At 40.0% G+C, this 113,803-nt stretch overlaps 4 protein-coding genes across 7 annotated transcripts in view; all 4 read right to left on the reverse strand.

Moving 5' to 3' along the window:
- Positions 1 to 3,798, reverse strand: part of LOC131248186 (uncharacterized) — a 13,626-nt gene extending 9,828 nt beyond the window's left edge. Inside the window, exon 1 of the mRNA XM_058248300.1 lies at positions 3,606 to 3,798. Coding sequence (XP_058104283.1) covers positions 3,606 to 3,769 — 164 coding nt within the window. The 5' untranslated portion in view covers positions 3,770 to 3,798. The remainder of the gene's footprint in view (positions 1 to 3,605) is intronic.
- A 4,287-nt stretch (positions 3,799 to 8,085) lies between these two features.
- LOC131248187 (zinc finger CCCH domain-containing protein 56-like) lies at positions 8,086 to 11,329 on the reverse strand. The gene is made up of 2 exons (XM_058248301.1): positions 9,824 to 11,329; positions 8,086 to 9,028 (listed from the first exon to the last, which is right to left on the reverse strand). The coding sequence occupies exons 1-2, from the start codon at positions 10,611 to 10,613 to the stop codon at positions 8,733 to 8,735; spliced, it is 1,086 nt and encodes a 361-aa protein (XP_058104284.1). The 5' UTR covers positions 10,614 to 11,329; the 3' UTR covers positions 8,086 to 8,732.
- A 9,235-nt stretch (positions 11,330 to 20,564) lies between these two features.
- Positions 20,565 to 38,211, reverse strand: LOC131248188 (RGG repeats nuclear RNA binding protein A). Of its 2 annotated transcripts, XR_009172163.1 has the most exons (8): positions 37,780 to 38,211; positions 37,325 to 37,640; positions 37,095 to 37,163; positions 36,316 to 36,448; positions 23,054 to 23,212; positions 22,902 to 22,958; positions 21,232 to 21,528; positions 20,791 to 20,937 (listed from the first exon to the last, which is right to left on the reverse strand). XR_009172163.1 is itself a non-coding variant. In XM_058248302.1 (7 exons), the coding sequence occupies exons 1-7, from the start codon at positions 37,976 to 37,978 to the stop codon at positions 20,743 to 20,745; spliced, it is 1,128 nt and encodes a 375-aa protein (XP_058104285.1). In that variant the 5' UTR covers positions 37,979 to 38,210; the 3' UTR covers positions 20,565 to 20,742. The 2 variants fall into 2 exon arrangements, 1 of the variants encoding a protein (XP_058104285.1); XM_058248302.1 differs by lacking the exon at positions 21,232 to 21,528 and having other exon boundaries at positions 20,565 to 20,937; positions 37,780 to 38,210.
- Positions 38,212 to 43,243: 5,032 nt separating this feature from the next.
- On the reverse strand, positions 43,244 to 104,924 carry LOC131248189 (glycine--tRNA ligase, chloroplastic/mitochondrial 2). Of its 3 annotated transcripts, XM_058248303.1 has the most exons (36): positions 104,551 to 104,916; positions 103,501 to 103,551; positions 103,272 to 103,339; positions 101,953 to 102,034; positions 101,737 to 101,800; positions 100,764 to 100,819; positions 100,376 to 100,453; positions 100,088 to 100,162; positions 99,923 to 99,993; positions 98,871 to 98,987; positions 98,668 to 98,769; positions 83,800 to 83,926; positions 82,213 to 82,296; positions 81,900 to 81,986; positions 80,066 to 80,167; positions 73,119 to 73,182; positions 68,073 to 68,128; positions 65,889 to 65,960; positions 63,899 to 63,981; positions 60,208 to 60,256; positions 58,899 to 58,961; positions 53,601 to 53,690; positions 53,437 to 53,523; positions 51,581 to 51,655; positions 51,397 to 51,455; positions 51,007 to 51,100; positions 50,694 to 50,912; positions 50,372 to 50,466; positions 47,536 to 47,626; positions 47,359 to 47,463; positions 47,233 to 47,271; positions 46,951 to 47,040; positions 46,339 to 46,440; positions 45,004 to 45,085; positions 44,723 to 44,808; positions 43,244 to 43,575 (listed from the first exon to the last, which is right to left on the reverse strand). In XM_058248303.1, exons 1-36 carry the CDS (start codon positions 104,803 to 104,805, stop codon positions 43,477 to 43,479), a joined length of 3,219 nt encoding a protein of 1,072 aa, XP_058104286.1. In that variant the 5' UTR covers positions 104,806 to 104,916; the 3' UTR covers positions 43,244 to 43,476. The 3 variants fall into 3 exon arrangements, 2 of the variants coding, with proteins under 2 accessions (XP_058104286.1, XP_058104287.1); XM_058248304.1 differs by lacking the exons at positions 43,244 to 43,575; positions 44,723 to 44,808; positions 45,004 to 45,085 and adding an exon at positions 45,115 to 45,828 and having other exon boundaries at positions 104,551 to 104,921; XR_009172164.1 differs by lacking the exons at positions 43,244 to 43,575; positions 44,723 to 44,808; positions 45,004 to 45,085; positions 46,339 to 46,440 and having other exon boundaries at positions 47,359 to 47,470; positions 104,551 to 104,924.
- Between the last annotated feature and the right edge of the window lie 8,879 nt (positions 104,925 to 113,803).

The following is a 113,803-nucleotide window of genomic DNA, read 5'->3' on the forward strand; positions in this document are numbered from 1 at the left end:
CTGGCAAAAGTCCTCACCTCTCGGCTCAAGCAGGTGATCAGTAGGGTAATTTCAGGCCACCAAAGTGCCTTCATAGCCGGGAGACAGATAATCGACAGCGCGTTAATAGCAAATGAGTGTCTTGATTCTAGCCACGGGTCCGGGGTGAAGAGTTTGGTGTGTAAGTTAGATATCAAGAAAGCTTAAGATCATGTCAATTGGAATTTCCTTAACTACATGATGAAGAGGATGGGTTTTGGGGACAAATGGCGCAGGTGGATAAGAGAATGCATAGGTTCAGCGTATTTCTCAGTGCCTCCTAAATGGATCTCCCAAGGGGTTCTTTAAGAGCTCTAGAGGCTTAAGGCAAGGCGACCCCCTGTCCCCTTTTCTTTTTCTCATGGTGGTCGAGGCCTTATCAAAGCTCCTTCTAAAAGGTCTTTCAGCAGGCATCCTAGGAGGCATTCAGTTCACAGATGATACGCTAATTTTTTCTGAAGCTAGCCCTGTTTAGCTGCAAAATCTGCGGACCATTATTTGCTGCTTCGAAGCTGTGTCAGGTTTGAGAGTTAATCTCGCCAAATCGAAGTTACTCGGGGAAAACTTAGAGCCCGAGGAGCTCGAGTCCTTCGCTAGCATCCTCCATTGCTTACCTGTTGCCCTCCCGACTACTTTTGTGGGGTTGCCTTTATGCATAGGCAGCCCTCCAAAGTCCCTCTGGGAGAAGATTATATCCAGAATTCAAATACTTGGCAAGATGGAAATGTCGATACTCATCGCTGGGAGGTCGCCTCACTCTCATCAAGGCGGCCCTGTCGAATTTGCCAATCTACTATATGTCCCTGTTCAGATGCCCATGCAAGATTATATCATCTATCAATAGACTAAGACGTGACTTCCTCTGGCACGGCAAGGAGGAGAGGAAGCTCCATCTCTTGCGATGGGAAGAGGTGTTCTAGCAACATAAAGCAAGAGGGGCTGGTGTGAAGGACTTAAAGGTGATGAACCGGGCTCTTCTTGGCAAGTGGATTTGGAGACTAGGGACAGAAAATGGGTCCCTGTGGATTTGGAGACTAGGGACAGAAAATGGGGCCCTGTGGAATTTGGTCATTAAAGGTAAATATGGAATGTCTGCGGGTGGCTGGTGGACCAAGGAGTCCTCACTTTACAAGGCGTCGGCAATTTGGAAAGGAATCTTAAAGCAGCATCAAGTCGTGTCGAGAGGTGTGGCCTTTGAGTTGGGTAAAGGAACTAGAATTTGATTTTGGACAGACCTCTGGATCGGCTCCTCCCCTCTAAAAGAAAGATTTCCTAATATTTATCTCTTAGCCCCCTCAAAGGACTGCTTTGTAGCTAATTGTTATGACCTCCAAGGCAATAACATCGTGTGGAATCTGCCAACCAGGCGTAACTTGCAAGATTGGGAGGTCGCTGAATACACGGAATTGCTAAGTTGCGTAGCCGCAGTCTCTCCAGATCAGTCCGCTGAAGATTCCTTAACCTGGAGCTTGGCAAAAGATAGCTCGTTCTCGGTTAATTCATTGTACAACTCTCTTCTCATTAGTCCAGTGCCCCCTGAAGCTTAGAAGGTTCATCGGATCTGGAAGTCCCTGGCCCTGCCAAAAATTCAGGTGTTCGGTTGGCTCGCATGCAAGCAAAAAATCCTAACTGTTGACAATTTACGCAAGAGAGGTATGGTCCTTGTTAACATTTGTCTCTGCTGGATGCGGAATGAAGAAACTGTGGATCATCTCCTATTCCACTGCCCTTTCTCTTCTCAACTCTGGGCTGATTTCTGCCTCCGGTTTAACGTCAGTTGGGTTGCTTCTAGCTCAGCAGCCCATTTCTTTCAAGCCTGGCATGGGGTCAGCTTCGGCAATCTCAGAACCATCCTGTGGAGGATGGGCATCCTCGCAGTCTGGTGGGCAGTTTGGGAGGAAAGAAACCAGATATGTTTCTCGGACGTATCTAGTTCTGCTCACGTAGTTATTTCTAGAGCTAAGCGTTTGCTGGCGGAATGGGTGTCCCAAACAGATATGCTAAAGGGTCAGGATTTCTCTTTTATTGGCATGTAATGGTGTTGGTTTCTAAGGAGTTTCTGCCCTCTCAGCAGATTTTCCTCCATTGTCTTATCTCCTTTTTATTATATATAATGTTACCTTTCAAAAAAAAAAAAAAAAAAACTTACTACTTTCTAGCAATCATTTTAGCATTTCTATTTTGTTCAAGATTTTCATTATTTCTAGTCTCTTGCCAGGCTTTGAAACATGAATGTTTTTCATTAATAGGTTTTTGTATATCATCATTCCACCACCAAGTTTCCTTATATGGTTGACCTTTCCCTCCAGATGGTCCTAAAACATATTTTGTACTTCCTTAATGCACTCGGCCATCTCATCACATAGAATGTTTACTCCTTCCTCAACATTCCACTTTCCTTCTTCCATCAATTTATTTCTAAATAATATTATTCTCCTTCTAAATTCTACCACCTAGTTTTTGAACATCAATTAATTTCATTTCGTTTCTTCCATCTCTTAATATGAACATCCATAACCATTAACCTATTTTGTGTGGTCAAACTCTCTTAGGTATACCTTGTTGTCCTTACACATTCATCATTTTGTCTTCCTATCCAGAAAGAAATCTATTTGGGTTGTATATGATCCACTTTTGAAATTACTAAATGTTCATCTCTCTTTCTAAAGTATGTGTTTACTAGAGCTAGATTGTATATCATAGCGAAATCAATGACAGCATATCATAGCTTCACCCGCCTCATTTTTCTCCCAAAACCATATCTTCCACGTACCCTCTCATATCCTCTACTTTCTTTTCCTACATGACCATGTAAGTCTCCTCCTACAAATATCCTCTCCATTCAAAATTTCTTGCATTAGTCCATCTATATCCCCCCATAACTGTCTGTTGATTTTATCATCTAATCCTGCCTGTGACGCATATGCACTAATAACATTCTCATCTCCTAAGACAAGTTTTTTTAACAAAATTAAATCATTTACTCACTTAACATCTACAACTTCATCCTTTAAATCTTTATCTACTACTATTCCTACCTCATTTCTATTATTGTCCTTTCCTATATTCCAAAGCTTATATCCATCAATTTTCTAGTTTTCACCCATTTCCACTTGTCTCCCTCAATGCAAGCTATATTAATTCTTCTTTGTTTCATCCTATCTATTAACTTCATACTCTATACTTCTGGAATATGGAATCTACAAACACCTATACTATGGAACCACCCGTTAGATCTCGGTCATGTTTGATGATCCAAGCCGTCAATCTGACAAGATGCACAGCTGATGGAGGCTGCGTTCAAAATCTTCAAGATTCAAAAATCGGAAAATTGCCTTATGAAACATGGTTTAAATTCAAATATGAGAGTTTGGGGTGGAGCATTCCATCTACTGTGAGGCCCATCATAGAAACATTTTGGACCATTGAAACAATCCTTGATCCAACGGCTCCACGTAGCTCTCTACTGGAATATTTCATCACATAGTTTAAGATGCGTAAATAGAAAAACAAGCCATAAGTTGGATTCATGTACCAGTGTTACAAAAAAGAAAAGTGGATTATTTGAATTGAGAGAGAGAGAGAACCTCTTTTGGTCGTCGTGTCTTCTGGAAACAAAGAAAGAAGGGTGGAACCTGCAAGAAGAAGGGGTATTAGATTTCAGATCGTACGTTTGCTTGCAACGCTTGCATGTCTTTTCAACCCTTATCTTCTCCACATCTTCTCTTTCTCCTCTCCCCCCATTTTCCATTTTCTTTTTCCTCTTCTCCTCCTCTTGCCTTGTTTTTCTATCCGAGAAAATTGTTGCTACTCCGTTAGACTATGGTCATCCGTGAGCATGCGCACGTGTACCATACACGTGGAATATATAACTGAATCTAATAAGTTCAAATTGTGGGTCCCACTTTTGATGGGTCATAGCCCAAAAACATTTTACACCTTGAGAATTGTATTGTGTGATTGTTGGTTAACACATAATGGACGGTTAAGATGAAACTATCGATGGTTGTAATTCAGTAAAAATGTCATCCTTTGATATTTCCGTCGTGGCTCATCACATCACTTGTATACACTCACCACAGTACAGATGGTGATCGGCAACAGACGAATTTATGGTTGACATTATGGATCCGGCGAAACGTGTGGACAGCGTGGATATAAGATCCATACATCAAGGCAACGCATCAACTCGGGTGTTTTTTTTTTTTTTCCTTTGTAACCTTATCAACAGGTTGGATGGAAAATAATGAGTATTCAGTCACCACAATTTCCTGTGGTGGGGTCCACTAAGATTTGGATCTGCTTCATTTTTGGGATCATTGCGTAAAATGAGCTGTCAAAACAGATGGACAGCGCATGTAAGGGACATACATCAAGGTGGGCTCCACAGCCAGGGATCCATTGTACCGAGAGGATCAACCGAAGCCGCGCCCGGGAGGGATGAAGTGAGCCCTAAAGTCCCAGGCAGGTACCGGAAAAATCTCTATGAGCCCACCATGATGTACGTGTATTATCCACGCTGTCCATCCATTTTTACAGCTCATCTTAAGGCATGATCCCAAAAAATGAGACTTATCCATATCTCAGGTGGACCACATCACGGAAAAAAGTGATGATTGAACGCCCACCATTAAAAACTGATCGGGGTTAGCGTTCAATCCATACTGTTTCCTGCGGTGTGGTACAACGGCCTCGTTCTTTGACTCATGCCCTAAAATAAGCACGTGGTCCCACGGAGATTTACCAGCACCGACCAGTAACATACATCGGTACTGGAGGGATCGCCACAGAATCCGAGTCCGATCTTCATGGTAGGGATGGAAACGGATTGGCTACTCCTCCATACACCAGCCAATGGCTGGTGGTCGGTGCTCCGTGGGCCCCTCCATTATGTATGTGTTTCATCTATGCCGTCCATCTATTTTAACAGATCATTTTACGATTTGAGACCAAAAATGAGGTATATCCCAATCTTAAGTGGACCACATTACAGGAAACATTGTTGAATGAGCATCGACTGTTAAAAAACATTTGGGGCCATAGAAGTTTTGGATCAAGCTGATTTTTGTTTTTTCCCTTCATCTGGGCCTGTATGACCTAATCAACCTATTGGATGTCAAATAAACAGTACAGTGGGCCTTAGGAGGATTTTAATGATGGATATCCCAATCACTATTTTTTCATGTGGTGTGGTCCACTGAGATTTATATACCTCTCATTTTTTGGGATCAAGCCATAAAATGATCTGTAAAAATGGATGAATTGAAAGGATGAAACACATACATCATGGTGGGCCCACAGAGCACCGACCATCAGCCACGGGGCTGGTGTAAGGGGAGTAGCCAATCCGTGTCCGGCAGGGATAGCCTATACAAGTGGCATGTTAGCAGGAAAGATGGTACGGGCGTCGTTCCTGTTTATAGCTGCTCCTTTATGCATTTACTACCGACAATACCCATTCTTTCCTAATTGAAAGAAGAGGGAACATAGATCTTCCACCAAGGCTGTATGGAGTTTCTTTCGATTCAATGATACCGCCTGCAACTGCATGGTTAAGGAAATAAATACAGAAACAGTCCGCATTCACTGAAAAAAGAAAGGCCAAAATTGGAGAGACGAGGGCTTAGTCCCAGTCTGGGCCATGGTGGGGGTAGTCTGGATGCCTATACATATATATGGGGCTAAATGTAAATGATTTACTATTTTTTCACATGTGGATCCGTTGGGGCACCAAATATCATGATAGTCAAACTAATCAATCATGAAATTTGGCACAACCAAACGTACCCTAAATATATAAGAAGTCAACCTGCATAATGACAACAGCCCTCGTAGAATTTGTCTGGGCAGCCAAACATTGCACCAGATTATATATATATATATATATATATACACACACACACACACTCCACCAACCAAAATAAAAAAATAAAAAATAATAATAATAAATAAATAAATAAACCTCTTCTAAACGTTAAATGCCTTTCAATTTCAAATTACCATTATATTAGGCGGAATGGCAGTAAATTCAGCTTTCCTCTGCCAAACAGGTTCTATAAAAGAAATGAAAAGAAAATGCCTGTTTGGTCGGTGGGATTAAATTGTATGGATTTGTATTAGATGAGATTAACACCTTTATTGCACAATGATTGTATGTCTAGAAATACCATGGTATTTTGGCCATCTAATCCCATGTTTGGGATTAAATTCTTGCATTGGAAAAACACTGGATTAAGCAAGATCCTGTTTGGTGGACCATGGAATTGTAATCAATGAACCAAATTTACAACATGTAGATCACTTGTACACACATATAACCAGAATGTCATGTGTAAGGGGCCTACATGAATGGACGGCATGGATAAAACACATGTATCAATATGGGGCCACACGTAGTGAATCTCAAAATCCACAGAAATCCCACATGGGACTAAATGCAATTCCATCAGACCTAATACTATCTAATATCATGCACCAAACTCCCAACAAAAGAACTTCGTTTTTAGGAAGACCACCAACCTACAGGTTTATTGCACGCCAGTAAATAAACACATGTCAGTTCAAAATTTTTTTTCGAAAAGATAACAAACGTCGGTTTGATTAAAATGGTTTATTGCATAATACCCGTTCCGCAGCAGCAGCTTCTAGGTTTTCTCACCGAATATTAAATGGAATGTTATTTTATACTTGGTTGTGTAGGATGCTTCATACTCAAATGAGACTTCTAAATTGTGGAACCTGAAATTCAAATTGGTTGACCGATCTAACCTCTGAGTATGCATACCTTGTTGGCTGAAATAGCACCGCTGGATTTATTTATTATTCTTATTATTATTATTTTTTGGATCGGGGCACCACTGGGTATTTTTCATTTCCATCCTGCAATAATGTCCATCTATCTGATAGTTACAGAAGTCTGGCCTTTGGCTTATGATCTATCTAAACTATCCATAATGTGCCCAGATTACTTTGAATTAATTGTATGCCGTGTGTACAGTATCACAGCGCCTGGGCATCATCCACCACACTCTGCCCGAGTATCAAAGGTTCTTCTCATATTAAATATGAAATTAGACCTTAAGCAAGTTAAACAGTCTTTGCTTACAACAGCAAGATGCTTGCTTGATTCCCATAGAACAATTCATCATGTCCGCAAGAAAAAGAAAAAGAAAAAACTAAAGCTCTGTTTGGTAGACACCTAAAAATGAGGTCATTTCATTTTAGTTAAGACTACTTATGTATTAGAAATCTAGATCTATAATGAATAATGAGTTCATACTAACAGTAACTATGTAATAGAAAACAAGACCTCTGATACATTATGGCTGTGAACCAAAATGAGATGAACTCATTTTTTGGTGTCTACCAAACAGGGGCCTACGTTGATTGGTTTCTATTAACATGGTTTACCTTTGTTTAATGGCCCAAACTTCATTTCTTTATTTCCTTCAAAATATGCAGAAACTTTTACTGAGGTTTTGACCAAAACCCAAGGCCCTGAAATGACTACGTCTCATTTTAGTTAATGATAATTATGTATCAGAGACTTTGGTAGGGATTAAAAAATAATCTTGATCATCCATAAATCATATAAACTATGATATCTAATGCACACTTACTGTTAGCTAAAACGAGACGGACTCATTTTTAAGTAACTACCAAACAGGACCTAAGTACATCTTCCAACGTTTTTTATGATGTCTTATAGTTGTGTGCATGAGCATGCACTTCCTCATTTCATTGGCAGTACCATATGGACATCCTAAAACACATCAAAGAAATTTTGGTTCCATCCATTTGTGATTTTTTATTTTTAATGATTCTATCCAAAAGTGTGCAACATCAACAATTCAGTGCAGATAACATGAGAACTCAAGGGTTTTTTCTTTTGAGGCTTTCGAGAGGGGGGGAATATAGAGTCCCGCTCATCAGTGAACAAGCATGAAATTGGTATAAGACAACTATTTCCTTATAGTAAGGCTGTGAATTATGAATATGATGATCACATAAAGACTGTTTCTTTCTTCTATGTGCACCAAAATATAGGCATGGAAAATACCATGTAGATGTATGAAGAAGAAATGACAGTAAAACTTACCACAAACAACGTAAAGGTACATGTTTGTTCCTACATCCCGATTCATGTTACAACATTCAAATAATTTCGAAAGCAAAAGGAGCATGCATGCGGATGCAGCAAGATGTGGAATGTTAAATATGAGACATGTCATTATTCCAATGGTTTCTTCAGCATGCAATAAATGAAACCAACCAACATACCGTTCACTAACTGCAGTCAGTATAAATCCTTCAGATTCGCTCGCCATCATTGATTGGAGAAGGAACCAAACAACTGGTCATGCATTTCTCTTGCCGATACCTAGCTCCACTTAGTCAAGAAATTAACCAGTTCTTAACAATCTAAAACACCAAGACAGTTCTTGCAAACACGCAGCTCCACTCAAAAGAGATTTGCCCAGTTTCCTGTCACTACAAATCCAAATGCAGTAAAGAAATGCTTCTTGAGTGAGAACCGTCAGATTCCTCGACACTTTGTCTAAAAGCATCCATAAATAACAACTAAGCACACCAGCACTAGTTCCCATGTTCATCAAAATCAGGATAGAAGCATAATCTACCAGATGTGAACTTGTTCGGATTTTAAGCAGCCAGCCAACAGTTTTATGGTTTTCATCCGATGTTCTCACTCCAAATTACCGAGCTGGCTCCCATTCATTGTCATCAATCCAGTCACCATAAATTCTACTGATCTTGTCTGGTCCCTTCCATTTCTGAAGGGGCCTCTGTGCCTGCCTCTGACTTACACCAGCAGGCCTCTGAGCAGGGACTCCCATATGATAAACATCCGAGTGAGGAACCGATGCACTGGATGCAGCAACGGTATCCGCTGAAGTCCGTGAAGATGTCCCGATTTGCTTCAAATCTGGAGGAGCTGAAGTAAGATCTCTACCATCCATGTCCACCAGCCCCCCACCATATTTGTGAAGCTCTGTTGCCAGAAAGCTACATGTCAGTAAAGAAACAGAGAGAGTAATGCGTCTTTTAGAATCAAAGCTTTCTATCGTTTAAGAACTAAGTTCACCCACTTCTCAAGGTTAGAGATTTGATTTAAGGAAAATTTCCAGCTGCAACTGATTTCACAGAACCAGTATGTCTGCTAAAGTCGCATATGCGTGTGGCAGATAAACGAGCCACATGCGATTTTATTGGTTCAAATAGGGGGAGGTAGGGATAAAAGGTTCTTTTCCGAAAATTGTGCCATACTCAGACAGTGGCCTCCACAGCCCATTTCAATCAATCAGATTGCATGTAGGCACTGTATCGGTCAGGCATATGTGGGCTTAAGCAAGTATGAGCTTCCGGAAATATACCAGCTAAATTGGACAAAGATCAGTATAGCATGGAGAAAGGAAATTAAAGGTTTTGTGATGATTGGCCAATCAAGACATATGTTCATGTGATCATCATGACGATCGTTTAGAAGGGAAATAATAATAATAAGCTGCAATTGTAATGTATACCATATGCTTGAAAGACATCAAGCAGCAATTGTAATGTATACCATATGCTTGAAAGACATCAAGCAGCAATTGTAATGTATGCAATATGCTTGAAAGACATCAAGCAGCAATTGTAATGCATACCATATGCTTGAAAGACATCAAGCAGCAATTGTAATGTATACCATATGTGAAAGAAATCAATAGAGCAACAAGTTCATAACAAGAAGGTCATTGCAGTAACAGGAACATAAACCTAAAGTAAAATAGGAGAATAAACGTACCTCCCATCCCATGAGCAAAATGACATTTGCTCCCAAATGGGCAATAGCCAGTCATCTCCCACTTGTTACAGATCCTAGTCTTCCAATTTGAAGGCTTCTGATTCGGCCCGTTCATTCCACTCCCATACCCACTCCCAACCGTGGGACCCAAACTAATCGCCACACTCTCCCGAGCCTTTGATTGCTCATCATGAAGAAAAGTACACATATCCCCATACGGGCACCCCTCGTCGGTGTAGAATTTCTTACAGTGCCGCCCTTTATAAGACCTCTGAGTCTCCCCACCCAACCCAGATGAACTCAGAGATGGTATCTGATGCTCTTCCCTCGGCTCCGACATACCACGGTCCTCATCCTGAGCTGCCACAATTTCCTGCCAATTCGGAGGAGGTTTCCGCAGCTCTTCTATCCCGTGAGCAAAATTGCAGTTTGTTATGTAAGGGCAAGTCCCTGCACGGAATTTGCAGCAAAGTTTCGTCTTGAAGAACATCCGCCCGATTGCTTTAGATCTGTTCCCAGAAGCGAGATCGCGATCTCCTTGGGAATTCCTCGATTTCTTGTTGGGCGGTTCACTTCCGGACCGTGTCTGAGACTGCCGGCCATCGTAATTCGAGTTTGAAAGAGTGTCAACGGCCCCATCTCCATTCCAAGCCCCATAGTCATCCTCTGTTGCCCAAATTGCCTGATCGCCCAATCCCGGTATCCAATTGTCAGAACCACTCCCAGGCATTTCCAGCATCATCTGACCAACATTACTGGCAGAAAATCCGGCTTCTCCTCCATAATCCATGGATGGAAAAAACAGACACCAACCAACCAAATTTTCAAATTAAAAAAAGAAAAAAAAAATGGGGAAAAAGAAAAAGTATACAAAACCAGTCGTTCTGATAATCAGATTTTACAAATGAACCGTATAAATTCAAAGTACACAACAAAACCCTAAAATAAAATCAGGAATCTGCCCAAAAGCAGCCAAAGGTCAAACCCTAGAATTGCAACAGTGCAAGCAAAATCACAAACACCTAGTCTACAAACAACCACCTATCATCGAAATAACAGCTCAACCGAAACTTCCTTTAAATTCAAATCATTTGATCAAATCCACGGAAATTAGAACCCAAAAAATCCACCGATTCCGCGAATTTTACAAGATTTACAGACAAGCAAGCTTTCCATTACAACCAAATGAGAATAAAAAAAAGTTCAATCGGGAAAGAAAATTCAACCAAAAGAGAGAAACCGTCGAGTCATACCGAAGAAAATGAAATTCAGCGCTTACACTTGGAGGGATCGGAAGAAATGTCGGAAGATCTGAGCTGGAATCGTTGATTTTATGAAGGGAAGGAGAAAGACAGAGAAATGGAGGAAAACCATAGCATAGGTTTCAGCTCTCTGATGAAGAAATTGGAAGCTTTGGAGATGGAAACCATCCCAAAAACACGAGAGAAGATGGTTTTGTAGAGAGAGAGAGAGAGAGAGAGAGAGAGAGCGAGGGGAAATGATAGATAGGTAGATAGGCCATGTAAGCAGCATTTGGACAGATATTTATTTGGAGTAGCGATTGAAATGGGCTTGGACCCCTAAACTTCGGCCCAGAGATCTGGGCCCGGCTTGATTCTAGGCGAAATAACTGGGCCGGTATTCCAGCCCAGCCATTGGGTTGGTCCAAATATCAAGGTGGGCCACCATTAGGGCGGCCTGAAGACACTTGTTAATGTCTCTCATTCAATTTACATGTGTAATTTTAAGATTAATTTGATTTGGGTCATGTCTCAATCATGTAAACAGTTTAAATGTAGGATTTATTGTGGACTGAGGATATTCTAAAAATAAAAAAGATTAAAATTACACCTATTTTATCTCAATCATGTAAACAGTTTAAATGTAGGATTTATTGTGGACTGAGGATATTCTAAAAATAAAAAAGATTAAAATTACACCTGTTTTAAAACCTTCGATTATCCAAGACTTGTTTGTTTTCCTGAATTTCATGAAAAAGTAATGTAAATATGTTACTAATATTATTTCTCAATGTTTGTTTAAACAATATTATAGTACATAAACTTAGAAAGATATATGCATCTTTAATTATTATAATTTTACATTATAAAATATCAATTCCCATCGTGTTTAGGAGTGGTAAATGCATTTGTAATTATTATAATTGTACCGTGCACTATTTCATAGTTAAAAGAAACAATTAAAGCATGTCATCATTATAGTTAAATGTAAATGATACAGAAAAAAATTGTAATTAATGTTTATTTCCTTTCATTTACTAATGTAATTGTAAAGATAAACATGCTTTAACTTGGTCAAGGCCTTTTTAGCTCAACTAGGGTCGAGACTTGATGGATCCAATCCTTGATTTTAGGGGTGGAAGGAAATGAGTTAAACTAAGTTAGCCATTCCTAGCTCTACACTTACGACCTAAGGCTTGAGCTCGGCTCAACTTAGCAAAAAGCTAGCACAACAACCAAGCTCGAGCTCAAACAAATTGTTTGGCCCAATTAATTGAAAATTGATAAAATCTTTATTTTCTACTTAAATATTATGGAGTTATTCATTGATCTAGTGGGCAACACATGTACAAAGAAATAGACATTTAATAATGGTCTATAATTAAGATGAATGGATTGCTTAATTAATGATTAAGATGGCATATCCATATTATAGTAAGCATATAAAATATACATGTAAAGTTGGGTCAAGCTAAGATGGAGTCGTTGAACCAAGTCAGGCTAAAATAACTTAGCCCCAAGCCCAGCCGAAAAAATTAATAGACCATGCATGCAAGGACCAAGTCCGGTCCAATAGCCATGTTAATAAGTCAAAGTCAAGTTGGATCGAGCAGGCTATCCTACCCATTGCCACTCTTGATAGAAGAGGACGCAAGCATAACTTTCTAACCGATTTTTGTTCGACCATGTGGTGATTTATAGGGCTGTTAATGGGCACAAAGACCCAAGGGGATGTGGATTGTTTAGTGGGGAGCTTGCTAGGCTCCGTGGAACCTATTCATACAATCAACACTTTCGAGGATAGTTTCTTAAATTCACACCATGTTTTTATGTAAACCCTAATTCATTTGAGGTAATATATATCTGGTTGTGTGAGAGTGAGAAGGAGAGAGTCGTTGTTACATCTTGAAATTCGAGTACAAAGTGTGCACTTTTAGACCTGAGTTTCAAGTAGTAACTCATACCTTGTGTACTTAACTCATTCCATTATACGATTATTTAGAGGTAAAAGTAATATTTATTTTACATTCCAATTAGATCCATTCATAATCATTCACACAAAATAATTAACATCCATTCATTCTTGACATCCACAAACTTTTAATAAATTAGGCACCATTCATCAGTCAATACAACTTACCAAAGAGTATTTGCTACAAACCTAAAATAATTTAATTAAATAAAATCACTTAAATATTTAAAATCCTACAACTAATATTATCATTCATTATATATGAAGCATATTATCTTAACAAGTAAAATTCTAATTAAACAATCAGAAACGGTCTAAATGCGGTCAGTTCCTCTTCTGAGAAATACAGCCACATCTCGTATACGGTCGTATACCAGTTCAACCACAACTTATTCCTGTGTCAACTCATCGGCTAATTACTCATCTGTATGGTTTTTCTATAAATAAAAATGTAAACTAGTCAGGCTTAGTGAGAAAACCCAGCATGATTCATACTTATTGAAATTAAGATATAAAAGAAATAAAGTATGCATAATGATATGAATGCAAATGATATATGAATACATCAAATGAGATGATTATCCATCTGCTTAGGTTGAAGATTGTCAACCCGCATCCACCTGTTGGGTAATCTTCCATCCTTCAGTAGGCTGGGCAGAGCCTGCATCTGGAACGCTCTACCAGGATTACATTTCTTCCAAGAAGGGCCCACATGATCGGCAATGCAATGTATTTGTATGATAAATAATGTATGAATGCATCATTTTCACAACTTCCATGGTTACTTTAATTAGAACATTCATATGTGAATTTAACATACAATTATCATAATCCATTCAATTTGGCACAAATTAGCATGTGATTTACTGTAGTATACATTCACAATGGTTAAATCAATAGCATCGTAACAAAACACTTCAATTAGTACATCAATCAATCAAACAATCATAAATCATTTATTTTAATTCCAATAAACATGAGACACTTACCTTGATCTATTAGTAAAGAATTCACAAGATGATCAGATTGATTTGAATTCAAAAATCTTATCAATTATATCCACAACATTGTTATTTACCCGATTATATTACATAATGGGTCCCACATTTGATTATTATCTTATGTGGCCAAACTTTAAATAACCAAATAATTGAAGTAATATATTCATTAAATTCAATAATCAAAATTCAAAATTTTGAAAATTCTATTCAGACAACTATCGATTGATATCGTCGAATCAAAAAAATACATTTTAAAGTACACAAATCGTTGAACGGAATTTAACCAATTTAGATAAATTTACACCCATCATTACACACTCCTTGGTCAAACATCAGAAAATACCCATGGATTTAGTAATCCGAACCATTCATATGTTTATTTACATCTAGATTCTGAAATTGAAATGATTAATCGGGGTAGCCCATCGGATGATTGAATTATCCGGATTCTTGATGTCTTGGCATATTTTGCCTCTACACATTAGATGAATGGTATAAATCTAACCACACATATAATAATAGCCCATCTCAACCTTCTACGCCAAGTGATACCAACACTTGTCCATAAAGCTTAGCTTTCCTTATTAAATAATTCTATATCTAACTAGTGTGGCTCATCCGATAGTTAGATTGATATGAAAGTTAAGGCCTTTGTATATTTTAACTTTAGGGATCACATGATCCATGCAGATCTAATCTGAGTCGATCAGATGCACACAAGTCGATCTCTGCGACAAGAAGCTTTGTATGGAATTTTAAACTTTCATCATCTTTATATCATACCTACCTACGGATCAATGCACTAAACGTGTGGTCGATACACACCGTTCATTGCATAGATTGAGTCAAATTACATTAAATACGCAAAAAATAAGAGATAATATGGAGATAAGATAGGAGATAAGGTATGAGATAAGATAGGAGATAAGATATGGGATAAATATAAAATACGGATTCTCTCTCTCAAATTCAATTTTTTCACGAGCGTTATAGTCATCATTATATTGACAGTTGTTTCTTTATTTTTTTACCTTTGAGCATAGTGGATCAATGTGAATTCGTGAACATGCCAAAATCAAACCACAAAAATCTCTGTGTTATGGTTTGCATCTTTTTCCTACTTTTTTTTTTTTGCTTTGTAAATCGTCAGGAATAGATCTCCTCTCAAGAAAACTCACCAAACCATGTAATTATGTGTTGTGGTTTGCATTTTTTTTCTAATTTCTTTTTATTTTGATATTATTTTATGTGTTGTCGAGAATGAATATCTTCTCCCAAAAGAACTCACCATGCTATGGTGTGGTATGGATTCTCAATGGAGCCCACCATAATGTATGTGGTTTATCCATGTTTTCCATCCATTTTCCTAACTCATTATAGCACATGAGCTCAAAATTGAAGCATATCCAAAGCTGAAGTGGACCACAAGGAAGACACAATGGAATTGAATGTCTACTGTTGAAAACTTCTTTGGGGGCCATATAGACATCAATGTGAGCCCTATGAAGGTTTCAACCATTGATGACATTATCACCACTATTTTCTGTGGTGTCCCCACTGTTTTCTATGGTATTGTCCACTGGATCTTTGGGTATGCTTCAATTTTTGGCCCATGCCCTAAAATAAGCTGGAAAAAATGATGAACAACATGCATAGATAAAACACATACACCACAGTGAGTCCCATTTTTTAGACCAATTAAGAAAGAGAGCGGGGTTCCAATCTCACCTTTTGGACCTTTAACTAAGCATGGTCGGGTTAGATTTAGTCTAGTTGGATTCCCGTCCAGTTGGTTTTAATTATAAAAGTGTGTGTGTGTGTGTGTGTGTGTGTGGGAAAAGGTACTATGCGCTCGACCTCACAATAAGCTCCCGTGAGGTCGAGCTGTGTGGCCCCACCGTGATGCGTGTCGACCATCAACACCGTGCATTTGATGGGTCCCCTCTAAATTATGGGATATCCCAAAAATCTGCCGTATACGGAACTCAGGTGGGCCATACCATCTAAAATCATGTGAAGACACCGTTAAAACATATAAAAGCACTTGGTGGGGCCCACCTGAGTTTTATTGCTGCTGAAACTTGGTCTAAACCCTCATCCAAGTGGGACACACATAATGGAAGGGCTGGATTTGCAAAACGCATCTCATTGGGCCCAAAAAACTGATTATGAATGATTTAATGGTGCACGGCCCCTCCCCACTTCTGTATGTGGTGTGGCACACACAAGTCACGAATTGAATTGATTTTTGAGACCTAGGCCCACAATGGAATGGTGCATCTGACTGATGGGTTAGATGTTCGAAATGCATCACGGTGGGGCCCACACAGCTCGACCTCATGGGACGGACTCGTGAGCTCGAGTGTTTATTAACTTCCCCCCCCCCCCCCCCCCACACACACACACACACACATATATATATGTATGTATGTATGTATGGGAAAAGGTACTATACGCTCAACCTTCCGGAAGCATTCTGTAAGGTCGAGCGTTGTCAGCCTGCTTGCCGTCGGATGGAGCGATTTTGAAACCAACAGCCATCCTTTTACCGCAATAGAACCGGTCATACCGGTTTCATTGAGGGCGAGCATGTACACAGCCTTTCAAATAGAAAGTTTTACTCAGCTGAAGCCATACCTGTGCAGCCCTCTCTCTCTCTCTCTCTCTCTCTCTCTCTCTCTCCCTGGATTCCCAAAGCAGCTACATCCCATGCAGCATCTCTCTCCCTCAATCCCTACCACCAGCCACGTCCACCTCCACCTATCTCTCTCCCTTTCTCCCTCAATCCCTACTACCAGCCACGCTCCCTCCACCTCTCTCTCCCTCATTCCCTATCACTACGCTGTGCAGACGCCAGATTGAGCGTTACAGGTAAGGCCTCTGTTTTATATATATTTTTTCTTTGTTTTTTTTTTTTTGCCTCTGTTTTTTAGTATTTTCTTTGTTTTTTTTTTCCCTAACCAGCACCATTCATATGTGGGATGCACCACATCTTCTTCATTCATTGGAAGATGTTTCTAACCATATTTAATTTTATGTTCTACATCAAGTCCACTCATCAGAAGGGCCAAACTTGTGTGAGGGAAATGGTCAGTTGAAAAATCACCAATTGTCCCAGATTGTCCCATCAGAAGGGCCTGGCTGCTCGCACTGGGCAATGTTCACATTGAGTCCCACTTGGTAATGGGCCGGATCTCCTACACGTTTGCAACACAAGCTGTTGCTGCAGTTGCTTCTTCAGTCTAAATTCTCATGAGTGGAATCATATGATCCTACACCGACGCCCAGCACAATTTATTGGGCTTTTGAATCTCAACAATTTGCACTCATGGTTCTCTAATCCAGACCATTGGTGTTTTTCGTCCTACTGTTTATTGACATGCCACTAAAATGTCGCAGATTGGAAGGTCGAAGTCGCTGAACTTGGGCCTTTACTCAATTGAATGGAGTCAGTTGCTGTATCTCTCTTTTCAACCATCTATTTGCTGGCAACAAATGGAAACTCCTCTTTGGACAAGAGCTATCAAAACATAAAACTAGACCAGAACCCTTTCACAAATTTCCACATGAATTCGACAGATCGTTTAGGTAGGTTAGATGAGGTCAATATTCCTTGGAATGTTGTTCACATGGGATGAACAAGATCTATTCTCTTTGAAATCACTCGGAGTAGGTTTTGGTTTTCTCAACAGGGCCTAGGTATTGATTCCACCAATGTTGTTTGTTGGACAGCATTGCCACAGAGATTCTAATGTATGATCATCGTCTTGCAAGCATGCATTTCATTCATATGCAGTCATCCAAAAGAATGATTAGTTTTTAAGTGAAGATTATGATTTTCAGTGTTGGATTGGTAACATTGTACAAGTAGCATTTGAGCAACATAATCATTTCCTATCAAAGCATGATTTTCATTGTTTGTTCAGATAATTTTAGTGCATGAACCCAAAAATGAAAAAGACCCAAATACAGGTGGACCATGTGATAGAAAACAGTGGTAATCGAATGCCATACCAATAAAAAATTCCTAAGGCTCACTATAATGTTTCTGTAAGGTTTATTGGCAACCCAACCTTTTTATAAGGTCACATAAACATGGATGAGGGAAAAACAAATATCAGCTTGATCCACCCATTAATGGTCAATCACCACTGTTTCCCATGGTATGGTCCACCTTAGAATTGAATCTGCTTCATTTTTCATCTCATGCCCTGGAATGATCCGGCAAAATGGATATAGACTACATACATCAAAGTGGGCCCCAGGGTAAGGGCTGCACCGTCTTGGGTGAGGCCGGCCGGGGCTGCACCTAATCCACTCCCCAGGTTGCTATGCCACGTGTATGCAGTGAGAGGGTTGCACAGGTCCCAAATGGTTGTGGGAGCAAGGAAAACATCTCCATTCCCCCTGGCCAAACATGTAACAGACACGCGGACAAGTTGGCCACCCTACCAGAAATCAAAGAAAATTTGTTAATGGTATGAACTTCACTCGTCCGGGATTGAGCACGACCATCCTCACGGTGGGGCCCACACTGAACCACTCAGATATCCCGCAGACTCTCCACTTTTACGCGTGGTGTGTACAGTCACGTGTGGGGAAATCAAACTTCATTTGTACGTATTTAGAGAGTCCATACCTTCCACCTACAGTATTGCCGAGTTATAGCCTCGTAGGCATAGACTCAGCCACTGCACGTGTTGGCACTCAATTAACCATATTCAAGCTTCCAAATATAGTAGGACCATCAGTAGATGCTGGAGAGCTTTACCTACCCATTGGTTGTTATATACAAATCAACAACTGGTCAGAGGCTAGAATTACAGCCCACCCTTCGGTTTGGCCTTGGGATCCTGGAACTTCTATAGTGGGACAAAAGATTTGGACTCTTCAGATTGAGGTATATCATCCAAATTAGTACAGCAGCGAAGAGGCTTGCCTTGCGTTACTGTTCAGTACACCCACCCAGTCGGTGAGTATATATATGGGTAATGGGAAGGAAACCACCATCCTCAAATACACTTTAGTTTTTAAGCATGTACAAGTGGGGACAACGAATCAGTGCCAGTAGCATCCAAGGAGGTCGGAAAACCCTTTCATCTTCCCCACCCAGGTTTTGACACAGTCCAAATGGCCCTGGATAGTAGAAACTATATTTTAGCGCATTCTCTCGTGTCAACGAGATTCAAGCCTCTAATCCAATACCGTGCAAATTCAACCGACGAAAATTTTGGCACGTCATTTACATCTGTCGGGCAACACATCCTGAGAGGACACGACATGAATTGAACATACAAGTGGTTTGGCACCCTGGCAAAGTACACATCTGGGATTTTCTTTTTTAGCAAAAAACAAGGTTAAAACCCCTGCGCATTTGAGACCTCGTGGACCTTAGCCCAGCTAAGGGCCTGTTTTTGATTCCAGGCCAGTGTGTGCCCTGCAAATTCGAAGGGAATGGATTCCCTCCCAGCCGTTGCTTTTTAAACTTTTGTTTTTTTTATTTTCTTTATAATAGTAATAAATTATTATTTATGAATAGCAGTGTCCCATTCTTTCCCAATCCCAAACATGGTTCCTTGACAAAGGATTACATTCAACAGTAATCAATGACTGAATCCTTCCCAGGGAATTTTGGAACCTGCTAAATTCCACATTGCCAAACGACCCCATCATACTTTTGGCCATATTCTTGTCCAACTAGCCAGCCTTCTCATGGAGATTTAGCCCATCAGGTGAATGCCTCAGCTCGGCTTTTGGTCTCGAACACACTGACAGTTGGCCCATCCTAATGATAGGCTGGGACGTCGCAAATGTTTGGAAAAGAAGCTGCAAATCACCTCTTCAGTCTCAGATTCATACCATCAACTGCAAACTGCTTTTTTCCAAACTGGAAAGATTGGATACTAGAAATCTATCTCAAATATCAAAATGCAATAACCTGGCAACCCTTTGTTTGAAAATTTAAAGCCTATAGAAGGATAATTGCTATAAAACTGGAAGATAAATGTTCACATAAAAGCTCTATATTACGATATAACACTTCTATTCCCCACGTGTCACTTGTGCATAATATCCAATCCATGAAAAAGATCAACCGCATTGTAAAGATTACCTTCGCCTAAAAACAGCCCAATCCATTCATCTGATGTACTGTGTCGAAAGCTCATGGTTTTACTCCATGTATTTACTGTGTGTGGCTAACCAAATAAATGGATTGTACAAATTTTTGATCCCTGCGAACTTCAATTTATGGTCCATGTTTTTGACGGCTAGGATGTTACACTAGAGTGACACATTAACAGAAAATAGAATTGTATGTGGACATATATCATATTGGAAATCATTAGAAGGATTTCAGCAACTGCCCATGGTGCAAACTTGCAACATACTTCTTAAGATCTTTTATCAGGGAGGGTAAAAAAACCTATTAATTTCATAAGATTGTACCAGGAGATGTGAAGTGCCCCACATGCATGAATATGCATGCTGTGAATGAGTCATGTGACAGAAGCATTGTCAGCAGACAATTGAGGAAACACCTAAATATACATTTAAAACATTTAAAATATTCAAAGATCTTTTTGATACAGGAAGCCTCATTATTCCTGTGGATCCTGCCACTCACTAACTACTCTTCCAAACAAAGAACCAGAACAAGAAGAAAAATACGAGAGAGGGAGAGGGTGAGAGAGTGAGGAGATGATCTCACTTAGCACCCAAGGTTGGGAACTGACCGGGATCTTCAATGGAAGGAGCTGCCGCATTATTCATCACATCGACTCCAGAAAATCCAGAAAATCCGCCTCTAGAACCACGGCCTCCGCGACCACGGCCACGGCCACCAGGGCTGTAGTACCTCTCCCCTTCTGCGGGCTTCAAGAACTCGTTTATGCTAAGTGGCTGCAATGCACACAGGAAAGTAAAGGGGACTGTCAAACAACCAACATAGAAAATGGTTTACCAAAACTAATGAGGAACAATAGATATCTAAGACTGAAAGAAAACTCAGTGCAACTGTAGTCCGTTATTCCCCAAACTTGATAACAAGAGTTGGTGAGCGAAACCATCCCCTCCGAGTCACGAAATGCAACAAGAACAACACCAACTAATACGTCAAAATCTGAGTTTCCAGACCAATGTACTGCATATCAAAATACTGTTTGATATTGTGAAGGAGAAGAAGAAGGGTCATACCTCAAAATCCGAGTTTCCAGACCAATAAATTACATATCAAACAACTGTTTGATATTTGTGTTTATTGGTCACTTGAAACAAAGAAAACAAACAGCTACTTGTGAAGAGGTGCCACCATCGTCATAGCATTGTTCCCACTATTTGGGGTTGGCATTACAAAGCCTGTTTCACCAATCAATCCAATCTAAGGCTCTATAATCACTTTCATCAGTAGTGAACAAGACTTCATCCATTATTATCATGTCAAGCAACATCCTTTTATGTCTTCCTCTCATCCTTTTTTCAGGCCCTTCAACCCTAACAAAGAGCACTGTATTTTTTTATCATAATGGATCAAGAACACAGTTCCTACCCAAGTCAGTCTGCCTCAAAGGCTCCACAGAGACTCAACTAGGTATTTAGTTAATATTTAGAATAAAATAAGAATACAAAATTTAGGAAATAATACAAAAAACATATGGAAAATAGTAAACTCTTTTTTCAGAAACAGGTACCTTTCACAGCAATAGCAACAGCCAAACAAGTGAGCCTCTTGCCATTCAACAAGGAAGCCATCACAAAGATACAAAGCCAAACAAAATAGCCCTATAACCCACACCATGAAAGATTACATTCAATCTTCCATATCCCCAACCCACTCTCCAAAAAGCCTGCTAGATATCATGAATAGGACGCCCACAAAGAAGGGGTTCACCTTTTTCCAAAATAACCCCATATCTTTTGAAATTTAAAAGTTTCTATTTTAAAAAACTTAACAATATTCACTTGGGTCTTGGCAACTCTAGTAACATCAATTATGTATTCCTTAACCATGTTCTCAAGCCCCACAAAACCACTCTTTTAATTGAAAGGTTGACAAAGCACCAGAAATTGGTTAAAAAACATCAACTTGATGGGCATGGTTACCACTGTTAGACTTCCTTGAGAATTCCAAGCATGTCCAAAAGGACGGTAATTCAGTCTCAGGCCATAAAGATATGATAAGGAAAGGAATACAGTAAAAAGATATATATATATATATATATATATATATATATATATAGGGAAAAGGTACTATGCGCTCGACCTCACAATTAGCTCCCGTGAGGTCGAGCTGTGTGGGCCCCACCGTGATGCGTGTCGACCATCAACACCGTGCATTTGATGGGTACCCTCTAAATTATGGGATATCCCAAAAATCAGCCGTATACAGAACTCAGGTGGGCCATACCATCTAAAATCATGTGAAACACCGTTTAAACATATAAAAGCACTTGGTGGGGCCCACCTGAGTTTTGAATGCTGCTGAAACTTGGTCTGAACCCTCATGCAAGTGGGACACACATAATGGATGGGCTGGATTTGCAAACCACATCTCGGTGGGCCCAAAAAACTGATTATGAATGTTTTAATGGTGCACGGCCCCTCCCCACTTCTGTATGTGGTGTGGCCCACACAAGTCACGGATTGACTTGATTTTTGAGACCTAGGCCCACGATGGAATGGTGCATCTGACTGATGGGTTAGATGTTCGAAATGCATCACGGTGGGGCCCACACAGCTCGACCTCATGGGATGGACTCGTGAGGTCGAGTGCATAGTACCTTTTCCATATATATATATATATATATATATATATATATATCTCACAACAAATAAATCACAGAAAGGAAGGCAATAGCTATCCTGACCTTTTTAACTTTGTCTTCCTTGTCAGCAATCTCTTTCCGCTTATCCTTTTCAGAGCCCTGATAATGTAACCAAAAAAGATAGTTATGATGTTTGCCTCCAGCTTCAAAAAATTACATTATGGGAAAAGGATAGGGAGTTTCCAAAGATTCACCAATTTAATGAAGATATCATCATTGCTCTTCTTAGAAGAAAGCTGTTGCATGGATTCAAATTCCTTGTCCAAATCCACTTTCCTCTCCTCTGTTTTCAGGGCTTGCAGGGCCTTCCTCTTCTCTTCTAGTACCTTCTCGTACTCATCCAGAGTCATCTCCTATTTTGAAAAGAAACATGTCAGCAAGTAGAGTCTCTACTTTGAAAGCTTCACAGCAGTTAGTCTGAATCACATGGAAACAGGGCAAGCTTTCCCAAAATGTTAACAATTAGGGAAACTTTCTAGTTTCAGGAAAAGCCATCCAAGGAACCATGGGACAGATATTCTAAAGATGGAAAGCTTTCTAGTTACAGGAAAAACCATCCAGGGAATCATGGGACAGTTCTAAAGACGAAAACTGCAGTGGGGTAAGAGTAAATTCGACTCTCTTCAATAGGATGGATGTGACAAGATGAAAATTCCTTATCCATGTCAAGACTCCAAATAATTTTTGCCCTCCAAGAATTTTGACACATCATGAATTAAATTTTCGAGAGATCTACGATGATACTTGCTGAAGAAACAGGAATTACCATGTAAAAGCAATAATAGCCTTCATCTCTTCATAGCCTCATGCCCTTAGTTTACAGAAGCTTTTTAAAAACTAGATTCAGTGTAAAAATGTGAACATGAGAAATGACAATGTGAAAAATACACTAATATATGGCAGCATTGTCTTCCATGCATCCCAAATTTACACATTTTCCTATGGCACTTTGTTGACTCTTCTTGCAGTTCAGTTTGGTCAAGTTTTGTTTTGAACACAAAGTCATTGCCCATCAACTTCAACAGCATTGTTGAAAAGGGACAAAAAAGGAGCGAGCAGTGTTATAAGAAACTTTAATTGGAATAAATCAAATTCAGAATCATCCCCCAAATCTTAAAATAATGTACTTTTCCTGTTGATGCTAAAAGTCAAGAGATGAGAGTCAATCACGGACAATTTAACAGTAAGACATCACCCACCCAAATCCCTGTAAGACAACCAACTAAAAGACCAAAATCTCTCCGAATCATCAATTCGACACTTAAATATGTACAATGTTTTTTGAAGGGTAGGACGAAAAACCTGTCGAATATTTACAGCCAAATCAAATTTAGGGCTCCAGACAAGAATTTAAAAAATAAATAAATAAATAAAATAAAATAAAATAAACCGAAAAAAAAAAAGAGATCACCATTTGTATGAATGTTTCAAGAATATAGGATTTCAATACATAATTAAGTGCATGCCAAATTTTGTGTGGACTGACACGAGAAAATGATAAATAAATATTAACAAAGAGATCTCAGGTCAAAGAGCATAAGCATCCAACCCAAAGAACAAGCCACTATAACACTAGGAGTTTAAAAAAACCATACAGCTAAAGGAACTTGCAAATGATCATCTGGAAGGTTGTTATAAGGTGCTCACAACCAATCATCTGCAGAATAGACAGATGATAATAGTAAACAATGCCTGTACGTAAGGTAGGTATGCTGAATGTGTCAATCAATTAATTGGCCAGTCGCTCTGCCACCAAGATATGAGCCAAGTGTGGGGTTTAGCAGGGCAAGAAAGCTATTCTAGGGAATCTGTGTTTCTTAGCTACCTCTTCGGCAGTCTGGAGAGAGGAATAACATGACCTGCGAAAACAAAAGGGAGTCTATTTCTGAGGTGATATAAAAAGTGAGAAGTTACGTTAGCTTTTGGGCATGAGCCTCAAAAGATTTGTGAAATATAAGAGGGGTGATTTTCACTTCCAACAACAAAAGTGAGTCTATTTCTGCAGCGATAGGAAAGTGAGAAGTTATGCTAGCTTCTGTGTGAGAAAGAAAAGATTCGTGAACCATAGGAGGGATGATTTCTATAGAACCTAGGAGGGCATCTACATGTAATAAGGGTGTGAAGCTTTGTGGTATCCCGAGGGTTGAATTATTTTGCCTTTGGCATTTCAATTACCCTTTACTGATTAAAAAAAGGACTTGCAATTGAGAGTTTTTTTCTTGGCACACCTTTGTGAGGTCGGGGCTGCTTATTCAAATGGAGCAGCCACTATCAAAACGCCCTGGCCAGATCCAACCAGCCCACTCATCAAATAGGCCACAAGTGTAGAAAAAAATGGACGTGGAAAAATGACAAATGGTTCATATCCAAGTGTACATGTAGCCCAACTGATGAATGGACTAATGCAGTCATTGCGCAGGGCAGATTGATGGCGGCCGAGTTTGGGACATGTGTCATCTTGGCATATCTTCCACCAGTACTATGTCCGTATTGATCACATGGTTGTTCTGATAATTCTGAGTTTTAGAAATAGGGAAGTGTTGAGATATGACGCACTACTAAGAACTTTCAATTGTGCACCAGTACCATGAGGTCTGAGACTCTCAAGTGTTGAAAGAAGATAACACAATCATTGATCATAGATAAGGATCATTTCATGAGTCAATGAATGAACTGTCGAAATTATTATTATTTTAAAAGACTAGCAAGGATTGAACCCTGGATCACTTATACGTACTACACTGTCAAAATTAATGGTTAGATTAATTGCTAAATCCACCATCAGCTCTACTGTTGGATCCACCAACCAACCTACTGATCCACTGATCAGTTTTATTGAGGCATTGAAGTTCAGACTAGTGTTTTAACTAGCAAATAGCATGTGGCGTAGCATTCACCCATCCAAAGTGTAAGGCGTAAGCTACATAGACACATTGATTGCAATGTGAAAACAAGGACAAATTGGACAAAGTACACAGAATCAAGTATGGACACATTGATTGTACTGTTAAAGCAAGGACAATTTACGTAAGGTTCAGTGAGGATAATGAAGTTCCAACAGAGGAAAAAAGTGTGAACAAAGCACAAAACAAGGCAGTATGAAGCACAGTGGAGTCTGGTAAATGTCATGCCATCCAACAGAGTGGTCACCGTTATAACTCCCATAAACTGACCAGAAGAACATATAGGGTGATTCATGACAATCAACAAGTGGGAACTCGCCAGCAAGTTTATTCAAGCTCAAGGAAAAATGATGCAAACAGCCCCACCATCAGATCTCATATCAAGAGACAGGATCCATGGTCCTTATGATGACAAAACAAGGGCTCAGATATATGATCTGTATGATCAGATTGGTGGGCCCCACAAGTGGCCCAATCAAATTGTCCACCACACACATGTTCACTGTTCATCCATATACATGCATGGGCTGGTTTGATTAGATTCCAAAAGTTCCTAATCAAGTTCCTGTTTTGATTAATAGGAGTATATACTTGTGAACACCCCCTACACGTGGATTGATGCCCTCACTTTGTTGGCTTTCTCCGTCCATCAGTTCTGATTTGATTTTAATTAAATGTGGGGTTGACTCAGAGGAAAAAGTGAGTTTGGCACCAACAACTGTCATGCTCCAAACTCGGGAACCGGGCTTACAAAATTCCCGGCCGCCGAATCTAGTACTGACAACCTCTGTAGTACCCCATTCTCGGCTCCCAGCTCCCATGCGCTAAGTTCCAATTCTGGGATCCTACAAGGAGAATTTTCAAGGAGAATTTTTTTATTTATTTTTTTTTTTTTTGTAAAGGAGCATAACCACAAGTGTACCCAAGTCACAAAACATCATCACCACATATCCACTGATATAATGTTTGACTACAGTGTTAAAAGGAAAATACATGATATAACAAAACTCCAAAAGATGGAGCACATGCTCCTGCCTCAATATCATTGTGGTCTAGCACAACCTGCACGTAACAAACGTGCATAAGCTTACTAAGAAGCTTAGAGAGTGCGTGCGCAATGCATATGCCAAGCATACAGATGTCAAAGTAAGCAGAAAGGATGGAAGGCTAAATCGGCAAGTCTATAAATGATGTTAGCCATACCAAGGCTATGCAATGCAAGGCCTACATGGCCGAATGTCATATGCTAGAGATGCAACGCAAGCATGCCAATCCTCAACTAGTCCACGTATCAGTACGGTTCGTCACTAGAAACATCACCGGGGTCTACTACACTCCAACACTAACCGTCGCCCCATCGCGCACATGACCAAGTGAGTAGAAAAGACCTCACTATCCGCCTTGCAAGTGATACGCCAATGCCCACCCAGCTCGTCGATAGCAGACCCATTTACGAGCTAGTCAAACTCAACCTAGCTTACAACCCTCTACCCTCGGGCAGATAAGGTCACAACCCTTTTTCAACTGACCACGACACAGTGAAAGACGCGGCCTACTGGCATTCGGCACTCAGGCTCTCATGTTATCCACTCGGTCTCGACGTTGAAGTATTCTACTGGGACCACAAGGTTTTAGGGACTTTCACCCAAAGACATCTATATAGCCCTAATGCTAGAACAGATATTTCCAATATCCAATCTGGTCATCCACGATATGCCTGTGGAGGCCATAACCTTGATGTCGCTAGGGCATAAAGTGATTGTGACATACAAGATGCGAAATGCATGAGTCATACCATCCAAGTCATGCATCAAACCTGCGCGTACCACGCGATCATATGAGGCAACCCTATCTCATATGGGGTCCCCTAAGTATCTCAGCCCAAAGGCATATGCTATGATCAATCACCACCCACAACATGCATACAAATGCTGCGTATGGACACATGTTTGGGCATGATGTCATTATACTAAGCATGTTCTAAGTGTGTCCTACCAGGCCAAGTACACCAGCATATTATCAGACCTATCAGATAATAATCGACCTTAATCAGCACTTCATATACAAAGAGTGGGAACTGAATAACATGCCCACTAAAAATATAGAAGTCTATGTGGTGTGGCCCACATTAGACTAACATCAGCTCCTTATGTAGCCTACAAGGCATGAATTGAATATATATATATATAACAAGGCGGGGTCCACTGGGAGTGACCTAGATGGACGCCCACATGTACAACACGTGTCACTAGACTACCAATTCATTTGGGCACATGGCTCACTACTGATGTCTCCAAATAATCAGATTAACAATGACATCACTATAATTACTTAAATAGAATGATTTGCACCGTCTGATCATTGCTAACGTAAATCGACGATTACAAATCATTGGTTAGTCACTAGGATGTGATCCTATGCTCATGGCCCATCTGAGTCTTGGGATTTCATCAGTTCAGGCAAAGTATATGCTTAAGATAAATGGATTTAATAAAACCATAGTTTCAACATTCACACACCAACTAATTTAAAGATTTGAATCCAAGATGCCAAACATAACCAAAGACATAAGGGATCTTGATTCCAAGGATTCCAAGTCCAAGGGATCCCAAAACTAGGGATTCCCAAGTCCAAGGGACCCTAAAACCAAGAAATCTCAACTCCAAGAGGTTTCTACCCCCACATTACCCTATGGTGTGGCCCACCTTTGATATGGATCAACCTTAGTTTTGGGCCCATGGCCTAACATGATCTGACAAGACGGATGAACGTAGTGGATAGGATACATACATCATATAGGGTCCCACGTGTGGGGGCAGCCCAAGGAGACTTCTGCCCTCACATCACTTGGCAAAACTGCCCAGTGACACTTTTTTGTTTCTTTGTTCTCTTTTTTTATACACTATCAATGCGGGCCCCGTGTGGATCTTCTACTCTATTCACCGCGTAGTCCATCTAGAGCGGCTCTAATGGACTCTGTTTTTGGTTGATTTGGACGAACAAGGACTCCACAGTAGGCCTTGGAGGATTTCAACAGCAATGGTCCGTTTCCCTCATTGTGGCCCACCTGAGATCCAAAGTTGTCTCATCTTTTGGCTCATGACCTAAAATGATCATGAGAAATTGGTGGACGGTGTGGATTCAATATAAACATCAGAACAGGGTTCCACTTGTGAGACACAGAATTGGCCAAGAATGTGTTACCGCCCACATGCATGACATTCATATATTTTTTTAATAATATTATTATATTCATTGAATGTTTTCCATACACTATTAAGGTGGGCCCCAATTGGATGATCTAATCCCTTCACCATCTTGACCACCTTGAATGAGGTCAAATAGACTTTGACTAGGACTGGTTTGGATGATCAGGGACTCCATAGCGGGCCCTAGAAGGTTTCAACAAATGGACATTGTTCTCCTTGTGTAGCCCACCATGATTTTTAATTTTTATTTAAACCAGTTGATTGTGTAAGTACACTGGGATGGTGAAAATACACCAAAAATGGATGTGATCCAAAGCTTCTTGGCCCCACCATGAGTTAGACATTCAAATGGATGGAGTGGATTTCCTAGGTGGGCCCTACCTCACCCTTAAAACACAAGAGAGGGAGAGGGGTAGTAGCATCATTGTCGCTGGACATAACAATGTCCAGAGAACACGTCTCTGGCACCATTTACCTTCCAAAACTACCATGTGGGCTTCTCTCGTGGGCCCCATCATGATTTATATTTATATCATCGACACCATCCATCCGATTTCCCTTCACATTTTCAAAGTTGAGCTAAAAAATGAAACTAATCTCAATCCCATGTGGGCCATGCCACAAATACTAAGGGGTTGGGTCACCCACTGTCATTTCTTACTTTGCATGGGAGGTTTGGAGTGAGTTTTCACACGTGGGACCCATATTGATGTATTTATTAGATCCACACCATCCATCCATCTGCCGGCTCATTTTAGCCGTGGAACCCAAAAATCTAGCCGATCCAACCATCAAGTGGACCACACCACAACCGATAGAGAAAGTGGAAGCACCCCTTATGTCAACCATGCGGACGTGGGGTGGGGGTGTCCCAACCATGGATCCCACCTTGATGTATTTGTTTAATCCACGCCGTCAACCACCTTCTCCATGTCATTTTAGGCTATGAGACGAAAAATGAGACAGATCCGAGTTCCTATTGGACCGTCCCACTTTTAGAACTTTCTAAGGCTGATTGTTGTGTGTAGTTGGTGGACCTACCCATCATTAGACTCCTTTGGTCCATAGAAAGCTAGCCGATATAATGGACGGAATGGATTATCCATTACTGGACCCCACATAGTAGAAAACAAAATAATAATAATAATAACGGAAGAAAGAAAAAGAAACAAAAAAGGATGTCACTGAGTGTTATTGCCCAGTGACGGTGAGGGCGGAAGCCTTGTTGGGCTGCCCCTACACGTGGACCCACCATGATGAATGTGTTTAATCCACACCGTCCACCATCTACTTCAGATAATTTCAGGCCATGGGCCAAATTTTGTGGTAGATCTGAGTCTCGAGTGGGTCGTATACACACCCCCAACCAGTATTTTGCTAGTCCCGAGCAAAACATGCAAAAGATTTTCAAATCCAAAATAAAAAATTCCTTGTAGAAGAGTAAATTCATATGATTCTAAAAATAATCCGAATAATAGCATTCCAAGGTACACAGTTCTAAAAATTGAAATGAACCTAGATTCTAGTGTATTTAGCAAACAACCAATTTATTTTTCATCAAATAAATTCATGCCATATGAGAAGGAAGCATTTAGAAATTGGTGGAATTTTTGGTAAAATTAAAAAAAAAAAAATCAAAAGGCCCTATTTTAAAAATAAAAGTTCAAAATAAATTAAAATATTCAAAATTTTTGGGATTTTTTGGTAGCAATCTGTCCATAATTTAATTGTCAAATTTCAAGTTAATATTCTCGTGTCAATTTTTTAAGGCTTGAATTAGGAGGGACTTGGATTGTGCACGTGTTAAAGTCTTTTGGGCCCACCTTGAATAAATGTGTTTATCTACACCATCCATCTTTGCCAACATAATTTTAGGGCATGAGCCCAAAAATGAGGCACTCCAAAGCTCGGGTGAATTGCACCGTAAGAAACAATAATAATAACATTCACCATTTAAAAACTTTTTGGGGGCTAGAAAAGTTTTAGATCAAGTTGAAGTGTGTTTTCCCTTCATTCACGTATGTGTGACCAATTAATATGTTAGATTGAAAATAAACATTACGTGGGGATTTTAGGAAATTTTTAATGGTGAGCATTATAACCACTATTTCCTATGGTGTGGCCACCGAGATTTGGATATTACTAATTTTTGGAATCCTGACTTAAAATGACGTGGCAAAATGGATGTACGATATGGATAAAACATATATATATTATGGTGGGGCCCACTCAGTCCGATATGATTGGATGGAAAATAAACGTTACCGTGCGCCCTACAAATTATTTAACCGTGAAAATCATTATCCCTGCTGCTATTTTTGGTGTGGTTCAGATGATCTCTAGATATAATTCATTTTTTGGGTGGTGCTCTAAAATGATCTCTGAAAATAGATGAACGGTGTAGATGTAATAAATACATCACTGTGGAGCCCATATAACTTTGATCTCCTTTGAACCGTTCGTACAACTCGAAGCTCGAGGAGTGTCAGCGCTCGTCTTTGCGTGACACGTACCTACAGCAGTATTAAAAAAAAAATGGGGAGATAGGGAAACGAACAGAAAAAAAGAGGGAAAGAAGAGAAGAAAAAAAGAGGGAAAGGGGGAAAGAAGAGAGAGAGAGAGAGAGAGAGGAAGAAGAAGAAGAAGAACAGGAAGAAGCAGCCGCAGCCACAACTGCAGTTGCTCGAGAAGAAGAAGAAGAAGAAGAAGAAGAAAGAGAAGAAGAAGAAGAAAAGAAAGGGAAAAAGGTAAGGTTTTTTTGTTTTTTGTTTTTTGTTTTTTTTAGGGCCCGTAACAGCCGTTACGGGTCTGTAACGGCCGTTATGGCCCGTAACGGCCGTTACGGTCACTGAGTGTTATTGCCCAGTGACGGTGAGGGCGGAAGCCTTGTTGGGCTGCCCCAACACGTGGACCCACCATGATGAATGTGTTTAATCCACACCGTCCACCATCTACTTCAGATAATTTCAGGCCATGGGCCAAATTTTGTGGTAGATCTGAGTCTCGAGTGGGTCGTACTAAGAAGAATAATGTCCATCTGTTGAAACCTTTTAGAGCCTGCTATGGAGTCCTTGATCATCCAAACAAGTCCTAGTCAGAGTCTATTTCACCTCATTCAAGGTGGTCAAGACGACGAATGGATTAGATCATCCACTTGAGGCCCACCTTAATAGTGTCTGCAAAACATACAACGAATATAATAATAATATTTAAAAAATATATGAATACAATGCACATGGGCGGTAACACATTCTTAACCAATTTTGGATCTCACAAGTGGGACCCTGTTTTGATGTTTATATTGAATCCACACAGTCCACCGACTTCTCAAGATCATTTTAGGTCATGGGCTGAAAGATGAGACAAATTCAGGTCTCAAGTGGGCCGCAATGAGGGAAACGAACTATTGCTGTTGAAATCTTCCAAGGCCCACTGTGGAGTCCATGTTCGTCCAAATCAACCCAAATCAGAGCCCATTAGACCCAATCAAGATGGACTACGCAGTGAACAGAGTAGAAGATCCACGTGGGGCCCGAATTGATAGTGTATAAAAAAAAGAGAAACAAAGAAAAAAAAAAGTGTTACTAGGCGGTTTTGCCCAGTAACGTGAGGTCTCTTTCACTCACTAGGTCATACGTGCGATGGGATGACAGTTAGTTTTGGAGTGTACTAGACCCTGGTGATGTTTCCAGTGACGAACCGTACTGATACGTGGACTGGTTGAGAACTGGCATGCTCGTGTTACATCTCTAGCATATGACATTCGGTCATGTAGCCCTTGCATTGCATAGCCTTGGTATAGCCAACATCATTTATGGACTTGTTGGTTTAGCCTTCCATCGTTTCCGCTTACTCTGACATTTGTATGTCTGGCACATGCATTGCGCACACACGCACGCTCTCTAAGCTTCGTAGTAAGCTTATGCACGTTTGTTACGTGCAGGTTGTGCTAAACCACAACAATATTAAGGCAGGAGCATGTGCCCGATCTTTTGGAGTTTTGTTATATCATGTATTTTCCTTTCGGCACTATACTCAAACATTATATTAGTGGATATGTGGTGATAATGTTTTGTGATTTGGGTACACTTGTGGTTATACTCCTTTACAAAAAAAATTCACCCTGAAAATCCTCCTTGTAGGATCACAGAATTGAAACCTAGTGCATGAGAGCTGGAAGTTGAAAATGGGGTACTATGGAGGCTGTCGGCACCAGATTCGGCAGCCGAAAATTTTGTGAACACGATTCCCAAGTTTGGGGCATGACAGAGTCATCGCTAGCTAGAATACGGCTTTAGGATCTATGTTTGTCTAGAAAAGGAAGCGGTTAGGCACCGTTTTCCACCCATGCAATGCACGGTCTCTGCTTTATGAGAGTATACTGTTTTTAAGGGGACTTCCAATACTACCAAGTTAAGCTATACTACGCTAGGCCCCAGGGCTTAGGTTAGTGAAATAAAGAAAAATATAAAAGCAGCATAAGAGTAGACGGTTAAGCCATATTGTGCTAGGTTTCAGGACATGGGTAGGCAAAAGTTTTTAAAAAATATTTTTTTTAAATAGTAAAAGATGTGTGCATGGAATTTGTTGACTTTCCCAGTATGTGCGGAGTAGAATACGGCTTCATTCGAGATGTGAGAAGAAAATGAAAAAATTAAACACAATTTTCGATCAAAAGCAATGGCTGAATGTCCCGAATTTCAACCCTACCCGTTGACTTTAGTATTTTCCTCTGACTTTGAACATCAATTGACAGAGCAACCTAGCAGGGAGAATGCTTCAGAGATGGCAAAGGGTCAAATGAGTTTGGGTGCGTATAGTTTTAGAATAAAGGAGGGGCGCCTGAAACTTTCTTCCAAAGGACTGGTTGAGCAAACCTTCCGCAATACTTCAACTCGTCCCGCACATTTGCCTTTGCTCGCCTCTCTTCTTCTCCTTTTCACTCGCACGGAGCTTCTTAAATAGACGAGAACCATGCCAGCGACTGATTAGAGCAAATCAGCGCACTTCGTACACGAGGGCAGACCCTGTGATTGGACCAACCTACCTACACCCAGAAACGGTTGTTCAAGGACTGATTTTGAGCAAAACCGGTTGTTCCTATGCCGATTCTGCGTAAAACTGATCCTTGGTTGACCAGTTCACCTATAACCGAACCTTTATGATCCGTTTATAGTTATTATACATGTTTTAAATAGGTTCTTGGGTCCAAGGGTGCTCCGAGGACCGTACTCTTCCTTTGAATTGACAATTATATGTTTCAGCGACGATCGATCTAACCCAATGGCTATCTTCAGTGCTTGCACTATGTTGTATGAGTGCTTTGATTGGCACTCAATTGAAGTTGACGAGTAGGATTTAATCTCACCTAAGGTGGGATCCACACTTAGAAATTAGCTGAAAATAGTCCATGCAGGATCCTATCACCTAGAAACGGTGCTGGCAGGAGCGAACCCTACTCGTCGACTTCAATTGAGCTCCAGTTAAAGCACCCACGCGGTATAAGGCAAGCCCTGAAGATAGACATCGAATCGGATCAGCCATTGCTAGAACACAAAGGTATCGAAGTAACGAGGGAGTATGATCTCAATAACACTCAAGGAACGCCAAAACCTATTTCAAAAAGGTGAAAAACCTATATAAGAGGTAAACCAGTATACGCACTCAAGAATTGGCTTAGGAACGACTGGTTCTACTCAAAATTGGTTCATGTGCATCCATTTCTGAGACTTAGGTTAGGCCAGTCCAATTGGAGACCCTGCCCACCTGTAAGCTTTGCTCTGATTCATCGTGATCCGTTGGCAGAGCATCAACAAGTATTTAAAGAGCACCTTGTGAACGCCCAACAGAGAAGAACCATCAAGCCAGGCCAAGAGCTCAATCATCACCAAGAGAAAGGCTCAGCCTAGCTCCGGTATCCATTCTGATGGCAACACATCCTCACTACTCTACAAGTTATACGTGTCTAGCCCTCTGCCACATTTGGGAAACCCTCCCTCTTGCCATGTTCCTCTGTCAGTCGAAGTCAAAAGCTGATGAAGACACAAAAGTCAACAAGTAGAGTTGAAATTTTGGGCATTCGATCATCCCTTTTTTTATCGAAAAGGGTGTCTGAATTCCCATTTTCCTTCTAATATCTCAAATCAAGCCGTGTTCCGCTCTACACATACCCCGAACGTCAACAACATTTGCACGCATGCACATTTTATATTGCCTTTTCTTTTTTAATATTCCGCCTACCTAGGGTCTTGGCACCTAGTGTGGTATGGCTTAACTCTCAATTCATATACTGGTTTTTTTTTCTTTTTGCGTTTCTTTATCCCCCTAAAAACTATACAGTCACGGAAAGTAGAGATTGTGCGTCGCACAAGCGAAAAAACGATGCCTAACCTCTTCCTTTTTCATAACAGAGACCCTTACTGAGAATCTATAGTGCAGACCAATATAAGAGTCACTCGGGTCGAGGAATCTTATGATTTCTCATCTTCTAGGTGATTCTACGGACTCTAACAAACCATAGATTCTAAAGTCATATCCTGGCTAGTGGCAACTACAAGAAAAACACGGTTTTACCTCTCAGTCAACTCCACAGTTAAATCAAATCAAAACTAGAATAGACAGACGAAGAAAGTCGTGAAAGTGAAAGCATTTCCACATCTTCATGTGCAAGAGGGGGCATTCACAATACTATAAGGGGCTACTGGTCTAAAAAGTTTAAAATTTTAGTTGAAGTTTGTTAAGAAGCTATAGCAGTTGGAGTAGGTTAGTATTAAACAAACACTCGACAATACATTTATGGGCCTCTTCTTTCTTCTTTTTTAAATTATGACTGGTATCAGTATGAGTTTAGGGGTATGAGTCTTTTGCGGCATGCCTCTTCTAGTTTCGCGGTGAGATGCCACTAGTTATTTCCTTCATTCTTTTCTTCTGGCTGTTTCCTTCTTCCTATTGAGTATTGACTATTTTTTAAAGCATGGTGTGTGATCTTGTTGGAGTTGGAGATTAGCTGCTGAACTTCAAAACTTCATCAACAAATTCAGAAATCAGGTGTGCCTACTTATCATATCGTTCAGAGTGAAACCTCAGTTTTTCAGGTTAAATGCTGGTCTTCACTATTTTATGTTGGAAAAAGTTACATGAGGAACAGGATTGCTATGACCACCTAAAAATACAGTAAAATGGAAATCGACTGGAAAAAAAATTAATGCCAAAACAAGAAGGAATTCACTGAATATAAATTTGCAAACAAATTCATGAACATCACAGAACTTCAGAACAACTTGTTCAGTAGTCAGTATCAAACGAAATGCAACAAGTCTAATGATGCAGCTGAAGGCCATTCACCTTTTCTTCAGGTTCTTTCTCTTCTGGCTCAGTGGCAGCATTCTCCTTGTGGACACCTACAGCATCTTCCTCTCCTGGCTGCTGCTCTTGGCTCAAGTTCTTCTCATTTACATTGATAACTTCCTCAGTTTCCCTAGGCCAGAAAAAGACGCTCAAGAGAAATTTGCCATTCTACATATTACAACTTGAAACAATCAAAAAAAATTGATATTGTTTGTGGTGTGATTGGATATCTGAGGAATGCTAATTCCTAAACCCAATATTCAAGTGCCCATGACAGACACATAGGACCTGTGCAGGATCTAGAACATTCATCAGATGGTCCACTCAGTGCAGATGCCCTCATAAAATCGGTGTGGCACAATCATCAGGTGACCAAGACATGAACAATGAATGTTGTTTACTATTTTTCTAACCATCCATTTCTTTTTTGCATGGGTGGCCTACCAAATAAATAGATCGGACAGGCTCTAGGACTAAAGAAAATTCACATTGGTAACCACCACTTGAACGTTCTGGTTTGCCATTGAATTTTCATAGCAGGAATGTTGGTTGTCTTTCAAAATTATGACAACTAATTTTGTTTCAAGTCCACGTTACAAACTGAAACTGAACAAAATCACAACTTGGGACCATCTATTAATTCTAACGAGGTCAGGCTAACCAAACCTTAGACATTTCACTTCGTTGCAACTTAATTATCAGACTCCATGAGAATTTCACATCCAAACGACCCAACAAAATGAATTGTGGTCATGATTCATGGAAGGTGCACTCACTGGGCAAATACTTCATCAGTCTGAGTTCCCCAATTGCCACGACCACCCCCTTCGCGTTTAAACTCATTGCTGCAAATAAATATAAAAAAGAAAAAAGAAAAGACAAAATCAATACATCATACATGAGTAAAATAATACAAATGGTTTTCTCCTTGGAAACCTGTATTTAAATAAAACCACCGAATGTGCCCAGCAAGCAAGAGAAGACAATTAAATGATTAAATATATACCCGCGTCCAGTCCCACTGCGGCGTTCAAATTGCCTCCTAGGCGGACGGTCACCGTCCCCTGCCTCTCCATTACTGAAACCACCACGACGGCCGCCACCACGGTGAGGACTGCGGGGCCCGCCACCATAGGACCCACGCCCTCTTTCCGAGGACCTTCCGACATCACCATCCTCGACCGCACCATTATTAAATGTGTTCTCGGTATTTCCAAAGTCCCGATTAAATCCACCACCCCCGCCACGTCCGCGTCCGAATCCACGTCCGCCAACGCGTCCTGCACCACGCCCAGCGCCTGTGTCGTTCTTCGTCTCCCTCACTAATCCCAAAAAATGAAAAATCAAATAATAGAAAAATTACGTTAAAACACAAAATAGAGATAAAAATAAATATAAACAGAATAATCAAAAAGACGAAAGGTCAAAAAAGAAACAGAGACAGAGAGAGAGAGCCCTAACCGGCTTGAGCTGGAGGAAGAGGTTTGGAGGGCATTTTAGCCGCCGGCGGCTGCTTCTGAGAAGCAGCTTGCGTTGGAGCTAGGGCTTTCTTCGGTGCTGCTTTCTGCTGCTGCTGCTGCTGCTGCTGAGCAGCTATCAGCTGCGACGGATCGTCGTTATCGTCATCTCCCAACAGATCGAAAGGGTTCGCAGTCGCCATTTCCTCGACCGATTGAAAGAAAACCCTAACGCGCAGAGATACAGCAGCAACCGAGAAAACCCTAGTTTTTTCCCACAGATTGGTCCATCGATGCAAGATCTACGTCCAGAACGAGCCCTCTGTTTCCCCCGTTATACCTTTTCCTGAGATGAGAAGATGAAAGAGGTCTGGAAACCCTAGCCGCAACTTAGAAAGAATGAGTGAGAAATGAGGGAAGAGATTGCGCACTAGCAAAAACCTAATCTCTCCGGCTATTTATCGCTATCAGGGGCTCCCTGATAATTATTATTTTAAGGACCGAATTAATGATCCACGGGACTACTTGAAAGTGTACTCTTCTGGATGTGTACCATTCTTCCATAGAGAATTATATGACCTTCCTTCAATACGAGGCAAGTGGGCCACATGTTGATCCAGACCATCTATCTGTTTGGCGCTGCCTTGGATAGACCATGCAAAAAAATCAGATTGTGCAATCCTAACCATACAATCTGTGGCATTAAAATAGAGTGGCTGAGATCTTCAAATCTGGACGATTTACTGGGGCATGGTCCATTAGGGTTGGGTACCATCAGACCAACGGTCTGGTGCATGGGGCCCATTTTGCACGAAATGAAACTGAGTTTTGTGGGCATCTCTTCACTGAGAGTTGCTATGGTGGATGGCCCTCGCGTGGCATGTGAAACTTGGAGTCGTTGGATTTAACAGTGCATTGATGGACCACCAACGGTGGGGCCCATCAGTCTAATTGTTGTGATCGCATGAACCGGGTTAGTTTCACATGGTGGGCCCCACATACAATTGCGGAAACTCCGCTTCCCTCTACCAGAAATGCCCCGTATTTGTCACAAAATGGCATTTTATTTGCACGAAATTACAAGATTCCTGCTTCCCTTGCTTTTTCTTGACTCGAAGACAAGTAATCAGGTGCTTGTTTGGGAGCACCGAATTTAAATGTGAGGGGTCATTTGGTATCATCATTTTATACATTTTTGCATGCATTTGGATTTCCAGTGTGATGATGTGTAGATTTAAGAGTGAATGAAATACACAATTTTAATATATGTTTTAAAATCTGACCATAATACATCTAGAGTTAAATATCTTTTTTTACTCCTTTTTAAAATGCAAGAGAATTGTATGTACAACAAAGGTGTTATTGAGCCACTAATTTATTATACTTGTGCCATGTTGATAATACCCTAAAATAATTTAATTATTAATTTCATCACTAAACTAATATTAATAGAATAATCCAAACTACCCTAACATTGGCCATATAAATTGATAGTTAAAAAAAGTCGGTGATACATTCATTTGTGATCTTTATGTTATGCTTGTTGTCCACTTATGGTTCAAAATTGCATTATTTTTTTTCAAAATATATATTTCACCGGAATTGTTACGACCATCTTATCAAATATTATATATGTACTACATTTTAGTTTTAAAAAAAAATAAAAATTAATGCAGGGTGTCCCTTCCCCTTTTAAGGCGAGACAATTTCGTGTAAATGCACACAATCATGCAAAACCAGATATATCAGGTAATACCAAGGAGAAACATTTTAGAATATTAAATTTGATTTACTAATCAAATATAAGTTAAATAGCACACTATAGAATTTCTATGCATTCTAATTTTTAGATTCCAATGCATTCTTACACAAGCTACCAAATACAATTGAGCAACTGAAACCAATATGATTTGTTATTAGATCCCAAAGTTTTGGAATACAAGCTCCCAAACCATAACCCTGAATTTTCAAATTCTATTTAACATGAAAATTCAAATTCCTGGATTTAGAAATCAAATGTTAGAAATTAATGTTTGGGAGCTACATTCTTACAATTGGATTTCTAGAATTATCATGTGGTATGCTCGCATGTTTGACTGCTCTTAAATATTGTAAACATAATGCATTAGTACAAAATATTGTAAACATAACACACTAGTATAACATAAGATGATCATTACATTGAGTCTATTGTAAAACAATATTAACTAAAAATAAGGTGATTTCAAGCTTTTAATAGTTTAAAAAGCAAGCTCATTAACTTCATAATTGAAATAAAGTATTATACCTATGGGTAATTGTTAAGCTTTTTCTTGATGTGGCTTACATGTCGTGCATAGATAACAATTTTTTTGGAGCATCCCATTATTATAATATAAATGTAATTGAACAATGTGAATGAATATGATTATCTTAAGAGAGGAGCAGATGGTAGTTACAACGGTTCAAGATTACCCAAAATTCTGAATTTTACAAGTCAAGGGTCTTCGTTAGAATTGATAAAAAGAGGAAAACTCCTACATTTTGAATCACCCATAATTGATTATTTATTTATTTACTTATTAATATTATTATTATTTTTCGTTTTGTTTTGTTTTATGGGTAGCAAATGATCCCACTTTTACAGATCCTATATATCAATTCCCAACTACACTGATAAGAAAATTAGCTTCGCTATATCCTCATGAATGGCAATTTTATGCCGGCAATGTAGCTATTGGTTAGGAGACTAGTTGCAATGATCTAAACTGTTTATATGATGGTCCTCACCATGGATGGAGGATTGACGTGTTTAAAAAATATAATAATAATAAATCAAAATAGTTAAACATCTTTATCTCATTTTCCTTTGTATGTGGACCGTCTCAACTAACCATTATTTCCCATACACTTACGAGAATACCTACATAATTGAGATTGAACCTCTGCTAGTGGTGGCCGATGAAGTGCTCGTCGTACGCGTCACATTGTGGCATGTTCTTTTTGGTTGACATTAGTGTAATCGGATAAACATCCGTTGAAAATAAGAATTTTTATATCTAATTGTGAATGAGCTAGTCCATGGTTTGGTGACTCTGCCTCGTTCTGCCCATGGTTGGGTCCTATTCCCCTGAGTCAAGTTGTATTGGACAAGTTGCTTAGTAAGTGAAGTGGCCCACTTTCCTTTTATATATATATATATATATATATATATATAGAGAGAGAGAGAGAGAGAGAGAGAGAGAGAGAGAGAGAGAGAGAGAGAGAGAGAGAGAGAGTACCTTTATTAAAAAATAAAAATAAAATAAAAAAGACAGCTTGGCTGATTTTAAGATAGAATGTAGTTAAGCTCTGACCTAAAGATTGATGTGATTCCAAAACACGGCCAGTTTGATCATCTGAGTCCATATCTATCCAGCACAGCGCAGCCCAACTCGTCTGCTAATGATAATTGAAAGAAATTGAATGGTGATCTGAGTAGGTTCAGAACGATAATTATACAAGTAACCTGATAAATGACCTGGAAGGTCTTGTGTAGGCCACAAAAGCATGCAATCTAACGGTGACACAGCGGGATCCAGACCACTGACAATGCAGGGCACCCATTAATCAACAGTGGTGATTGGTGGGGCCCAGATACAGCCTACATCATGACACAAGGAATTGTGCCGTGGCTGGTCATGGATGCGTTCATGGATCAAATACTAGGCATAGCTGAAATAAAAATTGGGCTGATTTGAACCAAAATGTTGGGGCCAAAGGCAAATTCAAACCCAAACATGGCCAATTGGTTGTCACGACTCTCAGCTCAGCCTAGACAGAGGGATAGAGGAGTATATGATTCAGCCCAGTTGTGGCCACAACAGAAATCTACTCTCAATCTAAAGGAAGCCAAGGGAATTTTGGAGTCCTAAATCCTAATGATTCGAGTCCAGCTCTGATAGTAAAAACTCGAGGCACGCATGCATTGCATACACCCGCCCCCTTTTGCAATAGTGTAAGTTTGGACTTCATCCACTAGATTTTGGCACTGTTGGCGTCCAATAGCAGAGCAGCCCCACTAGCTTTTGGTCGCACCCTCCCAGAAAATTTCAAAACATGCTGTCCTTCTTTCTTATCAAAGTCCATTTTCTCCCACAGGAAAACATGAAATTTCCAGTGACCACAGAACACATGGAACACACGTCGAACCTGTCACAATCCAAAAATCAAGCTGGTCCACTTATCTTGTGGAACGTATATGTACACAATATAGACCAATGGTCATGTTTCAACCATCCATTTTTCTCTACTTATGTGGTCCACGCCAAGGGGATACTGATCCGAACTGTTTGGCCAATTCATCATAAGCCCCACCTGATGAATGACACTGATCTCCACAACCCTCAACCTTCATGGAGAATAATAACGTGGATGTCCTCAGCATTTCCCTTTCTTTACAACAAGACAACACAACTAAGTGCGATGCCAGTAGTAAATAGAGAAGATTGCAGGGAGAATCTTGTCTTTCTTTTAGCAAAGCTAGTTTTTGCCATGTATTTTTTAATCAATAGGCAAGGGAGGTGGCCGTCTTTATCTCTTTCTTTTTTTGTCGTGGTAGTCGCTGCCCTTATCCCTTCTCTTGGAGATGGAGTCATGAATAGGGTATGGTAGCAGGCTTTATCCATGTTATTCACCAAGGCATCTCCCGTTTTTTATTCACCCAAACCGAAGCGGATTGCGTATTGGGTAACTAAGTATGCTATAGACGGACGCGGATTACCCGCCCATCCCTAGCCACGAACGGGCAGTCCTGCAGGCGGGCCACTGTGATGTATCTGTTTATCCACACCGTCCATCCCTTCTCTCAGATCATGCTAAGGTATGTGCTAAAATATTTGAGACAGATGCATTCTCAAGTGGACCACACCTATTAAATGCACAATATTAAATGCAATAGTCATATGTGGTGTGGTCCACTTGAGCGTTGAATCTGCCTCATTTTTGTATTCATAACTTAAAATGATATGAGAAAAGGAATGGACAGCATGGTTAAACAGATGCATCACAGTGGGCACACCTACAGGACTGCCAGTTCGTGGCTAGAGCCAAGCGGGGGTACGACACAATCAGCGTCCACTATAGACTGAGTAAACTTTGGGGACCCCAGTGGTGTATGTGTCTTATCCATGACATCCATCCGTCTTTCCAGCTCATTTAATTGCATGAGCCCAAAATTAAAGCACATCCAAAGCTCAAATGGACCACACCACACCACAGGAAACAATTTGAATTGAACACCTACCATTGAAAACTTATTGGGGGCCACATGTTTTGGATCAAGCTGATATTTGTGTTTTCCCTTCATCCATATCTGTGTGAGGTCATGAATTGACAAGTAAACGTCACTGTGGGCCCTAGAAAGGTTTTAACGGTGGACATCAAGCTGATATTTGTGTTTTCCCTTTATCCATGCAGATTGTTGCTGTTTTATTTTTATCATGCCAGTGTGGCCCACCAACAGCATCATCAGATTCTTTTCATTCAACATCTATTTTTTGAACTATAGCTTGTCTCTTCTTCGAAGACATCTGAATTTTCTAATGGCAACCATTCAAGGTAGCAGATAAATTACAAAATCTGCTAGCCTACAACATTAAGACAAAAAGGCAAAACAGCATCATTTTGTACAAGAGATAATGCATCCTTAAATTATAATAAACAAAAATGCGGTAAAAAAGTTCTAAAAACCAGGCAAAACTGAGAGATCTGCGATCCCTTTGGGAAGGTCTGCGATTTTCTTGAGGAGCACAAGCCTGTTTTTCCTGACCCTTTCGTCCTCCTGTCACACGGGGGCATTTACAGATTATTCATTTGTTAATAACAGAAACCCCAATTGGAAGTATTAGAGAAGTGTAGAGTGAGGATCACACAGAAATGGGTGTTGATAACACACCTGAGCCATTGAAAGAAGAAAATTCCAATCCTGTGGCAGAGTGATGATGACATGCAGGCCCTTGGAAACTTTTTTCTTGCACACGCACTCACACCCCACACACACCCACCCACTCACACCACAGTGGTTTTTCACCACAATGGGTACTCGAACCCATGACCCCGAGTTGAAACTCTTGTGAGTCTACCACTAAGGCATGAGTAAGGACCCAGGCACTTGGAAACTTAGTCAAATTAAATTGTCCACATTCAGTCTATCAGATTGGTGATCATTTATTGAACATTTAAAAATGAAAAATATCCAATGGTCCTCTTTCAACAAACAAGTGTCCATGAATCAGATGTTAGGATCATTCACACAACCCTATCTTGGAACTGTGACTCAGGTACAGTTGGTTTCACAATTTAGTCAGTTTAATTTGGGTTAATGCATGCTCCAAGTACAATTTCTGAGTGCCTGTGTATCAAGCATTGTACACTACCTGAGTATCATATAACTCCATTTGAAAGACACCTTTAAATTTCATCACAATATCCGTAGGAATTCATTATAGCGACAAAACGTTCTACTCTTTTTAAGTTCCAGGATCTAACTTGAGAACTACACTACAACACACTGGTAGTTTGTTCGAAAAATTTTAAATCTACGTCAAATGTGAAGAGACGCCATCAATAAGTCCGAGACTCCAAACAATATTCACAGACATACACATTCTGCTCAAATATCAAAGCAATCATATGTATGCCATTGTACAGATACACACAAATTACAGATGCACACCAATAAAATTACAGTACTTTTCTAAATCAGGTGCCCATGCATTAACCCCAAAACATGTCATTTATGCTCAGCTTCAACCTGATGATTTCTGGTCAAAATATAAATATTTTTCACATGACAGCCAGTTTTTTTTTTTTTTCAACTTCCTAATCCATACTACTGGCCTAATTTGGAGGTCGCATCTGTTCGTAATCATGTAAGAAATTTAGTATTAGAGAGAAATTCACAACAATGAAATAGTGAAGGAGCATACCACCATGACAAAGACATGGTTAAAGAAATCCTCAAGCGGTTGTAGTAGTTGTGAAGACACCTCGACAAAATCATCAACTTCAACACCTAAAAGTTGAAAAAAAAAAAGAAAAGCTCATGACATTAGTATGCAGTGATGTCTGAACACAGTTGAATGTTGAAGAAAAGGAAAAGCAAATGATATAGACCGTGCACCAGCTTATAACCATGATATGCCAAAATGGTAAATGTGATTACGGTTTTAAATAGCAATAAAATTTTATAGCAAGAGGTAAAGGGTACCTGGGTGAATTTTTGTCTTTACCGCCAAGTAAGCACTCCACAGAGCTCTCTCTTCATTTGTTTCAAATGTACGCTCGCTTACCTTTTTAGATCATTTTTATGTAAGATACAAAAGTATACTATTAGTTGGAATGTAAAAGATACTTATAATGAATAGATCCACATGAACGATAATCAAAAATCACAAACAATATCTCATTTTTCAAAGTGTCAAACATACCTCTTTAGCTCAAAGAAAAGAGTTTCTCATTTACATGACCAAAAGAGTTTCTCAAGAATACTATTTCTATGGTTGGATCTACTTGCTGTTACTACTAAGGTAATGTTCAAAACTTAAGGTTGCAAAAAGTGGTTAAAATGAAAATTATTGTTTGCATAGGATGCTCCAATCTCCATTACTGCAGGACCACTAATAACTTTAAGAAAATATCAGTTGGCGTCAAGTTTGGGACGGCTTTCTTAGGAGTTTCAATATCGCTTGGACAATGCCAAGTTCAGTTGGCAGGCTATTCATGGCTTGGCATGGAGTGGGTCTCCCAATGCAAGCTAGGGCTCTTTAAAGAATATGTTTAAGAAAGAGACTCTGATCTTAAGAGTCTCTCTGGAAACAGGTGTATCTAGGGTGTGACTACGAGAAGGCTCGTTTGTTGGCTGGCATATGGACTATTTGGGGAGAAATGAATGAGACATGCTTTAGAAATGAGAGCAATAGGGCGGAGTGGGTCACTAGTATGGTAATGTTGAAAGAGTGCTCCTTTCCTTTTTTGGCTAGTAGCTTTTTTGCACCATCTTTCTCAGCGCTCTCTTTAATAAAATTCTTTGTTACTGTTCAGGAAACAAAAAAAAAAAAACACTTCTAAGAAAGGATCAGTCAAGAAGAAGAATGTCCAAGTAACCAGGAGGGGTTTCTAAACTGCCTGAAGAGAAGGATTACGTCCAGAAACATGCAGAGGATAATGAATGAATGAGTTACATTATCACTTGATAGAGGAGAATGATACATAACAGCAGTAGCATAACCAAACATAGAAACATTGAATGAAGATCAAAAGGGAAGAGAAGATATTGAATTTTAAATTCTCAATTTCATTTCTCACAGATCCCACTGACCCAATGATTCTAAGTTTAGTTGTATGGGATTTTCTGTACGACCTGAGGTACTGTATCATTTTCCTGGAAAAACTTTGGATATTTCTAGAACATGTGAACACAAGATATATCTTATTCTCTTTTTGTTTCCAGGTTCTAACCAACAACAAGCCATTCATAAAAACAATAAAGTTGCATCTTTTGGTCATGAAGAAAATAGCAAGGCTCAACCAAAAATTGAAATACCTCCATATCAACATCCAAATCCTTCCCGCGGATAATTCTTGTTGGTCGCGAATATGCTTCAACAACTTTTGGGAAAAGCTCACCTCTGGACAAGGCATCCATCTACAATTGATTAATGTTGATATGTCATTAAAAAAATTAACACCTCCCATAGCCATCAGAACATTAATAATATTCATAAAAAGTGTCCAGTGTCCTTCAGGACATATGAGGCACCATCTAGTGGAACAACTATCAGCTCTCATATTCCTAACAGTAACAACCAAAAGAAAAATGAGACCATATTGTAGGGAGAAAGGCAAGCACAGCAAGAACATGAATTGCACAAGATTAATTTCTCATCCTAAGTTTAAATACTAGGAGGGTGAATTGTTTGAAAAAGTTCAATGCTTTCATTTCCACGACCTATTATATTAGTAGGAATACATAAAGGTGGGGATCACTAAGATGGAGGTAGTAGCACTCAGAGGAAATAACCATCCTACTCCTTTCTAAGAATCTTTGACAGAGATGCTTACAATTCCATATTGCAAAGACACCTTAACAAACTGTAGTCTTTCTACAGTAGTTCAGGTAGAAGATCGAAAGAGAGTTAAGACATCAATCACTTACTTTAACAGCTGACTGTGCAGCCAGGCATGGCCAATTTGCACGCTCTGAAAGAACAGAACGGACTATTTCAGAACTTATCCTCTTATCCACCTGCCAAAAAATCATCACAAATATGTATGAAGTTCATCAGGATATTTATAATCGGTCCTGCTGCTTAAAAATCTAAAATGGCCAAGATTTGATTGTAATCAACAAAATTGATATTCAGAAAAGTTGTCCTTCTTCCAAACATCAAAAGAAATGTAGTGAGAATGGCAAGCCTCACTCCAGAAAAGCACATACCAGAAGTTGCTCTAGTCTCCGCGTGACAAATTGATGTGCCTAAAGTACAGTCATGATTGTAGCCAGTAAGTCAGACGTACTAACACTTAGAAGTGACCAGCTGAGAAAACCAAATGAATTACTCACATCATTTATAATACCGGTATCGACCCCCATTGGCTGAACATCTGCTGCAAGTCTCAAAGCATTTCTTAGATCCAAGTTCTTGTTATTTTCCACCAACACTTGGACCTGAAACCTAACAAAAGCAGCATTAAACATATTTATATTGATAGAATGAGAAGGAACAAACATATCACTTACAAGCCCATAAGAGATTCTTCGCAGGCCAAAAGGATCATTTGTGGAACTTGGCTGACAGCTGACTCCAAATAAGCCAACCAGACTGTCTAGTCTGCACATTGCATAGCACAATTTGGAATCATCTAAATTGGCCAAACATAGCCTTAGTTCCAACTAAACAGATAAAGGTGAAGAATAAAACAACAAAGGAAAGAAAAGGAAGCAGGTTAAAAAGAGCAATGAGAATAAAATTCTTGGGGTTTTGCCCTGGAAAACCAATGTTTGGTTGCTCTTTTGGACCTCATTTCCCTTGATCTAGCTTATGCATTGATTATTAGTATGGAATTGCTATTATCTATGGAGATGTTTATTATTATTATTATTATTATTATTATTATGGGTTTTTAAGGTATAGCCTCTAAGTCCTAAGGCAACATAGAGATTGGACGCATCGACCAAGTACCAAGGGAGAGATATGGTCCATAGATCTCAATGCCTTGGCTATGACTATAAAAGTACCAGGACTTGCCTTTTGTTCTTCAATAATAATCTTGTGTGAGGCGACTAACTTGGTGTCAGGACAAACAATCTTCACCATTGGACCTGAATTGATGTTGGTGAACCTTTGCCCTACCCCACATGTGTGTGTATGAGCCATGGATGATCCGCTTGGTTGGATCTTTGGTCACTCACATTGGCAGGATCACTTGTAAGTTTCTGGATTGGTGAAGGCTCAATATGTCCCGGCTAGAATGATACTTGCGGATTTGCACGAGCTCCGTCCATTTTTTTAGACTTGAGGATGTGTAGGCCGAGATGACTTGATAATAGGTGCTTTGGTTCACTTTACGATGTCACTACATGGCCACTAAAAGTGGGAGATACTAGGTATCTACATCAAAGTTCATCAAGGACCACATGATCCAACATAGGATCCACTTAATTCACTTGGGAACACATGTTAGTGGGCCAAATCTTGAGGTTTGAACCATCCATCAGGTGTTTTAAAGGTTGGGCAATAACCCTGTGTTTTTTTATTGTTTAATCAAGGAATTTTAAAACTGTTAAACTTTGAGTTTTAACCGTTGCTTTGTTTCAAATCAAGTCTAACGGAAATTCAATGGCTAAGATATGATGGTCCACACCTTAAGGTGGCATGGGATTCACTTAAGGATGGACACGATGGATAGTGGAAGGAAATGGACGGTTGGGGTACATGGATTAGGAAGGTATACTAGCTTCCTTCATGGTAGGGTATACAGAAGCCTTGTGGGGGTGGGGACTACATATTATGGTGCTCCCCTGAAACCTAAAGCCTACCTATATAAAGATCCTATTGCAAGAGGGATGAGAGAGCAAGAGAGAAGCCCTTGGACATTCCAACTAGAGAGAGAGAGAGAGAGAGAGAGAGAGAGAGAGGAGCGAACATCCACACATCCTATCATCCACCTGTGTGCATGCCTCGGGCATGTGGCCTGCTTCTTTGATGGCTTTGGTCAGCCTCAACCTCTCCCAGAGAATTGTACGAGGATTCTCACCATCCTGAACTTGCAATAGATAGAGGAGAGACTCTACGTTTAGAGATCGTCAGCGGCAGAAATAGGTGAACCGAACCGCACCCAAGCATGATAATGTGGTTGTTTTCGCTTGTTGAAAAATGGTTTAATTCATGGATGGAGATCCCAAGACTAAAATTTGACCTAAAATCACAAAAGGGTTTTTCTAAAGGTTCAATTCCGTTGCGTTTATCACCTTTAGAAACTTTTTTTTATTTTATTTAAAAGACCGGGGGAAAGGTGTTCCAGTCTAGTACATAATATTGGATATTCCACCCACAGCTTCAGCTCGTAAACTCTTCTCACATCAAATGATTGGGATTCACGGTTTTCTACGGCATGACACGGGAACCAAATGTGGGGAACAGAACAAACTCATGTCACTGATAAGAAAAGAGGAGAAAGTGTGCGCACAGCCTTTCAGTGCACACATTCCTACCATTCAATAATAGCGGGTGGGAATCTTAATAAGCATTTCAAAATGGGATCTGAAAATCCACATTTTGAACTGCTTGTTAGAGTTTTCCCAACATTCTTTTAATGGTGGGAGAAAATGTGTGTGCCGACTCATGGTGCTCACCGTGCACATTGAAGTCATGCCAAATATAGAAAATGGGAAAAAAAAAAATCATGCTCAACTCCATGGGCCACCATTGTTGAGTTGCATGAACCACATTAATTCTTGGAGAACAGTTCAAGCTTCGGTTAAAAGTTAATCTAGCTCATGTGGTAAGCACTCATGTCTAACAGTCCAGAATGCAGATAAAGGAAATATAGGGTTCCAAGCCTAAGCAAATGTACAGTTTGTGGAGGCTCACAGTTCATGTAGAGATGTGAAAAATATGGTTTGGTGATCCAGCCAGTTGATATGATGGGCCCACTGTGGATGATGAATGCTGCAAAAGTCTCCCAGATCAGAAGATCCTAAAGCTTTGATCTTATGCCTGCCTTTCCCATTGAATGTAAACTGTAGCTTCTTGTTTTTCTTCCCCCTTGATAGTCTATTTGTAGTTCATGAATAGATGATAAAACGTTAGGATCTTCTGATGTATGAGAAATGGCACATGCCCCATCCAAGCTGTGGCCTGCATGATCAGTGATCTGAACCACCAATCTGTGGTACGGATTTGGAAGCCTCAGCAAACTGCATATTTTATGAAGCTCAGGCTCCTATTATTCCTCAGAAGACAATCTCATGAATAGCTAATGTCACTGTCTGCAATCTAAGTAAACAGAGAATTGTTAGAAAAGTGATGGTCCTGGAAGGCACCGCAACTGAAAGTGAGTAGCTGATAATTCACCTGTCAGCAATTGCTAACACAATCCCTGCGTCAGTTTTTGGAAGTATATCCCCAGAAAACCTTGGCAGTGTAATTTCAAATAAGGCCTCTGCAATCTGTTACATAAAAAACCGTTACTGAATCCAAATGAATGGTACCTGTCAAACGCTTGGACATGGCTGGTAAAGAAGATGGCATTATTTCCTTCAAAGGCATAGACTGAGCCCCAGTTACATTAAACTAGAAGTTACAAAAGTTGAATAAGCAAAAGATGTTTTTAGTACATTGACAAACATTCTTTTGCTACTTATGCAGAAATGTATGAAATTGTCTGTTAAATTACCTCAACTGAGTGACCATCCCTCAGAGCATAATGGCGTGCCATTATTCCAGAAAGGGAGGTGAACTCAGTAACAATAGCAGTAGCAAGATCTGACATAGCCAATGCTGCAGCATCTTGAACAACAGGGAACACATTTTCATCCATGCCCATAGCCAAGCTTAATTTACCAACAGTCTTTTGGACACGTACCATCTTGTCCAGCATCGTTCCAAGCTTCTCCTGTTTGATTTTGATATAACGTCATTGTGTGGTGTGAGATGGTTAATAGAGGCAAAACATATTTATCATAAGCTATGTGAAAAACCTGACTTACATGAAAAAGAATCCCATTCAGTTGACCTCGAAATTCAGCAAATTTTTTATTTGTGTCCACCTTATAGAAAAACCTAGCATCCTCATAGCGAGCTCTGCACAAAAAGTAGACATTTTTGGTTTCATAAGAGATGTTGCAGCAGTTCAGATAACAGAAGGTGCATATATAGAGGAGTTATTTCTTTCTTCTAAAATGATAAAACCTAGAGTGCAAGTGAAATGGCTTTTTCATTCTGAATCATTACTTCAATTTCAAGATAGCCATGGGTGGCCTTCTCGCTACATATCAGATACACCTTTCAAATTTACAACAGAAACAGAAACTTGGGAACAACAGTACTAGACTTCCTATCTATATGAAAGACGAAAGTTATCTGGCCACATGTCTAACCTGAGTACAGCTTCATTCCCTTTTCGTACCACCATCTCATCAATTATTCCATTAGCCACCTTTAAAAAAGAGAGATTGCGAACTTCAATACTTCCAGAATGCATCTCATGTATAGTGTTAAGAGTAGCCAACTACAAGAAATCTAGTCAGCTGGAAATGCCTAGGCATTGAAAGGGATTCTCACAGCAATGAAGAATGGTAGGAGCTTCCCATTAGATTTATTGGCCACAGGAAAATACTTCTGGTGCTTGCGCATAACCTGTATAAACAGTGAAGAATGGTCACCAGATTGATAGAATCCTATGCGCCAGAAAAGTACATCCAAAGGGTAGCTTGAACTGGTAGCAGAATCACAAGATTGAAAATGAAAACCAAAAAACAAAAGATCTAAAACATGAACACAATCACTCTTCTGTAATGGACAAACTGGTCCAATAGAAAATAGATGCATTATCACTTTCTTTATTGATGTACCAAATATTTCATAAATGTGAAACCTGGTAAAGTATGAAATAAATGAAACCAAATATCTTGGTCACCACACAATTTTGTGTTCATGCACAAAAAACTGTGCAAACCTGGAACATGTGCGATTCCAGAGTTTTGAAGTATGGATCAGACCTCATTTCCAATAACCTTCCTCCCGTTTCCACTACACGTCCCTCTTTTGCTTTTTTCTGCTGGCAGTTCTTTCTCTGTTTCTTGTTTCTTGTCGGACTCCTCACACAATTCATTGCCTTCTTCAGTTCTTAACACACACACACACACACAAACGTGCGTGTGTTTTCCATATCCAAACTCTTCCTCTTAACAAAGAAGGTCAGCTGGTTTCTTTTGCACTTCTCAACAGTGACACGTCCTCTTGGAAAGGGAGTTGAAAAGTTCCAGTTTTTCTTAATTAGCAAATTTTGAGCCCTCTCCTAATCATGAATGGATCCAGCATCCATGGGCCAGATCCCGGAAATTTTCAGATCTAAATATTCAGTATTATGCTGATGATCTTGAAAAAGACCCGAAAATTTTAGATATTACATTGTAACAAACTAATTTACTGGTTAATTATAAGATACTACATTACCATTAACAATTAAGAGTGATATTTCATGCCAATAAAAACATATAGATATAATATCCAATGAATAATCCTTACACCAAAAATCATCTTTTTAAATATAATAACCTAATGAAATGATTAATTTTCACACAAATCAATCATAAGTGAAAAAAATGCTGGATCCTCCAACCATAGCCCTGGATGGCATTTATAGGGTAATGGCCAGACCACTGACAATCAAAAAACCGTTGGTTTACTACCAGCTCTTTTTAATTTAATCATAGCAGGTAATAACCTCATCCAGCAAGATGATACACTCTACTTGGAAGCTTTCCATTTCAATGGCCTCGCACATGGGTAAGAAATAGATGAGTGCCTCGTGCAAAGATATGCAAACAAGTTAAAGCAGCTCCTTGAGTAAAGAAATAGTTTCTGCAGAATCAATAAACTGGCTGCAGCACCATTTCATGTACAGGATGGTCTTTGGATTTACATGATGGCATCTTGTTCATTATTCTGAATATCCTATAATGTTCACAAATTGCAATAAATGGGCATCTTTAGAATTTATCATGAAATCGGGTATATCTGTCATGATTTGACAGCCTAATAACCAATTCAGTCCAGAGGTAAGGAATAACGCAACCAAAAATATCACCATACATGAAAGTGTGGAAAGCCACCCAAGTTAATGAAAAATACCAAATGACCAAATCATTCATTTTGGAATAAAATAATTCTCCTCTTATAGTTATGTCATCCTGTCAAATGCATAGATGATACGAATCCACTCTCATCATAACTACAACAACCATCTGAGTAGCTTGCATGGTTTTCCAGGTCCACAGACTAGAAGCTTACTGTTCTGTTTATTAAGGGGCAACTAAATGAGTATAAAATTTCAATAAAAGGCACCCCTGCAAACAACTTCAGATGGGTGCTCTGCGGAAAATATGGAAGTATTGTCAAGCAAAATATTAGATTACCATGATTAGTAAATCTTCTGGAAGCTCTAAGAAGGTTTCGTCAAACCTCCCAAGTATTGGAACTGGTGCTTCAACAAGATTCACAACCTGCATATGGATTTAAGTGTCTTACAATCCTGTTTGCATGTAACAAAATTCAACATGAAAAGGAAGCTAACCATTACCTCCTCAAGTAAATTATTCTGAACAATAAGATTCCCACCAACACTTCCAGATAAAGAATTGGAGTGCTGTAAAATTCTTTTCTTACGGTCCTGCAATTATAAAGCTTTCTCAAAACATACAAAAGAATTTTGCCACTTGGAATGATCTAGCAATATACCGCTTGCTCGGAAATGGGCAATGATTACAATTTGCATTACTTGTCTAGTGAAGTGATGTCAGTTACATTTGACCACAATGATGGCATGCTTTGATTGTTTGTTTTAGCCATGAAATATTGTACGGATTGAGATTTTATAATGTAAAATTGTAATGATTACAAATGCACTTACCTCTTCCCTATTACATATGCATTTGACCCTCAATTTTTGTGCCCTAATACTTGTTTAAACAAACATTGGGAAAAAATAATGATAGCCCACTTACATTACATTCCATGGAATTCGTAAAAACAAATAGGCCCCTAAACCATTTTTTGTAGGAAATCAATAATTCACGGATGGGGGGATTTGGACCTAAAAATAATTCACGGATGTAGTTTTGACTTTCAAAGAGCCTGTTTGGATGGGCACCAAATTCATGGATTTGGAAATTTTAATTGCCAACTTCATGACTTATATAATTAATGTGTTTGGGCTACCCTTAATTTCTAATCCACTAATTGCCCAATTAGCAAAGGGGGCACAAACAATGAACTTGTCGATCAAAAAATAAAAAAGTCAAAAAGTTCCCCGATTCATGAGGTTGGAAAACGAAGGGCTTCCCAAGGTTAAACTTGAGAACGGTTTCCCCCCTCCCCAAAATGTCCACCTTTGTAGCCATTGGTCTAATGGTTATGATATTTGGTCGAAGTGATGTTTAAGAGGGATGTGTAATCAAAGGTAGACTCCACACAATAAAAGGTTTAAATCAGCGACCATATTTAGTATAATCAATTTGGAGCATCAAGTTTCCAAGCCATTGCTTAGATAGTTAGCATCATTAGGTCTAAATAATTTTAAAAAAAATGATGGGCAATCAAAGGCAGTGTTCGAAATTTTGGTATCGCATTACGTATCGCATTCTTGGGATACGGATACATATCGGTTATCGCATGGGATATATCGGTTGTATCGTATAATGTATCGTTGTTGTTGGAAACATGGGGAAACATAGAGAAATTGGTCAAATTTTTCAATGAAACTTCAGTGATTGTTAAAAAAGACATCAATACAAACTTACAAATCAAAACATTACAAAAAAAAACAAGTACACATAATAGGTTTTCTTTGTATGGGGTCCTAAATCTATGTGTTGTTTAACTGAATTGATGCAAGTATATTCAATGTCTATTCGTATAATTCATAAATGTAAGAAGACGTGTATAAACACAAGCAATACATTCAAAAGCAAAATAAGAATCACAAGATTAGGTTACATACATGTTTGATTTTATGTTTGGAGTCTGGACACAAAGATTGGAAATGATTTGCGAGAAATTAGGAAATTTTGATTTTTTTTTTCAATTTTCCGCAACTCGGCCCATCTCCTCCAAATCTCGAAATCGAAGCTCCCAATCCATGATTTTTCATGGATTTGTAACAATTTGACACTAATTTAACATGATTTCAGAAAATAAACGGATCGAAATTCAAAAATGCTCACCAGATCGAACATGTGGGATATATCGCACTACCTGTGTGTTTCGTATCGCACAGGTGGGATACAAGATATATCATGGGGTATATCGGCCGATATCATCGATATTTAAAACAATGATCAAAGGTGAGCCCCACATGATGAATAATAATCAAACATTTTTCTACTATAATAAAAAAAATGCATTGTCCATTTTCTAGCCGGTGATAAGTGGTTAGGATCATCCAATCGAAGTAAATTTTTATAGGGGATCGGTAATGGAAGGTGGGCCCCACATGATGGAGGGTCTAGATCGTAGATAGGATATCTTCTAGTTAAATATGGACTATCCATTTTCTGTTATTGATTGGATGGTTAGGATCATTAAATCACATCGAATTTTCGAAGGGGTGGGAATCAATGGTGGGCCTTATGCCATAGATCGTCCAAATCAACAATTGGACCTCTATTATAACCAATATGGATAATCCTTCTCCATTTACATTAACTCGATGGTTGGGATCATCTAATCAAACTGACTTTTACAAGGGATGATCAATCAAAGGTGGACCAACATGATGGATAGTTTACATCAATGATCAAAACTTCTCTATTGTATTGAAGTGGATCATCAATCCCTAGTTATAGACCGAATAATTAGAATCATCCAATCAAAGTGACTTTTAATGTGGATGAGCAATGAATGGTGTGCCCCACATGATGGATGGTCCATATCATGTATAAGAGGGATGGGTATAATCTAAAGGTGGGACCACATGATGGAGAATGGTTAGATAGTTTTTTTTTATATAATAAAGATGGGTCATCCATTTCCTAGCTATTGAATGGATGGTTAAAATTATGTAATCAAAGTATCAAAGTGAGTTTTTAGAAGGGAACAACAATGAAAGGTGGGCCCACTTTTTTGAAAGGTCCATATCCCCGATGGTACCTCTTCTGACGCGGACATCAGTGGTGCACCCTTTAGAGTGTACCAAAGGAGGAGGCGTCGCTGACAGAGTACCGGAGTAGAGTTGATGTGGATGGACGCAAGGTCCATCAGACCCATTTTTTGACACGCTACGAGTGCAGGAGCGGCATGACCGCCCATGGGGCGGATTTCACACCCGATCATGCGGGTGTTTTAATTTTAAGCGTTTTTTGTTTTTTTCCTTGTTTTCAGGTGCTTTAGTGCACTTTTTTATTATTTCATCTTTTTGTTATTTTTCTTGTTTTCAGGGGTTTTAGTGCACTTTTTTACTTTTTTTCAAAACTTATATATACATTGTGAGAAACCTTATTTTAATTATTATTAAATAAATAGAAATTCGTATCTTTTCTTCCTTTTTTATCAAGATATTAGGGTTCCAAGATTGGCACTTGGGTGTTGAGGATTCCACTCCAGTTTCAGGCTTCCTTCTTCCCAGATCTTTGAGGTGCGCGAAAGGTAAGAAATCCACCTTCTGTTCTTTTGATGACAAAGGACCCATAGTTTCTTTATCTCAAACCCTCCCTTCTTCATCCCTTTCGTTCTTCTAGACATTCCCTCTTGATTTAAATAAAAAAGAGGAATAGCTAGTAAGTAGAATCAAATACAAACTTGACCATGTACTAACTTATGCTAGATTTAGGATGTCCTCATATCCCTAGGTCCTCCATTTTTTACTGTTTATGCAATTTTATGCTAAGGGACATGATCCTAATGGAATGATCTCATCTCTGTGTTGAGATTTGCCTAATCCCTTTAATTAAAAACAATTGTCTGATTAATTAATTTATTTGAATCTCGTCATCCTGATTATACATGCATCTAGGGTTGGGTCATCACATGTCCCAACATCATTTTCTAATATAATAAATATAGACTATACATTTTCTATCCATTGATTGGATAGTTAGGATAATAGGATCAACATATTAGAGTGGTTTCTTAGAGGGGAAATCAAAGGTTGGCCTCACTCATAAGTAGGGGTGTCAATGGAACAGGCTCGGGCCTGCAAAATCAGAATTTTGAATAGGGCCAGCCCGGCCTAAAACAATTCAAAATCCGAGCCAAGACCCCAGGCTCGACCCATTGATAGCCCTACTCGTAAGCCATGTAAATCAATGATTGGACCTTTTTCCAATATAATCAACATCGACAATCCATTTTCATTGTTGGGGTTGTTGATTAGGATCATCCGATCAAAGTCACTTTTCATCACCGCCATCATCATCTAAGCCTTATCCCAACTAATTAGGGTGGGCTACATGAACCATTTTCCGCTATTTCACTCTATCAAGGGCCATAACTTCAGTTAGAACATAGGTCATCGAATCTTTTCTTACTACCACCACTCACATCCTTCTAGGCCTTTCACTTGCCCTTTAAAGCCTTCAACTTGTACCAACTCACTCCTAACAAGCACAGTTCTTGGTGTCCGTTGCACATGACCAAATCATCTAATTCCACTTTCCCTCATCTTGTTACCTATTGATGCTACTCCTAAATTCCCCTCAAATGCATTCATTTCTTATTTTATCCTTCATTGTCTTGCCACTCATCCATCTCAACATCCTCACTGCAGCTACACATATCCTATGGACATGTTACTCCTTAACTACCAACATTTTGTCACTCAACATTTGATGACAATTAATTAGATTAATTGTCTAACATAACGTGATTTCAAAGGGACTTAAACCTCCCCCCTAAATGTAAATTTGATTAAGCTGACCAAACAATAAATCTAGAAAATCATGATTTGACATGCTAAATCCCAAACAACAAAAAATTCTACTTAATGAATTTCCAATCTCACGAATATACGAATTGATGAACTCCAAATTCATGAATTGAATTATTTCATGGATCCAAATAGGACCTAAGGTTCTAAAAACATCAAAATGGGGGGGCAATAAGGGTTTGATTAAACAATATGGATATCCATATCAAATAATGACAAAATAGAAAGAAAAATAGCGAATTGGGCAAGTAGTAAAGCTAGACAAGCTATAACACGGAACCACCTGCAGGCAAAGGATTCTGCTAATGTTATCGAGCAGGTCTCCTCAGTTAGGTTCCCTAGGAACTTCACCAATAGGAAGGAAGAAAATAAGGGAGATTTGAATGTAGATCTCAAACACCTTGAGCATGTTGAAAGGGAAGGAAATTCGCCAAACTCCTCAGCCGAACTTGGAGTTCATACACCATTAATACAATTTCGGGATCATGTTCCTGTTATGGTAATATGCCGCTTTGTCGTCTTTCTACTCTTTTTGAATAAAAATTCCATTAGTAGTAAAAAAGAAGTCTGGCAATGATTGCTAGATGGGCTTTACTGATGTACCGATGGTGCTCCGCGTAAGATATCCTAGGAGATTGGAGTGGGTTATAGTCGTTTGCCGGACTTTTGTATTTTGGGAGAGGTTTTTCCTCGTTGCTTGTTTTGCTTTTAGTACCCCAAGCTCATCGAGCAATGGGATGGTCACTTGTTGCTGAACGCCTTTGTATTTTCCCTCTTTGTTTTAGTAATATTTTAGTCATCTTTTAAAAAGAAAGTTCGTTGGTGATAATTAAAAGAGAGAGAGAGAGAGAGAGAGAGAGAGAGAGAGAGAGAAGAATCACGATGAGCTTCTACCAACTACCATTCAGGGTAATTAAGCACCGCATGCCAATAAATGAAAGAATAATTTTGGTGTACCTCAATTTCAATCAAAATTCCTGCTTTCTTCATATTATCTAAATAAGACTCTGCGCTTTGTACCTGTAAAAATTTTAGCAAACACTCACACAAACTAAACAAAGGATGATTGAAGACGGAAAGGAAAAAATAGTAGCTCGAAATATTTCAAGCTGTTCGCATAGTAGTAGAATATACAATTGAATCACGGTAAGTTATGTGTTATATTGTTAACAAAAGTTCACTTCATTACAGTAAAAGGCCTTATAAATGAAGAATAAACATTGGGAAATAATAAAATGGTAAAGCATGAAAGGATTTGGTAGAAAGGTTTGAAGAAATACATGAGACCATCATTTCAAAAGTAAAAGGAGAATATCTAAATTATTTATGAAATGCTCAATCTCCACAAAAGGGTAACACACATGTTGTGTATGAAATCTGGATGGTTCATCTCGTATGCCCCATTGTGGATAAACCGTAAACCAAAAATCACACCAGTTAAACTAACCTAGACATTGAATTGAGTATTTTGCACCATGGTATCTGCAGGTGAACCTGTATCTGCAGGCAAATCATCCCAGCCAAAAAATGATATGCTGCTGGCGTTGCGTATCAATATCGACCCACATCAATCGAAATTTTTCTAAGCCCAAAAATACAAAAATATCAAAAAGGGGCAAGAAACCATAGTTTTTTGTGTTTTGGACATGTATTTAATGGTGTATCGGACCATTCTTGAGCATGTTTTCTGTTTGGTAGCCCTGTTATAAGATGCATTGCTGAGCTTTTGAGATTTAAAATTTTAGTGTATCACATAAATTGGTATGAAAAACGAATCTATCAAAATGTAACTAGCATCTTCATCAGCTCATTTATAAAGTATATTTTTTTAGCCCTACGAATGTCATCCATTGGTTGGACTTTCTCCAACTGCTCCTTTGTATTCCTGAAGAGCCCTCCAACAGTGGCTAGGATCACCTGACCAATGTGTTTTTCAAAGTACGCCCCATCCACAATAGGACCCAAAGGATGAATGGTTTGGATCTCATATGCATTTACTGCATGTACAGATATTGACTCAATAACTAACATAGATCATATTGATAACACTAGATCCTCCCCCAAAGAAAATAAAGCAAAACTATACAATGAGGGCCTTATTGCTGTAGCTTACAAAACTGGCCCCATTGATAACTCAAAAAAGCAAGGCATGGATATAAGGCTTTCATTCCTTTCTTTCACCAACAGCATATGAAAAGGAAGAAAAAGTCCTCATAAGGACTGAAACTAATAACACAAAAGAAGAGAACAAAATAATGGCCAATACCTCAATAATAGCTGAAGAAGAATTCCGCAGGCCACATGTTTCTTTTCCACTGACATTTATAAAAAATAAATAAAAACATTTTGAAGTAGATAATACACACATCTTAAACCAATTATATCTTAACTAAGAAATTAATCGCAGCCACTTCTGATGCAGGACGTGAAAATTAAATATGATATGCGAGATTTCAGGCTTAAGATCACGTTAGTTCAAAAACAATTATACAAATTTCATATCCCACATGAAAGTCCAAACATTCAATTAAGGGGAATCTATGCGGGTCCAGGCCTGCACATGATAGGGCTGGATCAATAAAAATTATGAACTAAACGATACTCAAAGATAAGAAATAATCATCCACACATGCATAGTAATCAGTCCATAATCCAAGGGATTCAGAAATTCCAATTCGAGGAACCCTAGGATAATAAAATGGGCATAAAATTAGATATTTGAGTAATTTAGGGTTAGGTTTAGGGATTTTGGGTGAAAGCGGAGTGAAAGAGAGGAGAAAGACGAACGAGAGAAGTACTGCACACGTGGACAACAACAATGGCCTAGACACACGTGCATGTGATCTCGGCCGCACGTGTGTGGGGCCCACTATTCAGAAAAAGACCACATTGGCCTTGGTCGGCCAGGGATAGACTCCAAAACCCCAAAATCTCAGCTCGATCCAATGTACGGTTTGTGCGTGGTGCTCCGTCGAAGTTTCAGCCCTCCTGTAGGGCCAAATTCTAAAATTCTGATGTGGTGAGGAGAATTGCTACAATAGATGATTGATTCAAATTGTAGATGATGGGGTGAGATGAGAAGAAGGGATGGTAGAAGATGGGTAGTAGAGATGGCGATGGATGGAGGTGAATCGGGATAGATGTGGCTTCGCACCACGGTAGTTAACCCATCGATGAAGGGAGGGCTTCGCACCCAATTAGGCTTCACAACTCAGAGAGTAGGAAAACGCAGAATTTTTATTAATCTTCAATCCCTTAAAAGAACTACAAGGGATGCCTATTTATAGGAAAACCCTATACCCCAAAACTCGAGCCATGTGCGCAATCTATTACTTGGCGATAAAGTAAACCAAAATAAAAACTAATCAAAGAAATCTAAAGCGTCCATGATGTTCTAAATAACATTAATAAGCAAAACCTAAAATATGAAATCAATCTGACTAATAGGCCACGATCATGAGATCCCATGAAGGGCTTTTCTTGACTAACGGGCCCACTCTTTTGAATCAAAACTTCGTCTTCTAGGTAGGAGGCCCTCCCTGGACGTCGTCATCGATCCAGATCGACGGTAGAGCCCTCATTCTGGCGTACGTACGTAGGGGGACGGTGTGAGTGCGCGTGTGCACGTGATGTCCCCATCAACTTCCTATTCAATACAAAATAGTTACAATAGTTGAATATAATTACTGCAGTCGCAGTAATACTTCCACATTTGTTTTATGTAAATGGAACCTGATGCATGACATGAAATTCAAATATGATGTGCAAGATTTTCAGGCTTTAGATCACACTAGTTCAGAAACAATTACACAAAATTCCACATCCCATACAAAAGTTCAAACACTCAATTAAGGGGAATCTTATGCGGATTCAGGCCAACACATGCTAGGGCCGGATCAATCAAAATTATAAACCAAACAAGAATCAAAGGAGGGTAAATTCATCCACACATGCATAAAAATAATTCCCCCAATCCAAAGGATTTAGAAATTTCAATTCGTGAAACCCTAAGGTTGAAGAAAGGGCTTAAAATTGGGAATTTGAATAATTTAGGGTTACGTTTAGGGATTTTGGGTGAAAGAGGAATGAAAGAGAGGAGAGAGACGAACCAGAGAAGTACCGCACGTGTGGACAGCAGCAATGGCCCAAACACGTGCGTGTGATCCTGGCCGCATGTGTGTGAGGCCCACTATTCAGAAAAAGGTCAACTTGGCCCTGGTTGGCCAGGGGTGGACTCCAAAACCTCCAAATATCAGCTCGATCCAATGCACGATTTGTGTGTGGTGCTCCGCTGAAGTTTCAGCCCTCCTACAGGGCCAAAATTTGGAAATCTACTATAGAGAGAAAAACGGCTGCAATAGAGGATGGATTTGAAGCGTAGATGATTGTAGGAAGAAAAATATGGATGGAAGAAAATGGGGACGAATTGGGATAGGTGTGGCTTCGCACCACGGTAGTTGGCCCTTCGAAGAAGGAAGGGCTTCGCACCCAATTAGGTTTTCATAACTCGGAAAGGAGTAGGAAAACGCAGAAATTTTATTAATCTTCAATGAATAGAAAAGACTACAAAGGGTGCCTATTTATAATAAAACCCTATACCCCAAAACTCGCGGCATATGCACAACCTATTACTTGGCGACGAAGTAATCAAAAATAACAACTAATCAAAGCAATCTAAACCGTCCATGATACTCCTAATAACAATAATAAGAAAAACCCAAAGTACTAGATTAATTAGAATAGTGGATCACGATCATGAGAACCTATGGTGGGATTCACATGACTATTGGGTCCACTCCAATGAACCAAAACACAATGCTCTAATTAGGAGGCCCTCCTTGAACGTCATCATCGATCTAGATCGATGATGGGGCCCTCCTCCTCCTCGCGTATGTGCGTAGGGGGCGTGTGTGTGTGCGTGATGTCCCCACCAGAACCATTTGGAAGGGCTAAATTGTTAGTTTTCAGCTCCCACCAAATGATGCCTCCATGCTGATCCTAATCAGCAATCTCAAAACAAAATTAACATCAAAGACACTACACACTTTATCTATAGAAGGCATTTATAAATTACCTAGGAGATTATATGCATTAACATTCACATGCTCATTGTCTCATGTTGATCTGCGATACATTCACATGCCATCTAAACTAGAAAGGTGGCATGATTGTGCAAAAAGCCATTTATCTAGCCCCAAATTTTTTCAAGGCTTTTTGTGTGTGAGTTTGGTGGCAAACCTCGGCAAACCCCATATAGCCAGGACAAGGGTATAATGAGATGGTGAATTTAGTAAAACTGAATTAGTAGAATCAAAATGGCAAGAAGGGATCCTCATGCTTGAACTCATGCAATTTAGCTTGACAAGGAGAAAAAGGAGGTGTTGATGCAGATCCTTAGGTTAGTAACAGGTGTAATTGAGTGCTCTAGAGTTTTTTTTTCCCCTCTGGAACTGGAAAGCAAGGAAGCTGGATCCCTTTCTTCTTTCATACACCATTTTAACAGCGGAATTAGTATTAGATTGTTCTCAAGAGTGCAGCCAGGTCCAACCATAACTCATTTGTAGCATGTTCAGTGTTCTATACTGTTACTGGCACTTGTCATGGTTATCCTCGTTTACTTTGTGAATCACTGATTGAGGGCTTGGGTTTCAATACACAAGGCATTTCACTTTATAGAAAACTTCTTAAGAAAGGATTTGAGGTACACATCCTCATAGCTAAACAAACAGTAGTTAGTAGGCCACCATCTGCAGGATCTGGGTTTTTATATGCATACAAGAATGAAATCAGCCTCATTCAATTCCTTTATGCCTTAAGTTTACGCTAGGAGATGGGCAAACATGCTGTGTCGTTGGGACAGATAAAGGCAACCATCCGGTTCATGAAAGCCAAATTGAGTTGACTTCAAAATTTGCAAGCTAGCAGAAGGTTTTCCAAAACAAATTTGATATAGTTACCTCAAAATCCCTGCAAACGTAAATGGCACAACTGCATCTCCATGGAGTGCCAAAAGCCAGCGAATAGGCCTACTAAACATGATCTACATGAAAAGAGAAGCAAAAAGCAATTCATCATCAATCCAAATAACGATTCTGTAAGAAAGTGAAAGAGTGATGCCTAATTGCCTATTAATAAATAAATAAATAAATGAGACGTGTTGGAGTCAACTTTCTTAGACCAAAAAGCAATACAACCGTATTTAGCTACGAAAAGAAATACAGAATACTCATTTGGTAGACTGGTGGTCAAACAAGACATAGTTATTGATTTGCAGAATAGACCTCCAAACACGATATCAACATTAATCAAGTTAACAGGCCCAACTTACAAAAGGATACTACCTGAGCAAGAAAAATGACCATTGACCTTTTTACAGGTTAAATAAGAACAATGTTAGAAATATTAACATACAAATAATGATCACATTTTTTTTTTTAAAAAGTTCAGAAGCTCTAGAACAAAGGTAGTGCAGTTAACTTTAAACAAATACAAAAATCCCAAATAAGCCTTGTATGAACTTAAAAATAATAAATAATTTTAAAAAAAAATTGGAGACTGACCTTTTTGGCCAGTGGACCAGGACTCTGACATGTTTGATACTTGTCGACCATGCACCACCCACATATAGCAAAGTGTCAAAAACTTCCTATTTTAGAAAAAAAAAACCTTTTTTTATTGGTTAGAACATTAGTACATACACCCCACTTGGGAATTGATACCAAGACCTCAATGTTGAAACGAGGTTATCTTCACTCAGTCTACCACTAGAGCTATGGATCGGTGTGTTATTTTAGGAAAACCTGGGAGAAGACTATAATTGAAATGACTAAACTCATCATCACCATCATCAACATCTAAGCCTTATACCAACTAATTGGGGTGAGCTGCATGAATCCTCTTCCAGCATCCACTCAATTGAAATGACTAATGTATCTCTTAAAAAATAATATGCCCCTCAAATTCACTTAGATGAATGACACATGACAAATGTTTAAGGAGCTCATCTTGTTAGCTTTGTAATCTTAGAAGAAACTTATGCTCACTCTAATGACCAAGCTTACACTAAATTCCTGCCTTCAAAAGTCCAGAAGCCACTTGCCAAACACCCATGACACTCCAATATCTTTGTGTCCCTAGATTCTTTACCCTACACTTAGGGCATGTGGCATCCATCTAACCTGAACATAAAAAACAAACAATTGCCCCCAAGCCTACACCGACATCTATGAATAAAAGCCTACTTCTTAATAAAAAGTTCCCTGAAATCCTAGGTCTATGCTTCCACCCCTGAACCAAAAAAACTCTTAATTCTCACCTCAAGCACCAAAACTTGGCAGAACTTCCCCAAAGATGGTACAAAAGGTAGAGATAAGAAAATACTGTAGCAGAGGAGAGAGCAAACCATCTAGTGTGTAAGTTGTAAAGTCAAACCACTTCAGCATAGGGTGTTGATCCAGAAAGGAGCTAATTAGTAGCACTGTCTACTTATTCTCTCCTGGCCCAAATCAACCTCTTGGAAGTCTCTTCTGTCACAGACAAGAATCTGATGCAGATTTCTAATTTTCACATTGACATCAAGCCATCATTGCTCCTAGACCTAGAAGAAAAAACCCGTTACACATACCACTTCTATACAAATGACATAGGCCACTAGGCGACAAAAGCCAAAGGTGTGCTCAACAGCTTCCCCATTGTAAAAATGGATCCTAATGAGTTAAGTACCCAATGACCTTGAAATTAGGTCACTCCTCTGTAATGTTCTAAAATAATATTCTGTCTTGGCCTATACGCCTATAGTTTCGCGGTTGGGCAGCTTAAACCTACGTAGTCTATGCAAATATTCTTGAAACATTATGCATGTTCAACTGAGATAAGATAAAAGAATACATGAAAGAAAATCATGTTTCCTCACAAAAAACACAAGAAAAAGGTAGAGAGTGTATGTACCTGGGAGTTCCAACGCATTGTCTTTGGAAATGAAATTTTAGCTATAATATCAGGCAAATCTTCAGCCAATACCTAGTCCCATAAAATGAACATCAAAGATTGCAATTCAAACCCAGAGGTAAGTAACGAAAGAGATACCAGACAAAACAGATGTGCTACAAGAAAAATAACACCATATTGTTCGCCAATGTACAATACTAGAGAATAACAACCTCTCAAAAACACTCATTAGCATTCAAGAGATGCTATGGCTAACAAGGTTCAAGTGTTAGATTAATCGCTCAAAATTTTTTTACCATTCAACTCATATTGATCAACACTCAAGTGCAAGGAGCAGCTCAAGTAACCATCATCATCATCATCTGAGACTTATCCCAATTAATTGGGATCAGGCACATGAATCCTTTATGCCATTCCACTCTATCAAGAGAAATACCTTCAGTTGGACCATAGGTCATCAAGTCTTTTCTTACTACCTCCATCCACATCCTTTTAGGCCTTCCCTTTGCCCTTTTACAGCCCTCAACTTGTACCTGTAGTGGCACAACTTCAGGTACTTCTCTCACCCTTCCTTCCATACACCAGGTTTAAATCTTTTTTGTGTGGACAAACAAATAAGTCCAGGTTCTTTTTTACACACCGAGTCTAACTCATTGAAATGTGCAAGACAATGATACCCACATCATAGTTTATGCAACACCAGTTTGGAGTTCCAACAACACTTTTGTTCTCTTCTTTGGGCTTGTTTGGGTTGGGATCACCACAGTAATGTAATGGAAAAGTGTCATCATTACGATTTTACCAGCTCAAAACCAAACACAGCAATCATTGGTCAAATGCAGACGCTTTTAGGAGACAAGTAAAGGAATTTGTAATCATTCCACTTTTCAATTTCATTACTGTAGATATCTCGGATCCAAACATGCACGTTAGTGTATGGATTTGATGATTTTCCATTAAGGTAATGCTAAAGCGATAAACCAAATACGGCAATCCTCAATCAAATGCGGATGTACCTCATCCGAGTAGAATTTTTTGCTTTCTAACTCGACTTCTCATTCTATTTAACTAAGAAAACAAAGGGATGATGCATGGGGGAAAGTGGTGAAAATGAAAAGGAGAAGTGTATGTGTGCACATGCTGTTGAAAAGGCAGTGAAAGCAGTGAGTTCCTATCTGGAACCTACAGTTTAATGTCTTTCGAGGAACCACATCTCACTAGAAAGAGAGGTTTCAAAGAGCCAACAGATTTAGAAAGAAACATGCATTTCACATATGAAATTCAAGGCACTTTTTTTCCAATAGGATATCATCATCATCCTTTCTCCCGGTAATTTAGGCTTGGTTTTTAAATGGTAGATTGGCAAAAGTTTTACAATCAGTTCCCACCAGATATCAACCATCCTCCTGAGCTCTTGGAATTGGCCGTGGCAGAGGCTTACATTTACACAACTCAGAAGCAAACAAGGACCAACCCAATATCATGATATTCAAGAACAGTTGTGTTACAGCCATGATAGTTGTTATGTAATGGTAATGGTGGGAACCGGTATGCAATACATGGCTGTAATGCCCATTCTTAAAAAAAGGCCCATAAAGGCCTTGTAATGGCCGTAATGGTCTGATATGGAGCCGATACATTTTCTTCCATTATTTTTTTTTCTTTCTTTTTACCATTACAGGGCCATAAGCCCGTATCATAACGGCCATAAGGCTGGCCATCATGGCTACCGTTACCATTATTGAATACCTTGCCCAATATTTACCCCAGCCTAACTATTATATGCATGCGCAAACAGCGAGCAAGCTTTGTCAGGTCATGGAGGGGCAGTTACTAAGCAAACCGCTGAGCGCAAAACACCAACACACATGAAACATCATGCTCAAGTAGTCAGCTGCTAAAATAGCAGCAAACCCACTGATTACATTATTCCCTGCAGAACTCGCATGCCAACACAGGCCACAACCTGCACCAGACCACAACTATGGCATTCTACCCATAAAGGAAATTTGCTAACAGTTGATGTCCCAAAGCATGCAATGCCAGATGAGCCCGTTGAGCATGAACTGATTTCCAGTAGGATTAAAAAAATGCATTATTATTATTTTATTTTTAAAAAAAAAAGCTTTGCGCAAAACCTAATTCTATCAATGGCCTTAGCAAGGAGAAAGCTTGAAAATGGACCTCTAAGGTAAGTCGCGCAGATTCCTTCAAATGAACATAAACATACTCCATCTTCCCTGAGACCCAAAAAAAAAAAAACACTCAATGAATACCAAAAATTTTCAATAAAATATGGAGGGAAATTTCCTCCTACATACACTTGTTGACTCAACATCCAGAAGGCAATTGACACGATATTGGCATTTTTCATTTTCAAATCATAATTAGAAAGATGCAGAGCAATTAACATATGACAGAAAGCACAAAATGAAAATAAGGATCAGTTATGTAATAATTCTGAACTTTTGGTTGGGCTCACTAATCTGTATCCAGATACGCACTGGTCATCTTGTCCAATCTGCTGAGGATGCAATCCAAATATTAATTGGCAAGTTGATTCTTTTGTTGTCTGGTGCTATTATTTTGATGAAATAAGAGTATTCAAAGCAATCCAGAATCTGGGCATATTAGTGTAGGATAGCAACCTAGGATTCCAGTTGTAAAGTTTTCACATTCACTACTAACGCAGTGATTAAGATGACAATCAAGGATATTGATATTCATAATCAAGAGTGAAATCCTGCAGAATATTAAAGCCAAGTCAGAAAAAGCATGGTTCATCAATCAAGAAAATTGAACGTTTTCATGTACCTTCCTACTCTCAAGTCTCGACAAAAAAGATGTTGATTGGGGACCAGCGGATGTTGCTTTTAGGACAACATTAACATGTTACTAGTAATCAAAGTCAAAGGTATGCTCTTAAGATTAAAACATCAAGAAGCTGAAATGCAGGGGCATTTTCACACTAGGCTCGAGTGGGGTCACTTGTGAGATGCAAGGGCACACTCGGGGTGAGTGCGGCCCACGGAGGAGGTCTCGTGTTCGAGACTCCTCACCAGGGGTGATTAATGCGCATTTCACACCGGGCTCGAGTGGGGTAGCCCATGGGATGCGGGGACACACTCGGGGTGGGCGGCCCATATGATTTGGGGCCCACGAAGGGGGTTCAGCCGAGGTCCTAAAACCCATGAGATGTGGGGCCTAGGCTATGACATAAAGGGATTAATTCGCCATACTCTTACAGTTCGAGCTTTTAGAGCAAGTGGTTAATTGTCCTGCATCAAATTGGTATCAGAGCGAGAGGTCTCGGGTTTGAGACTCCTCACCGGGGGTGATTAATGCAGGGGCATTTTCACACTGGGCTCGAGTGGGGTCGCTTGTGGGACGCAGGGGCACACTCGGGGTGGGTGCGGCCCATGGAGGAGATCTCTTATTCGAGACTCCTCACCAGGGGTGATTAATGCGCATTTCACACCGAGCTCGAGTGGGGTAGCCCATGGGATGCGGGGAAAGACTCGGGGTGGGCGGCCCATATGATTTGGGGCCCACAAAGGGAGTTTGGCCGAGGTCCTAAAACCCATGAGATGTGGGGCCTGGGCTATGAGATAAAGGGACTAATTCACCATACTCTAACAGTTCGAGCTTTTAGAGCAAGTGGTTAATTGTCCTGCATCAAGCTGAGGTGTGAGTTTCTATGGCAGAGCATGGGGAAGAAGAAAAAATTCCACCTGGTAAACTGGGGGAAAGTGTGCAAATCTTATGATAGGGGAAGTGCAGGGATAAGAGATTTGGCACAGATGAAACTGGCACCCCTGTGGAGGTTTGGGACGAAGGAAGGTGCGCTATGGAGGGAATCTATTGCTAGTAAGTGTGGGTGCAATGAAGGACGATGGTGACAAGGACTTTTCCATGTACAAAACTTCGGAGATCTGGAAAGGGGTTGCGCCTGCTTCTCTCTTGGCAACAGGGGAAAGATCCGGTTTTGGGAGGACATTTGAATAAGTGATGACTCCTTGCAAGATGCGTGCCTGAGAATTACCCGCTACGCTCCACAATATTCCAGCTGCGCATTGCTATTCTTACCATAGAGAGTTTGTTGTCTGGTCTTCCACTTGCTGTAGATCTTTCATCAATGAAGAAGCAGAGGAGTTTTGATGCTGCTAAATTGTATCTAGTTATGTCACCCAGTTAGGGGACGAACAAGTCCGGACACTTCTCCATTCATTCTTTTTTATGTTAAGGCATCAGCAAAGTAGGGAAGGGAGCTTCATGCAAACATGGTACGTGTGGTCTTATGGAGCTCCCTTGAAGATTGCGGCTTTTGGTGGGCTAGTTGGAAGGGAGAGGATTATGACCGTGAATAATCTTCAGAAACGATCAATGATGATACCGAATATCTGCCTAACATGTATGGCAAATGCTGAAATAGTCAACCATCTCTTCATTCACCACTTGTTTGCGCATCAAGTGTGGTTTGATTTCCTTACAAGTTTCCACATTTCATAGACTATGCCAAGTTCTGCTGAAGGCCTTCTCATGGCTTGGCATGGTGTTGGGCTTTGGAAGCAGGAGAGGGCCCCGTTAGACGCTGTGTCTGTTGACTATCCTTCAGAATAGAGGAACGAGAGATGCTTTTGTAATGTTAGCAATAGTGTAGAGAGGGTTTCAAGAAGAGCAGTGGGTTTCATTATGGAATGGGCCTCTTGTATAATAGTTTGTGAAAATGTAGTTTTCCTTTCTAGTTTGTAGTTTTGCGCCATCTTGGCGCTCTTATTAATAAAATCATTGCTACCATAAAAATAAACTGATAGAAATGCACAACCAAGAGTAGAGCTTGTTTTTTTATACTCTGGCAACATATGACGCCTAATACAAAGACACTCAAAGATTGAACACGCATCATACATCGCCAAGAGTAGAGCTTGTGGTTCTATTTTTGCTCAAGTGGGATAGCTAAGAATTTCCAAACATAGTTAAGTAACAGTTGACAGGCTGAAATCTCTTTCTTAATTCCTTTGGTGATACATGGCTTGTCCAAGTGATTTGTCTAGCCAAGTGGCCCAAGTCCATTATATATGCGATCTCGGTACGTTAATCAGCAATGCAATGGTGATCCTCAATAACCAGATTAGAAATGAGATGTGGTCATTTAGACCATGCCAATTGCAGCAATAATATGTCTATAATGCGCTGAGGTGTCTCGGTCAGTCAGTCCACATGGGTGCTAAACACGCAATTCCAACCAGCCTAGAGCCCTGCTGACAGGCACAAGTAACCTATAAAACTTCAAAGGGGAATGATCAATGCATTGGTTAGTCTACAAGAAGAAATTCCAAGTAAGCACGAGCCATCAACTTGGGTTGTGGGTTGAGCACATCCCTGACCATTGTATACACTGCTAATCACACATATAATCAAATATTTAGCAACTCACCTGGTAAATCCAAAAGAGACATGCGCACATGAAGAATGCCCTACCCCCCACACACATACACAACACAACACACACATGTAAAGGAATATACTGGTGTGCGGCTAACAGGATTGATACTCTTAGTGCAGTGGCCAGTCACTGTTCCCTGAAGTTGGTATCAGAGCCCAGCTCGTGCGCTCAAAACCTTGCGGTGGCATGAGGTGATGTAGGACAATTAACCACTTGCTCTAAAAGCTCGAACTATTAGGGAATGGCAAATTAATCCCTTTATCTCATAGCCTAGGCCCCATATCTCATGGGTTAGGACCTTGGCCGAACCCCCTTCGTGGGCCCCAAATCACATGGGCCGCCCACCCCGAGTGTGTCCCCGCATCCCACGGGCTACCCCACTCGAGCCCGGTGTGAAATGCGCATTACTCACCCCTGGTAAGGAGTCTCGAACACAAGACCTCCCCCGTGAGCCCCAAATCGCATGGGTCACCCACCCCGAGTGTGCCCCTGCATCCAACAGGCGACCCCACTCGAGCCCAGTGTGAAAATGCCCCTGCATTAATCACCCCCGGTGAGGAGTCTCGAACACGAGACCTCCCGCTCTGATACCAATTTGATGTAGGACAATTAACCACTTGCTCTAAAAGCTTGAACTGTTAGAGTATGGCGAATTAATCCATTTATCTCATAGCCCAGGCCCCACATCTCATGGGTTAAGACCTTGGCCGAACTCCTTTCGTGGGCCCCAAATCACATGGGCCACCCACCCCGAGTATATCCCCTCATCCCACGGGCTACCTTACTCGAGCCTGGTGTGAAATGCGCATTACTCACCCTTGGTAAGGAGTCTCGAACACGAGACCTCCCCGTGGGCCCCAAATCGCATGGGTCACCCACCCCGAGTGTGCCCCTGCATCCAACAGGCAACCCCTCTTGAGCCCAGTGTGAAAATGCCCCTGCATTATGAGGCCTGTAATGGGAATTGTACAGACAGATATTGTGGCACCTGCACCAGCGGAAGCGTGTGAATCCTGTATAAAGGAATATACTGGTGTGCGGCTGACACGATTGATCCTTTTATCACGTTGGCTGGTCATTGTCCCCTGAAGTTGGTATTAGAGCCCAGATTGTGCACTCAAAACCCTGTGTGTGTGCGCACATATAGACGGTCAGGCTGGATCCACAACAAAGCTTTGTAGGTTAAGCATTTTGTGGGCCCACTGCGATGCATAAAAGACACCCGATCCGCCCATCATGTACACCCCTAATGTTCTCCTTGGTGCCCAAAAAATCAGGCTGATCCAAAACTCAGGTGGGCCTACATGCTTTCCAGAATTATTATTTAAAAAAAAAAAAAAAAAGTAACAGAACTCATTGAAAGAGAGAGAAAAAAGAACAGCGACCGCCGAGGTGGCAGAAAAGGGAAAAGAGAGAGAGAGAGAGAGAGAGAGAGAGAGAGAGAGAGAGAGAACAGACTACTGGCCTAGGAACATAAAAAACAGACTACATGCTTTCCAGAATTTGTATTGTAAAGTTACAAAATCCTTCTTTTATCAGTGTTTATGGAGCCCTTTGTCAACAAGTATTTCACCTAACATGAAAACTTACCTATAAAACAGTAAAGAATAACGCAATATAAAACTGAAATGGTGTTCCCCCTGAGTTCAGTCCAATGAAAGGAAAGGATTAAATCTCTAAGAATTGCCTTGTGCTAGAAATTTAAAAAAAAAAAAACTTGAGCGAAGAAAAAAATTTTAATTCAATAAATTAGCATGCATATGAGCAACTGACTTGATACTAACCATCAGCTTTCTTAAAAAGAAAGTCCAGGGGTACGCAATATTTGCGGCAAAAACCCTCAGCAGCCTGAAAAAGAATAACAAATTTATATTACAAGGAAATCACAAATACATCAATGTTAACGTTTACATAAATAAAACATCAAAACCTAGGATACCCAGATGCTAATGATTAGGGTACCAATATCAAACTGTGGTATTGTATCCAGCATGGATACTTGTGATACAGTTCACTATTAGGTTGGCTGTCTTATAAAGTCCAAACAATCTTCTCATCGATATCTATGTCCTAGATTTTAGGAAATGTGGAGTCTTATCTCTACTAGCCATTGCCCATGATCCATATTTAGGCATTATAGATGCACACTTATGTTAGGTATGAAAAGAGCTATCATCGCATCAACTATCAAGTACATCAAGGATTGAGTACAATTGATCCTCTAAACCCCAAATTCTGTGTACATGTATGATAAGGATTATTTGCAACTTGAGAATATAATCATGCTAAAATATTGGAATTCATATCTACCCCCACCCTGATTGATTTGCTAACAAGTAACATCCGTTCTCCAATTTGGAAGCTTACAGGCAATGGTCTGTATTCCTGGAGTACGGTTATGCGTATTGACTATAGCAAGCGCCAGGTACAATGGATTCTCTAAATCAGCTCTCAGGATACAGGTATGGCCGAGACTGGTTGCAACTCAACATATTAATCATGTTAAATATAGCCATACGACTATTTTCCAACTCAACATATCATCAGTGGGGTTTATAGCACAATTAGTACAATGCACTATAAATTCTAGTCTTCAAAACCCTAACAGACCTGAAGTTTCCTCTGTTGAATTGGAAGGTCTGCCAGCCCTTTTCTGAGGGGGAAGCGAGCATCAAGTGTCTTGACCTAGTAAACCATGCTCACTTGGGCAAATGGTCTGGCAGTTTGCCACTGAGGATTCTAGCTTGTGGAGATCCTTAATTGTTGCCAAATATGGTTCTTCTCTGATGGGCTGGCAGACCAAAGATCTGTCCCTCTATCGAGCCTCCTTCCATTGGAAGGCGGTGGCTCGTGTTGCTGTCAAAGTTTTTAAGGGCTCGATTGGGAGCTTGTAAATGGATGTAAATGGGGAATAGAATTGGAGGTAAATGAATAAGGAGTAAATGGCTTCCTCAGTTGTGTTTGGATGAGAGTAAATAAAATGCATTTGAAATCCAAATATTCTATTATGATGGAAGTAAATGGGAGGAATTGGAATGCATTGGAAATTTTTAATATATTCACAAGAAAATATGTGATAGCCTATCACAAATTAGTGTACATATGTGATAGTTAACAAAATTATTTTAATAAGCCCATTGAAATATATACTTTAGCAAAAAATGAGAAAATTTTGAGCCTCAAGCGAGCCACAAATGTAAGGATCACTAACAAGCAACTTGCTAATGCTTTTTAACCGTCCATTGAGATGACCAACCTTTGGACGGTTTAGATTATTCTATTGGTGTGATTTTAGTGATGTAGCTAGTAATTGAATTATTCGGAGTATCATTAGCATGCCATGTGTATTGTGGACATGTGCGTAGCGCCACCTGCATTTAGTCATGTGACTACCCAAGGGAGCCCAAAATGGCACTTCACCTCATTTACTTCCAAATCCTCTCCTAGAAAGGATTTCATTTACATGCCCATTTACTCCAATTTCATTTCATTTACATGCATTTACTTCCCATCCAAACACATCTCAAATATCATTTACTTCCATCCAAAAGGCCCCTAAGGGCTTGTTTGATTTTCCAGTGCATTGGTAAATACCTTGTAAAGCGGTACTAATTATTTCCTTATGCATTTACAACATTTTCACCCATACTTGATTTGATTACCTACTTTTTGGACACGAAAACCGAAAACATTGCAAAATATATGTGGGTCCCACTTTGATGCATTTCGCTTATCCACACTGTTCATCCATTATGCCAGCTAAATTTATAGCATGAGAAAAAAAAATGAGGCATATCCAAAACTCAAGTGGACCACGCCATACGAAAAAGGGAATCGAACACTTACCGTTAAAAACTTTGTGAGGCCACTGTTTCTTTTGGCGTGGGCCACTTGAGTGTTGGATCTGCTTCATTTTTTGTCCCATGCTTCAAAATATTGTAGTAAAATAGATGAACAAAATGGATATATCATATACATTACCGTGCGGTTCAAAAATTAAAACTATCTCTTTCGAACAGGTTTAAAAGGCACAAATTCCTATGAATTTTCAAACGTAGTGAAACCGTAATAATTACCCATTGATAGTGTATGTACACTGGCTTTGAAAAAACAAACATGCCCTAAGGGATTCAATTTTTCTGTCGGAGATGGATCTAGAATAAGATTTTGGGAAGACGTTTGGTGTGGAGATTCTACTCTACACTTATCTTTCCCATCTCTCGCCAATCTTTGTCTTGTGAAAATATATTTGTGGCTAGTTCCTTCTCTAGCCTGGACACTAAAGATATCCGGGTCCCTCCTTGCCACAAAAGCTTAAGGGATTCTGAGATAGATGACTTAGTCAATTTGTTACGCCGTTTGCAGGCATTAGTGCTTCTCTTGGAGTAAAAGAGAAGCACTCCGGTGAATCCAAACTGAGACCACCTTTTTCGCATGGCTTGTTGGGAGAAACCAGATCCTCACCATCGACAATCTCCGCAAAAGCGCTTTGATCCTACCCAACACTTGCTTCTTTGCCTCAAAGATGTGAAGTCTGTCAGCATCTCTTCATTCATTGCACCTTTTTCTCGACAGTTTGGTCCCAGTATTTTAGTTCTTTTAAAGGTCTCCTAGGTTATGCCGAGTTCCATTGAAAGCCTTTTCCAGTCTTGGCCTACTAATGGTGGAAGGAAGCTGGTAAATCTAGATGGAGAGTTGCCTTATTAGCAGTTCTTTGGGCTATTTGGGGCAAAAGAAGTAAACCAATGCTTCTATAACAAAAATGGTTCCGTTGTTGGGGTCTTACACCAGGTCTGGTTGTATATCAAGGATTGGATTTCCTAAGGGCGTTTGGATTCACGTATAGTATTGTACCGGGAAGTAAAACTGTCCCATCAAGGAATTCGTGGTACTGTAGCGCCATGGGGTCTGCATTTTGAAAAACACTCACAATGTTTGGGTTAGAGTAGAATTGCATACATAAACATTATGGATTTCGAAAATCAATGTTTGGAACGATCAACAACAATAGCCATAACCATTGGAAATCAGATTTCATAAAATTAATAGCCAATCCTGCTTCGTCCTGCCCAGGCCACCATCATTAGATCCACAAATTTGGGCCATCCTCTTTTTCGTCTGATCTCCATCATCTACCACTGCTGAACACACCATTCTTGCCACACCACAGCCCTTTTGCCGCTCACCACTACTGAAATACTGTTGCAACCCATCATCCGCAAGCTGCAGAGCCCGTCATCCCCAATAGACAATAGATTTGGAACCTTGCATCACCCAAGCAACGTTGGCTCCAATCACCATCAGATCTAGAACACGATTACATATAATCAGTGCCAGCTCCACTTCCTGTACCACCACCATCATCCCAACCATCTTCGTCCAATCAGCACCCACCGCCACCATCTTCATCTTCTCCGGCATCTTCCAAAATCCCATAAACCTGCTAACAACCACCAACAACCCTATTCTCCATTGTTGCTTCCTCTCTTCTGATGTTCTTCTTTCCCCAAGTCATAAAAAATAATAAAAATAAAAGAAGGAAAGCGAAGAGAAAGGTTTGTCTTTTTTTTTTAGGTGCCCTGTGGCCTGTGGATGTAACAACTTCTATGAACCTCGACATTAAACCCTAGCATTTCAAACCATAATCGGGCAATTTCCAATTCCAGTCCAAAGCTCCTAAAATCAGCCAATCCCTGCTTCAAACTATAACAAGAATTTGCGGACAAAATGAGGATAGAGGAAGGAAATCTTCAGGGATTTCCGACAGAAGCTATGTGAATAATCGACCACATACGATGGTGGAGGTTCGATATTAGGATTACCACACCACGATCTGCCACATCCGACCATAAGAGAAGCAAGAGAAAACCCCGCTGTAGAGAAGAGAGAGTAGGGCTTTGAAATGGTCCACTGAAACACGCAGCGATGAAGGAGTTTTTTTTTTTTTAATTCTGTCTGCAATGGCGGTGCAGTGCAATGAAAGCACTGCACTGCCGCCTGCATTGTACGCTGACATACGAGACGCGTGGATTTTGAATTTGGTTCGACGACGTACTCGGCCTGCCAGCATACCACGTGTGGACGTTTGGATAGAGTTGCAGTGAGATGTATAATATATTATAATATACAATGATGTACAACATGGGCCCGGCATCCAAACACGCCCTAAGGTTTTTTGTGGTTGTTTGGGGTGGTTCACCCTTGGGCTATGTTGTATATTGTTTTTCCTTTTTGTTTTGTTGTTTTCCTCTGTTTGTTGGTACTTTTCTGGCTTTTGGCCCTCAGCCTTAATAAAATTCATCATCTTTCGAAAAAAAAACTGAAGTTCGAGCCCTGCATGGGAGGTTCTCATAGGGATACGGTGCAAATGGATCGAGTTGGATCGATGGGAGTTCTAGACCCAACCTATTTAACGATCGGATCTGCATGTTGGACAACCTAGAACCAAGTCCCAACCCATTAAAATCCAAGTCAGATTTCCAAGTCAAAATAAGCAACTCATTTATTTAAATGGTCAAGTCTAACATAAGAGGATATAGACCTCGTATCTTTAAATTTATGATACCATAAAAGATATATGCAAAACTCCAATTATCAGTTTTCAGCGAGGTGTTGGTTGATTGGGTATGACTAAGGTCCATTTGGGTTGGTCCAAATAAGACCCTTTTAAAAATTAGGTCCAAGACAGGTTGGGTCTAGTAGATTCTGAGAGCTCCTAGACTAGGCCTATGGAGCAACTTTTGGATCCAGACCCACTCCAGTGGATCCAAATTGAGACCACCTAGAACCTTGAGTTTCCAGGTCAGTCTATTGACTGTCAGGTCCACCCGACCCATTCAAGCCCCTAGTTTATCATCTTTACCCTTCTCCAAGGGCACGACTTGGGTGCTCCAGTTTTTTATTTTAAGGTAACAAGTATGACAACAATTGGCATTGTCCAATATAAAATGTATGCCATAAAAAACTAATAGGTTTAGACTTCCAAACCTAGGCAGATTAAGAATAAGTCCCTGGTTATGGGGCCTTATCTTAATCCAAGTGTGGTACTTAAGTTATTTTTGCTATTTATTTATTGGCTTGTTTGTTTGCTTGCTTCCTTTTTAGGACCAAAGTGCAAGCAAGGGCACCTGATTACATGGAACATAAAACTTCAATTCATAAAAATGCTCGTGTGACCTAGTCATATGGCAAGGCAGCAATCTAGGCACGTAAACCTTAAGACATGAAAAAATGAGAACTCTCTTCATGCAAAGTATCCTTCAAATTAAATCATAAGCAGCTTCATGAGAAAACGACCCTTTTCCAAGTATAAATTCATTCACAATGAGACATAAATGTTTGATATTGTAATAACAATCCAAGGAGATATCCAATCAAACTAACCCTCCCCCTGGAGGGGAAAGGATGAAAAGAAAAGAAAAACAAAACAGGGGTACAATTGGGGTAAAAAAATGCTATATCAGTCTGATCATTGACTGCAAAATTTACCACCAGAAAGCAGGATGACCTTATGATGAGGACATCATGCACACGCACGCCCGCACACCACCACCCCTACGCACGTACGTACGCAGAAGGAGGACTGCACCATCGATCTGGCTCGATGACGACGTCCAGGGAGGGCCTCCTAGCTAGAAGACAAGTTTTGGTTCAGAAAAGTGGCCCGATAGTCAAGAAAAGCCCACTATAGGATCTCATGATCGTGGCCCACTCGTCGGATTGGTTTTATATTTTAAGTTTTGCTTATTGTTATTATTTAGAACATCGTGAACGCTTTAGATTTCCTTGTTTGGTTTTTATTTTAGTTTACTCCATCGCCAAGTAATAGGTGTCGCACATGGTCCGAGTTTTTGGGTATAGGGTTCTCCCTATAAACAGGCACCCTTTGTAGTTCTTTTCATTCATTGAAGTTAATAAAAAATTCCTGCTTTATTTTTCTGCTCTCTTCGTGAGTTGTGGAAGAATTCAAAAGTGGGTGCGAAGCCCTCCCTTTTCGAAGGACTAACTACCGTGGTGCGAAGCCACATCGATCCCAATTCACCCCCATCTTCCATCATCTTTTTTTTCCATCTTCCCCCACCATCCGTACTTTGAATTTGTCCTTTTGTTGCATCAGATTTCTTCATTGAAGCAGATTTCCAGATTTCGGCCCGCAGGCAAGCTGAAACTTCGGCGGAGCACCACGCACAAACCGTACATCGGATCGAGCTGAAATTTGGAGGTTTTGGAGTTCATCCCTGGCCGACCAGGGCCAAGGTGGCCTTTTTCTGAATAGTGGGCCCCACACACGTGCGGCCGGGATCACACGCACGACCGTTTGAGCCATTGTTGTTGTCCACACGCGGGATCATCTTTTGGCTCAGGTTTTTATCCTCTTTTATCCTCTCATAGTCATTTTTTCATGAATCCTAACCCTATATTACATGATCCCTAATTGATTTGCCCCTTTTTATCACCTTAGGGTTCCTTGAATTGAAATTAGGGAATCCCTTGGATTAGGGACTGATTTTTATGCATGAGTAGTTGATTTTATTTCCCTTTGACATTGTTTGGTTTATAATTTTATTGGTCCAGTCCTAGCCTGTGTCGGCTTGGACCCGCATAGATTCCCCTTTAATTGAATGTTTGGATTTTCATGTGGGATGTGGAATTTGTGTGATTGTTTCTGAATTGGTGTGATCTAAGCCTGCAATCTTGCATATCATATTTAATTTTCCATGTCCTGCATCACCTTAGTAGGATTTCCCTGTTGGTCAAATGCCTTCGCCACTGGAGGTCCCCGAACCTCAACTTCATTTTCCAATTGCTTAGAACTAAGCCCCTCGACAAGAACCTGCAAGGCAAGTAGGTTAAGTCATCACTGTCGAATATGTGAAGAAATAAGGCATCTAAATTACTAACAGGAAAAGAATTAGAAACCCCTGGGCTGTATTATTGGATTGACATAAAACCATACCATCCAAAAAGCAATTTTTAGCATAAACTTCCAATAGGATCTGTGGGTTCTGATAAGAAACAAGCTCCAAAATAATTACTGGAACAAGTTTCAGCTACCCTCTTCTTCTTCTTTTTTATTTTCTTTGAACAGTAAGTTTTGGCTACCTAATAAGCAATAATAAAATGAAATCTATACTTTCAGTCAAAAGCTTGTACACAAACAGAGGATTTGCATTATTAACTTACAAGATTGAACTAGTTGTTTGGAGACAGAAATAGATCATTCTGCAAGAATTCACATTCGCATGCAAAAATAAAAACAGTAACAAGTGGAGGACACTCGACGCATATCCTAGCTAAATCCCACATTGACCAATTATCATTTGTGGCATCCAGAACCTTAAAAAGTACATAAAGAATCCTCCTTAAAAAAAAATTTATCAACTCAAAGATGGCCAAAAAAATTGTTTGAAAATGGAACACCAAGTGGTATCCAGATTCCATCCCAGTGGCCAAGTCATTTTGCTGATTAAAACCATCATCCAACAACATTGATGAACAAACCAATGATGAGCCCTAGTAGAATGAACGATCTGTAAAAAAACGAGTTGAGAGTTATAACTCAACAAAGTTGCTATCATTTGTCCTGATGCTTGATGCAACAAGAGGTTATTTAAATTGGCATGGAGTTGCTCATGAAATCTAACTACCACTATCGGCATTGTATCATGTCAACAGATTGGAAGCAGTAAGGAAACATATCATGTCTGTGGAAGAAAGAAAAACAATACGCTGGCCAGAGCTTACACAGTCATGAAGAGCAGCAAAGAAAACAGACAGCTATTACACCAGAAATACAGGGATACATACGAAGAAAATAGTCTGTCATGCCAACACAATGGATAGGAAGTTATGCATGAACTCAAGCACTCAAAACAGTTGATCTCCTTAGCAAGATTCCATGTACGAAGATTCATAAAAGAATCATGACAACTTCTGTCATATGGAAAAAGTAAGAAGAGGAAAAAAAATTTCAATCAAAAGAACAAAAAGGAAATTCATCATAAAGGTGGTCACCAATTGTAATGGTTCATAAATTAAAGAATGAAGGGTTAATTGGAAAAGAACTCAAAAAGAAAGCTTTATTCGTCAGCCATTAAGTTTTTACTTGGGGAATAATGAAGGGTTAAAACTTGCTAATGGATTTTCTGCAGTTACATATGTTCATTAAAAAAGTCAAGCGTGTTAGAATAATAAAAGCAGTGACTGAGAAATTCCTCTTACTGGTCAATTACACAACTAGCAGTATCTGGCTCATCAATAAGAATTCCATAAACTTTTGAGTTATGCCTGAATTAACCATTGGAAATGTTCATAATGACCTCAATCTCCACGTCGCACAAATTCAATCCTAGTAGATGTTATACTGAGAAAGAAGATAAGGATTATTCCAGATATGATTGTTCAATAAGCAACACCAGTAATCATAAATTAATAATAATAACAATGCCAGTTTGTCACATTTGCCACATTCGGATAACTGGAAACAACTGAAACACCAAATGACATTATCACGAGGATGCGAACAGCTAGGTATCGCAAACACTGAGAGATGAGGAAAAAAATACCACTACTCTGCGTGGAGTACCACATGCCAACACCTCCCCATGGCTCACTCTTTGTTTTTCTAGTAATTGTATGATTGAACTTTTAAGCTGCCACAGCCAACAATTTGTCATCAACATGAAAATAGTCAAAGATCGTTTTGTAAATTCAACTTCTAAACGGAACATCTATTCAAACGGTGCCCCATAAAAACAAGAGCCCAATCAAAGAATCCTACTAGAGCCATGCATTAAATGGGAGAAGAGTAAGAAAGTATTAACTCCTTCGCTTCATATGTGGGTGGGTGCATGTGTTTACGTGTGTGTAAAGCCTTACCTGCTGGCTTGCGTCAATTACATCTTGAGGTGGCATCTCTTCTGTTCCAATTTCAAGAACAAATATCCTTGGATCCTCAGTTACCTGATACAAAATTAAAAATTTTAAATAAAACATTTTTTTTTAAAAAAAGGCTCACACTTCACCATTGCTATCATGGTTATGCTTGAGAATTTTGGAAATCAAAAGTGAAGTTTCGTGATAATAACTGAAGAGCAGTGGAAATTTTAGGAGGAAAGCCTCAAAGGAGTTTTAAATTCAAGTTTCAAAATATCAAAAGAAATCCTCTGAGAAACGGTGTTCAGAGAGAACTGTTCACATAATGAACAATCCAGCAGCAATGCATCTAACAGCTCAACATAGTATTATTTCTATTGAGAACATGTTGGATGGCATCAAAATGGCTACTATGGACTCATGTGCCAACTGCGGATTGTTTATGCCATCCTACCCATCCAACAGGGTCACCCTAATATGAAAATGAGATGCCCCAAAAACCATGTCAATCCAAGCAGCGGTTGGGACTTGGGCCCCAAGTGTAATTCGTGGGTTTTGGGGTAGTTGCCCATTTTTTTCAATGGGGTGTCCCACGTGATGATTGGATTGGCCTAATTTTTATGTTAGGTGACCATCATGTTAGGGCAAACCTGTTGGATGGTTTGGATATCAAACACATATGGTGCGCACAACAGTCGCCTACGTGGTAACTTATCAAGTAGTCACTGCATGTGATGTGACCATTCCTCAATAAAGAAGGAATAAAATCTCCACCATGCAAAAAGTAATCTGAGCAGGAAATTCATCATGATTCCTCCTTGAACACATACAGATTAAAAGTATCTAATTATGATGAGAGGATAAAAAAGTCAGACAATCATTACTGGCTCCAACATTTCTTCAAGCCGGGATACCCATTGATTCATGACAACTAATACGGTAATGTAGCTCTCAGGCTTACAACTTGGAGACGTCAACAGACAGAACTTTAGCACTCCAAAGTAAGATGGATGGACGTTAATGACGCTAATCGGACCTCCAATGATTACCAACATGATAACCACCCATCTGACCCATCCTTCTGTAAAAGCAATCCTCTAGTGACAGCAAGAAGTATTCTAAAGTTGAAGGATGACTTCTGGCCAAACCAGAAAGATTCCTGACCATGATCGCAGGACAAACATCTTACTAGATCCAACTTCATTGGGAACTACCTCCACAAGGATAGGCATGGTACAGACTTGAAAGGGTGAGAAATATGTTTGTAACTATCACATGGCTTCTGGTGCAAAAAATGTAACTCCTCTTGGACCCAAACACATTCGGAACCATGTTCTTAGCTGCAATCAGTTAGTCATGTTCAAAGCTGAGAGCATGGGAATTTCACAAAACTACCAAAATATAAAACTAAATCTCACAATAAAGTTTTTGTATACTTTCAGAACAAAATCCCACAATAAAGCAACGTTACACTAATTCAAGAAGATGCCATAAAGTCATCCAGCTAGTTTTGGTCGCATTACAGAAATACCATGTCAAGAGCGGAAAAATAATAACCAAATGCATGTTGCATGACGATGAAAAGCTGACCTTCCGCATTTCTGCCTGAAGAATTTCTTTGGAGCAAATGAGATTATTGGGTTCAGTAAAGAACCCTAGTGGATGCCCAAGAGACTCTCTTGTCTTTACCCAAAGTTGTGCACATTGGCGGGCTAAACTGATCAACAAGCAGAAAAATAAAATGCAAGTAGCAATGAAACAGTAACTCTGAGCTTCAAATCCAGTGTAGCAATATCCCTACTGAAAATTTCACCTTCAACTAAGAATCTCAAACAAGAAGATAAATAATACACCATAGTCATTACTCTTACCAAGAAGTTTCAACAGCACCATCAAATGTTGTATTGAAAAATTACAGATTCAAGTTCTCATTTTGAAAAAGAAAATTATGAAGGCTTAAGAAAGGAAGCATACCTCGCTGAAAATTTTGTACTCAAGGTGAGTGCATTCTTATGGGAAAAGAGGGAAAATACCAATCATGGTGAATGAGCATACTTGGTATTCTAGCTTATTCAAAGCAAAAAATAATTGTCCTTCAAATTGAAAAGTTTGATTTCCTCTAAACTGAACTTATCTATTTTTTTAATTGTGACTTTGGGAGCTTCAATTATGGCACGGTGGTACCATTCACAGGTTTGGGCGAATGGCTTCGGTCGTGGGTTTGCTCCCCATAGACACGAGTTCGATTCCCCTCCCCGTGGATTACCCGATGCACGTGGTTGGCGGCTAATTATGTGCATCCGCAGGGAATAGTCTTGCCTTAAAAGGGGTGGGGACACCCTGTCATTATCAACAACCAAAAAAAAAAAAATGGCATGGTGGTTTTAGAAGCAATTTGAGGAAGCCTTTTACAGTTTACACTCTGTGAAAGGGAAGATGGAACCATCGTTGCATGACAGAAAAGATGAAGATCTCCATCTATTGTGATGTCTAATTTTAGCAGGAACAAATGTCCAATTGATTATGCTTCCTCTTATTACTACCATAGAGAACGTTTGAACTCAAGCACTGTGAGAGGGACGAGTTTATATCAATCCTAGAAGAGGTCACGCCCCTTGCCTTCAATTCTATTGTGTTAGACTTTAGAGTGATTGGAAGTGGCACATGCTACAGTTCAAATGCTCAGGTTAAAGCTCATGCAGACCTTTAAAAAATGGTACAATCTTCCAAGCATTTTATAAATAATTACTTCATAACTGTGCAGTATTGCAAATGTGTTGTTCTGGGATGTTCACTGACACCCTTTTAACACAGACTTGAGACAGTAACATGCAGAAATAGGTGGTAGCAAATGAGCATTTTGAGCTTTCCTTAAATTACATTTCTGAAGTTTGGTTGTGATACCACCAGTAGTTCAGTTACTTGACTTGAGTAAACTGGGGCATAAGTAGTGACATATAAACCCATGGTAAACAGAACAAGAAATTATGCCCCACCATGGGACGTTAGACCATTCACCGAGAGCGTCCTGGTGTAAGATGAGCCACAGAAAAATTCTCACTCCTCAAAGATCTCGAATCCATGCAAAGGTGAGCTAGAAATGACAACTAAAGCTTGTCTCTAACCACCTTTGCATTGAAGGTGAGGATCTGTAATTGCTGGATTTTTACCTTATAGTGAGACATTCCAGGCGAGCAGCCTGGGTTGCCAATGGGTCAGGTTCGGGAAGAACACTAGCCTACCCATATTCAAATCTACCTAAGGGGGAGAGGATACTGTCCACTTATTTGGATCCACAAACCATATTCAACAATCTAGACCTAGATCTAATTGGGCACTTACCTGTCTGGGTCTTAAGGAATAGAGAGTTGTACATTTATAGAGAAGCTTGTACATAGTAGAAGAGTGTAATAATTCTGAAGAGTGCTAGAAGCACGTAGAGTAATAGAGATCTCTAGAATACTATAGCTTTCTCTAGTAGGTTGTTGTAGAAGAGGGTTTGTAGAATTATCTTGAAGGTTTCTAGAGTATTCCTAGTTGTTGGAAAGCCAACACATGGCTTCATCCTTGCCATCAACATAGGGTACCCAGAAGGTTCATCGTCGTCGTCGTCTATGCTTATATACCCATTAATTGGGGTCGGCTTCATGAATCCTATTCCACCATTCCACTCTATAAAGGGACAGATCTTCAGTAGTTCATTTAGACCATAAGTCAACAAGTCTTTTCTTACGACCTCCATCCACGTCCTTTTGGGCCTTCCCCTTACCCTTTTAGAGCCTCAACTTGTACAACTCACTCTTTCTAACCTGCATAGTTCTTCATCTCCATTGCACATAACCAAACCATCTAAGTCTAATTTTCCTTAATACCTATTGGTACTACTCCTAAGTTCCCTCGAACACATCCTTCCTTGTGTTGCCACTCATCCAACTCAACATCCTCATTCAGCTATACATCTTATGAACAAGTTGTTCTTCGATTGCCCAACACTTTGTCCCATAAAGCATGGCTGGTCTTATAGTTATCCTATAAATTTTCCCTTTCAGTTTGAGTGCTACTCGATGATTGCATAAAGCTCCAGAAGCACAACTCCATTTCTTCCACCCAGCTTGAATTATGATGGCAACATCCTATTCAATCTCTCCACTCTCATGAATTATTGACCCAAGGTATTGAAGGTGGTCATCTTGGGAAAACTCATGGTCAGCAATCTTAACTAATTGCTCACTTCCACACCAACTATTACTAAAACCTCTCTCCACATACTCTACTTTAGTCGAACTAATTTTCAATCCTTCAAATTCTAAAGCATCCATCCAAAAATCTATCTCTGTGTTTACCCCCTCCCTCATCTTGTCAATCAAAATTTTGTCATTAGCAAACCACATACACCATGGGATCTCTTCCTGCAAATGCCTTGTTAACTCGTCCATAAGGGTCCTTACTCTTGCTTCGTGGTAGACTCTTAGGAATTTCAACACCTGGTCAAGGGTTCGAGTACCCATAGGTGGTGAAATCCCACCACAGCATGAGTGTGTGGTGGTGTGTGTTAAAATAAATAATTATAAAAATAAAAAATAAAAAATAAAAACCTCGTACATAACCAATGCAAAAAGGTACATGCTCAATTCCGATCCCTAGTGTAAGCCTAGGGTAATTAGCAACTCACTTGTCTCTCTAGTCTCCACTAGTGGCCCTCACATTTGTTACCGCTCCTCATACATATCCTTAAAAATGTCAATATATCCTCTTAAGACTCCTTTCTTTCGCAACACCCACTTTATTAACTCTCTAGGGACCATATGCTTTCTCTAAGTCAATAAAGACCATGTGGAGATCCTTCCTCTCCCTATAGTTTTCCAGAAGGTTCTTAGGCCCATGTAAGGAAGATGCCTCATTTGTAACCAACATCAAAAGCAAGTGTGCTCTTCAATAATACAAGTTCTTCTTAGGACTCTTTAGGGCCCAATCAAGAAAATTCTTTGGAAAGTAGACCTAAAAGCCTTACTATGGTGCGTTTGGGTAGAAAGAAATGCAAGGATCTTTAGAGGGATTGAGAAATTCGAGAGTTATTTTCAGAAATATAATTTTTTGGTTGTATGTTGGAGTGGTCAAGATAGGATTCTGTCAGGAGTTTGACAGATCCTACTTTTTTTTTCCTTTTTTTTTTGAAAGATAACTTGCATTAAAGGGAAAAGAAGAAAGACAAAAGAAAAGGGTTGCTGAATAGCAGAACCAACTAAGCCTTTAGAAAGGCAAGATCTACATTATACCCATCCATATGGGAGGCCCATTCAGCAATCAAATATTTAACAAAGGAGGACACTAAACGAGATGGCTTCGATTCGTTCCGAAAACAACGGTTGTTCTTTCTGTCCAAACGGCCCACCAAGTCACCAAAATTGCCATGCGCCAGACCCGAGATTTTGGCTTGTCCAATCTAACACTGTGCCAAGCCTTGAGAAGCATGTCCACATCTCTAGGAAAGCACCAGTTAATCTTGAAGCAAGAGAGGATCACAGACCAAATAGAGTGAGCAAACAGACAATGGATCAACAAATGGTTTGCAGTTTCTTCAGAGGACATACAGCATAAGCAGACGTTAGTAAGGATCATTCCTTTTTATTAAAGATTATCCATAGTTAGAATTCTATTCTTCCCAGCCAGCCACCCAAACACGTGTAGCTTAGAAGGACCTGCATACTTCCATATGAAATGAGGAGCTGAGGAGAGGAGTCACTGTTGGGAGTCGACAGTTGTTTAAAGAACGATCTGACCGAGAAGATGGACGATTTGTCTGCCTTCCAGATGATGTTATCCTTACGCTCCTGATTAGGGAGAGCATGCTGAATGTAGTCCATCAGCTCAACAAAATCAGTAACCTCCCAATCCTCCAGGTTTCTTCTACATTGAATATTCCAGGCCACCTTGTCTGCTTGAGTGGAGTAGTTTTCAGCTACAAGACTATTTCGATTTGCTGCCAACCGAAAAATGGTGGGAAATCTTTCTTTCAACGGCATTTCGCCAATCCAACTATCCAACCAGAATCGAATGCAATCTCCCTTGCCAACTTTAAAACCAATCCTTTGGATCATCTCATCTTTGATATGGCAAATATCCTTCCACATTGCAAACGCCCTGTATAAAGAGGATTCTCTCGTCCACCACCCCCCATCAGAGTTCCCGTATTTAGCTTTAATGATTCTGTTCCACAGGCAGTCCTTTTCAGTGTCGAGTCTCCAAATCCATTTCCCTAAGAGAGCCCGGTTCATCAACTTTAAGGCTTTTATACCAGCTTCTCCATCTTTAATCTGCTTGCAGACCTGCTTCCACTTCATAAGATTGAATTTATTCTTTTCTTCCTTGCCCTTCTAGAGAAAATTGCGTCTCAAGGAATCTATCTCCTTCAAAACATTAGCGGGGCATCGAAACAGGGACGTGAAGTAGGAAGATTAGAAGGGCTGCTTTGATCAACGTGAGAAGGCCCCCAATAGAAAGATAACGCCCTTTCCACCCAAACAGATGATGATGAAATCTCTGAATAACTTTGTCCCACTAATGTTTTTTGGGCGATCCAAGACATAGAGGGAGACCGAGGAAAGAAGTCGAGAAGGACCCCGAGGAACACCCCATTAATTCAGCTAAGTCTCTGGCCTCCTGGATATCCAAGTTAATCCCATAGATTTTGGATTTAGACATATTTACCATCAATCCCGCCAATGCTTCAAAACACCTGATAACTGTTCTCAAATTGGCAACCGATTCTGTGAGAAAATAAGGATATCGTCTGCAAACTGGACGTGAGAAATAGGTTCCTGCAACCCTTTCATTTCAATTACCCTGAGGATGCCTTCCCTTTGGCCTTTAAGAAGCATCGCAGATAAGGCCTCACCGATGATCAGAAAAAGGAGGGAGGATAGAGGGTCCCCTTGCCTGAGACCACAAGAGCCATTGAAGAATCCTTTGGGCGAACCATTCAAAAGGATTGAAAAATGAGCCGAGCTGATGCGTTCCTTTATCTAGGTCCTCCATTTCTCACCGAAACCCATTCATTTCAACAGATATAGAAGGAAATCCCATTTTACATGATCATAAGCCTTCGCCATATCCAGGTTGCAGAAGACGAATTTCTTCTTTGACCGATGACAGAAGTGGAGACATTCGTTTGCAATAAGAGCTCCGTCGATAATTTGTCGACCCAGTATGAAGGCACATTGGTTAGGAGAGATAATAGAGCCGATCACTTTCTGCAGCCTGTTTGCGAGAACCTTGGCCAAGATCTTATATAGACTACCGATGAGACTAATTGGTCTGAACTCCCTTAGCTCTGACGCCCCAGAAAATTTTGGAATGAGCTTGATAAAGGTCGCCCCAATATTTTTAGATAATCTCCCTCTTTCGTGGAATTCATTGATGAATGCCATGACTTCTTCCTGAAGAATATCCCAGAAGACCTGGAAGAAGATAATCGGATAGCCATCTGGGCCGAGGGCCTTATCTCCACCTAAGTCCATCATTGCCTTTTTAACTTCTTCCGCAGAGAAGCACTGTTCCAAGGAAGTAGCATTATCTTCGCTGATAGACAGGAAGGAGAGGTTATCCAGCCGAGGCCTAGACCATCCCTCGTTTTGAAGGAGGCTTTTAAAATATGAAATTGCTTTGCTAATAATCAATTCTCTTCTCTCGATTCAGTTGCCGTTGATTGATATGCTACTGATGTGGTTGACCTTTGCATGCATGCTGGCTAGACTGTGGAAATACCTTGTATTCCTATCTCCTTCCTTGATCCATTTAGCCCGAGCTTTTTGCTTCCACGAGATTTCGCCTTAAAGGACTTTAGCTAAGAGGGATTGAATGAGGTGGATTCTATTCGCCAAAACCTCTTTTGACATTGGGGTGTGTTCAGCAGTGGCATCGATTTTCTGGATTTCTATAAGGATCGAATCCATTTCCTCATCTGATTTTCCCGTTCCTCTTTTCACCAATGTTTAAGTTTTTCTTTCAGCATTTTTAACTTGGACCAGAGTCTATGTCCGGCAAAGCCATGAGACTGCAACTCCTACCACCAGCCAGCCACCATGGGTTTGAAACCTGCAACATGGAGCCAAGAGATATCAAAACGGAAAGGCTTGGGACCCCAGTCTTCCTCCTCCGCTGATAACAAAAGGGGCCAGTGATCAGAAGTAGTCCTAGGCAGGACAGATTGAGAGGAGGAAGGTAGGAAGTCCAGCCAATTGGTGGAGATAATAAAACGATCCAACCTGGACAAAATCGAGGCAAGCCTCCCGTTCGTCCAGGTGAATCTAGAGCCGAATAAAGAGAGATCGATCAGACAGTTACTGTCGATCCAATCGGAGAAGGTGACCATCTGGGGCTTGATTGTGCTCCCCGTGGATTTCTCAGATGAGAACCTGATGGTGTTAAAATCTCCAGCAAAGCACATTGGGCCGCTAAAATTCTGACAAATTAACGATAATTCTTTCCAGAATTCTTCCCTCAGATCATTGTTGGTAGGACCGTAAACTGAGCATATCAGAAAATCCGTAGCCATTGCATTGTTTCGAAGAATAACTGTGATCGAGAAGGTTCCTACTGAGCAGTTGAGGAGAGACCAGATTGCTGACCTCCAGGCAATCAGAATACCCCCAGAGCTACTAGAAGCATCTTTAACCACCCACTTAGCATCCGAAGCCTTCCAAAGCGAGCGCATAAGGCCATCATCGAATCGATTCACTCTGGTTTCCTGGAGGCAAATAATGTGGGGATTACATTTACTACAAGTACTCTTGATGAGTCTTCTTTTTTGCTTTGACCCCACCCCCCGAACATTCCAAGAAACCATCTTCATGAGAGCATTTCGCTTCCCCACAGACCCTTTTCATCTTCTTCATTCATGAGGTGCAGCTTGGAAGCTGAGGAGATGCCTTTTCGCTTCAGTTCCCTATTTCTTCCTGCTCTTGGGGTTCGTCTCTGGGAAATTCTACTCGGATCCAATGGTCTGCCACTATTCTCGACACATTGGAATAGGGCAAGGAAATCCTCTGGACAATCGCTGAAAGATAATCCTAGCAGTCTCCCGATGTGTCCCATAGCATCACGAATCCACTTCTTCCTTTGGATTTTCTTGCTTAGGGCGGCCCTCTGATCATCTTCAAGCATGTTGACTTCAGAATTGCCCTTTCTGATCTAGATGGGCTCCATGACGATAATCTCTGTACCAGAGGAGTCTTGGAAAAGGTAAAGGAGGTTTAGCTCCGAATCGTCACATGTTTGAGAAAGGCCATCTGATTTGGGGGCCACCGAGGAAGAGGGGGATTGCAAAAAGGAAGAAGAGTCGTCTTCAAATATCGGAAACTCTGAAGACGTGTCATACGGGATCAATTGCAGCTGCAGACTCTTATCTTCCTGAGAGAGGAAACCATTAATGGTATCAGTGCTCCGAAGGATCGCGAAAGACTTAGGAGCTGAGATTGCCATATGCAACGGAGGAGGGGATTCCCGAAATGGAAAGAGGTATCAAGTGGGGACAGGTGTTATGTCGAGGTCGAGATGGATAGGGTCGGAATTTGCTCCGGATATCGAGTCATTTCCCAAAGCAAAAGTTTCAAAACCCAAAGGAGGCTTCGCTCCTGATTCAGAGTCCGAAGCAGGGTCGGATCCGGGGTTAAAACGAGGCTCGGGCCCAAGGCTGCAGACAGCAGTACTTTCACCACGTGTATGCTCCGTCCCAATCAGTCCATCGATCATCTCGAGGCGAGGAGTACGTGTCCCCATATCCGTGCAAGGGATATCAATTCGAGATCGGATATCGCCATTCCTACCGATGCAATTGATACGTGTCATCCTTTCCATACCAACGACGGATTCACGCGATCGATAAGCAGCACCCATATCGCCACGTGTGTTCATCGATTCGGGCGAGCTGACATGGTGGGCGTCTCGATGTTGAGGAGCGGGCAAATTCTCGCCGCGTGGCAATTGATCTGGTTGTCTCGGGTCAGGAAACTCATTGAGTTCACCTACCTCTCTGGAATCATCCAGTACACCGCAGGAGTACAAGATACACGGGTCATCTTCTTCCCTATTTCTAATGGTGGATGATGTCGGACGCTGCGCCGGCGCCCTGCTCCGCCATAGGTCCCCCCAACAAGGGAGGGGAGAGTTCGGGCCTTCCCTTTAGATCGGAAGCTCAATCACCCTATCATCAACGATGACAGAAATGGAGGCAGGGGCGATCCCTTCCTTCTTAGGACCCGAACCCTAATCACCCCCATCTCCACTCTTCAAATCCAATTCCATAAAAGAACCCAAACATGCAGCAACGGCGAGGAAAAAATCTTCATTCCAGAGTTCGAGAGGAACTCCCCAAACGAGGATCCACATTTCCTCGTCTCCAAACGAAGAGAACTCGTTCCAGGATATCACGCCACTAACACGTCCGTCTCTATGAATTGCCCCCGCCACGAGCAGAGCTGCCAAATTAACATCCGGCTCGCCTTTAACCCAAACCTCATTATAGCCAATAGGATGCAAGCTATAAGAACCGGCCTGAATGTTTGTGCTTTCATCGATCCAATCATAAATTTGAGGAATAGTGGCGTCGTCATGAGCGAAAATAACCATCATGTCCTTCAGCGCATTCTTGGCTCTAGGAATCTCTTCATAGGTAATACGTATGGAGGGGGAGAGATCCTTACCTCCATCAGAGAGATTGGTATCCCTACCTGGTTTCGGATCAGGGAGATCGGATTCCCTTTCTGGTTCCAGTTCAGGTGGGGATGTCTATTGCTCGGTTTGCGATTTATCTTGAGATAGTCTAACCAGCATGTCCCAGTAAGACGATTGTCGAGAATCAAGTAGAGTATTAACACCTCCACAGTTAAGGTTTGATCTGGGAACAGGTAACGGCCTCGATTGATTTTTTTCCGGACCAAACCTTGCACGTTGCACAAGGAGTTTATTTCCTCCGAAGCTTTGTCCATGAAACATGGCGACCACTCTTACAAGCTCATCTTCAGAGCTCATCCTGATGACGGCGAAGCCCCTGTAGAGGCTAGTGGTTTTATCTCTAGGCATAATCACATCCATAACTGCCCCAACCCTCCCAAAAATTCTTTCTAAGTTCAAGGGGAACCATCCTGTAGGGTATCCCTTCACGAAAAGGGTTGGCAAAGAGTCGTATTTGTTGTTCCTCTTGATCCGATCCCGTGATTTCCTTCTAACCAGCGTCCAATCATCTGTTCTCCTAGTTGTTTGACTCGACGCATCATCTCTTGGATTATGTGAAATCCGATCACCTTCAGGCCTGACTATATCCCTTGATTTTGTCCGACGAATATCGTCACTTTCATCGTCGCAAGCAACGTCATCGTCGTTTTCCCTACTTGGTCTTACCACCTTTGTAGTCGTAGATATTTTTGTCGTCGCATGCCCTTTCATTGTCGTCTCAGTTCCTTTCGACAAATGCATCCCTTTCGGCAGATGCATCCCAACAGATTGTTTACTTTCGTTGAGTACTTTGGGAGAGTCCATTATGCGACGCATTCAAGTTGAATTTTGATGGTTACTCGCTGGGTAAACCAAAGCCCCCAAAGTGGGAGTTATCATAAAAAATAGCAGAGAAGATAGTGGTGGGGTTCTTTAGGCCAACAGGCTGCTGCGATTCTTCCCACGCTCGATCTAAAGCCATTTTTCAAGGGTTAAGGATTGCTGCAAACCAGAAGCTTAGTCTAATCATTGTGGAAGGTAACTCAAAAAATGTTATTGGATGGATGACAAAGGGCCGAGTTTCGAGGTAGTTTGCTAATTGCTTAAAAGAAACCAATGAAATTGAACAAGCATTGTCAGCTTCCTATGTTCATGTTTGGTGATCTACTAATGACAAGGTTAACTCCCTAGCCAAAGGAGGAGCTACCTAGAGCTCCTTTTGGATATTAGCTAGTAGTTAAATATATTGTTAAGGTGGTTCCCCACCCAACTTTCCAATTCTCTTGACTGTTGTTAGTTTTTTTTAGCAGTAGTCATTTACTCATTTTTTTCTCTTTTCCATTTTTGTTTATTAATAAAGCTCAGCCAATTATCCAAAAAAGAAAAAAGTCCCCATTCCCTTGCTCTTTTGTGTGCTCTTTTTTTGTAAGTAGCTTGGCTTCAGTTGGGTGGTAGGTTGCCTTGTCCATAGAACAGCTTATGAGTACAGCTGTTGCACGGTCAATGCTTGGAGAAGCTTGTAGACCATCATAAGTGGTATTAAAAGCAGGTTACAAAAGGGATTTGTGGTACTTGTGGGACGACAAAGACACAATGTCGTCTGAGGTGACAAAAAATACCAGGTACGTGGACATGAGGGTGGTCCAAGCAAGTGTAGGATAGGGAATTCTCACGACATGATAGCAACAACGGAAGAAAGACTTACATGGTTGGAGATGACTGTGGCTTATGAGAGGGGGCCAATCTAGTCAATGGGCAGCAACACAGAGGGCCTCAATAGCATACTCGAGGAACTCAAGCGAGAGATGTTGGGTGCCTTAGACTAGCTGGCTGACACTCAATAGTTAGGTAAGGAAGACTTCCATGCTAAGTTGTTGTAGCCTGTAGACCCACAAAATGCTAGAAGTGCAACATCAAAGTAATAAGGAGATATAGGGACTTACAAAAAACAACCATGGCCAATGGGAATGTAGCCATGAAGGAAGTAACCCACTCACAACTTCCCCTCAGGAGAGGTGAAATGGATCGATTTAACTTCAGTGAAGGACTCTAGTAGAACCAAGATGATTAACAAAAAAACCAAACCCATTCAAGGTGTGTCAAAGGATGTGAAGCCATGCATTTTTGGGTGGATCAACAAGACATTTCTCTCCACTATTCCATTAGATCATTTCAAGGTCATCTTTTGGGCATGGATTTCAAACACAAGGCAAAGGCAATTACAATACCCTTCATTGAGGTGATGTGCATTATTCATGAGGTATCCAATGACAGTAACAGCAACCGTAACAGTCATAAGCCGTTATGACGGTCATCATGGCCCTCTAATGGTCAAAAGAATTTTTAAAGGATGAAAATGTTTCTGCCCATATGGGGTCGTTTCAGGCCTTTTTTAGAATGGGTATTACAGGTTACAACCCCTAATCGCATAACGGGTCCCACCAGATACCTAATGGTCATTATGTAATCTTTCTCTACTGTTACAACCCCTAATCGCATAACGGGTCCCACCAAATACCTAATGGTCATTATGTAACCATTTCTTAATACCATGATGGTTTCCATTGAGTGCGTGGGAAAGGCCGAGGATCTCGGCCTTCTAGCTAATCGGCAATCTCAGCCTCAAGGAGGATGAGACCATGCACATAAAGCTCTTAGCAGAGGATAAGGCAAACAAACAAACTATAGTAACACAAGGCTCGGGAACAGGGGATCATTGATGAGAGATCAACAAGGATATCAACGCGATAGGTGGGGGAAATTGTCACTGACCGGTCATTTGCATGTGACTATTCCAAGAACGACCATTGTTCATATATAAAGAGACTTGTCAACTATAGGAGTGTAGAGAATAGAAGAGAGGGCTAGAAATATGTACTGCAGAGATCTCCTGAATGTTCTGAAGTTTTGTAATTGTAGAAGAGGGTTGGGGTAGAATTATCTAGAAGGTTTCTAGAGTATTCCTGGTCATTGGATGGTTGCCAAATAGTTTCATCCTAGCCACTAATATAAAATAGCTAAAAAGGTTCTTGGGTGAACATAAGGAGAGCTCAACATTTATAACCAACCTCATAAAAGTTGTAAGCAATTGTGCTCTTGAATAACACGCATCACGTCTCTCATCCCTTGCTCTTTTGTGAGCTCTCTTTCTTTACAAGTAACTTAGCTACACTTGGGTTGTAGGCTGACCACTGTACAGAAGGGGTTGTAAATCTAAGCATTGCACAATCTACACTTTGGGAAGTATTCAAGGAATACACACGCTATTAATAGATTGAAGAGAGAGAGAGAGAGGGAGGGAGGGAGATTGCAGGCCATTAATAGATTAGAGAGAGAGAGAGAGTGCATGTTGTTAGTAGATTAGATAGGGATTAATTGGAGAGAGGGTGCACATGTGCAGGCTATTAATACATATTAACATGTATAATTTTAATGCTACACATTAACTAGGTACCAAAAAAGATACATGGCCCATTTTTTAAATGGATCTAAGCTGGTGGACCCAAACTCAGCACAATATTAAACAGATTGATGAGGACATTAGAGGACCTATTCAGATGTACCAGAGGCGGAGTCAACCACCCACATCAGCACAGCTTTCTTTGTGGATGGGAGACGAGTTCCAGATGGGGCCCGCCAGGCCATTTTGAAGACCCCAGATGCATTGGACGTGCATCGGGAAGACCCCACCTTGAGATGATGCATGTGAGCCGCTTAGGAGATCATTTTAGTCATAGGATTCTATTTCTTGTTGATCCGACCGTTGGATCTTGTCATCAGGCTATCGGGCTACCAAACTTTCAGATCTATGCCCCTAGGACTATGATCTTACTTTCTTTATGGGTTTTTTTTTTAGGAATTATTTGATGGTTGAGATTGATAATATATGTTTTAGTTTTCTTATTTTGGATGATATGTCACTTTACTTAAGTGAGTGACATAGTTGTCATTATACTAAATTTTAATTCCGAATTTTTTAAGTATAAAACCACATGGGGAGTGGAGTTCCAACCCTGGTGGAGATTTGAGAAAAGAGAGAGAGAGAGAGAGAGAGAGAGAGAGAGAGAAGCTCTTTTGTGTGAAGGAATTTTCCTCATTGTTTTATACGGTTTTTTTGAAGGAAAAAAAAAAAACCCTCCCTTCCAATTAAATTGTGGAAGGGTAGAAGCTTATTTGGTGATAAATTCCCCAACGTATCCTTCTTCTTACATCCTTCCTTTTTCTTCTTCGAAAGGTATTATTCTTCTTCTCTTGTCTTCCTCTTTTCCCTTCCATTACAACCTTCTAAACCCTAGATCTTCAATTTTTATTTTTTCCAATTTTTAAAAACCCTAATTCCAAAATCCCCAATTCCCACGAACCTTAATTTTCCTAATTTCATATTTTTCCCTTTCCTAAAACTAATCATAAAACTTGCAAATCTGTCCATTGAGTGTGGAACGTGCCTATGCTAAATTGGAAGTTCTATCCTTCCATTGGTCCTAGTTTTAATTGATTTATATAATTTCTTAGCATGCGGACATGTGATTTAGGTTAAATCATATTTTATTTCCTATTGTTTACTCTTAATTAATTCGTAGGTTAGCAACTTTTGTTATTTGAATTACTTTATGGACTCTTTCATAATCTCCACGTTGCATGCTAGCATTAAATCATGTGTCCTGCATCACAGATCCAAGAATGAATCTGAATCCATTTATATGGGGCCAGATCTAGGTACCCATTGACACCCCTAGACAAGGGGTATAGGTGGAGCCACCTTAGTTCCTCAAAAGGAATAGCAGACATCATGCAATTGATTCCACTAAAATACGCTGATCACATGGAGCCTATAAAGCATCCCATGAATTTGGAATGATCTTCATTGATTTTCCATAAGCTGCGGTTTAGTGGTTTGGTCCCCTCTTTGTCGCAGAAACCTATCGGATGAAGAATTTCAAGAACTTCTCGGTTTATTCGATTGTCTAAAGCTCTATGTTCCCTCCTCCTCCGATGAAGATTAAGTTGGTTTGGAAAGTTCAGGACTCGGGTATTTTCTCCGTTCACTCTTTTTACACTTTGGTGTCTAAGTCATCCTCCCTATCTTCCTTTCCTTTCCATCAATGGTCTTATGGAGCTCCCCTGAGAGTTGCGTTACGGCTTTTGTCTGGCTTGTGGGTAGGAAGAGAGTGTTAACCATTGATAGTTTTCGAAGGAGATCTCTTGTTCTTCTCAATATGTGTCTAATGTGCATGGTTGATGTGGAAACAATCAACCATCTTTCATCCATTGCCCCTTTGTTCGTCAAGTCTGGGAGCACTTTCTTCTCCTTTTCCATCCTGGTCGATGCCGATGTTACTCAATCACCTCTTGGCACAAGGGTACTGCAGGTAAATCGCATAGAGCAATTTGGAGGCTTATTGCGTTGGGAATTTTTTGCATTATTTGGAAGACTTGCCTATGCTTTCAAAACAAGCTATCTTCAGTGAATGAGGTCATCGGTTTGGTCAAAGTATATGTTTCGGAATGGGCTTCCTTTGTTAAAGCAGTCAATCCTGCTGATCTCCTTTTTTTTTTGGTTTGTTTGAAGTAGTGTCAGTGTATTCTTTTCCGCCTTTGGAGGCTCTCTAATAAAAAAATGGTCATCTCTCAAAAAAAAATATTTTTGGAATGATCCCTTAATAAAAACCTGATCCAAGCATTCACATGCTTATGAAAGGAACAATCATGCCATTTTCTCTGGAATATAACCCAGGAAAGTAGTCTCACCTGCGCATGCGACCAAAATATCGAGCCCGTTCAGTTACACCAACAAATCCTCTTGAATCCAAAATATTGAAAGCATGAGAAGTCTTTAGAAGCTGGTCATACCTAACACGTCGTAGAGAAAAAGCCAACTTTAACAAAGACCATTGACAATTAACTTCCAATTAAGATAAAAAAGAGTTGTTGATGGTTCTTCCAAAACATACGCAGGAATTGCAAGGCCCAATGAAAGTAAGGAGCGAGCTTCTTCTTCAAAAATTTCAAAGTGTTTTTGGATATTATTAACTGCAGCATGCTCCAAATAATATGCACTCATTTCCTTCCTGCAACACAAATAATGAACATTATATTCCTGTGAGAGCTGGTGCAGTATGCTCTAGGAATGGCATTTACTGACTGAAAAAGGGTAATTCCATGAGGCAGGAGGATAATACTATTATAACCAAAAAAACAAAAAATTGTTAAAGCAAAAGATTTGCTGAAAAGGAACCCATTCTTAGGTAACCATACATTGTGGACCGATAGTCTAAACATGAATCATGATTGCCAGACTGTCAGAGGTTTCAATTTGAAATGTGTGTGTGTGAGTGTGTACATATGTATTTGTGTGTGTGGACAGAAAATAAAAGGGCATAGGTAAGCATACTAGTTGCAACTTGCAAACTTCATATAACTATGTGTGCATGTCTATAGAAGAATAAATGAGTACATTGTTGACAATCTGACTTCCTTACATTAATTTATTACAACTAGTAGAAGATGCAACGAGAAGAAATAACTCGAAAAAGTGACATTGTGGTCCATAATTTCTTTCATAGTTCATGAAGATACAAACTGAGGAAAAATTATGCAACATAACTTCAAACCAAACCAATCTGCAGAGAACAAATCCTCCATTCTATACAAATCGCTGTTATTCACTGTTGTAAATTAACTATGATAGCTAAGACAATTTATCCGCATGCATGTGTCCTTTAAAAAATGGAGTAGAAATGCAACCGTATCAACAACAACTTTAACAATTCAAAAAGCTTTATGCTGCTTTCAATGATGTTGTTTGGCCTTACTTGGTCTGCCAAGTGATGAGGGTAAAGCGGGTTTGATATTCCAGAGAATACCACATTCCATAAGCACCAAAGGAAGACATCACCGCCATATTGTCCAAAAGAAAAACAAACCAAAACAAAACAAAAAAGTAAAAGAGAGAGAGGAGGGGGGAGGGAGGATTTGATAAGCAGTGAGATACTAAGCAACTCACTCATTCTCCAAAAACAGTTCACCATAAGTAATTCCTTCAGCGTATTGAATTTTCTTGAAATGATCAACCCCCTGCCATTTATATATCACCTAAGTGAGCACTGGGAAAAAAATAATAATAATAATTCACAGGGTATGGCTACTGATCTGAAAACACTAAGTTGACCTGAAGCAACATGAGGATACGCTCAAGGCCATAAGTAATTTCCACAGAAATGGGCAGCAATTGAAGACTTCCAGCCTGAAAAGAATTGAAAGAAACAACATGTAGAGCACTGAAAACACTTTAATATGGGGAATTCAACGATCATTTTATGATACAGACAGAAAGATCAGGACAATCTGAGTTGGGAGAAAACTCCTGAACTGAAGCAAGAAAACAGAACCAAATGGAGTGATTCAATACCATGGGAGATGCACAAACACATAAAAATTACAAAAAGACTTAAGATACCTGCTGGAAGTATGTGAATTGTGTAATCTCCATCCCATCCATCCAAATTTCCCAGCCCAATCCCCAAGCCCCAAGAACCTATCAACATTTCAAGAAATTAAAAAAGAGATAGATGGAAATTGAGTTTGCTAATAAGAGCCAGTAAATATGCCAAAATATTCCAGATCAACTAGGTACTCTTATGCTCCCAGTTATTGCCTCGTGTAGCATGAGTACATGCTACGATTCAAGCTGTATCTCAAGCTTCTCAATCGTACTTAATTGATCTAGCCCAGGTCATACTAAGAAAAGAGACATAAAATCAACAGCAACAACAACGACGACGACGACGACGACGACAAAATAAATAAATAAATAAATCAGTCAATTCGAATAAAAAAAGACCTACCGGACTTTCCCAGTTGTCCTCCACAAAACGTATATCATGTTCATTCACATTAATACCTGCTAAGCATGTTAGCTTCAGAAACTCAAGCCAAGAAGGTATGTAAAAGTATTAGCATGTACTAGATAACAGATTATACAGAAACCAGAGATCCTAAGATTGAATCACATCTACTTAAAATGAGCATTCATTCACTAAAAAACATATAGCAAATAGTGACCAGCTTGGAATTCGATATTTTCAAGGTGAACTATTTTTCTTTTTTTTTTAGAATCACCATTTGTCTTTTCTGCTGATTAATAAATATTATCAACAGGAACAAAAAAAAATCAAATCATATGCATATTAATATAAGACGAATTGTAGGAGATGTGATCTGAGGCTTTCCACAATGTTCACTGCTTATCAATTCTGAAAAGTGGGACCATGCTTGGGTAATCCAGACCATTTTTGTGTGTGACACATCGCACCGTGGATTAAGCATTCCTAGAATCCTCCCAGATTGGAAGAGCCCAGCCACCAAGCATTGGACTTTTTATTCAGTTGAAAATGGGCCATTGGATATTTCTCTTCTTACCAGACCGTTTGTAGCCACAATAAAAAGGTTACAATGTGATGTCAGGGAGATTTTTCTTTATCATGGTTCATCAATGGTGGGACACGACAGGGCAGCAATCTGGATTACCAGAACAAAACTGAGGTCTGCTATGTTGATGAGAGACTTCCAAGAATTGTGCATGCATGTGATTACACAAAACAATACGGCTACAAATAGAGGATACAATAAGATAACGGTTACAAGTACAGGATATGGATTAAAAAGATGGAAACAATAGCAACCATGTCCTGCTCGTCGAATAAAGGAAATTACAAATTAGAGCAAGTTATTAAGGAAACTTTGCAACTTAAGAAACTACCTCACGGAAAAGATTCCACTAAAAGGACCCTTTACACTGCTAATAGTATCACTCCTTACCTAGTGCGGATAAGCTCCGAATAAAAAGGTCTTGTGAATTTCCAGGATCTGGCTTTAATATAACCTGCGATTGATCAAGTGAAAATATAATTTTGAAAAGAAGGCTCTAGTAAAGAAGGATAAAGTGCCAATTTTCTCAGCATTGATCTACCTAGCAACAACTATGATTTCTTCCAATCATAAAATGTGGACCTATAATATGAAATTAAATTTAACCTGGAACTGAGTGTGGCGTTGGAGCCTATTCGGGTTGTCCCCATAACGACTATCGTCTGGTCGTATGCTGGGTTCCACGTACCTGCCAACAGAAACTTCCATGTCAAGAATGGCAGTAAGCAATATTGTTCTGCAGAACTCTAATTGATAGAAACAATTTCTTTAATAAGTTTCAGAATCATCATCATCTAAGCCTTATCCCGAATAATTGAGGTCAGCTATATGAGTATTGTTGCATCATTCCACTCTATCAAGGGCTATAATTAGAATCCCCTAGCGTGAGCTTGGAATGTCATATTGTTCGGATTCATGATAGAAGTTATGGCATAATTTCACACTAGCTGCCAACCTAATGCAACCCTCCTTTGTCTGGGCTTGGGACCGGTAATGAGAGCACAAAACTCCCACAGGCACAATGTAATAGACTACTACATAGGTTGATCACAATCAGGCGCTATCTAATAGTCAATTACATAGGTTGGTTACAATCAACAAGTGGATTACAATCTGTGATTTTTTGGTAAGTATCAGAATCAAGAAAAATAAAAGTTGTGACTTAAGACATGGCCGGCTTCGCACCTATGAAATCTTGAGTTGATTGGCATAATTAAATAACAACCAGACCTCAAGCAAGAGCAAAGCATTCACAACCAATGCAGAAAACGCAACATTTCCAATACAATAGGTATATGAAGTGTCAAATTTTTGTGATGATCCCAATTGGAAAACACAAAAGGTTAGCAAATGCCTTAGACATTCTACTTGAATTTCATGTTGAATCCGCGGTTTTGGGGAGAGAAAGAAGCAGGGTATTCCATAACGGTAATGGTAGCCGTAACAACCACCACCGTTACTGTTATGATACAGGCCATAATGACTATTATAGCCTTTATAAAACTTATTTATATATATATTTATATATATATATATATATTTATAATATTTTTAAAAAAAACCTGTTTCTGCCCCATTACGGGGCCATTATGGGCCATTTTTTCTATACACCCCTGTAACGTGTAACGGTTACTATTGTAACCATTGCGTAACAATTTTAGCATATCTTGGAAAGAATGAATTCTACCACTTTTCATGCTAGCGATCAACTACTACAGCTATGATAGACCTTGATGCCTGTATATAACAACATAATGCCAATTCACAAATTAAAAACATGTACTGTTTAAGATACCTTTACAACACTCCTACATTGGAAAGAGCAATGAATTATTGTTGTGCGCGTTTGATAATTGCAAAAGTGAAGTGGTGATTGTTACCGATGCATCGCATTGTACAAATTCATTCCCCCAAAGCATACTTACGCAACATTCCATGGTTCCGGACCGAGAACTCTCAAAAAAGTCAGGGGATTCATAGTTCCAGCTCCAACCTGATTAATGGATTGATAATCCCATAAGAATGCAATTCAAATCTCATTTACCACCATGCACTAGGAAGATGGAAAAATGGGCCAATAAGAAAAATATTTTGTCTACAATTTGAAGAATATCTTAAACTGGTGATGAAAAGAAAGCTTGGCAAGAACACTACCTCCGTGTTGCTACATTGCATTACAGCACATCCGACAGAAGCCCAATAGTCCTACAACCAAAGAACGCACGTCACCCAAATAATAGAACAAAAATATATTGCCTTTACCTTGAACGACAAATCGGGACTGCAAATTTTGCAGGAAAAAGACAGAGCAGCGCACTATGCTTCTTTTGTTCAAAACTTGCAAATACATTTCTTGACTTTGAAACAAACACAACAAAATCAATAGAAAATGGACCTTGATTTTCAAAAGACACGCCATTGGATGCTTGGACGTTAGTTTCATTTCACGCAAAAACTAAATTCACTTGCCAAACAGTCTACACTCCACACACAGTAATCAATAGTAACCAAATGAGTTGATATGGAATTTCATAAAGCTAGCCATGAAGGACGTCCTTGAACTTATAGCACCCAGTGACAATGATAGATCTTAGCTCCCAACCAATGCATTTGAATTCCACTGGAACAAATCAAGAGAGAGAAACTGAAACCCAACTTGCATGCAAATACAACTTTAAGGTTTAAAGAAGAAAAATTAATGAGAAATACCAGCTCCTACATGGAGACGCAGTGAACTATACTTCTTTCGAGTACGGATTTTACATGTGTAAAGTGCTGATCTAGCTGTTTGTTCACATCACGCAAGTAAGTTTCTTGACTTTGAGACAAATGCAATAAAATCAAATAGAAAATTGACATTGATTTTCAAAGGACATGACCATTGGATGCTCATAGCTCAGTTTAATTCCATGTGATTGAAACTAAGCTAAATTCACTTGCTAAACAGACCACATGCAAGAATCGATAGTAACCAAATAATTCAACATTGCATTTCATGAAGTTACTCATGAATGGACATTCGACATGCTCAAAATCATAACACTCAGCAACAGTGTTAGCACAGACAATTAACTAAGATCTTCGTTCACATCCAATCCATTTGAATTGTACTACAACAAAACGAGAAAGAAACTATAACTGGATTGACGAGTGAATGTATATAAGTTTGAGGTGAAGTTTTCAGTAGAAATGATCGATTTCTACCTGGAGACGCTTAATCGCCTGCTGAAACGTGGGGATGGAAGCTGCGGCGTTTGGTTTCGGTTCTTCCGTTTGGCGGGGAGATGTTGTGGAAGTGCTTACTGCTAAGACTCCGGTTTTCCTGAACAGAGGTGAGGAACAGCGAGGGAGGAGCTTGGATAATCGGCTAGGGTTTTGGTTTAGGCCGTAGAAAAACGGGAAATGAGTTCCGTGGGTTTTTATAGCGGAGAGGGCTTTTGGAAATGCGAGCATTGCCATGGCGGAGGTGTGCGCAGGATAAGGTACGGAGGGAGATGAAACAGGTGGCGGGAGGTTAAAAACAGTGCACGGTAGCACCCCCCGTGCCGCATAGCCTATCCGAAAGAGCGCGCTGGCAGAGAGGCTTTTATAGGGACGAGGTGTGGGACGAAATGCTGTTGGATGAGTAAGCGGATTGCGGACTCAGTAACGGAAGCGGATTACGTAGTGAGTAACTCACTACGCTTAGCGCCGTTTGGCCGGTCGGATTGGAAGGGATTGGATGGTATTGGAAGGGATTGGAAGTCAAATCCGGGGATTGGCCTGGCGTGCCAAACAGAATCGGTGATCTGATCCCAATCCCATGTATCTCAAGACAATCCGCTGACAACACCATCATTACATTTAAATCCCATCAAATCCACCCTAATCCTTCAAATTTGCATGGGACGTGTTCGATTTGAGGGATTAGAAGGGATGAGAAGGTTTAATCTGGGATTGGCCTAGCGTAAACAGAGTGGATATGGCAGAGAGGCTTTTATAGGGACGAGGTGTGGGACGAAATGCTGTTGGATGAGTAAGCGGATTGCGTACTCAGTAACGGAAGCGAATTACGTAGTGAGTAACTCACTACGCTTAGCGTAATTAGTAAACTCTGTCAGGTCCACCATGATTTATGTATTTTATCCGATCGGTCCATCCATTTTCCCAGATAATTTTAGATCTTGAGACCAAAAATTAAATATATAAAATATTCAAATGTACCACACTACAGGAAACAGTTGAATTGAACTTATACCGTTGAAAATTTCTTGGGGACCACGGAAGTTTTGGATCAAGATTATATTTTTTTGTCCGTTAATCCATGTCTGTATGATACTATGAACAGTTTTGATGACAAATAAACATCACTGCGGGGCCTAGAAAGGTTTCAACAGTGGAAATCATTATCCCCACTGTTTCCTTTGGTATGATCCACTTGATCTTTAGATATGCTTCAATTTTGGGTTCAACCCCTTAAATTAGATGGAAAAACGGATGGACGGCGTGGATATACCACATACATTCAATGTGGGCCCAACTAAGTTTACTCGGTGCGATAAGAGCGTACTGAGTAACTCAGTACGTATTCCGATTTCCTCCGTAACTCACTACGCGTACTGAGTAAACTCTGTGAGGCCCACCGTGATTTATACATTTTATCCACTCAATCCATCCATTTTACCAAATGATTTTAGGTCCTTATCCCAACAATGAATCATATGCAAAGCTCAAGTGGACCACACCACAGGAAACGGTGTAGAATTCAACGTTTACCCGTTGAAAATTTCTTGGGGGCCACATAATTTTTGGATCAGGCTGATATTTGTGTTTTCCCATCATAAGTATCTTCGTGACATTATGAAAAGTTTTGATGACAAATAAACATCACTGTGGGCCCTGTGAAGGTTTCAACGGTGGAAATCATTATGCCCACTGTTTCCTGTGGTGTGGTCCACTTGTGCTTCGCATATGCTTCAATCCTAGGATCAACCCCGGAAATAAGCTGGAAAACGGATGGACGGCGTGGATAAACCACATACATTCACTGTGGGCCCAACAGAGTTTACTCGGCAAGATAAAAGTGTACTTGAGTTACTCAGTGCGCAATCCGAATTCGTTGGATGAACCTCTTCCCTGCTGTTAGTATTTGTTCTCAGTCGGGAGACACAAGGAGTGGGACCATGATCCGGTGATCCGGACCGTTGATATGATGAACTCCACCGCGGATGAACTATTTCCGACTTTTAGGGGAAAAAAAACTAATGCCGCTGCCATAGTTTTTGGAGAATGCTTTAAGTCATGTTTGATAGACGCCTAAAAATGAGTTATTTTCCTTACTGTCAACATGAATTCTGTACTGGAGATCTTGATCTCTGTTAAACAATAAGTTTGCGTGTGTTAAGCAACAAGGGCTGTGGCACGTGCAGTACATGTGGACAGGAGGAAAGAGAGATATTGGGAAGATGAATATGGCCAGCGAGTTTTTGAAATGATAAAAATCACTTCAGTGGGTAACTCGAATTTTTAATGCCTAAAGCATACTGGTTTTGGAAATTTTTGTGTGCTTCTGGTCAATGACTTTCATAAAAACTAATTTTCTAGGTAAAATTGTCCAAAGCTGTTGACATTGTTGTTGATGTAAATTTGGTCAGCTATTGCTCAACCTCCAAGCACTTGCACATGAGAAAAATAAAGGAGACCAAGGCTGTAGAAGGGGACCCTCCGATGCTTAAGTCAAAATCTTGCAAACTGGATTCAATCGAGTTGAGGATTTACTGGTGTGTACCTTTCATTGTAGATGAAACCTTTATTTATAGGCCACGATTCGATTACGTAAATGAAAATGCTTATTGAATCAAAGGCATAGATTTAGCAGACATTTCTCAGCCATTTCGCGAGATCCTCAGCAATGGTAAGGTTAAGTAGCCGAGGTCGAAAGACACATGTAATAGGAGACTGAAGTCGAGCATTCAAGCTGATCTCACAATTGTGATGAGGAAGAGCTCATTGAACTAGGCTCTCATATGGGCTATGGTCAACCTGCTCGTGAAGATTGTCTTTGAGTATTGAGGCCGAACTCCCTTCCTTGATGAGGTATGAATGACATCAGGAATGATCATCATCTTCATCTTATCATACAATGTAGGGATTTCGTTATAAATTTTGAGATATACGGCCCCATGCATGGGATCACAACTCGAATGCCCGGTTCAGACGTGCCTTAGTAAATCATAGATAGATCTCCTTGCACGAACTTGGAAATGGATGAGGTAAAAGGGCTCAGCTCTTGTATATTGTCAAAGGAAATGAGAATACTTCATCCTCTTGCAAGTCTCCTCATTATCACTATTTGGCCATTGAAGAGCTCCTTAGTCAAGATTAATAAAGGCTGGCTACAAGACAAATACATATGTTTAAGCTGACTTCACCTTTCTTATTCATTTTTACCCATAACAATAGTAAATAATAAGATTTCTAATATATAATTACCGTTAGTTAAAATAGATAATTTCGCTTTTACACATCCTCTGACTGCATTGTACACCTCATTAGCTGAGTGCCAGAGAGCATGGTGAGTAGGGCTGTCAACGGGAGGTTGGTCTCAGCCCAGATTTTGAATGTCCTGGGTCAAGCTATCGGACCGGGCATGTTGAAAATTCTGATTTTGTTGGGCCCAAGCCCAGCCCATTAACGCCCCCAACGGTGTGTATAGCGCATTGCCTAAACTCCATAGGGGGTATGTCATGATATATGCGTCCTATCTATGTTATACTGCCGAGGCAGATTGTGTGTAAGTATGGTGTGTTGAATAAACACCGTGGCAGCATGTTGTGATGTATGTGTCTTATCCACATGTCCTTTCATCTTTCCACCTCATTTTAGGGCATGAGCCCAAAATTCAAATATATCTAAAGATTTGTTTGGAGCATAGAAGTTTTGAATCTAGGCTGAAATTTGTATTTTTCCTTCATTTATATTTGTGTGACCTTATGAATAGGTTGGATGACAAATAAATAATCATTGTGGGCTATAAAAACATTTTAATGCTGAATGTCATTATTCCCCTTCTTCTTCTTTTTAGGTATGGCCCACTTGAACTTTGGACATGCTTCACTTTCGAGCTCATGCCCCAGAGTGAGCTGGAAAAACAGATATACATTATGAATAAGAAACGTTTACTATGCAATTGGCTCTTTTAATGTGAATTACGGCACAAAGGGATATTGCAAAAATAACCCTTGTTCTAAAATTCAATTGGGCCCGACCATGTGAATTCAAGAAAAGATGAAAGCATGATTTTACATTCTCCTAAAGTGAGGTCCACCTGAGCTTCGGATGGATAGGATCATAGGTCATGCTCAAACATTACGGACAGGACTTGTGGATCTCATACACGCGAGGTAGTTCACCGGTGGAAGCAGTGGTCACGCAGCTACGTGACTATGAGCAATGAATCCAGTGTTTTCTTTTACATTATTTGACTGCATTACACATGTAAAAAGTGTTTTCAGATTCATCCATGGATGCTGATTGCCGGCGATCAAAAACTAGATGAGGTCATCGTGATGTTTGCGAGAAATGCATCATTTTCACCTGTTTAACCAGCTTATATTAGAACATGAAATAAAATATTGAGGAGGGTCCAAAATTAAGGTAAGCCATATGACAGGAAACAGTGGGGATTAAACATAAGTGGTGGAAATATTTTCAAGGCACAGAAGTAGCTAATATTTCTGTTCAGGGCAGAGTGAATGACCTTTTTGAACTGCTTGGATATCACGTAAGCATACCGAGAAGACTTCAACATAGTATTTCCCTCCCCACTTTTTCATGCGAGTGGTGGATGGACTTCTCACAATCAGACCACAAAGTTAGGTGGGGCCACCATGATGATATTTGTGATAAATCTATCCTGTCCATCCAATTTTTCAGCATGCCATGACAATTGACTAAAAATGAGACGAATCTAAAATTCAGGTGATCCACACGACAGGAAAACAGTGGGGATTGAATGCCCACCATTGAAACATTATTGGGCCACGGAAATGTTGTATTACGCTAGTAACTTTTTGTTGTCAGTTCATCCTAATTGGAATGATCTTATGAACGGTTTGGATGGCACATAAACATTACGTTGGACCTCAGAAATATTTCAATGGCAGGCATTTCTCTAGCCACTTTCGCCTATCGCGTGGCCCACTTAACTATAAGATCCACTTCATTTTTGGGGCAAATGTCGTGACATGATCGGGAAAAAATAGATGGATGAGTTGGGCATTATATCTTCACACTAATGCCAACAAATATCATTTTGATCACATATATTTTGTGGCTCACGAGAGGTTTTTAGCAGTCAAGTACTTTTTTTTGTTAGCTCGTCAGTACATCCGCTTTCAGTTCACACTTCAGTGTTAGCCTACTCCTCTAGGGGATCGATGCCAAGACCTAGGGTATCTTCCACTCAGTCTGCCACCTGAGCTAAAGATCTGGGTATGATTTAGATCTACTTCATTTTCTTAATAATATTGTGATTAGGGGTGTACTTCAAGTCAAACCCAGTCAAGCTCGGCCACTTGCATCAACTCAAACTTGGCTCAGCTCGGCTCGGTTCTCAAGCTTGACTGGCCAGCTCGGCTCGGTCTGATCAGCAGCTCGGACCAGTTCGAGCCAAGTTCGAGCCGAGTTTGCCATTGTAGCATTTTCACAAACACTTGGACTGCACCTTCAAAATCTTATTGTATTTGAGACGGCAGCAATGGTTTTACACGTATTTTATCAAACAACCTTTGAAGCAACATAAATTTTTTTTTTTTTTTAAAGAGTGTTGGTTTCATATACATACCTTCCTTGCCACCAGCCACACTTCTTTGAGTCATGTCATCAAACACTTGGTGAGCAACATCAATATCAAAGCAACCAAGTCACTTGACTGGTTGGATTCGAGCTGGGCTTGATCCGAGTCGAGTCAAGCGAGGGCTAGCTCGAACTCATTTTTGAGCTAAAAAAATCAGCTTGACACGGCTCGAGCTGAGCTTCAAACTAAGTCAAATCGAGCTTTTTCGAATTGAGTCGAGTGAGCTAACCAACCTAGCTCAGTTCGTTTACACCTCTAGCCGCGATGAACCCCACAATCATGGGTCCCGCCCACCTCGGAGGATCCGGGGATCCACCATATTTGTGCCCCATGGAAGTGGCAGGCTCGTCCTATAACCCCGTGGATATCACCTTGATGTATGTTTCATATCCACAAGTTGATTGGCCTTGTAAGCTCACTTATGGACATCCCAAAAAATGAAGCCATTTTAAAGCTTACATTAATGTTTATTTGCCACCCAACTTGTCTATTAGGTCACACAGTCCAGGATCCTTACTCTTGCTCCGGTGGTAGACTCTCGAGAGTTTCAACACCCGGTCAAGAGGTCAAGAGTTCGAGTATCCATAGGTGGTGAAATCCCACTACGGCGTGAGTGTGTGTGCATGTTTTTTTTTTTTTTTAAAGGTCACACGGTTCATAAGTATGTAACCCTAAGGATTTTTATTTTATATATATATATATATATATATATATATATATATATAAATTTTTACCGTGGGTGCACGTTCAATCGCTCCACTGGTGTCCACATTGAGGTCCACTTTAGCCTTGGATTGCTTCAGTTTTTAACTCATGCCTCCACTGGTTTCCATGTCGAGGTCCACTTTAGCCATAGATTACTTCATTTTTTAACTCATGCCTTAAAATGAACTGGAAATATATAAATGGTGGCACATATCATGGTGTTGATTACGAAAACCACATACCTTTTGGTCTATTCTCAAATACATGCATCGTTTAGAAATATTTATGAATACATGCCTACCATTTAAAAATACGATGAAAAAGTGATTTGTTTAACTTAACTAACAATTCAGCGTCAGACCTCAAAGTGATCTGCTTGCTTTCATAGTAGAGTTTTGGGCTCACCTTTAGCATACAAATTACAAAATGATTCATGTTATCCATTTGTTTTGTAAGGGCATTTCACAGGCTTATTACCTATACTCAATGAAGGTTTCACCAATGCCCATCATCTTGATTTGGTTTTGTTATTGTAGACCGCATCTGGATAAAATATAACTGATTTATTTTTGCATGAGGCCATAATATGAGTTGTCAAAGTAGATGAATGGGCAAATCACACACGTGCATAAAGGTGGAGCCCACCGAAAGGGCAAGGGCTTGCCGAATGTAATTTGGCTGTTGTGAGCCATGTTTGCCTCTAATATAGTTGATTTTTATACGAGGGCCTGATACGAGATGTGAAAACAGATGGCCAGTGGCCAGTTAAGATCATGCACATACACAAATGATGAGGCCCGCTTGATAACAGTTCACACACATAAATACATATCAATAAACCACATTTGATTGATAACAAGAATAAATACACAAATGATGAGGCCCGCTTGATAACAGTTCACACACATAAATACATATCAATAAACCACGTTTAATTGATAACTAGAATAAATACATCTGATAGTAGTTGTTGGGAAAGTAGTCAAAAAATTTAAAATAAAAATTTGTACAACTTATTTTGCTTATGATTATATAATTTACATTAATATGAAATAAAAAATTAATAATTGGCAATCACTCAGCTCATGCATCCTGCTCATCACTCAGCTCGTATGTACCTGTCATACAAATGAACATAATTTACTTATAAAATGAAATCTAAAACAAGCAGTTAAACAATAAAAAAAATGAACGTGTGATGATCAAGCTGAACTCGTTAGATGTTACAAACCGTAACTTGAAATGAGTAACAAAAAAATAAAATCAACATACATGTGTAAACATGAAACCTATAATGAACAGCTAAAACAATTGTTCAAAACTTGTACACTGATATAAACTGAAACCTAAAATGAGTATCCAAATAATGTTTTAACATCAAAACCTAAAACCATCAGGCATACAAATTAAAAATTGAACTTAAATCACCGAACCAAACAAATCTAAATTTGAACGTACATATGTAAACCTCGAACCTGTAAGATGTTACAAACCGAAGCGGGCATTCAAATAAATCACGAACATCAAAACAATTGTTTCAAATCTGAAACTAGCAGTTGTATATATCTAAAATCAATACCCAATCCTAAATCGAGCAGTCAAACAAATGTAAAAATGAACACCCTAAACTTGAAAATCAACAGCCATAAAATAAAAAATTGAACTTGAATCTTGAAATTAACAACCAATTATACAAACATATCCAAGACCGTACCCAATCAAACAGTCCAAAATATATGAAATCAAAGTTATCCAAAATTGTATGGAATCAAACATATCCAAAACTGTATCCAACTAAAAAGTTCAAACAAAAAGAATGCATATTGTATCAACTGAGTCTACAAAGTCAGTCTTTAAAGCCACGCACTGTAATATATAGATACAGTGTTATGTTCATGTTATGATAGAGATGGAACATCTGCATCATCTCAGCATCAGATCGGGATACTCCCATCCTCAATTCAAGACATTTTTTACTAGCAACCTGCACTTCATTTCAATTATCTCATTCTATATACAGATTGCCAGGTTACATGCTTGGCATTTTAGGTTCATTAAAAAAGTTCTCTTAATGTCTAAATCAAATTCTTCCACATATCTGTCAACATACTCCAACTTCTTCGATGGCGCCAATGTGAACTTTCCTTTGTAGTGTATTTGGGCCACATTAATGTCTTCGGGTGAAGCTATCCTACACAACCCAGTATATTTGGGTCACGCAAGATGCAAACAGTACAACAGTTACAACATTTATAACAACCACACATGTTGCATACGATATTAAATGAATTTGGGTCACATAAGATGCAAACAATTCAGTTGTTATAATAGTTACACACGTTGCATACAAACTTAAATGAATTCGGATCACATAAGATGCAAACAATACAATAGTTGTAGCAGTTATAGCAGGTGTTGCATGCAGACTTAAATGAAAGACATCCTACACACAGTTACACACACTTATAGTTTATACAGTTATAAATAGGGCTGAAAGTCGGGCGGGTTGGGTCTGGTTGGTGCTTAACCCTAGCCCAACCCAAGGTTCCTATACCTTAACCCTAACCCAACCCAACCCAACCCAACCCAACCTCAGGTTGGGAATTCTCAACCCAAGCCCAACCCAAGCGGGCTCGGTCAGGTTAGTCGGGTTGGTCAGGTCGATACATGCTAGCATTTTGGTTATTACATTAGTCTATTATATTTCAATACACTTATTTTTTCTATCTACAATTTTACTAATTATACATGTAGTTATTTATCATAAAGAACTTCATTTTGTTTAAACAAACAAGCTAAAATATAAGACTACTACTCATTTAAAAGTTGTGTTGTGTGGCACGCAATCTATTTGGGATAGAGAAATCTAGCGTATATTATTAGCTTCAGTCGTCGGAAATGACGTGGACCAATGAA

Source organism: Magnolia sinica, chromosome 6 (assembly GCF_029962835.1).
Source record: "Magnolia sinica isolate HGM2019 chromosome 6, MsV1, whole genome shotgun sequence".
NCBI classification, from domain to species: domain Eukaryota; kingdom Viridiplantae; phylum Streptophyta; class Magnoliopsida; order Magnoliales; family Magnoliaceae; genus Magnolia; species Magnolia sinica.

Coding starts and splice junctions, on each gene's coding strand:
- LOC131248187 (XM_058248301.1), bottom strand. CDS start 10,613: ATGGATTATGGAGGAGAAGCCGGATTTTCTGCCAGTAATGTTGGTCAG. Junction 9,029..9,823: donor TTTTGCTCATGGGATGGGAG/GTACGTTTATTC, acceptor TTCTGGCAACAG/AGCTTCACAAATATGGTGGG.
- LOC131248188 (XM_058248302.1), bottom strand. CDS start 37,978: ATGGCGACTGCGAACCCTTTCGATCTGTTGGGAGATGACGATAACGAC. Junction 37,641..37,779: donor TCTTCCTCCAGCTCAAGCCG/GTTAGGGCTCTC, acceptor TTTTGGGATTAG/TGAGGGAGACGAAGAACGAC. Junction 37,164..37,324: donor CGCAGTGGGACTGGACGCGG/GTATATATTTAA, acceptor ATTTATTTGCAG/CAATGAGTTTAAACGCGAAG.
- LOC131248189 (XM_058248303.1), bottom strand. CDS start 104,805: ATGGCAATGCTCGCATTTCCAAAAGCCCTCTCCGCTATAAAAACCCAC. Junction 103,552..104,550: donor AGGCGATTAAGCGTCTCCAG/GTAGAAATCGAT, acceptor CTTTGGTTGTAG/GACTATTGGGCTTCTGTCGG. Junction 46,441..46,950: donor CTGCACAGTCAGCTGTTAAA/GTAAGTGATTGA, acceptor AATCAATTGTAG/ATGGATGCCTTGTCCAGAGG.